Raw genomic sequence first — 144179 nt, forward strand, 5'->3', positions numbered from 1 at the left:
GGAAAATTAAAATTCATCATGTGTTATTCTTACTAATCTCTTTTAGTTATTGATTGTCAAATTATACAGGTATACAATTTTACCAGCCACATTTTATACATGCTAAGGGGCATTAATAAATTCCAGCTTAATAAATAACAAACGTTTAATTTCCTATGCACATATGTATAATACAGTTGTAATTTTGTTAATTCGTAATTCTTTTTGTGAAATAATATTCTATTTAATAATCATTCCATGTAAGCACTCAAATTGTTTTATATTTACTAATTTTTTTTTTTTTTTGACAGGCAGAGTGGATAGTGAGAGAGGACAGAGAGAAAGGTCTTCCTTTTTGCCGCTGGTTCACCCTCCAATGGCCGCTGCGGCTGGCACATTGTGCTGATGCAAAGCCAGGAGCCAGGTGCTTCTCCTGGTCTCCCATGCAGGTGCAGGGCCCAAGCACTTGGGCCATCCTCCACTGCCTTCCCGGGCCATAGCAGAGAGCTGGCCTGGAAGAGGGGCAACCGGGATAGAATCCACAGCCCCAAATGGGACTAGAACCCGGTGTGCCGGTGCCGCTAGGTGGAGGATTAGCTTGTTAAGCCATGGCGCTGGCCATATATTTACTAATTTTGTGTCTTTTCTTAAAATTTATTTTTAAGATTTGTTTTATTTATTTAAGAGGCAGAGTGACATAAAGAGAGGCAGAGACAGAGATCTTCCATCTACTGGTTCACTTCTCAAAAGGCCACAATGGTCTGTGCTGGGCCAAGTGAAACCAGGGCACCAGGAACTCCTTCTGTGTCTCCTGTGTGTGGTGGGGATACAACTAATTGGGTAATATTCTGTTTCCCTCCAATGGTCTCCAGGAGCCACGTGCTTCTCCTGGTCTCCCATGCGGGTGCAGGGCCCAAGGACTTGGGCCATCCTCCACTGCCTTCCCGGGCCATAGCAGAGAGCTGGCCTGGAAGAGGGGCAACCAGGATAGACATCAAATGTTGGCAAAGATATACAGCAATACAAAACCTCATTCATTGTTGGTGGGAAAACAAAATTTTACAGCTGGTGTGGAAGATAGTTTGCCCATTCTTTTTGGAAAACAAAAATATTTTTTCTACGTTATTCTGCATTCAAGCTCCTTGATATTAATTTATAGGAGTCAAAAAATTACCTCTACAAAAAAAAAATCGACATGTGAGTGTTTATAGCTGCTTTATTCATAATTACCCAGATCTGGAAAGCTCTGAGATGTACTATAGTGGGTGAATGGGTGAATAAACCAGAGTACATCCAGACAATGGGACAATATTAAGTGCTAAGAAAAAATTGATAGAATGGCATGGATGAACAATACATGCATATTAATGAGTAAAAGAAGCCCATCTGGAAATACCCAGTCCCATATGATTCCAAGTTAACTATTTTCTCAAAAAGACAAAACAACAAAGACAGCTAAAATCTTTGATTGCTAAGAGGTAGACTTGAGAAATGGCTGAAAAGAAGGAGCAAAGATGTATTTCAGTGCAATTAAAATACTCTATAAGATACTATAACGGTGAATAAAGGTCATTATACATTTGTCAAAAATCATAGAATCTACAATAACCAGAATGAGACCTATTGTAAATTATGTACTTTGCTTAATAATCATATTTTAGTAAAGGTCCATCAATTGTAAAAGATGTCATGTGGTCTGCTAGGGGGATGCGGAAAATGAGGAAGGCTACATGGGGTCAGGTAGCATGTAAGAAATCTGTGTGTAGCTGCTCAATTTTTCCGTGGATCAAAATGTGCTCTAATTTTTTAAAGTCACTATAAACAACATGTCTGTTTTGATGTACTGCATAGTGTACAGAAATCAATTCACAATGACTTAAGAAACTAAATACTAATAGAATCAATGAAAAAAATTAGTATCATATATCTCATAGCAACACTACATATCCCTGAATATTGTATTTAATAAGAAACTTTCAGATAAAGAAAACTAATTAATCCTTGATTTGTGGATATTATCATCAATGGTCTAGATGTAGCCATCTTTCATTTTATCATATATCTATATATGTATTTTTAAAAGATTTGTTTATTTATTTGAAAGAGTTACACAGAAACAGAAGAGGAGGCAGAGAGAGAGAGAAAGAGAGAGGTCTTCCATTTGCTCGTTCACTCCCCAGTTAGTGGCTGTAGCTGCGCTGATCAGAAGCCAGGAGCAAGGAGTTTCTTCTGGGTCTCCCATAAGGTTGCAGGGGCCCAAGGACTTGGGCATCTTCTACTGCTTTCCCAGGCCATAACAGAGAGCTGGATTGGAAGTGGAGCAGCTGGGATTCGAATGAGCACTCATATGGGATGGCAGCACTGCAGGTGGCAGCTTTACCCACTACACCACAACGTCAGCCCCATTTATATATTTTTAATTCATTCATGCATTCATTCATTTCTAGTAGCATAAAAAATACCTTTGCTTAAGATTTTTTTGGGGGGCCGGCACTATGTTGATAGCTCCTGATTTTGGATTGGTCCAGTTCTGGCCATTGTGGCAATTTGGGGAATTAACTACCAGATGGAAGATCATACCACCACACACATACCTGCCTCTATCTGTAACTCTGCCTTTCAAATAAATAAAGTAATCTTAAAAAAAAAAAAAAGAAAGAGAGAGAGAGAGAGAGAGAGACCCTTCATCAGTTGCTTCACTCCCCAAAAACTTTCAATGGCCAGGACTAGGCCAGGTCAAATTCAGGAGACTGGAAATCTACTTAGCTTCCCAAAATGGGTACAGAGGCCCAATAATTGGCCATCTTCTGCTTCTTTCAAAGGTGCATTACGAGAAAACTAAATAGGAATTGGAGCAGCAGAGATTCAAACCGGCACTCATGAGACAACGGTCTCAGATGGTGGCTTAATTGGCGATACCACAGCACTAGCCTATGAATACCTCTGAATTCAAACACATCCTACATTGCCAGAAGGTTATCTGTGTAAATCAATTCTTCCTGCCTACCTTCCACCTAACCAAAGGATTTAACTTTATTTGAATTTATTTCAACCGTATTTATGGTTTGAATTTAAGAATTTGTACAAATATATGTATGTGTACATATATGACAAAACCTTATAGTATTTATCCTTACTAACTATTGGACTTTATTCAAATAATTTTACATCATCTATAGTCTTTAGGATTTGCTTTTTTTTTTTTTAACTTTTATTTAATGAATATAAATTTCCAAAGTATAGCCCATGGGTTACAATGGCTTCCCCCCTCCCATAACTTCCCTCCTGCCCGCAATCCTCCCCCTTCCCGCTCCCTTTCCTCTTCCATTCATGTAAAGATTCATTTTCAATTCTCTTTGTATACAGAAGATCAGTTTAGTATATATTAGGTAAAGATTTCAACATTTTGCCCATATAGCAACACAAAGTGAAAAAACTACCATTGGATTACTAATTATAGCATTAAATAGCAATGTACAGCACATTAAAGACAGAGATCCTACATAATTTTTTTTTTCAAATTAATTAATTTTCTATGCCATTTCCATTTTAACACCAGGTTGTTTTTTTTTTTTCATTTCCAATTCTCTTTATATACAGAAGATCAATTCAGTATATAATTAGTAAAGACCTCATCAGTTTGTGCCCACACAGAAACGCAAAGTATAAAAATACTGTTTCAGTACTAGTTATAGCATCACTTCGCTTTAGACGACACATTAGGGACAGATCCCACATGGGGTGTAAGTACACAGTGACTCCTGTTGCTGATTTAACAATTTGACACTCCTGTTCATGGCGTCAGTAATCTCCCTAGGCTCTAGTCATGAGTTGCCAGGGCTATGGAAGCCTTTAGAGTTCGCTGACTTTGGTCTTATTCCGATAGGGTCATAGTCAAAGTGGAAGTTCTCTCCTCCCTTCGGAGAAGGGTACCTCCTTCTTTGAAAAGTATTACAATGTAATACTTTATCCTTTTTAGTATTTGTTGTTGTTGTTGTTGTTCTAGTACTATTGGTTGAACTCAGTAATTAACACACAATTATTCTTAGGTGTTTAAATTTTAACTGAAAAGTGATCCCTGTTAAATCTAAGAGTGGAAAAAGAGAGGGAGGAGATGAACAATTTGGAACATGCTCAATCGGACTGGCCGCAAATGGTGGAGTTAGAAATGTGCCAGGGGATTCCAACACAATCCCATCAAGATGGCATGTACCAATGCCATCGCACTAGTCCAAGTGATCAATTTCAGCTCACAATTGATAGTTCTGATAGGTCTAAGAGTCAAAGAGATCACACAAACAAGACAAGTATCTGCTAATACTAACTGATAGAATCAAAAAGGGAGAGAAAGATCCAACATGGGAAGTGGGATACACAGCAGACTCATAGGATGGCAGATGTCCTAAACAACACTCTGGCCTCAGAATCAGCCCTCAAGGCATTCAGATCTGGCTGAAGAGCCCATGAGAGTATAGCAGGCATGGAAAGCCAAGATATCATGGAAAAACAAAAAAAAAAGACCTAAATGAATGATCTCTGTGAGTGAGATCCCAGTGGAAAGAACGGGGCCATCAAAGGATTTGCTTTTTATACTCAATCTCATGCCAAAAAGTTTTGTTTATGTACTTTATATGTAGCTGCAGTTTTTACATTTTCTAGTTTTATATAGTTCATTGATTAACTATAATACTACACTTTTTGATTTTAAAGTAAATGATACTTTGATTTTGTTTTTTTTTTAATTTCAAATAGTGTTGTTAAAAGCATATTCATAAGTAAATTCCAATGTGTAATTATGTCTTGATATCTATGAATGGAAATTTGGAGTCAAACAGTATGAAATATTTCAGTGTTACAAAACAAATTTTCCCAAATAGTTATAAAAGTGATCTATCAATTAATATTCTTTCTAATGTTGAACATTTACAGATTACTTAATTACTAAAACTTAAGTGGATATAAAATAGCATATATTTGTAGACCTACTCAGTTTCTTCTTGATTATTGTTAATTAGAACACTTCAAATATAGAGTGCTTTTGTCTGTTTCCTCTTCTATGCAATATCAGTTCATATTTTTGCCAAGTGTTCCATTAGCAAACTGAATTCGAAGAGTCCTTTTAATATTCCTAATAGAATTCTGTGTCGGTTGTATGTGTGAAAAATGTAGGTGAATAAATTTTCACTTTGATGTGATATATTTAATAAATAAAACAGGCAAACTAAGATTGTGAAAATAAAAGGTTGATAAATTAATAAGAATTATGTTTATCAAAAGACACTTGGAGAAAATACAAATATAAAATACAAAATACAAGAGAATATTCTCTACACAATTAATTAGCAAAGAATTTATATCATTACTTTTAGAGCTCTTTACTGTCCAATTGGATATGGGAAAGTTTAATCTACATGCCTGGAAGAAGGAGGAACTGATATTACACACTGAAATTCTTTACCATAAGTTGAATCCATAATATATTCATGACATTAAATGCTCAAGATTAGTTCATTTCATATGGGAAGTAAAAAGAAAGAGTGAAGATCAATGCCTATAGATGGTATTCACACATAATGCCAACCAAAGGAAGTAAAAATAATTTTAGAGGTTAGATAATGAATTCAGTTCAGAGAGTGGTTTTCCTGTATCTTGTGAGATATCCATGAGAATATGATAGATCTCATTTGGATAAGGTGTAAGTCATTATTGACCTGTTGGCTTATGTGTAGATATAACTAAATCTGTGGGAGTTGACAAGCATGGCTAGGGTGACTATGGTGAATGTGAAGGGAAAGAAATGAGAAATAAACAGACACAGGAAAGAGCTGTGAGTAATGCAAATAGTCCTCAGGGAAGGCAATTTGGTAGAAGTCTTGAAAACATCTGGATGTAAAGCAAGATACAGTTGTAGAACATCCCTTTGGGAAAAACCCTGATAAAAATAATCTGTAGTCATGAGATTAAGGATGTGCTATGAGGTAAGCACAGAATAATCATTATATTACTATGTGTTTTTTACCAGGGGAACATCAAAAAATGGTTTCCTCTCCTTTTAACTGTTTTTGAATTAGTTTGATACAGGTTGTCAGTTTTGATTTTGTAAAGGTACCTTAAGACAGGTATGCATTATGACACTGATATAAAAAGCACATAACTTCATTTTAATAATATATCATATGTGTAAATAAATAATGCAGTGTAAATATCAGCAGAATCATTTTTTCTCAGCTTCCTGAGAACTCTTTATGCAGTTAGGCAGCAAACAGACAGAATAAACAATCTATTATTTAACAAATTGTAAAATCACACCATTATGGTATCCAATTTATATTCATAGTAGTACATAGCTATTTATAGTTCTGATGAGAGAAGTAGTAACTTCATAAGCTTAGGTGAATATTTGGATTTCTCTGCAACCTATATGGGAATGTGTATAAGATAATAATAATGGAATTTATTCAGTTAACAAATATTTTCTAAGTACCCACAAGTGTTTCAGGCATTATTCTGTATTCCAGGAAAAATATTATGAGCAACTGAAAGAAAACAATTCTGCAGGAATTTTATAGTGCAGCATCCATACTCACATATGCATATGCATGTGCATATACTAACATATATGTGTGGTGGGATACAAGTCATGAAAAAGTAAAAGAAGGTAAAGGGATAATGAATGACAGGAATTTTCCTTTGTAAAGACGTGGCAACTGAGTGGAAAATCAGTGGTCTGAATCTGGAAATACAGCGGAGAAAAGTGGTCCCAGTAATTTCAAAAGCCTCAAGTCTGGAACAAACATTGTTTGAGAACTATGAATCAGTGCGGTTAAAGAACATTGAGCAAAGGCAAGACGTAAGAGAAATGACATCATCGTGATACATAGAAAAGATAACAGATTTATAAGCTATGAAAAGTATTTACATTGTATCCTACATTAGCTGTTGAAATAATGGAGGATTTTAAGTGCAAATAGTTATGTTTTACTGTGTAATTTTGTATAATATTCCCCTTAAATATAAAATGTAATATATAATGCAATATGATTATAATATCCTACATATGCATTACACACACACACACACACAAAGGTGAAGATGATTATTGCTTAATTATGTGTGGCTTTAGCTGAGGTGCCAGTAATGTAAATTAATGGGATCAGGAAATAAGTAAGTTAGAGATAATAGGAACTACTGATAGACTATCTGTGGATGTAAAGAATCAATCTTATGATTTTGATCTATGCAACTGTGTACGGATGGGTGATATTTTATGAAGGATGTTAGCTATCTGTTTTTGACATGTTAATTTTTAGATATTAATTCATATCTATGCTAAATCATGAGATAGTGATTAATTTCCCTCCTAATCTTAATAACTTGTCACAAAATGGCAAATTTCTCTCAAGATTATCCAATCAATACAGGCTTTTGCTCCACAGGGGCCAGAGCAAATGCTACCTTCTAGCAGCCATATCCTCTTGATAATATCTTCTTCAAATGGGAGAAAGGAGTATGTAGAGCTTCATGCTCTTTGGAGTTTAGATGTGACTGTCACATTTCTTTTCGCAGACCCTTAGCTAGAAGTGCTCACCAGAACCTGCCCAAAGGCCCTTAGTGTGTGGAGTAGTCTATTGTGCTCAGGAGAATTTTAGAGATTCACAGTAGGAAGTTGCGCATACAAGTTTATAGCAGGAGAATGGTTAGGGCTGGAGATATAAAAGCGAGCTATCAATGTATAAATGATGTTTTAAAAAATTTATTTACTTCTTTGAGAGGCAAACAGAAAGACAGAAACAGAAACAGAAATAGAGATAAAGGCGAAGAAAGACAAAGAAAGAACTCCCACACACTAGTCACTTCCCAGATGCCTTGCCACAGCCAAGGAGCTGGGATCCCAATAAATAAGTAAATCTTTTAAAAAATGTTTTCCAAGGGATTTAAAATATGTAATGTAGTAATTCAATGCCAACAAAGAAAGTCCAATATGTGTCATACATATACATTTTCTCTATCAAGCAAGCACATACTGAAGTTAGGTTGGAGGTGACAGTTTTATGCTCTTCTTATATAATACAAGTCCCCACAAATATTCAAAATTGTCTATTAAGATGTCTTCATGGTTCAACATATTCCCTAAGGTAGAAGATATAGGCAAATGTCTTGAGTATAAAATACATATTATAACTGAATATGTTATAATGTAGCTTGAATCACATTTAAAAACATAATGCAGAACATCTTCCACAAATGCTAATAATAATGCTTATATGCTTTCTTCCCAGGGGCTCAGAAGATTTCTATCTTGTTTTAATAGGTATCCAGTTCTCTTCACTTCAATATCATATAAATTAGACTTTAATGAGTGTGGTGTATATTTTTCATTCATAGCATTTGAAACTTGCAGCAACTTTTTTGAATACACATGCTTTTAAAATACTATAGAAATAAAGACTAGATTTTAAAATATAAATATAAGATATTTTAATTGATCTAAATTATGACTATTTTTTAAAGATTTATTTATTTATTTATTTTACAGGTAGAGTTACAGGCAGTGAGAGGGAGAGACAGAGAGACAGGGGTTGGTTCACCCCCCAAATGGCTGCTATGGCCGGAGGATTAGCCAAGTGAGCCATGGCGCCGGCCCATGACTATTTTCTTATGCACACACCCATAACTGAATGATAATTTAAAATCTAGGAATGTGTCAGTACATAAAATGTTAACCAAAGGATTGAAGGCAATCAAGAATCTTAATTGTTACCTACTTAGAATTTATATTTATTCGGTAGACTTGGATGCAGCAATACAGGTTGATATAATGTTGAAGTATTGAAATAGATTAAAGAAATAGGCACTGACCAAGTCCTCTAAGGTCCACTCTCAAAGGTCTCCTAGTCACCCCAAGTCATTGAAAAGGATGCCCCAGAATTCATACAATCCTGCTCTGTGGGAATCATGCCATTCACATGCTCTCAGGTGACTGTGATTGATCAATGCTCATTAAATCCCTTGAATAACATCACTCACTATGCTCTAGATGAAGAAGAGAAAGATGGTTCTTCATTGGATCTGCTATCACCACTATTTTATTTCCTTCTTTTTTTTTTTTATTTTTTGAAAGGCAGAGTGGACAGTGAGAGAGAGACAGAGAGAAAGATCTTCCTTTTGCCATTGGTTCACCCTCCAATGGCCGCCACGGCCGGCGCGCTGCACCTGGCGCACCGCGTTAATCTGAAGGCAGGAGCCAGGTGCTTCTCCTGGTCTCCCATGGGGTGCAGGACCAAAGCACTTGGGCCATCCTCCACTGCACTCCCGGGCCATAGCAGAGAGCTGGCCTGGAAGAGGGGCAACCGGGATAGAATCTGGCACCCCGACCGGGACTAGAACCCGGTGCTGGCGCCGCTAGGCGGAGGATTAGCCTGTAGAGCCAAGGCGCCGGCTCTATCACTACTATTTTCACAGATATAGTAATATCACTAAACTTTGTGAGGTCCGGAACAGTCAGATCAATGATTTGATATTTGTGCTTTTTTTTTTTTTTTTTGCTTTGGAATGCATATAGTATTTCAAACTTCTTTCTAATGTTTACAAAATATTACATGATTGAGGATGTAAAAAGTAGTCAGAGAATTTGTTATTTAAGATAACAGAAAAGTAGACAGTCCTCTGCTCTTTTTCTTTTCAGAGTTCAGAAAGATAAGCTGCCAAGTGCAAGGAAGAACAAAAAGTAATATTAGGGCACTATCTAAGGAATAGACTGATGGTGCAGATATCTGACAAACTGAAGAGATCTAAAAGAACAAGGAAATCCTGGAACACTTGCTTGGAACAGCAGGTTCACAGTGCATTACCATGGGAACAAAAGCTTCCTGTAACCCCATTTTGCATTGCAATGCATGGACAGAGATAAGGCAAAAACATCCATTCAGGAATGCCATATTGCAGGCATCATGAACATTTCTCTATTTTATTAATTATTCATTATTAGTCAAAGGAATTCCACAGATGACACTACAGTTCATTGTGTTTTAGAACTAGAAAAGTTGATTTTCAACATTGTTAAGAAGTCAATCAAAAAATTCAAGAAAAGGCTAGAAATCATGGAAAAGGTAAGATAATTTGTGTTAAAAGTTATTTGCACTACCAGTGATTATGACAGATGTCTGTTACTTTGTGTACTAGGTTAAGTACCAAGTGCTTTTATAATTTTAGGAGTCAGTTCTTGATGATCAACTGTATGTTTGAAAAGAGGTTAAAATTTCTAAGGAAGCGAAAAGACAAACGAAGACGAACGCTGTAACCCTGAGTGGAGGTTAGGTCATTGTTTAACTTTTAAACTTTATTTATTTATTTATGAGAGAGAGAAAGTATGTCGGGGGGGGGGGGGAGGGAGAGGAAGGGAAAGAGAGAGAGAGAGAGAGAGAGAGAGAGAGAGATGTGAGAATGTAGAATGTCACCAACAAACAGGACTAGGAAGGCCAAAGCCAAGAGCCTGGAACTCAGCCTGGGTCTCTGACATGGATGGCAGATACCCAAGTACTACCTTCTCCCTTCCAGGGTGAGCCTTAATAGGAAGCTGAATAAAATGGGGAGTCTGAATTCCATTGATGTAGAATTCCATTATATCCATTCATCTCTTGGTGTGTACCTATGAAACTTTACTAGTTTAATTAAAAAAAAAAAAAGTTACTCATGATTAAATAAAAACTTTTTCAAATCCGTAGCATTTTTCCAAGAGTTTTCAACAATGGATACATTAACTTATATTTGCTTCAGCATTTTACAAAGTTTTCCAGTGTTTTGCAAGTAATGCCACATGTACTATTTTTAATTTCTAAAGTGGTGCCCATATCTTGGGTGTGAAATTTAATCTCTGTATTTTTAGTTTCTATTTTGCTGATGCAATATGATTCACTCCACATATTTATTTATTATTCAGGTTTCCTTTTCTGTACACAGCTTTGCAAAATCTTTTGTCTATTTTTCTATCACATTTTACCAATCAATTTGTAGTACATCTTTCTTTGTTGTTAAGTGCTTTTTTTGTAATCATTCTGCTTTGATATTTATTTGTATTTTTAATTATTATTTTATAATGACAATATATAACCAATAAAATTGATTTGTGTGTGTGATATAAAGTAAGAATATTCACAAAAATAACTAAACATTTCTAACTAATCTAATGATGACTGCTTAGCTATTATTTTGCAAAACCACTTCAGTTGTGTGTTAAGTCCCTACACAGGCAAGGTTTGTGGACTTTTGTATGTTGCAGATCCACTTGTTAATTCACATAACACCACCATATGCCCTTTCTCATGGTAGGTGAATCTTTCCCCTTTGGTTCAGCAAGTACTCTCCTTATTTGTTCATATTGATCTATCCTTGCCAGTTGCTACTACAAATAAATATATGTCAATTTCTCAAATGCTATATCAATGATTATTGTTGCTATGATTAGAATTGCCTGATTTTTGTAAATAATTCTATAATTTGGGTTGCATGTACATTGGTAAATATTGAGTTTAATCTCATATAAACATTACCATTGCTCTAAACTTGCATAGGCTTGTTTTAGTATCTTTCAATAAACATGCATAGCTTTATTCATTTAAATGAAGTGTCTCATTTGTCAGATTAAATATTTGGTATCCTGTGTCCAAGAAGGTCATGCAAACAGTATCCTTGGGGGTAAAATGTACGCTGTTGTGTTGGGGTAATAATTAAATCGACCTTTATACACTCATTTTTCTATAAACAGGGTTACTAAACCCTCATTTTAATTCTAACATCTTTTCTATTTTGAATATTCTTTCCAAATGAATTATTGTAATCTAGATATCTTCATTCCATTCTTTTCAATCCTTGACATTTTTATATGTTTTCCTATATAATGTTAAATGAGTTTGGTGATAGATCATGTGTTCTGGTTGCTTATGTTGAAGTAAATCCCAATAATATTTGAACATTAAGTATATCTTTTCCTATATATTTTTTGCAATATCTATTATCGAGTTAGAAAGTAGGATACTTGTTCTCATATACTAAGAGTTTTGCTTTTTATTTTACCTATACTACATCTTGAATATTATAAAAATATTTTCTGTGTATTTTGCTTGATTAATAGTATTACACGCACATGTACACACATACATGTGTGAGAGCACTTTTAAAATTTGTTGAAAAGAAGGCCGGCGCCGCGGCTCACTAGGCTAATCCTCCGCCTTGCGGCACCGGCACACCGGGTTCTAGTCCCGGTCGGGGCACCGATCCTGTCCCGGTTGCCCCTCTTCCAGGCCAGCTCTCTGCTGTGGCCAGGGAGTGCAGTGGAGGATGGCCCAAGTCCTTGGGCCCTGCACCCCATGGGAGACCAGGAGAAGCACCTGGCTCCTGCCATCGGATCAGCGCAGTGCGCCAGCCGCAGCGCGCTGGCCGCGGTGGCCATTGGAGGGTGAACCAACGGCAAAAGGAAGACCTTTCTCTCTGTCTCTCTCTCTCACTGTCCACTCTGCCTGTCAAAAAAAAAAAAATGTTGAAAAGAGAATTAAAAGATACTTTTCTTTTGGTGTAAAAATATAGAAATTCATACGTAGTTTTTATAATGTGCGTTTTTGAAGCATATATATATATATACACTTATATATTTATATGTATAAACATACATATGTTATATATTTGTATGTGTAAAACAAAGAGTGTTTGTCACATCTTTCTAGTGACAATCTAGTGACAATTCTAGTGAGAATCTTTCTGTAATACTTCTACCTGATTTTTCAAAACAAGATTTATTACCCTGATGAATATTACTGGGAAACCAAGTCTTTCTAGTCTTTCCTCTTGTTATATTGTATGCAATACTATATTTATTAGAATTATCTGTTCTATTAATACAAATTGTAAGTCGCATGTAAAACTCTCTAGATCTACATTTAAGGTAATTTTACAGCTAATACATCAAATACTATAATATTTAAAAGATTTCATATTTAAAAGTTTTCTTGAGTAAAATATATGCATATATTTGCACATAAATTAAACATATAACTTTTTTAAAAGTCTGCTTTTCATCTAAATCTACAGATTCCTTTGTAATTGATATTCTGCATGACATTTGCTATATTATCTGCAACTGTCTTTTAAGATTTATTTATTTGTTTTGAAAGGCAGAGTTGGAGGGGGAGCCAAAGTGGGAAGGATTTTCCTTCTGTTCTTTCACTTCCCAAATGTCCACAATAGCAAGGGCTGGACTAGAACAAAGCCAGGAGCATGGGAATCTCCCCTGTGGGTGGTAGGGACCCAAGCAGTTCGGTCATCTTCTGCTTATTTCCCAGGTACATTAGCAAGGAACTAGATTTAAGTACAGTACCTGGGACACAAGCCAACGGTGTTATAAGATGTCAGCATCACAGGCTGCAGCTTACCACTCTAAGTCAGAATGCTGGCATCATTGGTTATCTGTTTATATCATGCTAAGAGATTATAAGACATATAGTACTGACTTTGGAAAATCACTGAGTTAATTTAAGGCTCAGAACAAAGTTTTTATGTTTTCTCATGTAACAATGGGAAAAATGTTTACACAGGATCATACATGGGACTTTTAGAAAGAATTGGTTTGATTTTGTATTTTTCTAGTTCAAAGATTTTCCTCTATTTTCCTGCACTATGACAATTCTGACACTAATATGAGGATGGGATTTCCCATTTCTAATTTTGTAAAGTTCTTACAATTATATTACTACTAGCTTTATTTTATATTTTAAAACTGGAAATTCTAATAATCTAATGCCCTGGGTATTTGAATTCTGCTATGTAAATTTTGATATCATGTTTCTTTATGCATTCTGTGATATTGCATTTTAAGAGAGTATATGGCCAGTGGATAATGTTTTGTAGTCATGTTTAATGTCATTTTGCTTTTGCATGACATTCTGGGATGCAAAAATAACTAAATCTCTTTCCATACATTTTTGAATTTTTTCTGTTTTTTTGTTTGTTTGTTTGTTTTTTCTTTAAATAATAAGTATAAATTTCCAAAGTACAGCTTCTGGATTACAATGGCTTCCCCCCCCATAATTTCCCTCCCACCCATAACCCTTCCATTTCCCACTGCCTCTCCCATCCCATTCACATCAAGATTCATTTTCAATTATCTTTATATACAGAAGATCAGTTTAATATATATTAAGTAAAGATTTCAACAGTTTGCACACACACAGAAACACAAAGTGTAAAATATTTTTTGAGTACTAGTTATAGCATTAATTCACATTGTTCAACACACTAAGGACAGAGATCCTACATGGGGAGTAAGTGTACAGTGAATCCTGTTGTTCATTTAACAATTGACACTCTTGTTTATGGCATCAGTAATCACCCTAGGCTCTTCTCATGAGTTGCCAAGCCTATGAAAGCCTTTTGCATTTGCCAATTCCAATATTATTTGGACAAGGTCATAGTCAAAGTGGAAGTTCTCTACTCCCTTCAGAGAAAGATACCTCCTTCTTTGATGGCCCGTTCTTTCCACTGGAATCCCACTCACAGAGATCTCTCATTTAGGTGTGGTGTGTTTTGTTTTTTTTTTTTTTTTTTTTTTTTTTTTTTTTTTTTTGCCAGAGGGTCTTGGCTTTCCATGCCTAAAATACTCTCATGGTTTCTTCAGCCAGATGTGAATGCCTTAAGGGCTGATTTTGAAGCCAGAGCGCTATTTAGGACATTCTATGAGTCTGCTGTGTATCCCACTTCCCATGCTGGATGGTTCTCTCCCATTTTGATTCTATCAGTTAGTATTAGCAGACACTAGTCTTGTTTATGTGATCATTTTGACTCTTATTCCTATCATTATGATTAACTGTGAACTGAAGATGATCACTTGGACTAGTGAGATGGCATTGGTACATGCCACCTTGATGGGATTGAATTGGAATCCCTGGCACGTTTCTAACTCTACCGTTTGAGGCAAGTCTGATTGAGCATGTCCAAACTGTACATTTCTTCCCTCTCTTATTCCCACTCTTATATTTAACATAAATCACTTCTCAGATAATTTTAAAATTCTAAAAATAGTTGTGTGTTAATCAGAGAGTTCAACCAATGGTGTTAAGTAGAACAAAAATAAAATACTAAAAGGAATAAAATAGTAAGTTATTCATTGACAGTCATGACAAGGGCTGCTCAAGTCACTGTTTCTCAGTGTCCACTTCACTTCAACAGGTTTCCCTTTTGGTGCTCCGTTAGTTGTCACCAATCAGGGAAAACACATGATATTTGTCCCTTTGGGACTGGCTTATTTCACTCAGCATGATGTTTTCCAGATTCCTCCATTTTATGGTAAGTGACCAGATTTCATTTTTTTTACTGCTGTATAGTATTCTATAGAGTACATAACACAAAATTTCTTTATCCCGTCCACTGTTGATGGGCATTTAATTTGACTCCATGTCTTAGCTGAATTAGACTTCAATAAACGTTGAGGTGCAGACAGCTTTTTGTTTGCCAATTTAATTTCCTTTGGGTAATTTCCAAGAAGTGGGATGGCTGGGTTGTATGGTATGGTTATATTCTGGTTTCTGAAGAATCTCCAAACTGCCCTCCATGGTGGCTTTACCAGTTTGCATTCCCACTAACAGTGGGTTAGTGTCCCTTTTCCCTCACATCCTCACCAGCATCTGTTGTTGGTAGATTTCTGTATATGAGCCACTCTAACAGGGGTGAGATGAAACCTCATTGTGGTTTTTATTTGCATTTCCGTGATTGCTAGTGATCCTGAACACCCATATGTGATACTGGAGTTGCAGGTGGTAGCTTAACCTGCTGAACCACAACGCTAAAACTTGAACAGAAATTTGATGTCTTTAAATGTTATTCAGACTCTTGTAGAGATGTGTTCTTCCTGCTTTTTATTTGTTGAATATTATGGCTAATATTACATTAATTATGTGATTATAGAGGGGATTGAAATTACATATTTGTGCCAGCCCTCAGCCAAACAGAAAAACCAGACACTGGTGGGGAGAAATAACAGGAGGTTAAGACCTAGTGAATGTTCGGAGCTTATGAACTGGGACTGTGGAAAAAAAAAAAAAAACAGAAGGTGTGTGGGAGAACTCACGGAGTACCTCAAATGTACTCTTGGTGGGAGACTCCACAAACTCAGTAACCTTAGCAACCCGGTGGGAGACATTGCAGGGGTCTGAGCTTATACTGAGGACTGCACAGATTATTTGTAGGGTCCTTGGGACAGAGCAGATGAATATTATACCCACAGGAGCTAGCACTCAGGCACTGATTGCCTTCAAGGAGAATAGCTCAGCTCTGCGGAATTACTTCCCTTCTGAATATGAAGAGAGAGAGAGAGAGAGAGAGAGAGAGAAGATTTACCATGCCAAACCTGGATGTGTCACATTTGACACACCCTTAACCCTGAAGAACTGGACAGAGCTCTCTGGCACCACAAGCCTCTTGATTCACCAAAAGCAGACAGTCCACTTAATCTAGAGTCATAGTAAAAACAGAAAAGCTACCACAGCAAGGAAAAAAAAAAAAGAAGAAGAAGAAGAAATCAAAGAACATCTCCACAATGCCAAGCAACAAATGCAGAAACCAAAGAAACAAGAACAAGGAAGGCATTATGATGCCCCCAAATGAACAGGACACCCCAAGCCAAGATTATGAAGATGATGAGATAGAAGAAATGCAAGATACAGATTTCAAAAAATTTATGATTAGAAAATTTAGAAGTTCTCAGAAACAAATTCATGAACTACAGAAATCCTTACTGGACAGGATAGAAAATGTGAAAATGAAATCTTAAGGAAGAATCAAAATGAAACGCAGAAACTAGTAGAACAGGAAAGTGTGATAGTGAAGAGAAATCAAAATGAAATGAAGAAATCAATAGATCAAATGACAAATACACTAGAGAGCCTTAAAAACAGAATCAGTGCAATAGAAGAGAGAATATTGGTCTTAGAAGACAGAGCACAGGAAAGTATACAGTCAAACCAAAGAAAAGAAGAGGAAATCAGAAATCTAAAAAATATCGTTGGGAATCTACAGAATACTATCAAAAATCCCAACATTCGGATTCTAGGAGTTCCTGAAGGCATGGAGAGGGAGAAAGGATTAGAAAGCCTTTTTAGTGAGATACTTGCAGAAAACTTCCGGGTTTGTAGAAGGACAGAGACATCCTAGTACAAGAAGCTCATAGAAACCCCAATAGACATGACCAAAAGAGATCTTTACCACAGTGAATAACTAATAGAATATTGTAATCAAACTCACCACAGTGAAACATAAAGAAAAGATCCTAAAATGTGCAAAAGAGAAACGCCAGATTACTCTCAGAGGATCTCCAGTTAGACTCACAGCAGACTTCTCATCAGAAACCGTACAGGCTAGGAGGGAAAGGCAAGACATAGCCCAGGTACTAAGAGAGAAAAACTGCCAGCCCAGAATGTTATATCCTGAAAAGTTCTCATTTGTGAATGAAGGTGAAATAAAGACCTTTCATAGCAAACAGAAATTGAAAGAATTTGTCACCACTCGTCCAGCCCTGCAAAAGATGCTTAAAGATGTGTTACACACAGAAACACAGAAACATGGCCATCAATATGAAAGAAGGTAAAGGAAGAAAACCTCCCAGTAAAAGATCACAGGAAGTTCAAAGCATATATTAGAAATATCTTTGGGAAAATGGCAGGGCAAAGTTACTAGTTACCAATAGTCACATTTAATGTTAATGGCCTCAACTCTCCAGTTAGAAGACACAGACTGGCTGAATGGATTAAAAAACAAATCCCCTCTACCTGCTGCTTACAAGAAACACATATTTCCAACAAAGATGCATGCAGACTGAAAGTGAAAGGTTGGAAAAAGATATCCCATGCCAACAGAAATCAAAAAAAGACCTGGTGTAGCCATCTTGATATCAGACAAAATAAACTTTAACACAAAAACTGTTAAGAGAGACAAAGAGGGATACTATGTAATGATTAAGGGATCAATTCAACAGGAAGATGTAACCGTTATAAATGTATATGCACCTAATTACAAGGCACTGAGTTATTTAAAAAATATGTTAAGGGACTTAAAAGGAGACTTAGACTCCAGTACAATAGTATTGGGGGACTTCAATTCTCCACTTTCAGAAATAGGCAGATCAACCAGACAGATCAACAAGGAAACAGCAGATTTAATCAACACTATAGCCCAAATGGATCTAACAGATATCTACAGAACTTTCAATCCTACACTTAAAGAATTTACATTCTTCTCAGCAGTACATGAAACCTCTAGGATTGACCACATACTAGGCCATAAAGCAAGTCTCAGCAAATTCAAAAGAATTAGAATTGTGAGACCTGAGCCTGAATCAAGGTGTAACTATTTTAGTTAGGCCTCCATCTTGTAACTTGGGCCTGACCAGGCCCTGAACCATAAGCCAGAAATAAATAAATGAACTCACCTTGCAATAAACTCTCCTAGCAACAGCCAATTAACAGATAACAGAGAAATACCTAGAGTCCCTGGTGTCTTCTCAGGGCAGATAAAGTGATTGATAGCTACCCGAGACCCTGCAGTTTGGCACGTATACCCCAGCAGCTTGGACTCTATTCTTCGGCCAATCAATTCAAAAGGCATCAACCCCAAAGCCATCCAACCACCTTTATTAGGTCCATTCCCGCCACTGGATGCACTAATCAATTCTAGAAGATGTCCTTTGAATTTCCCTTGGGATGAGATGATTTGCTAAATGGTACCATGATGTATAGAATGTCTCTGAAAACTCTATAAAAACCCTGTTAACTGAAGGGTCGGGGCTCTCAATTCAGACCCGCTGGGTCGGTGTTGATTGAGAGACCAGGCCAGACCTGTAATAAAACTCTTGTGTGCTTTACAGCGGTATCGGCTCCTTGGTGGTCTTTGGGGACAACTGAACTGGGCATTACAGAATCATACCATGCAGCTTCTCAGACCACAGTGGAATGAAGGTGGAAATTAGCAACTCAGGAATCCCGAGAGCATATACAAACACATGGAGACTAAACAGCATGCTACTGAATGAATACTGGGTCACAGAAGAAATCAGAAAAGAAATCAGAAACTTTCTGGAAGCAAATGAGGATAACAACACAACATGTCAAAACTTATGGGAAACGGCAAAAGCAGTGTTGAGAGGAAAGTTTATAGCAATAGGTGCCTACATCAAGAAATTGGAAAAGCTCCAAATAAATGAGCTTTCAACACATCTCAAAGATCTAGAAAAACTGCAGCAAACCAGACCACAAACTAGTAGGAGAAGAGAAATAATTAAAATCAGAGAATAAATCCACAGAATTGAATCCAAAAAAACATTACAAAAGATTAGCCAAATAAAGAGCTGTTTTTTTTTTGAAAAAATAAACAAAATTGACACACCATTGGCCCAACTAAATTTTAAATTTTTGTATTATCTCCAATTAGTGCAATTCTCAACCATAAATCACTGAATATGATGACCAAACCCTGTGCTAACTCCTTAGTGGAGAAATTTCCGTCATAGAACCAATTTTGAAATTTACAATTGATTTTTTTCTTTAATCTACCATTGCTTGAGATCATTTCTTTTAAATATTCTGCCATAGGCAGGGAACTCAGATCTATTCCACCATCCATGCCTCAAGAGCTGACAGAAAGTCTCACATACTGCAACTACTATGAAATTTATGACTCTGGGTCTTGCTATCAGTTTTATCATCAGAACAGCTTCTGGCTCCATTTTTGCAGTATTGTGTATGTGTTTAAGTCTTCTTTTAAGGCCTTGTGAATTTTAGTTTTAAACATTCAACAGAAGTGATTTGTTACAGCCTATGTTACTATTTTGGGTCTTTTCTATTGGGAGATTTTGCTGAACCATCTAATTTTGACTATTCCCAAAAAAGCAAGAATATCATGTAATTCTAAAGATTCATAAGTTTAATTTTAAAAAATATCTTAAAATATTTCAAATAATACACTAAGAATAAATATTTTGTGTCTATTTCAGAAACTCCTACCATTCACCTGTTTTTGAGTCATATAACAATTTTAAAAAGTTGTATTTATAACATTATGACAACTTCAATGTCTTAATCAGTAAAAACAATCAACATCAAAACAAACAACCCACTTAAGAGATGGGCCAAGGACCTCAATAGACATTTTTCAAAAGAGGAAATCCAAATGGCCAACAGACACATGAAAAAATGTTCAAGATCACTAGTAATCAGAGAAATGCAAATCAAAAAACCACAATGAGGTTTCACCTCATCCCGATGAGAATGGCTCACATACAAAAATCTACCAACAATAGATGCTGGAGAGGATGGGGGGAAAAAGGGACACTAACCCACTGTTGGTGGAAATGAAAACTGGTTAAGCCATTATGGAAGTCAGTCTGGAGATTCCTCAGAAACCTGAATATAACCCTACCATACAACCCAGCCATCCCACTCCTTGGAATTTACCCAAAGGAAATTAAACTGGCAAACAAAAAAAGCTGTCTGCACATTTATAGCTAATTAATAGCTAAGACCTGGAACCAGCCCAAATGCTCAACAACAGTAGACTGGATAAAGAAATTATGGGACATGCACTCTATAGAGTATTATACAGCAGTCAGAAACAATGCAATCCAGCCATTTGCAACAAGATGGAGGAATCTGAAAAACATCATGCTGAGTGAATTAAGCCAGTCCCAAAGGGACAAATATCATTTGTTTTCCCTGATTGGCAACAACTAACTGAGCACCAAAGGGGAAACCTGTTGAACTGAATTGTACACTATCAGAAACAGTGACTTGATGAGCCCTTGTCCTGACTGTTGATGTACAATGTAATACTTTATCCTTTTTAGTATATTTTTTTTTGTTCTAATACTTTTGGTTGAACTCTGTAATTAACACACAATTATTTTTAGGTGTTTAAATTTTAACTGAAAAGCGATTCCTGTTAAATATAAGAGTGGGAAAAAGAGAGGGAGGAGATGTACAATTTGGGACATGGTCAATCGGACTTGCCCCAAATGGTGGAGTTTGAAACGTGCCAGGGTATTCCAACACAATCTCATCAAGTTTGCATGTACCAATGCCATCTCACTAGTCCAAGTGATTAATTTCAGTTCACAATTGATTACACTGATAGGTCTAAGAGTCAAAGGGATCACACAAACAAGACTAGTGTCTGCTAATACTAAGTGATAGAATCAAAAAAGGAGAGAACAATCCAGCATGGGAAGTGGGATACAAGCGGACTCATAGAATGGCAGATGTCCTAAACAGCACTCTGGCCTCAGAATCAGCTCTTACAGCATTCGGATCTGGCTCAAGAGCCCATGAGATTATTTTAGGCATGGAAAGACAAGTAACGCTGGGAAAGAAGAAGAAGAAGAAGAAGAAGAAGGAGAAGGAGAAGGAGAAGGAGAAGGAGAAGGAGAAGGAGAAGGAGAAGGAGAAGGAGAAGGAGAAGAAGAAGAACTAAATGAAAGATCTCAGCCTGTGAGATCTCAGTGGAGAGAATGGGGCCATCAAAGAAGGAGGTACCTTTCTCTGAAGGGAGGAGAGAACTTCCACTTTGACTATGACCCTGTCAGAATAAGATCAAAGTTGGCGAACTCCAAAGACTTCCAAAGCCTTGGCAACTCATGACTGGAGCCTAGGGAAATTACTGATGCCATAAACAAGAGTGTCAATTTGTTACGTCAACAACAGGAGTCACTCTGTACTTACTCCTCATGTGGGCTCTGTCCATAATGTGTTGTCCAATGTGAATTAATGCTATAACTAGTACTCAAACAATGCTTTACACTTTGTGTTTCTGTGTGGGTGCAAACTGTTGAAATCTTTACTTAATATATATTAAACTGATCTTCTGTATATAAAGAAAATTGAAAATGAACCTTGATGTGAATGGAATGGGAGAGGGAGCAGGAGATGTGAGGGATGGGAGTGGGAGGGAAATTATGGCGGGGGTGGGAAGCCATTGTAATCCATAAACTCTACTTTGGAAATTTATATTTACTAAATAAAAATTTTAAAAAAACTGTAGGATACTCAACTAAGAAAAAAATAATCTGTGTTTTGAGATTTTTTTTTAAGATTTATTTATTTGAAGGGCAGAGTTACAGAGAAGCGGACGAAAGGTCATCCATCTGTTGTTTCATTCCCAAAATGGCCCCAATAGCTGTAGGTGTGCTGATCCAAAGCCAGAAGCCATGAGCTTCTTCCAGGTCACCCACGTGGATACAGGGACCCAAGGACTTGGGACATCTTCCACTGCTTTCCCAGGCTATGTCACAAAGCTGGATTGGAAGTGGAGCAGCCAGGACTTGAATTGGCACCCATATGGGAGGCCAGCACTGCAGGTGGTGTCTTTACTCAGTATTCCACAGTGTCAGCCTCAGTTTTGAGACTTTTGAACTTTGTAAGAGAAAAGCTAAAAGAAATAAGGACAAATAAAGTTTAAATGAAACTTAATTACAACCACAGCTTCATTTTTTTAAAATTTTATTTAGTAAACATACTTTCCAAAGTACAGCTTATGGATTATAATGGCTTCCCACCCCGCCATAATTTCCCTCCCACCCGCACCCCTCCCATCTTCCGCTCCCTCTCACATTCTTTTCACATCAAGATTCATTTTCAACTATCTTTATATACAGAAGATCGATTCAGTATAGATTAAGTAAAGATTTCATCAGTTTGCACCAACACAGAACATAAAGTGTAAAATACTGTTTCAGTACTAGTTATAGCATTACTTGACATTGGACAACACATTAAGGACAGATCCCACATGAGGAGTAAGTACAGTGACTCCTGTTGTTGACTTATCAAATTGACACTCTTGTTTATGGCATCAGTAATTTCCCTAGGCTCTAGTCATGAGTTTTCAAGGCTATTGAAGCCTCCTGAGTTTGCTGACTTTGATCTTATTTAGACAAGGTCATAATCAAAGTGAAAGTTCTCTCCTCCCTTCAGAGAAAGGTACCTCCTTCTTTGATGGCCTGTTCTTTCTACTGTGATCTCACAGAGATCTTTCATTTAGGTTTTTTTTTTTTTTTTTTTTTTTTTTTTGCCAGAGTGTCTTGGCTCTCCATGCTTAAAATACTCTCATGAGCTCTTCAGCCAGATCTGAATGCCGTAAGGGCTGATTCTGAGGCCAGAGTGCTGTTTAGGACATCTGCCATTCTATGAGTCTGCTGTGTATCCCACTTCCCATGTTGGATCGTTCTCTCCCTTTTTTATACTATCAGTTTGTGTCAGCAGACACTAATACAACCACAGCTTTAAAAACGCATTACAGTCTATAATAGGGACCGTATTGTGGAGCAGCAGGTTAAGGCATCACCTGCAATGCCAACATCCTGTATGACCACTGGTTTGAGGCCAGGCTACTGTACTTTTGATCCAAAACAGACTAATGCACCTGGGAAAGCAATCAAAGATTTCCCTAATTGGGTTACTTCACCCATGTGGGAGACCCTGAAGAAGCTCTGGCTTCTGGCTAGAGCCTTGCCCTGCTCTGCCCAGCCCTGCCCTTTGTGGTCATTTGCAGAGTGAACCAGCTGATGAAAGTTCTCTCTGTCTCTCCCTTTTTCTCTAACTCTGCTTATCAAATAAATAAATAAATATTTTAAAATCTGTAAAATATATATAAAGAAAAACTTGAAAATATTACTAGACAAAGATGAAGAACTAACTTAACAGCAACAGCTAAGGTGGCCAATGCAGGGCAATGAGTTCAGCCTTTGCTTGGAATGCCCATATTCCATTTTGGAATGCCAGTTCTAGTGATTCCCAGCACCTCCGCCTCTGATCCAGCTTCCTCTTAATGTATACTAGAGTCAACGGATGAATTAATAAATAAATAAGTAAATCTTAAAAAAAATATTTGGTGTCATGTTAGTTGTAGGCTGTGGTCTTTTTGGTTGTTGTTTGTTTCTTTATCTTTAATCTATAGTAACATAGCCAACAATATGATCAGGAGAATTTTAAAAGCTGATGGATTTAAAAAACAGAATATGGGGATTGCATTGTCCTAAAACACTAAAACATGAAAATTTTATCACTATCTTCATCATCATCATTGTCACTCTCATCCTGTTACTACTCCCTGAGATCTGTATCTGATGGCTCTGTCAGCACTAGGTTTGGAAAAATGATTTGTTTTCATATGTGTAAATTAAAAGATATTCAAAAAGTGTATTTACCAATTCAGACACTGGAAGAATCCTGAGAAAAGGTTTTAGAAATTTTATGTTACAAAACATTTATTTATATAGGTGTTGATCATTTGTAAAACTACCCATAAGACTGAAAGAAAGAACTAGGCAACTACAATGATCTTATCTACTTTGCTTTATAAATTATTAAGTACTAGAGAAAGAGATCCAGTGTGCAAGATTAAATAATATAATTGATGATCATAAGCAATTTTATTATTGTTGCTTTGTTATTGTTGTTAAAATTAAGACATGGACTTTTAAAAACTACTTCCATGTTGATTATTACAATTATCCCTGATTAATTTCATAAAGTAATATTGTAATTATTTTATGACAGAAAGAAAACTAAGAATCATGGATATTATTTGAGTTATCCAGGATTATATAGTAAATTGATGGTAGAAATTCATCAGCAACATTCCTTTTATAATCTCACATAAACTTTGTGTTATTAAGTCACAAGTAAAAGCCATTTATGTAATGAGATTTGGTTTCTCTATAAAATTATATGAGTTTTTTGAATAAAATGTTTTAGGGGCTGGTGCTGTGGTGTAGCAGATAAAGGCACTGCCTGTGGCACTGGCATCCCATATTGGCACCAGTTGGAGTCCAGGTTACTCCACTTCTGATACTGCTCTCTGTTATGGCCTTAGAAAGCAGTAGAAGATGGCTGAAGTTCTTGGGCCCCTGCACCCACATGGGAGACCTAGGAAAAGCTCTTGATTCTTGGCTTTGGATCCGCGCAGCTCCACCGTTTGCAGCCATCTGGGTAGTGAACCATCAGATGGAAGTCCTTTCTCTCTCTGCCTCTGCCTCTCTGTAACTCTTCCTTTCAAATAAATAAATAAATCTTTAAAAACATGCTTTAACACAAGTTCTACCTTATCTTTTATCACTTTTACTTATACTGTATTTAAATAACAATATTTATCAAATTTGCTCAAATATCTCTAATACCTCAAATCATACCCAGAAGTAAACTTGAATATAAAGTTTCTAAAGCTGAATCACTGAAAACCTAGTGATGTAACTTTCCTGTAAAATTACTTTGAATCTAAAAAAAGAAAGTTTTGATTTCTTTCATCTTTTATAAAATTCATAAATCATCATGTACTAATAGAGAAAAAAATATTTGGTATTAAAAGTAATAGATGAGGGGGACGGCATTGTGGCATAATAAGCTAAGCCTCCATCTGTGGTACTGACATGGGATATGGGCCAGTTTATGCCCCTACTGCTCCTCTTCCAATCTGGCTCTCTGTATATCGCCTGGGAAGCGTTGGAAGTTGGCCCAGTGCTTGGACCCCTGCACCCACATGGGAGACGCAGAGGAATCTCCTGACTTTTGACTTAGGATCAGCCCAAGTCTGTTAGTTGTGGCCTTTTGAAGAATGAAGCAGTAGATGGAAGACCTTTATTTCTGTCTCTTCCTCCGTTGATAATGATCCATTTATTTCCTGCTAGTAAATATAATTAAAATGTCCAATTATACTGATAAGAAGAGATATTTATATTTTTGCCAATATATCGCTACTTGTATTTACATATTGAAAAATAGAAAACGGATCACTACATCTAAGAATTATTCATATTTTATGTGTATACGTCTACATATACACATACATATATATATATTTGCTTATACACATATATATATGTATAGTCTGTCCTTTTTTTTCTTTTTAAAGACTTCTTTATTTATTTGAAAGGTGAAATTGCAGAGAGGCAGAGAGAGAAGTCTTCCATCTGTTGGTTCACTCCCCAAATGGCTGCAAAGGTTGGAACTGAGCCAATCTGAAGCCAGGAGTCAGGAGCTTCTTCCTAGTCTGTCACTCAAGTGCTAGGACACAAGGACTTGAGCCATCTTCCATTTCTTTCCCAGGACATAGCAGAGGGCTGGATCAGAAGTGGAGCAGCCTGTATGTGACTGGGAGCTCAAATGGGATGCCAGAACTGCAGGCAAAGACTTCACATGCTAAGCCACAGCACCACCCCCTACTCTCTCCTTTCCATTTCCCCCATATATCAAGTATTTAGTTAGGGATAGATTTATGCTTTTGAAAATTATTAATAATTTAAATTCATATAATAACACTTTTCCCACTTCATATCCATTTCTTAGTATTTTAAATTCATTGTGATTATATTTATAAAACAATAACTCTGAAATAATAACAGATGAGCTAGTGTTTTAGAGGGCACAGAGGATTAATTTGGAACTTGCAATGCAAGCATCCAATATCAGAGCTTTGATTTGAGTCCTGGTTATACCACTTCCAATCTAGCTTCCTGCTAATATGCCTGGGAAGGCAATCAATGGTAATCTAAATACTGGGCACCCTGCCATCTGTATAGGAGATTCAGATGGAGTTTGTAGTTCCTAACTTTCACCCAGCCCAGACACAGCTATTGAAGCCATGGTATGAGTGAACCAGAATATTTAAGATCTCTTATTTTTCATCTACCCCTATATTTCTGTTAACACTGACTTTCAAATAAATTTCAAAAACACTAAAAATCTCATTGTTGTAACTTAAATATGATTTGTACTCATAGCTTCATGTGGTCCAAATATTAAAAATGAATAAAGAGAAAATTAAAAATATCAGAAGAAAAATAGAATATTAGTGATATTCTTTATGGGAATAGCATATACTCTGAAAAAATAAACTAGCATTTTTTGTGAGTTGTGATTAAAATATTGTTTAACTCTGTGAACTATGAAAATATGAAAATACTAAATGCATGGTGGCATTAAAGTATAGACAATTTTCTACTTTTAAGTGTTGTGCCTTTATTCAATAATGTATAATACATTATAAAGCTATATATTTGAGCCAAGATGGAATTTACCATAACTTTTCTCTATGAAAATTTTGTATTTGTAAAGCATAATTTAAATTGTACAAACTAAAGACCTTTTATAGCTTTGGATATCCTTTTTTTATTTGTAGCTGTAACTGTATCCCATCATACATACATTGAGATTATTTTGTCAATTGAAAGTAAAAATTGATTTGTGATACTGATGTCTCTTTTGGCTTTAAGACCATTCTAAAGTAATTTTCAATTTTCACATTTCCATCTGTCATCATTTTCTCTCTAATGTGAAATACAAATTAACTCTAACTTCATATCTCAATTTATATTTTTATAGGAAATGGGAAATACACAAACTGTGTTTGTGAAAAAATGCCTTGTAAAATTTTGATTAAAATCCCATATGAAATTTAAATTTATGGCAAAACTTCCCTTTAAATAAGAATAACATTTTTTAAAGATTTATTTATTTATTTGAAACTCAGTGAGAAAGATACACAGAGAGAAGAGAGGCAGATAGAGAGAGAGAGAGAGAGAGAGAGAGAGAGAGGTTTTCCATCTGCTGATTCATTCCTCAATTGGCTACAATGGCCAGAGCTGCACCATCCAAAGCCAGGAGCCCAAGCACCCAGGACCAAGAAGAGGCTCCTGGCTCCTGGCTTTGGATCAGCACAAAGCCGGTCGTGGCAGGCATTAGGGGAGTGAACCAAAGGAAAGGAAGACCTTTCTCTCTGTCTCTTCCTCTCACTGTCTGTAATTCTATCTCTCAACTAAATAAAGAAAATCTTATTTTTTTTTTCCTAAAGGAACCATCTGCCTCCAGCAAGGTCACAGGAGGTCCTTTTTTTTTTTTTTTTTTTTTTAATTTTAACAGGTAGAGTTATATATGGGTGCCATGGCCAGTGCTGTGCTGATCTGAAGCCAGGAGCCAGGTGCTTCTTCCCGGTCTCCGATGTGGGTGCAGGGACCCAAGCACTTGGGCCATCCTCCGCTGCCCTCCTGGGCCCCAGCAGAGAGCTGGATTGTAAGAGGAGCAACCAGGACTAGTACCCAATGCCCCAACTGGGACTAGAACCTGGGGTGCTGGCACTGCAGATGGAGGATTAGCCAAGTGAGCCACAGCACTGGCCAATAAATAAAATCTTTAAAAAAAGGGGGGGGGGGCAATCCAACATGGGAAGCAGGATACACAGCAGACTCATAGAATGTCTAAGGCCCTAAACAGCACTCTGGCCTCAGAATCAGCCCTTAAGGCATTTGGATCTGGATAAAAAGCCCATGAGAGTTTCTCAGACATAGAAAGCTAAGACACTGTGGCAAAAATATGACCTAATGAAAGATCTCTGTGAGTGAGATCCCAGTGTAAAGAACGTGCCATCAAAGGAGGTAACTTTCTCTAAAGGGGGAAGAGAACTTCCACTTTGACTATGGCCTTGTCTAAATAGGGTCTGAGTTTGTGAACTCAGGAGGCTTCCATAGCCTTGGCCACTCATGGCAAGAGCTTCAGGTGATTACTGGCATCGTAAATAAGAGTGTCAATTGTTAAATCAACAACAGGAGTTACTGTGCACTTACTCCCCATGTAGGATCTCTTCCTTAATGTGTTGTGCATGAGAATGAATGATAAAGCTAGTCTTCAAACAGTACTTTATATGTGTCTGTGGTGCAATCTGTTGAAATCTTTTTTTTTTTTAATCTTTACTTAGTATATACTAAGTTGATCTTCTGTATATAAAGATAATTAAAACTGAATATTGGCCGGCGCCGTGGCTTAACAGGCTAATCCTCCTGCGGCGCTGGCACACCGAGTTCTAGTTCCAGTTGGGGTGCCGGATTCTATCCCAGTTGCCCCTCTTCCAGGCCAGCTCTCTGCTATGGCCCGGGAGTGCAGTGGAGGATGGCCCAAGTGCTTGGGCCCTGCACCCGCATGGGAGACCAGGAGAAGCATCTGGCTCCTGGCTTCAGATCAGTGAGATGTGCCAGCTGCAGCGGCCATTGGAGGGTGAACCAATGGCAAAGAGGAAGACCTTTCTCTCTGTCTCTCTCTCTCTCACTATCCACTCTGCCTGTCAAAAACAAAACAAAACAAAACAAAACACTGAATCTTAATGAAGAATGGGATAGGAGGGGGGTGTAAGAGATGGGATGGTTTGTGGGTGGAAGGGTGGTTGTGGGGGGAAAAGCCACTATAATCCAAAAGTTGTAATTTCGAAATTTATATTTATTAAATAAAAATTTTCTAAAAAAATTAAGACACACACACAAAAAGAAAAGGATGGCCATTCACAATATAATTGCTCATTTTTGAAGATAAATTTTGCATCTCAGAGAAATAGGTAGGATTTAAGTTTTGGGATTCAAACATTGTTATGGTTTGAGTATCTGTAGCCCTCTAAAACTCAAGTGTTGAAACTTAATCTCTCACTTGATAATATTAAAAGGGGGAAACTTTGAGAAATGGTTAAGTGATGAGGGTTGGGCCGTCATGAATGAAATTAGATTCTTTTTAAAAGAGGCCCCAAGATGCTCCTTCATTCTCCATCATAGGAAGGGGCAGCTGGGAGGCTGTGATTCATAAAGCAGGACACAGACCTTCACAAGCGTTTGATTTTGAACTTTTGAGATCTCAATCTTTGAGAAATGAATGTTTCTTGCTTATAAACCATCCGTTTTAAGTGATGGTGTCCTGACAGCTTGAATAGACAAAGACAAATATTAAATAAACTTAAAATATTCAGACATCTGATCTACACATAGTATCTAAATGAAGGAGTTTGAGTTAGACTTGAATGAAATAAAAATATATCCTTACCTTTTTGATTATTATAATTTTATTTGTAATAGACCTTTCTCAATTAATAAAGATAGTGATTTATTCTTTTTTTTTTTTTTTTTTTTTTTTTTTTACGTTGGGTCGGCAGAGAGCGATTGAGAAGCACAGACTGAGACATAGATACCTCTCATAGTCTGGCTCATTTTCTAAATACCTACAACAGCTGGGCCAGTATAATCCAAAGCCAAGAACTCAATTTTGGTCTCCCATGGAGATGGCAGGGCTGCGAATACCTGATGATCACCTGTTGCCTCACAGTGTAAAGGCAGCTATGTAGATATTAGTCCATGTGTGTAAGAAGGGCCGAAAAACTAAAAAGGATAAAGTATTACATTGTACATCTAAAGTCAGGACAGGAGCTGATCAGTTCATTGTTGCTTATAGTGTCCATTTCACTTAACAGGTTTCCCCTTTGGCGCTCAGTTGTCACCGATCAGGGAAAACAAATGATATTTGTCTCTTTGGGACTGGCTTAATTCACTCAGCATGATGTTTTCTAGATTGCTCCATCTTGTTGCAAATGACTGGGTTTCGTTGTTTCTTACTGCTGTATAGTATTCTATGGAGTACATGTCCCATAATTTCTTTATCCAGTCTACTGTTGATGGACATTTAGGTTGATTCCAGGTCTTTGCTATTGTGAATTGAGCTGCAATAAACATTAATGTGCAGATGGCATTTTTATTTGCCAAATTAATTTCCTTTGGGTAAATTCCAAGGAGTGGGATGGCTGGGTTGTATGGTAGGGTTATGTTCAGGTTTCTGAGGAATCTCCAGACAGACTTCCATAGTGGCTTAACCAGTTTGCATTCCCACCAACAGTGGGTTAGTGTCCCTTTTCCCCACATCCTCTCCAGCATCTGTTGTTGGTAGATTTCTGGATGTGAGCCATTCTCACCGGGGTGAGATGGAACCTCATTGTGGTTTTGATTTGCATTTCTCTGATTGCTAGTGATCTTGAACATTTTTTCATGTGTCTGTTGGCCATTTGGATTTCCTCTTTCGAAAAATGTCTATTGAGGTCCTTGGCCCATCTCTTAAGTGGGTTGTTTGTTTTGTTGTTGTGGATTTTCTTGATTTCTTTGTAGATTCTGGTTATCAATCCTTTATCTGTAGTATAGTTTGCGAATATTTTTTCCCATTCTGTTGGTTGCCTCTTCACTTTCCTGACTGTTTCTTTTGAAGTACAGAAACTTCTCAATTTGATGCGATCCCAAATGTTAATTTTGGTTTTGACTGCCTGTGCTGTTGGAGTATTTTCCAGGAAGTCTTTGCCTGTGCCTATATCTTGCAGGGTTTCTCCAATGCTCTCTAATAATTTGATGGTTTCGGGTCATAGATTTAAGTCTTTAATCCACGTTGAGTGAATTTTTGTGTAAGGTGATAGGTATGGGTCTTGCTTCAAGCTTCTGCACGTGGAAATCCAATTTTCCCAGCACCATTTATTGAATAGACTGTCCTTATTCCAGGGATTAGATTTGGATCTTTGGTCAAATATAAGTTGGCTGTAGATGTTTTGATTGATTTCTGGTGTTTCTATTCTGTTCCATTGGTCTATCCATCTGTTTCTGTACCAGTACCATGCTGTTTTGATAACAACTGCCCTGTAGTATGTCCTGAAATCAGGTATTGTGATGCCTCCAGCTTTGTTTTTCTTGTACAGGATGGCTTTGGCTATTCGAGGTCTTCTGTGTCTCCATATGAATTTCAGTATCATGTTTTCCAGATCTGAGAAGAATGTCTTCGGGATCTTGATGGGTATTGCATTGAATGTATAAATTGCTTTTGGGAGAATAGACATTTTGATGATATTGATTCTTCCAATCCATGAGCATGGAAGATTTCTCCATTTTTTGGTATCCTCTTCTATTTCTTTCTGTAAGGTTTTGCAGTTTTCATCGTAGAGATCTTTAACGTCTTTGGTTAAGTTTATTCCAAGGTATTTGATTGTTTTTGTAGCTATTGTGAATGGGATTGATTTCAGAAGATCTTCTTCAGCTGTGGCATTGCCTGTGTATACAAAGGCTGTTGATTTTTGTGCATTGATTTTATATCCTGCTACTTTGCCAAACTCTTCGATGAGTTCCAGCAGTCTCTTAGTAGAGTTCTTTGGGTCCCCTAAATAAAGAATCATATCATCTGCAAAGAGGGATAGTTTGAGTTCGTCCTTCCCGATTTGTATCCCTTTAATTTCTTTTTCTTGCCTAATGGCTCTGGCCAAAACTTCCAGAACTATATTGAATAGCAGTGGTGAGAGAGGGCATCCCTGTCTGGTACCAGATTTCAGTGGAAATGTTGTTGTTGTTCTAGTACTATTGGTTGAACTCAGTAATTAACACACAATTATCCTTAGGTGTTTAAATTTTAACAGAAAAGTGATCCCTGTTAAATCTAAGAGTGGGAAAAGAGAGGGAGGAGATGAACAATTTGGAACGTGCTCAATCGGACTGGCCGCAAATGGTGTAGTCAGAAATGTGCCAGGGGATTCCAACACAATCCCACCCAGGTGGCATGTACCAATGCCATTGCACTAGTCCAAGTGATCAATATCAGCTCACAATTGATAGCTCTGATAGGTCTAAGAGTCAAAGAGATCACACAAACAAGACAAGTAACTGCTAATACTAACTGATAGAATCAAAAAGGGAGAGAAAGATCCAACATGGGAACCGGGATACACAGCAGACTCATAGAATGGCAGATGTCCTAAACAACACTCTGGCCTCAGAATCAGCCCTCAAGGCATTCGGATCTGGTGGAAGAGCCCATGAGAGTATAGCAGGCATGGAAAGCCAAGATATCATGGAAAAAAAAAAAAAAGACCTAAATGAAAGATCTCTGTGAGTGAGATCCCAGTGGAAAGAACGGGGCCATCAAAGAAGGAGGTACTTTTCTCTGAAGGGAGGAGAGAACCTCCACTTTGACTATGACCCTATCGGAATAAGATCAAAGTCAGCGAACCCTAAAGGCTTCCATAGCCCTGGCAACTCATGACTAGAGCCTAGGGAGATTACTGACGCCATGAACAGGAGTGTCAAATTGTTAAATCAGCAACAGGAGTCACTGTGTACTTACACCCCATGTGGGATCTGTCCCTAATGTGTCGTCTAAAGCGAAGTGATGCTATAACTAGTACTGAAACAGTATTTTTATACTATGTGTTTCTGTGTGGGCACAAACTGATGAGGTCTTTACTAATTATATACCGAATTGATCTTCTGTACATAAAGAGAATTGGAAATGAAAAAAAAAAAAAAAACAACCTGGTGTTAAAATGGAAATGACATAGAAAATTAATTAATTTGAAAAAAAAATTATGTAGGATCTCTGTCTTTAATGTGCTGTACAGTGCTATTTAATGCTATAATTAGTAATCCAATGGTAGTTTTTTCACTTTACGTTGCTATGTGGGCAAAATGTTGAAATCTTTACCTAATATATACTAAACTGATCTTCTGTATATAAAGAGAATTGAAAATGAATCTTTACATGAATGGAAGGGGAAAGGGAGCGGGAAAGGGGAGGGTTGCGGGCGGGAGGGAAGTTATGGGAGGGGGGAAGCCATCGTAACCCATAAGCTATACTTTGGAAATTTATATTCATTAAATAAAAGTTTAATATATAAAAAAAAGAAGGTCCGAAAAAATGAGAGTCTTAAAGAAAATAATTTATATACAATGGAACAAGATACAAGTCCTGAAAGCAGAACCTAGACTCTTCTCTTTCTCCCTTAGCCCAGTATGTCCTTGCCTGCCCTTTATCAAAAGGAACTTGTGGCTTGTTCTGATCACTGGACAGAAATCATTTGCTTCTCCGGTAGATAAGAACATCACACTCAGTATTGTCTGGAGGGGGTTGTTCAGGGTAATTCTAGGTTTAAAGTCATTTTTCTTGTTTTATAACCCTGTTAGGTGGGTTTCAGCCCTCGCTCTGGGGGCAGCTCAGGCGAATCTCCTCTGTCGTTTACCAAGGTAACTGACCATGGAGAACATCTAGGAGGAATTCTGCTCTCATGATTATGTTAGCTATGAATATAGTAACTGAATCTTCATTTTATGTAAATATTGAGTTAAAGCCTCTACATAGTAAACTTCTTAGTTTCTTTAGAACTTCACTATTCACCCATTAATTTACACATGTATGTTTCTCTTCTAGTCAGAAATATAAATTAAATCTCAGTCACTTTTTTTGAGGAGGGCTACTTTGCCAACTGAATTAACAATGACATTATATATACATTATAAATATAAATTTAAATCGTACTGAAAAGTATGTAAACTCTAAAATCAATCATGTGATCATAATAAAAAACAGTGACTTTCAGAGCTTCTAAAAGAATCATTAAAATGAGTCAGATGTATTACAAAGTAGACTTTCAAAATAATTTCTACATTACTCCCAGTAGTATTGAATACCATAATGAATCTAAGTATCAATGTTTCCATAACTGAGAAAAATAATGTGAAGCTTGATAGAACTTGATATTTTGACTATTTTATTACACAAATGCTATATATACAAGAAACAGGTTTAAAATATGTAAGCATCTGTTCTAGTCATAATGCTTATTTTATTTATTTTTACTTTATAGAACTATATGTGCCAATAAAACCATTGTTGGAGTCCTAATTATAAAAAAGGTGCAGGGAGAAGTTGCCTCTGTGATATAATTGGGAGAGGGCTAGATGGGGGCAGGTGCTGTGATGCAGTGACTAAGACTATGTTTGGAACTCCGACATCCCATATTGGAGCACCTGTTTGAATATAAGCTGTTCTAGTTCCAATACAGCTTCCTGCTAATACGCATGGGAAAGCAGCAGGTGATGATCCATGTACTTGGGTGGTTCTGGCCATTTTGAGAGTGAGCCATCTTATGGAAAATGTGTCTTTCTTTCCCTCCCTCTCTGTCAATCTCTCTCTCAAATAAATCAATAAATCTTTAAAAGTCCAATAACAGAGGCCTGGATGGTTCTGCCAAACCGAAATATCAGCCAATCTCCAAACTTCTGAGATTGTTTTTAACTTAAAAAAGATATATATTACTTTGATTACTGTTAATGAATTTTTTGAGTTTCTTATATATTCTGAATAACAATTTTTTTCTTAAATGAATAATTTGCAAATATTTCCATATTCACTTAGTTGTCTCTTCACTCTGTTAGCTGTTTCTTTTGCTGTTTAGAAGTTCTCAAATTCGTACAATCTCCTTTTCTTTTTTTTTTTTTTCCTTTTGGTTGATTGTGCTTTTGAGGTCCTACCAAAGCTCATTGCTTATGCCAATGTCTTAACATGTTTCCAAGATGTTTTTTCCAATAGTTCATACTCTGAAATCTTACACTTAAGTCTTTGATCCATTTTGAGTTGATTTTTGTATAAGATAAAGAATAGAGACAATTTTCCCAGCAACATTTGTTGAATAGACTGTCCTTGCTCCAGGAATTGGTTTTAGATCCTTGATCAAATATAAGTTGGATGTAGATGTTTGGATTTATTTCTGGTGTTTCTGTTCTGATCCGTTGGTCTATTCATCCGTTTCTGTACCAGTACCACGCTGTTTTGATTATAACTGCCCTGTAGTATGTCCTAAAATCTGGTATTGTGATGCCTCTGGCTTTGTTTTTGTAGTACAAAACTGCTTTAGCTATTCCAGGTCTCCTGTGCCTCCATATGAATTTTGGCATCATTTTTTTCCAGATTTCAGAAGACTGTCTTTGGTATTTTGATTCGTATTACATTGAATCTATAAATTGCTTTTGGGAGAATGGACATTTTGATGATATTGATTTTTCCAATCCATGAGCATGGAAGATTTTTCCACTTTTTGGTATCCTCTTCTATTTATTTCTTTCTTTAAGATTTTGTAATTGTCATCATAGAGATCTTTAACGTGCAGAAGCATGAAACAAGACCCCTACCTAACACCTTACACAAAAATCCACTCAACATGGATTAAAGATCTCAATCTATGGCCCAACACCATCAAATTATTGGAGAACATTGGAGAGACCCTGCAAGATATATGCATAGGTAAAGACTTCTTGGAAAAGACCAAAAAGACACAGGCAGTCAAAGCCAAAATTAACAATTGGGATTACATCAGATTGAGAAGTTTCTGTACTGCAAAAGAAATAGTCAGGAAACTGAAGAGGCAACCTACAGAATGGGAAAAAAACTTTTGCAAACTATGTATCCGATAAAGGATTAATAACTAGAATCTACAAAGAGATCAAGAAACTCCACAACAACAAAACAAACAACCCACTTGATAAATGGGCCAAAAGACATTTTTCAAAAGAGGAAATCCAAATGGCCAACAGACACTTGAAAAAAATGTTCAGATTTATTAGCAGTTGAAGAAATGCAAATTAAAACCACAATGAAGTTTTAACTCACCCAGGTTAGAATGGCTCAAATACAAAAATCTACCAACAACAGATGCTTAGAGGATGTGGGAAAAAAGGAACACTAACCCACTGTTAGTGGGAATGAAAACTGGTAAAGCTACTATGGAAGTCAGTTTGGAGATTCCTCAGAAACCTGAATATAACCCTACCATACAACCCAGCCATCCCACTCCTTGGAATTTACCCAAAGGAAATTAAATTGGGAAACAAAAAAGCTGTCTGCACATTGATGTTTATTGCAGCTCAATTCACAATAGCTAAGACCTGGAACCAACCCAAATGCCCATCAACAGTAGACTGGATAAAGAAATTATGGGACATGTACTCTATAGAATACTATAGAGCAGTCGCCGGTGCCGTGGCTTAACAGGCTAATCCTCCACCTTGTGGCGCCGGCACACCAGGTTCTAGTCCCGGTTGGGGCGCCGGATTCTATCCCGGTTGCCTCTCTTCCAGGTCAGCTCTCTGCTATGGCCCGGGAAGGCAGTGGAGGATGGCCCAAGTCCTTGGGCCCTGCACCCGCATGGGAGACCAGGAGAAGTGCCTGGCTCCTGGCTTTGGATCAGCACGATGCGCCGGCCACAGCGGCCATTGGAGGCTGAACCAATGGCAAAGGAAGACCTTTCTCTCTGTCTGTCTCTCTCACTATCCACTCTGCCTGTCAAAAAATTAAAAAAAAAAAAAATACTATCGAGCAGTCAAAAACAATGAAATCCAGTCATTTGCAACAAGATGGAGTAATCTGGAAAACATCATGCTGAGTGAAATAAGCCAGTCCCAAATGGACAAATATCACATGTTCTCCCTGATTGGTGACAACTAACCGAGCACCTAAAAGGAAACCTGTAGAAGTGAAGTGGACACCATGAGAAACGATGACTTGATCAGCCCTTGTCCTGACTGTTGAGGAACATCTTACTACTTTATTCCTTTTAGTATTTTTTTGTTCTACCTAATACCATTGGTTGAACTCTTTAATTAACACACAATTATTCTTAGGTGTTTAAATTTAACCGAAAAGTGATCCCTGTTAAATATAAGACTGAGAATAAGAGAGGGAGGAGATGTACAGTTTGTCCCATGCTAATGGTAGAGTTAGAAATGTTCCTGGGGATTCCAATTCATTCCCATCACGGTGGCATGTTCAATGACATCTCACTAGTCAACGTGATCAGTTTCAGTTCACAATTAATCATAATGATAGGATTAAGAGTCAGAGGGATCACATAACCAAGATTAGTGTCTGCTAATACTGATAGAATTAAAAAGAAGAGAATAATCCAATATGGGATCGGGATACACAACAGACTCATAGAATGTCAAAGGCCCTAAACAGCACTCTGCCCTCAAAATCAGCCCTTAAGGCATTCAGATCTGGCTAAAAAGCCCATAAGAGTATTTCAGGCATGGAAAGATAAGACACACTGGGGAAAAAAAAAAAAAGACCTAAATGAAAGATCACTGTGAGTGAGATCCCAGGGGAAAGAACAGGCCATCAAAGAAGGAGGTACTTTTCTCTGAAGGGAGGAGAGAACTTCCACTTTGACTATGACCTTGTCTAAATAAGAACGGAGTTGGAGAACTCAAAAGGCTTCCATAACCTTGGCAGCTCATGACAGGAGCCCCGCGTGTCAATTGTTAAATCAACAACAGGAGTCACTGTGCACTTCGCCCAATGTAGGATCTCTGTCCTTAATGTGTTGTACTATGTGAATTAACAGTATAACTAGTACTCAAACAGTACTTTATACTTTGTGTTTCTGTGTGGGTGCAAACTGTTGAATTCTTTACTTATTATATACTAAATTGATCTGTATATAAAGAGAAGTGAAAATGAATCTTGATGTGAATGGGATGGGAGAGGGAGCAGGAGATGGGATGTTTGCAGGTGGGAGGGAGGTTATGGGGGGGATAAAGCCGCTATAATACAAAAGTTTTACTTGGGTAATTTATATTTATTAAATAAAAGTTAAAAAAAAGAATAGAGACAAAATTTCAGTCTTCTGTTTTGGATATGCAGTTTCTTTCCTCCCTTCATTCTTTCGTTCCTTCGTTCCTTCCTTCCTTCCTCCCATAGGCACATGAAAAACTGCTCGGGATCACCAGACATCAGGGTAATGCAAATCAAGCCCACAATGAGGTTTCACATCACCCCAGTTAGAATGGATCTCATATAAATATCAAGAAACAATGAATGGTGGCAAGGATATGAGGAAAAAAGTACCCTAATCCACTGCTGTTGGGATTGTAAACTAGAATAGCCATTTTGAAAGTCAATATGGAGATAACATAGAAAGCTGAAAATAGATATACCATAACACCTAGCAATCCCATTCCTGGGAATCTACCCAAAAGAAATGAAAACATACAAAAAAGTTATTTGTCATGTTTATTGCAGCTCAATTCACAAAAGCTAAGATAAAGATATAGAATATAGATATAGAATCAACTCAGATGTCCATCAACTGATGACTAGATGAAGAAATTGTGAGATTTCTGAGTTAATATTAACCCTGTATTAATGGTAAGATTGGGACATTAGGAGCCAAGGTCAGGAATTTTAAAATAATTGCAAGAATAAATGAGGAATTCAAAGCAGGCATGTTGTTAATGGAGATAGATAGATGATATAGATGACATGATAGAGATAGAGATAGAGATAGATATAGATAAAGATAGATTATAGATTTAGATATAGTATGGAATGCTACTCAGATGTAATAAAAGAATGAAATTTTGTTTTTTGCATCAAAATGGTGCAACTGAAAACCACTATACTTAGAGAAATAAACCAGTTCCAAATGAAAAAATATCACATGTTTTCCCTGAGATGTAATAACTATTACAGTACCAAAAATGTAATGTATAGGAGTAAAGTTGATACTTTGAGATTTGATTATTACAGCTCTTGTCTCTACTGTTGAAGATCAATTTTTTTTTCTTTTTACTATTTGTTGAACTCTTTTACTTAGTGTAGGGTTAATCTTATGACCATTAAATAAGCTGAAAGTAGATCTCTGTAAAAATTAAGAGAGGGGATAATAGAAGAAGATAGAGGGAGTATCAGAGCATGGGCAGGAGGAAGGTAAGGTGGGGAAATATAATTATGTTTCTAAAGCTGTATATATGAATTACATGAAATTTGTTTACCTTAGCTAAAAATTAAAAATAAAAATTATAAGACAGAGATGATATTTAAAATCATATATGTTAATTGGGAAAAGAGGAAAAATAATGAACTAATGTTCTTCCATTTAGTTTGGATCATGATATTGGTTTATTCATTTAGGAAGTTACTAGTTTTGAAAGACATCACAGAGAGTTATGGTTAATGTTTAAGGAAGATGAAAAATCAGAGTTAGATCAAAAGGAAGAATAAGTTTCAAATCATTACATTATTTGAAATATACATATAGGAAAATGAAAGCTAACTGAATATGAAAGACAGTATATTTTATTTATTTCACCAGTATATTAATGCTCAAACTTTACTCTGACATATATCGTTGGATAGCAAATGTCAGCAGGAAGGGAAGAGTGAATTTTTCATGCATATTATGAGAATTCAACTGCCAAATAATTTCTCAAATATAATAGATAAATGATAAGTGTTTAATTTTCTATATTATTTTTAAATACTAATCTTCTGGAAGAAATATTAATTCAATTTATGAAAAATATTTTTCTAAAACCATCTACTTCTGGTAAAGGTTAAACAGTTTCATGTCAAATAAAAGCATGCTATTTCTTAAATAAAAGGGCAGGTATGTTAATATAACTTGGATTTTCTTGCATATATGTCTTAAATCTTACTGGATGATTAGATTAGATGACCTTTATGTCCATCAAACCCTGGGATTTTGTGATTATATGATTAAATATATTTTATTTATTTTTATCATATACAATAAGAATGTGATGTATCACCAGCAATTCTAATTAAGTAGTACTTTTTGCACCAGAAGAATTTCTATGCCAAGGATGCAGTGGTAAGAATAACTAACTCTTAGTGAATTCTAATCCTGTATGAATGGTGTGATTAGGACCTTGGGTATCAGGGTCAGTAATTTCAAAATAATTGCAAGAATAAATGAAGAATTCAAAGCAAACATGATGTTAATGGATCAAGACTTCATCACTATATCGTATGAAGCTCTATAGCCTAGATTACAGTACAAACTCCCTCTTCTCCAATTTTATAGTGCAGTAACAGTTTTAATAATTTTATTCTTAAAATACTGTCCAAGGCCGGCACTGTGGCTTAACAGGCTAATCCTCTGCCTTGTGGCGCCGGCTCACCGGGTTCTAGTCCTGGCTGGGGCGCCGGATTCTGTCCCGGTTGCTCCTCTTCCAGGCCAGCTCTCTGCTATGGCCCGGGAAGGCAGTGGAGGATGGCCCAAGTGCTTGGGCCCTGCACCCGCATGGGAGACCAGGAGAAGCACCTGGCTCCTGGCTTCGGATCAGTGAGATGCGCCGGCTGCAGCGGCCATTGGAGGTTGAACCAACGGCAAAAAGGAAGACCTTTCTCTCTGTCTCCCTCTCTCTCTATCCACTCTGCCTCTCAAAAAAAAAAAAAAAAAAAAAAAAAAAGAAAGAAAAAAATACTGTCCAAATTATATTTTATGTTAATATTCTCTGAATGAATACATGCATGGGTAAATGATAGAAGGATGAGAGATAAATAGATTTTCTATACAATCTTCTGAGCTTTGTAATCTTTATCCTTACAATGCTGCAAGAAAAAAAAAATGTGTCTTTTCTAAAAAAAAGAATAGTGTTTTGGAGGACATGAGAAAAACCAGTCCTGATTCTCTACGCCTTGTTTGATAATTTATAAATTTGTAATTAAAAATAATTATAAATCTGGGTAAATGTGCTTCAATATAAGAAACGCTAAAGAATGCAAATATATGTTTATTGATTTGTTGATAGCAGTTTATAAAAATGGAGCCAATGGTCTTTTGAATCACAGTAATTAAAGCCTTTTTGATTTTACCTACTCTTTACGTCTTCAGGTTTAATCCTTTTGCCATTCCAATGGCCCATTCATCTCTGTTAGATTTTCTTGATCGACAATATAAAACCGTGCAAGATTATTTCTTTTGAAAAAGGACTATTTAGCTCAATTCAAGTTTTACACTTCATATTTAGCAGATTTTCTCTTTTTTTAAAATATTTATTTTATTTATTTGAAAGTCAGAGTTTCAAAGTGTGGTAGAGACAGAAAGAGAGGTCTTCTACCTGCTGGTTCGCTCCCCAGATGACTGCAACAGCTGGAGCTGTGCCAATCCACAGCCAGGAGCCAGGAGCTTCTTCCAGGTCCTCCACAAGGGTACAAGGGCCCCAGGACTTGGGCCATCTTCTACTGCTTTCCCAGCCCATAGCAGAGAGCTGGATCAGAAGGGGAGCAGCCAGAACTACAACCGGCACCCACATGGGATGCTGGAGCTTCAGGCCAGGGCTTTAACCAGCTGTGTCACAGCATTGGCCCCAGATTTTCTTTTTTTTAAATGATTTATTTGCTTATTTGAAAGGCAAAGTTACAAAGAGAAAGGGAGAGAGAGGGGAAGAGAAGGAACTTCCATGTGCTTGGTCACTCACCAAATGGCTATTGTAATAGCTAGGGCTGGGCCACGCCAAAGCCAAGTGCCTGGAAATCCATACAGGTCTCCAACATGGATTGACAGGGGCAACAGCACCTGGGCCATCCTCAGTTCTTTTCCCAAATGCAGTAGCAGGGAACTGGATTAGAAGTCCAGCTGCCTGGACTACAAGCAGCCCCCAAGTGGGATGCCAGCTTTGCAGGCTGCAGCATAACTCACTGCACTACAATGCTTTCTGCCAGTTAATTTGCTATTAAACTCCATTATGTTATGAAATATCCTCCCTTTCAATTTACAATACATTAACAGACTTTTCAAGGTGAACAGGAATAGATGCTAAAAGCTGACATTAAAAAAAAGATTTTATATTTACAATTTGTTCAAAAATTATCAAAATCCAAATTATGTGGCAACGTGTTGTTTAACATACAGCATAGACTGAAAAATATTAAAATAGTATACCTATTGTTTAGATGATGCCTATAAAATTTGTTTTATTTTATTTATTTTTATTTTCCAATAAGGAATTTATTAGTATATTTGATTCTAAGGGTTACAGGAAAGATTTGATAATTACTATAACACAATTCTCATGTTAATCTGAGGTTAAAACAAAGAGGACAGGTTTAATGTAGTTTATAGATACAATTCTAAAAATATAATAACACTTTCCTTCCTCCTTTTCTCCCTTTCCCTTTCCTTCTTTCTCTTTCTTCCTTTCTTCCCTCCCTCCCTCCTTCCTTCTTGCTTTTCTTTCTTAAATTTTTGAGATAGCATATTTTTAAATTATATTATAAGCAAAGGCTAAATGCCTTGCTAAATAAAATGTACAAAGAGTAAAAAGTTAAAAGGCCTTAGTTCAGTGGGAATATAGACAAAGACTATACATAATAAGTAAATGAAAAGTTGACAATTCTAGTCATATACAGTAAAATTTAAAACAATCACAGATCATTAAAATTATAGTAGTATATCATTCTTTTTTTTGAAAAAATTAATGTATTTATTTTGAAGGCCAAAGTTGGGGGGGGGTGGCTAGGCTTAGCCAAAGCCAGGAGCCAAGGGCAATTGTTTTACATTTAATAGCAGTGAGGCATAACACTCATTGCTATCTAGTCACATGATCTGAGAGATATTCAAGTTTGTCAATGTCTTAGAAATTTCAATTGCAATCACAATGAGTATAATCTGAAAGGTTGATAATTCCATGTATTCTAAATCTTCCTAATTTTCCTGGCTACAATTTCTAACTCTTATCAAGTCATCTCTTTATTGCTTTATAATCTCTTTTAGCATTTATTGCTATCTAATATCACATATTTTTTTTGAAATTCCCTCTAAATTATGAGCTTCATGAGATATTTTTGTCTACTGTGTTCATTTCAGTGTCACAGGCCTTAGAAGTGTGTCAGATGATTAACAGTGTCCCGTGAAGACCACTTGAATAAATGAAAAGGATACAAGTTTCCAGGAAATCCTTCAGCTGCACTTGTAAATGCAAAGATGTGATTACTCATTCCTACAGATCAGTCATGGACAAGCACTTCTTCTGAGACATGGCACAAATTAATGAAAGCCAAGTAAATTCCATTCTTGTATACACCAATGAACATTATACAGAATTGGAGGAAAAAGTTAAAAGAAATTTTACTTGTATTCCTCATAAAGTTAGATGCATTCAATATTTCTTCATACATAATAAGTTGTTCAAGTAAAATTCATTAAATCTAGCTATTTTTCTAAGTAGTAGCATGAAATGTTTAAAGCTAGAGTTGGCTTGATTTCAACAAATTAGTTTTACTTTAGTAACCCAGAAAATTAAGCAAACTTACTTCTCTCAAGATTCAATGTCAGAACTGAGTTTGTGTTTGCAGAATTATTAGTTTTAATTAATAGCAATGGTTTAGATATTTTAGAAGATAAAGATTTGTATTTTCACAAGTATCTCATTTCCAAAATATTACAAAATACTGGGATTTTGACAATTAATTTTAATTAACAATAAATAGGATCATGGATTATAACTTTTTTCAATAATTGGCATAGTGAAAATTTAGATCCTTATTTAAATTTTTATTAAAAATGCATGAATTATATTTCTTCTATTTTGTTTCTTTAAGCAAGCTAATCTATTCAAATTTAATCATTTTGGGCCTGCTTATACTTACATATAAAGCAAAACGATAACTATGAATAATTTTAGTAAACAAACATGGTCAACACAACAAATAATTCTAACAAGATTTTTGCCTTAAATTTCCTTCATTGTAGTTTACTCCATCAACTATTGATTAAACTCTACTATGAGTCAAACACTATGCACTAAGGATTTATCATGTAGAATTTATAAGTTCATGAGAAAAGAGTTACAATAAACAAATGAACATATGAATACTTTGATTACTATAAATGCTGAGAAATAAAGTGTTAGGTTATAAGCATTGTTAAAGGGTGATATTTAAGCAAATATTTAATAAACAAGGAAAAAGTCATTCAAAAGTTACATAAACATCTTTGAAGAAAGTTACAGGGAGAAGAAACAGTAAATCGAAAATCATGTATAAGGGGTAATTGATGGAGTAGAAGTAATCCTGCTCTTTCCAAGGACAAAAAGAACAGTGTGGTGAGAGAATTCTATCCAAGAAAGAGCACAGAACAAGACACAGATAGGAGAGAGGGGCAGAGGCAGGTATAGTGTATATTATGATGGATGCAATCTTTAAAAGATATTCAAATACATAAATTAACCTATTATTCCTGATTTCGGTCTGAGCACTCCCATAATCAGTGAATTAAGACTAATTTTTTTTTGTCTTTTGCAAATATAATGACTTTCAATTGTTCCTGCTAAGTACATATATTTATAACAAATATAATCCATAAACAATATAAAATATGTAAATAATGTAATTTGTAAAGTAGTTCCCTTTTTATTAGAATAATATAAAGTCATTTCTTTCTGCACAGTAGAGATTTTGAGCAGTCATATAAGTAATAGTTTTCAAGCAAACTCACATTGTGGTTTTGTATTTTCAATAATTGCATCTCACCCACACCCCTCCCACATTGTGGTTTTGGAATTGGCTTTAAAAATTGAAAGTTTGCAAGTATCTTTTGCAGTTTTGAGTTTTTCTTGGAAATGTCCAAAGATGAAAGACTTCCTGGAACATCCTGTACATGGAAACTGTAAGGCACCCGGAGTGTGGAAAAGAGGCAACCACTATTCCCTGGAAGTCTAAGATGGATGGAAATGACAGCAGGACAGGAGACAGGAAGGGTCATAGGCCAGTAGGATGCAGGTGAGAGACAAAGAGAGAGGCAGCAGCCATCTGGAGTCTTCACCAATAAAGAAGCAGTGGCATCAGGGTACCGTTGAAGAGCCAAAAGTGTCAAACACATCCTGTGCTGAGACCACTAGACTGGCCGTAAGCCAGGCTGAAACAGCAGACGAGGTAGTGTCTTTCTGAGCCTGAAATCATGTATTCAGTCTCCTGTTTCTAATGCTGTGACCTGGCCACGTCAATCCCTTTGAAAGGAAGGAGGAGAGGTGACAGGTTTGAGAAATAAGTTAAGCTTCAATGGCAACCTTGATATTAAAATCAATGGGCACTTGGAACACTTCACAGGAACTAGAATTTTAATTCCTGGTTGGGCTTTGCAGTTACTGGTCTGGCCTGAGGAAAAGGTATTCTCCAGTAGCAGATCCTGATAAAAATTAGCGCTACAAAGAAGAGCGCCAGGCTCAACTCTTCAACCAGTATATGCAGAGAATGGCAGGTGCAGGAGCTGAGCCCAACCCAGTGATCAACGCTTACCTGCCAGCCCCTCCTTCAGGTGACTTCATGACAGCAACCCAGAGACTCAGAAACATGTGGCATACTATCCTCCTAGCCAAACAGCTCAGCTAAGACCGCTCACCCATTCCAAAATATGCCCAGTGCTATCTGCCCAGCCGCTCCTAGACCACCATGTAATACTGTGAGACCAACTTCTTCACAGGTTCCACGAATCTCATCCGCACAGCGTGTTGCTAATACATCAACACCGACAATGGGTCCACATCCTGAAGCTGCTGCTGCGGCCACTGCTGCTGCCCACATCATTCCACAGTACCACAAACATGCTGCCTGAGTTCACAATCCTTGATCTTCATGCACAGCCACCAGTTTCCAGGCAACAGCAGCAGATCACTTATGAGGTCCCATGTTGTCATTGGCACCCCCAACCCACCCCCCTCCATCCCCAGCTCGAGAGCAAAAACAAATCTGTGAAGGTTGTTTCCTCTTACTCAAGCACGCACCCGACTATTGTTGGTTAATTCATTGGTTCGTTGTTCGTGATAGGTAATTCAGAACTTTATATGCTCGAGTCTCCAGTCTCTCCGTTCTAAAGATGATGAAGCTGTAGCTGTACTACAAGCCCACCAAGACAAAAAGGCCGCCCAGAAAGCAGTGAACAGTGCCATTGGTGTTCCAAATGCTTAGAACTGATCAGGGATCACGGAGAGAAAGAAAAATATCTAAACACTGAAAAACTTAAAATATTATGGAAAAATGAAAAATATAGAATAAAAACTGAACATTTTAAAATAAAAAAAAAAGGTCCAAAGGAAAGTTTGAACCTTACGTACTGAGCAGATGCCAGGCCTAGCAGGCATAATACTAGTTCTAGATTAGTTATTGATCTAAAACCAACAAAAATCCACAAAAATAGTAAAATATAAAAACAAATTAATGCTTTATAGACCCTGGAAAAAGAATTGTCAGCAAAATACAAATATTTAAAGCATTCATTTAATGTCAGCTCTGTTTTAAGGAACAGAATTGATAACTGAGCAAGAAAACATAATTTGGATTATAAAATTCTGGCTTTAATAAAAATTCCTTAAACAGTCAAAAAATTCAGCACATGTAGTTTTATTTGTGAATTTAGAAGAGAGGAAAAACAAAGCAAGAAGGATACATTATCAAGTCAGTTGCCACTATGGACTTCTCATTTGGGGGATGCTTGTTTTGTTTTATTTTAAAATCTTAGTACATAACTGATAGAATTAAAAAGGAGAGAACAATCTAACATGGGAAGTGGGATACACAGCAGACTCATAGAATGGCAGATGTCCTAAACAGCACTCTGGCCTCAGAATCAGCTCTTAAGGCATTCAGATCTGGCTCAGGAGCCCATGAGAGTATTTTAGGCATGGAAAGCCAAGACACTCTGGCAAAAAAAAACAAAAACAAAAACAAAAACAAAAACAAAAAACAAAAAACACAAAACAAAAACCTAAATGAAAGATCTCAGCAAGTGAGATCCCAGTAGAAAGAACAGGGCCATCAAAGAAGGAGGTACCTTTCTCTGAAGGGAGGAGGGAACTTCCACTTTGACTATGACCTTGTCTAAATAAGGTTGGAGTTGGCAAACTCAAAAGGCTTCCATAGCCTTGGCAACTCATGACAAGAGCCTTGGGTGATTACTGACGCCATTAATAAGAGTGTCAATTGTTAAGTCAACAACAGGAGTCACTGTGCACTTACCCCCCATGTAGGATCTCTGACCTTAATGTGTTGTACAATGTGAATTAATGCCATAACTAGTACTGAAACAATACTTTATACTTTGTGTTTCCGTGTGGGTGCAAACTGTTGAAATCTTTACTTAATATATACTAAATTGATCTTCTGTATATAAAGATAGTTGAAAATGAATCTTAATGTGAGTGGAATGGGAGAGGGAGCAGGAGATGGGAGGGTTGCAGGTGGGAGGAAAGTTATGGAGGAGAAAAAGCTGCTATAATCCAAAAGCTGTACTTTGGAAATTTATATTTATTAAATAAAAGTTTTAAAAAAAGCTTAGTACATTACTTAGTGGGATATCTCTTTCTGATACCAAGATATTGATGAGTGTCTCTGAAAACCTGCCTAAAGTGTACCTTTCACTTCCAGCTTAAGGGAGCAGCAAAATTCCTTACCCCAGGGTGTCACTTTGTGTGCGCCAAACTTGAAAACGGGATAAAGCAAAGCTAGTTCTCTGAATATAACAAGTAGACCTGCTATTTCCATTTCAGGCCCCTCCTTACTTGGAGGTCTCGTTTCTGAACCCATTTATGTGATCTTTCCTTTATTATTTAGGAGAAACATCTGCCTCTTAAATATTGTATGTGACTCATGCTGTGAGGTTTTCTTATAAGTTTACCATAAACATGCTTCATAGTGTGAAAACATTAAATAGCAAGTATTCTACTGTATTTTGTAATGTGTACAATTCAGAAACTTTACCAAAGCAGGGGTTAAAACAAAACTTCAGATAAAATGATAACTAAAAATATTTGTACATTTTATATTTTTCAAAGATATAATGTGTGGAAAAATACTACATGAAGTTCTTATATGTTAATTAGTTGATATAATCTTTCTCTCACACTTCATAATTTTTATTATTATTCTTATGACACATTTGTGGATTATCAAAATATTACAACTTTTTCATGAATTTACTATTCTGAAGCGTAGGGAAAGATAATTGAACCAATTGATTTTGAAATACGTAGTTTAGCTTAAAATACAAAATAATAATCATATACCCTATTGGAAAAACGATGAAACCAAAATATCTATAATGATAAAATTGAAAAAAAAATCGATTTGAGAAAGTAGGAATTAACGTTTGTTCTATCAGTTAAGAAGCCTCCATCCCATAAGAGAGTACTGGCTTGAGTCCTGGCTTCACTCCTGATTTCAACTTCCTGCTAACGCAGTGCCTCAGAGAAAGCAGTAATGAACCGAGTAGTTGAGGCCCTTTCACCTGCATGAGAGACCCAGATGGAGTTCCCAGCTCCAGGTTTCAGCCGGGCCCAGACCTGGACACCGCAGGCCATCTGCATAGTGAACCAACAAATTGAAGCTCTCTTTGTCTGTTTGCCCCCTCTGTATATCTCTCTTTGTGCCTCTATGACTCTGAAATAAGTAAATAAATGAATGAATAAATAATTTAAAAAGTGTGGGAAAATAAATGCCATTTGGCAACTGTGTACTACTTTTCAAGTGATGAATATAATCACAACCGTTATTTCAATTAGCACAAAAAGCCAACAGTGTAGTTATATAAAGAATTTATACTTCTGAAATGTTAAATTAAAAAGTAAGAATTACATGAAATATTGGAATGGCCATTTGACCTTGAAATTAAGATGCCTGCAACCCATATCAAGCACCTGCATTTGATTTCCAAAAACGGTTCCTGACCCCAGATTTCTGTTACAGTAGACCTTGAGAGGCAGTGGCATGGCTCAACCTGCACATCACCCTCAAAAGACACCTAAATTGAATCTTCAGCTTCTAATTTCAGTTCCAGTCCAGTCCTGGCCAGTGTGTGCATTTTGAGGGGTGAACCAGCATATAAGATCTCCCTCTCTCTCTCTCTCTCTCTCTCTCACGCACTCACTCTCTCTCTCTCTCTCTGCTCTTTTCCCACTCTCACCTCTTGGTCTGTCTTCTTTCTACCTCACAAATATATAAATAAAAATTAAAAAACAAAATGTACGTTGAATTATAAGGTAAGCCAGTATTCCCTTTCTTTAAAAGATTTATTTGTCTCAAAGGCAAAGCTAGAGAGAGAGAGAGAGAGAGAGAGAGAGAGAGAGAGAGAGAGAGAGAGAGAGAGGAATCCTCTATCTGATGGTTCACTTCCCAAATGGCTGCAATGGCTGGAGCTGGGCCAGTCCAAAGCCAGGAGCCAGGAGCATCTTCTGTGTCTCCCACATGGGTGCAGGGGCCCAAGCATATAAACCATCTTGTGCTGCTTTCCCAGTTGATTAACAGGGAGCTAGATTGGAAGAGGAGCAGGCAAAGACTTTACCAGCTATGCTACAATGCTGGCCACAAGCCAATATTCTTAAGGGTTACATTTTAATAAAACAAAATCAGTTTATAACTGTGGAATCTCAGACACAGTGATAAATTTTTGAAAAATCTTATTTAATACTCATGATAGTTATTATAACTATATGCCAATGTATTTTTCCCAAAAATGAATAATAATACTCAAGAATGATAATTAGATCATAAGTGAGACATGAAACCTAGAATAAAGATGGAAAGAAAAAAAAATAAAAAGGAAATGTATTCTAAAGTAAATATGGTGGGAAGAAAAAATAAAAAATAAGGGAAAAGAAAAGTTTTGTCAAATAGAAAACAAAAAATAAGATAACAAAAACACAAAAATGTCTTAACTAGACTTCAAAATGTTTATTGTTAAAACAACAAATCAAACCAAAGCACATGCTGTTTAAAAATATGACATCTAAAATTAAAGCATGATAAAATAGCAAATGACAAACTATTTATAAAATAAATGCCATTCAGAATGTAAAGAAAGTGAGGCCCACATTGTGGTGCAGAAGGTAAAGCATCTTTTGCAACTCTGGCATCCCACATGGGTGCCGGGTTCCAGTCCCAGCTGCGCCACTTACATCCCAACTCCTTGTTAATGACCTTGGAAAAGTCGTAGATGATGGCTCAGTACTTTGGCCCCTGCCACCCATGTGGGAGACCTGAATGAAACTCCTGGCTCGTGGCTTTGGCCTGGCCCAGGCCTGGTCATTGCAACCACCTAGAAGATGAACCATCTGGGGAAGAACTAGCGCTCTCTGTTTCCTCTTTCTGTAGCTTTGATATTCAAATAAATAAATAATTTTTTAAAAAATAAAGAAATTATTACAGTGATCTGCCCTCAAGGAGACCCAACAGGCCAGTCCACTGCAGTGGCTTTCAATGTGGTAAGCCTGGGCTTCAGCAGAAGTCAGCTTGTGAAGAGCCCTGGCAGCTCTGCCAAGAGGTGAATCACTGGAAATGGACCTGCCCTGGAGTCAAAGGATGCCCAGGTCAGAGCCACAGATCTTATTGGCTCTAAGCAGAAAAGCCCTTCACTCAGCCCAGCTTCCAAAGTGACCACTGCAGCTGAGGGGACAGCCAAGTAGGGTCAGCAACATTGCAGGCAGAACTGTAAGTTTCTTGTTAGAGATGCCCCCTGCCTTTACCTGGCCAGCTCTCCTCCCAGGCCAGCCAAGTAATGAAAGTCAACAGAGTGCCTTCCCCTAGGAGGTTCACACCTCCCTTAGGATATACCCCGTGTGAAGAGATAGATAGGTCTGGGCCTCTGAACTTACAAGGCCTAAAGCCCAACAGATTAGTATCAAGCCCCTTCTGTCAGGTTCTATTTGCCTCTCAATCAGAAAACTTAATAGTAGCTTAGACAGCACCTTTCTTAGATTCTCTAATAATGACTCTGTCCTTTGTTCTAGGCCCTGTCTAGCGCACTTGGGCCTCATTCCTTTATAATCATAACCTCTACTCTACCACCAATGGCTCTACTCCCAACCTGTGTGTACTGATGGTTCTCTTTCCCACTTAATGCTGTATAATTGTTCAAACCTGGTTAATGCCACTCTTAGGATCATTGGTTACTATCCTCACTCTGTCTTTTATGACCTTGTCTAAATATGAGCAGAGTTGGCAAACTTGGAAGGCTTCCATAGCCTTGGCAACTCATGACGACAGCCGAGGGTGGTTACTGGCACCATAAACTAGAGTGTCAATTTGATGGGTCAACAACAGGGGTCACTGTGCACTTGCTCCTCATGTGCGATCTCTGTCCTTCATGTGCTGTACATTTTGATTTAATGCTATAACTAGTACTCAAACAGTATGTTTCACTTTGTGTTTCTATGTGGGTGCAAACTGTTGAAATCTTGATACTAAATTGATCTTCTGTATATAAAGAGAATTGAAAATGAATCTTGATGTGAATGGAAGGGGAGAGGGAGCGGGAGAGGGGAGGGTTGCTGGTGGGAGGGAAGTTATGGGAGGGGGAAGCCATTGTAATCCATAAGCTATACATTGGAAATTTATATTCATTAAATAAAAGTTTTAAAAAAATAAAGAAATTAATGAAAACATCATAGTGTGTTTTAAGATTTTTTAAAATTAATATATTACATAGAAATAAATAAGAATGTAAATATATGAATGATTTTAAATTTGTGTACTGTGTTCATATTTAACAAGACTGACTATATGTATTACATAGTACTTGACAAGAAGAAAACACATGTTTCTCAAGTATTTTAAAAATTGGATAATTTTAATCCATGCCATAAATTTATAATATTTATATCTGAAGTATGTTCTAATACTATAAATTGAATATTGCAAAATATTTAGGTAATGTTTAGCAACTGAAACTATAAATATTTAACAATATTTCATGAAAATTATTGTCTTTTTGGTCCCAAACTAGGAACTCAAATACTTACTATATTGAATAGAATGAATAAGTTATATTACATCTTAGGTATAGATATAAAATTCAATGTGTAGGAAGCTAGTTTATGTTTAAAAACAATTGTCATTGCATAAATGAATCTAGAAAGATCTTTGGAGCTAGTACTTTAAAATATAATAAAATATTGAGTGCAGCACCATTTATGTCAGGCATTTATACATGGACATCTGTGTATTTGGTTTTTAGTAAATACTATAATCCTGGTTTGGAAGTATGCACAGCTACAAGCTTGCAGAAGAGAAGCCACTTTCAGATATACTTTGATATATTTTGACAATGTTTAAATACCTTACAACAAAACTTATTTATGCTGGGGCCGGTGCTGGGGCATAGCAGGTAAAGCTGCTGCCTGCAGTGCAGGAATCCCATGTGGGCACTGGATTAATCCCAGCTGCTCTATTTCCCCTTCAGCTCTTTGTGATGGCCTGGAAAAGCAGTAGAAGATGGCCCAAGTCCTTGGGCCCCTGCATCAGAAGAAGCCCCTGACTCCTGGCTTAGGATCAACCTCGCTCTGGCTATTGTGGCTAATTGTGGGGGTGAGCTAGTGGATGGAAGTCCTCTCTCTCTCTCTCTCTCTCTCTCTCTCTCTGCCTCTCTCTCTCTGTGTAACTCTGACTTTCAAATAAATAAATAAATCTTTTTAAAAAACTGTGTTATGGCAATCATGACTAGAGCCTAGGGAGATTACTGACGCCATGAACAGGAGTGTCAAATTGTTAAGTCAGCAACAGGAGTCACTGTGTACTTACACCCCATGTGGGATCTGTCCTTAATGTGTTGTCTAATGTGAAGTGATGCTATAACTAGTACTGAAACAGTATTTTTATACTCTGTGTTTCTGTGTGGGTACAAACTTATGAGGTCTTTACTAATTATATACTGAATTGATCTTCTGTATATAAAGGTAATTGGAAATGAAAAAAAACAACCTGGTGTTAAATTGGAAATGGCATAGAAAATTAATTAATTTAAAAAATATTATGTAGGATCTCTGTCTTTAATGTGCTGTACACTGTTATTTAATGCCTTAAGGAATACTCCAACGGTAGTTTTTTCACTTTGTGTTGCTATATGGGGGCAAACTGTTGAAATCTTTACCTAATTATACTAAACTGATCTTCTGTATATAAAGAGAATTGAAAATGAATCTTGATGTGAATGAAAGGGGAGAGGGAGCAGGAAAGGGGAGGGTTGCGGGCGGGAGAGAAGTTATGGGAGGGGGGAAGCCATTGTAACCCATAAGTTGTACTTTGGAAATTTATATTCATTAAATAAAAGTTTAATACATGAAAAAAAAATGTGTTATGTTCAATGATTTAAAGTGTAAAACATGGACCTACCTATAAATTTAATAGACACCATCAATGCTAGATGCAGTAAATGTTAGTCATGAAGTCTCATTTGGGTACCATAATTTTTGTGACAAAAATATGATCCCTGGAGAAAGCACATTTATTTTTTCTGCTTTATTACTTTTATATTCCTTTCTCTGTTCTTATTAAATCTTCAAAAGAAAAGCCGATATGGATATGTCAATCATTGCTGTCAGGTAGGGTTAGCAAAATTGAATTGGAGTCATCAAGATTTGAATGCAAAAGTTGCCTGAGCAGTGAACAGGACTGGAAAGAAACATGGTTTCTTGTTTTGGGCAAAAAAGGGGGGAAATTGACAGGGATACTGAATTGGTGCAAAACATAAACTACTGTTCTGTCCACTAAAAGCTGATGGGTGTAGCAGCACTGGTACTCCTACATCACTATGGGATTCTAGACCATAGCTAACTTTTGAGTATGTATCCCTGTGAATTGCAGAACACTCTGAAACATATTCATTTCCCAAAAGACATAATGGGGTAAGACTTATGACACTGGCTAGATGAATGGCTAGAATTCCCATCACCCAGGGAATTACTTGTGCAACAATTCACAGCCCAATTCTGCTTTATGAATCATTTCATATATAATATAGTATGTCATTTTAACTACCTCTACAACCTTTATTGGTGTTCTTATACCACAGAGACACCTGTATTAACTATAATCTTACAGGAGAAATGTATTTTTCCCTTTAACTGACCCTTAGTTTTCAATGCCAGACCAAGAAGTTCTTATTAAGGTAAACTTCAGGAATTCATCTAAACTCATGATTAACAGTCAGCAAAATATTTTGCATGAACTCCTGAACAATTCACTGATTTAAAAAATAGAGAATGCATAGTTTTTCTATGTTTAATTTTTAGTAAGTGATCTTTTAAAATTTCTCCACTTTTAAAAATTTAGTTCATTTTTATTGGTATACCTGAATGCTTGTAAAGATATATATGTATATGTATGTGTGTATATATATATATATATATATCACCAGCTTGAATTTTTAAACTTTATGTATATATATATATATATATATGTGTATATATATATATATATACACATATATATATATCCCTCTTCAATCAAATACTCTTAACCTAATTTCATGGCAGATATCAATCTAAAATACAACATAGTAGATTACTAGAAATAGTCAATGTTTAGAATATGGTAACAAATATTGAATTTTAAAGCTTGAAGAGTTTTCTGCCTTGCTGAGAACAATCTTCTTATTGAGGACAGTCATAAATACATTAAAATATTCCAATGTGATAAGAAGGAGCCGCAGATTAGGTCATTGTGGAATTATAGTTCCCTTGCTTAATGATTGTAGAAAATTGCCTGGCAATCGAACAAAGAGAAAGAGGGCGATGTGGTGAATGCGGGCTAATTAAACCAATAATTGCTTCTTGTTGTGTACCCAGATAATGTGCCCCTGATAATTTCAAATGAAGTCTTGAAGCACTCTTCTTGAATGAAATGCTGTGCTAGTTAAAGCTCTGTGCAATTCTCCTTGTGCATAGAAGGTGGCCTACTTCTCACAGTCCCTTGCATTGCTTGATTAAAAAGAAATAATCAGTGGCATGGAAGACTTCTCATATTAGAGATGCATCTGTCAAATGATATTTTTGTATTGATGTTTCTATTCCTCATAACATTTTCATGTCACTAAATATGTATAAATTGGGTGATTAATCACTCTAACAGTAGTAATGCCATACCCACATAATTTGGGGAAGAATTTTGAATATTAAAATGTGTTGATCCATTATACTAAGCACTATATATATATACATATATATATATATATTCTATATTATGTTATTTACAATTAAGAGAAAGTTATTCTTGTGATAAAAATTTCTTGAAAGGTATACCCTGCAAAAAAGAATCATTTATACTGTTTTTGAACCTGTATCAGTCAACAATTCTGTTTATGAATAGTACTCTATTGACCTCAAGAAAATGAATTCAAATTTGTATAAATTTTATCATCTAGTGTCTATACTATATGTTAGATATTCCAGGAGTTTCAGTGCTCTACAATAACTTCCTACAACATGCAAATTTTTCCCATTTATAATATAAACATTAATAATATCAATATTAGCCCTGCACCCCATGGGAGACCAGGAGAAGCACCTGGCTCCTGCCATCGGAACAGCGCGGTGCGCCGGCCGCAGCGCGCTACCGCGGCGGCCATTGGAGGGTGAACCAACGGCAAAAGGAAGACCTTTCTCTCTGTCTCTCTCTCACTGTCCACTCTGCCTGTCAAAAATAAAAAAAAAAAAAAAAAAAAAAAAAAAAATAAAAAAAAAAAAAAAAAAAAAAATAATATCAATATTATTCTTATTTCTTCACTTATATTGTGACAGACACAGAAATGACGGTCTTTCATGATTTATTGCACACAATGCACTGCAATGCTCAGGCTTTCCAGATTTTATTGTTAATCATAAGCCTTTAATATTATCTGCATGGTTACCAATTTATGGCTTTAAAAACATGATGATTGTTAATGCCCATATTGAGATTAAAAATGCTGCTTTGGGCACAAATACAACAACTTGATCATATTTATTTATAATATTGTAAACATAGTTATGACACAAGATATGATGAGATGCTGTAAGAGTGAAACTATTTGCATGTATTATTCCATTAACCAAATATTTAATCCAAGTCTGGAATTTCCCCAAGTGTCAGTGACTTCTCAAACTGAAAAAATGTTCCATATTCAGGAATGCAATTTTCGTAACAAGTCATATGTAGTTACTAACAAAAAAAAAATCACAAATGCAGATAATGAACTTAAAATTCAAATGTTTCAGCATCCCTAAATATATACTCAGAGGAAGAATCAAATTGTTAATGTTTCAAAACTATCCATATTTTTATCTTTGTTTTCTAAATAAATGATTTTGAAAATCTATACACATAGTGTTGACCTGTAATTCAATTATACAATACATGTTTTCTAAGAAATATATGTGGAAAGCAGGATTCCCTTTTCTTTGTAACTTACACATCTTTTTTATACAACTGCACAATGCCTGAAAGAGCTTCATGAATGCAAATGCTTAACAAATAGCTTGGAGTCACACCACTTAGGTTAATCTATAAGTTTATATTATTGCATTTTTTACCTTGAAATACAAAAATTATGTAAAAATTGTAATTGTTTTAAAAAGGAACTGTTCTTTACATATTTGATTGAAATACATGTTTAATATAAAATAAAATTTATATAAATTTAAATTAAATGAATACTATATATACATATTTAATCTAAATGAAGTTAATTCATATATTTAAGCGAAATTTAAAATTCTTTAGTGATTAGAAACATCCGGAAATATATTTTCTAGAATATAGTTAATATTTGAAGTATAAGGGATATTAGCTATAAAATTGCAATCACAAATAGACAGAGCTTGTCCCATTTTAAAATTGTAGTTTTAATTTTAATGCCATCTTTATCTTTTCATACACACATTCAGGCATCTCCTGATATCTTACTGTAAATATTACATGGTTGTCAACACACAAAACAACTTTTTCTGTCACAATAACTAAACCAATGTCCCCCAATATCATTCTCCATGAGTGTATTCTGCCGCAATGCTAGGATCGTCAAAATAAACTTTCTTTCTATCCACCACTTGTTTTTGGTGGATTTTTGAATTTATGGAACTATCTATTATGATTCAAAAGATCCTGAACAGGTTGAAGTGAAACACAAACACACAAAGATATTTTCTTCTGGTTGCATATAAACGGAGATCAATGTTACACACAAATCCTGTATAGATGCTTTCTTTCATGTTTGTGTGTGTGAGTCTATAATTTCCTTATGAGATTAATATACTAATTTTATAATACAGAACAGATGATAGAAGTTTAAAACATTTTATAAAATGTTTTTATGTTTGTTTTATGCGGACATTGCATAAAAGCTTTAGAGTTTTTATTTTACAATAACGGACATTGCATAAAAGCTTTAGAGTTTTCATTTTATAATAACTGTCTTTATGAAAGAAAATCTTTATTGTTACATTTCAACTATTTTATATAAACATCAGTATTTCTTATCAAGGTTTTTAAAAATGTCCATAAATGCTTAAAAATGTTTTGATGTATCATTTAATAAAGCAGAATGTCTCCTAACATGTAAATCATAACTATTCTGTATATTTATTAATCATTTGAGTCATAAGATTTAAAAATAATAATTATATGGAAAAGCTGTGATATATTTAATGTCATATGTGAGGGCTACAAAAAGTTAATGAAAAATACAATTAAAATATAATCTGTATTTTCCATGAACTTTTTGAAGGGCTCTCATATTTTAGAGATGAAGATTATAATTTTGCAAAGCTATTTGTGTAATTACAACACCAACATGACCTTCATTATCCTGGTGAAATTCCACACTGTGTCATGATTGTATATTCCTCTGTAGATAGATAAATCTTCCCACTTCTTGCTAGCATTTCACTGGTGTAATTGTCTGCAGTTTGTATCTAGAGGACATATACTTTGCAGAACTAAAGATACAGAGTTCAGAATAATCCATTTTCCTAGCCGCATGTACAATTCAGTCATTGAAAAGTAAGCCTCTTGCGGTGATTCCCTCCAAAACAAATGCTGGCAACCTATTTCCGATATAGTAATTATGCTGAAAATTCATGCAAAAATATGTTAACAAATGGATTATCATAAAAGTCAACTTTTTAAAATGTTCAAAGCAATTCCAGTCTTTGAAACTGTCATCTATACATTTATAAGTTGTGAAATAGGATTTCAGAGAGGAATACACTCAATATTGCTTTAGTTGGCAGAAATTCAAACAATGAAAGATATTTTGGCCATGAAGAAATTATATCTATTTGTTCTCTGTCTTTATAAAAATTTCTGATATAAAACCATCTGTTTAAAACTTGTTAAAAGTCTGCCAATGCATATAATTCTATGCATTGTAAATTATTTGAGTATTGAACATCTGAAGTGTTGTGCTGAGAAAGATGATTTGTAATGATGAATGAATATACAGAAAGAAAAAAGTGTGCCTGTTCTGAGTGAATAATTGTATACCATTATTGTTTTATTGACAAATCAGCCTACCCCAGCATTTCAATTCTAATTTATATAATAATCATTTGGCCTTATATCAGAGTATGTAACACTACTCAATCCACAATATGTGTCACTTGCTCCATTTTTTAAGCGAGAACTCAATACAATGAAATATTTAGTTATTGTTAGTTGAGATAAGTAGAACACCATATGTGAGAAAATAAATGCTACCTAATCATTATTTGTTTAAATGTTTTCACATCACATTGTAATACAAAGTAGATTAATGGTAAAATTACAACAAAAGACTCAAGGAATACAACATTATTTAAAAAAGGAAAATTTCCATATTATATGAAAGAACGGGCAAATTGTTTGAAATATGATGTAAAAGTCAAAGTGAGTAGTGAAACTCTTGTGACAGATAAAAAGAATATTTATTTGATAAATCACTTATGTAGATCACAGTTTTTTTGACAACCTTAACTATAAAACATGGCAGGAACACAAATATTAGTAGTTAGGACTCTGAGAAGATCAAAATCAGTCATAGCGTTCATGTTAGAACGTCATTCATACTTATTTACTTCAGAGAGAAAAGACCATTTGCTGAATCACACACAGTCAGTCATTACTTACAGAAGAGCACACTAGCGTAGTGCTGCCCTACCTGGGCTCTGGGTTGAATTCTGACATTTCCATCATATAATTGTGTGCCCTTGGCTAGTTACCCAGCCTTCCTATCTTCATTGGTAAAATTGAGATTAAATACTAGCATCTTGATATGGCTATTGGGTTAAACAAGTCAGTATAAAAATGATCAATAAACTTAGTATTTCTGCCAAAATATATAAATATAGAGGGATTGGCATGGTAGTATAGCAGGTAAAGCTGTCGTCTGAGATGTCAGTATCCCATTTCGTTTCCAATTTGTGCCCCAGCTGCTCCATTTCCCATCCAGCTCCCTGTTAAAGGCCTGGAAAATACAGTGGAAGATGGCTCCAGGTTTGGACGCCTGTCATCCACGTGGTAGACCTGGACAAAGCTCCTTGTTTTGGTCTGGGCCAGTGCTCTTCCCCATTCTTTCTCTGTCTCTCTTTCTGTTTCTCTCCCTCTTTCTCTACAACTCTTTCAAGTAAATAAATGAAATCTTTTTTTTTTGGAAAAAATATATATTAGTTTGTTTCTAGTGGTATACCATTGGACATAACATCTTGTCTTCATTTTTTGAATGAGTCTCTTTCCTACATTCCACTGTTATATACTACAGTATTAAATATTTTTACAGGGAAAATTTCTCAAACATGGTAGAACTGAAACATGACAGTACATGTGATCTCATTTCTAAGATGTGAAATATCTGTCTCCCCCTTTCTTAAACAAATAAATAAAAATTTAAAGACTTTTGTTACAGCAATTAAAATATAGTGCTACAAACATGGAATCATCTAAATATATTCTATAATTAAGAAATATACCTAATGCTATAAACTACAATGATGGAATGTTGTGTCCCAAGCAAAATAGTGGAAGTCATATAACAAAAGCAGTAATTTGGCTTAACGTAATAGATTAAATGACTCTAATTCTCTGTCCAATAAAATTCTCACTGAAGTAGCAGAAAGCATACAAAAGGGAACAAAAATTAGACTAGTAAAAATATAGATTTACTATATGAATAAGTCAGAAGGTATTGGAATTTCCTGTAGTATCAAAACCAATAAAGGGCAAGATTGTATTGGATAAACAAAAGAGAATATCATGAATGAAGCCATTGCAGATATTTAGAACAAATAATTATTTCCCAATACAGTGTGATACAAATCCATATTCAGTCAAAATAAATGTAAGCATAATGAGAAGTTTTTCATTCAGTAATTCTACATAATATGTGGTTAAGATCTGAAGCCCCTGGAGTGATTTACCATGTGTGTTTTACTCTTTAGCCCTGCAATTTTCACAATATTGTCAACAGCAAATTAGATGTAGTAAAACGTGTATGTGCATATGTTGTTGGTGTAAATCATTATAGACTTTACGGAAGTTATTTTCCATACATTTTACAATATAAGGTAGACAATATATAAATAAAGCAATGTAAATAATATAATAATATAATCCCATGCAAATATATGAAGGATCATGTAAATAACATGTAAACATTGAAATTATATTGTAAATGATATATCTAAATAACATTGCAATTTAATATAATGTAAATAATATAATGCCTATATTCTAGCATAACATTTCTGCTATAGGAAATATTTTTTTTAATTTTTATTTATTTGACAGGTAGTGTTATAGAGAGTGAGAGAGAGAGACAGAGAGAAAGGTCTTCCTTCTGCTGGTTCACCCCCCAAATGGCCACAACAGCTGGAGTTACGCCGATCTGAAGCCAGGAGCCTGGTGCCTCCTCCTGGTCTCCCATGTGGGTGCAGGGCCCAAGCACTTGGGCCATCCTCCACTGCCCTCCTGGGCCACAGCAGAGAGCTGGACTGGAAGCGGAGCAACCGGGACTAGAATCCAGTGCCCATATGGGATGCTAGCACCGCAGGCAGAGGATTAACTAAGTGAGCCACGGTGCAGGCCCGAGGAAATATTTTCTAAAAACATATTTACACACCAATATATACCTCCAATTAAGTGTATTATGTTTTTAATGTTTTCTGACTTATTAAGCAGTTTATAAAAATATATTAAGAATATATTTTGATACAGAGGTGGAAAGTTGCCCAAGAAATATATTTTGATCAACTTCAAACACAGAAAAATAAGTTTAGTGATATGAGTATAATGTAATAATAATTATCTTAGTGAATTTAGCATGGACAAATAAATTTGCCAGTCTATAAGCTGATACCCAAGTTTAAGCTCACTTGTCCATTCTTAATCTTTAGAAGTAAGCATTCATATGTTATCTGTATTGTTTGCGATGTATATGATAGGGGCTTTGGAAGCCCTGCTAATGGATAGAGGAACAGATTGGATATCAGCAAGCAACATACTGCCTCTGCTTAAACCTGAGAGCCCTTGGCATCTTGGGAACTCACCCGCTCAGAAGTTGATACACACAGATCTGCCTTGGCTATGTAATGATAAGGATTAGTCAGACTCTGGTTGGACAACTCTCTTCAGATTTATGTCTTAAACATAAGTTACTGTGGAGTTGGAAAAAAATGATCCTTATTTTTCCAATTTCTGTTTAGCAAGTGATTCTTCAAAATTGTTGGGATAAAATTAAGTGAGCCATGGGGCTGGTGCTGTGGGTAAAGCCAACATCTGCAGTGCCAGCATCCTGTATCGTGCTGGATGAAGTCCCACCTGCTCCACTTCTGATCCAGCTCTCTGCTGTGGAAAAGCAGTGGAAGGTGGCCCAAGTCTTTGGGCCCCTTCACTCACGTGGGAGACCTCAAAGCAGCTCCTGGCTCCTGGCTTCGGATTGGCATAGCTCTGGCCATTACGATCATCTGGGGAGTGAATCAGCAGAGGGAAAAACTTTCTCTCTGCCTCTGCCTCTCTGTAACACTGCCCTTCAACTAAATAAATAAATCTTTAAAAAAATTAAATGAGCCATAACACAGAATCTACTACAAAAAAATGTTTAAGCACCATTTGATTTTGACTCTTGGATTTTTCCATATTATTTGCAATTTAATTTTATCCTGCTGAATATTAATACCGATACATAATCACTACTGGAGATTAAATTATTTTCAATTATACTTTGTTCAAGAGAGGAGAATTTGGTTGTGTTTTAGTTCCTTGCCTGAAATTTCCCTGCCTCCTTTCAAGAGACCAGCTCTTCCCCATGCCAGTGTTGTTCCCCACTCCACCTCTTGCATTCTTTTCCAAGTTTGAAAGCCCACCAAAAACCTGAAAAACCTGTGTGGATAAACTTGCCTCTGACTACTACCCCCATCTTCCATCCTGACCCTTAGCCCTTCCTAAGATACATAAGGCCGAGTCCACTGGAGGATTGTGTTATGCTGGCAATTGGCCACATCTGCAAATCTATTTTTCCTCTTGAATAAATTTGTTTTGGGTGTGAGTTGGTATCCTCTCTCCTCTCTGTTCTGGTCCCCCTTTCCTTACAAATACATTCTAGTGTTGATAAAACTAAATATACAACATTCATAATTTTTGTCCCTTTAGAATTTTTATTTATTTATTTCCAATTCATTTGAAAGGCAGAAAGAAAGGCATAGCTAGGTAGATGATATAGCTAGCTAGCTAGTTTGATGGATCTTCCATTCACTGGTTCATACAACAGATGTCTACAGCTGTCAGGGTTGGGTCAGTCCGAAACCAGGATGGAAGATTTCACTCCAGGTTTCTTGTGTGACTGGCAAGTAACCAACTACTTGAGTCATTTCCTGCTTCTCTTAATATATCAGAAGTAAGGAAGCTGGGATGATAAGAGCAGACAGGACTCAAACACAGACACTCCAATGTGGAAGGTGGGCATTTCAAGCAGTAACTTAACTGCTGCACCAAATACCCGTGATCATAATTTTTGTTGAAAATTTTCTATTTTATCTCATACCATCACTTGTAATTCTTGTGTCTAACTTCATACAGCATACCCTGTTTCAGTCATTGCATCAAATCACTTTTCATTAGTAGATTTAGATATGGCAATATGTGGTCTTCAATACATAGTAATCCAAATATAATATCTTCATCATCACCAAGCTATTTAACCCAATAAAAACAAATAGTTTGATGTTCCCTCTAGGAATTATTCCAAGAGATCCTGGTCCTCTGGTCACTCAGAGTCTTAATCTTCTATGTTACTTTATACTATTAATGAGCACTGAAACTGAAGGACGGTAGATTCCTCAGTTGCTTCCTTTTATGATTACTTTATATTTATTATTTAAATCATTTAAATTCATTAAGAATAAAATAAAATAATCAGGATTGTTGAATATGAGGAGTATGTGGCAGCTACATAACCTAATCTCACACCATGATCCATGCAAATTTAAGGATCTACTCTAAATATTTCTCGTGCTATTTTATTTATTTTATTTATTTGAAGGGCAGAGTTATAGGGAGAAAGAGAATTGGAGTTAGAGAAAGTGAGATCTTCCATTTCCTGGTTCACTACCTAAATGGCTGCAATGGCTGGGGTTGGACCAGAACAAAGCTGAAAGTTAGTAGGCACACCCAGGTCTCCCACATACATGCAGGTCCAAGAACTTGGACCATCTTCTACTGCTTTCCTGTGTGCATCAGCAAGGAGCTGGATTGAAAGTGAAACACCTGTCACTTGAACCAGCACCCATTAGGCCACAATGCTCACTTCTCATGCTATTTTTAACTATTTCAATACTTCTATCATTTTACTTGTCCTGAATTCTTAAATTTTATTTTAAAATACTTTTATCCTTATTGCTTGTTTGTATCTTAAGAATTCTTTTTTTTTTTTTTTTTTTTTTTTTGACAGGCCAAGTGGACAGTGAGAGAGAGTGAGACAGAGAGAAAGGTCTTCCTTTACCCTTGGTTCACCTTCCAATGGCTGCTGCTGCTGGCGCGCTGCAGCCAGCACACCGCACCGATCCGAAGCCAGGAGCCAGGTGCTTCTCCTGGTCTCCCATGCGGGTGCAGGGCCCAAGGACTTGGGCCATACTCCACAGCACTCCCGGGCCACAGCAGAGAGCTGGACTGGAAGAGGGGCAACCGGGACAGAATCTGGTGCCCCAACCGGGACTAGAACCTGGGGTGCTGGCGCCACAGGCAGAGGATTAGCCTATTGAGCCGTGGCACTGGCCATTGTATCTTAATAATTCTAATACTTTTCCAATCATACACATTCCATGATGATTCCTTGGGGAAGATATTCAAGACAACTTTGCTCATGTTATTTTACCTCCCTTCAAAAATAAAGTCATGGGGTCAATATTGCAGTGCATCAGATTAAGCCACTGTGTGCAGTGCTGGGATCCCATTTGGGCACTGAGTCCAGTCCTAGCTGCTCCATTTCCAATAATGTTAATGAGACTGGGAATTCAGTGGGAAATAGTTCAAGTGGTTGTGACCCTGCTACCTCTGTGGGTGATCTGGGTGAAGCTCCTTGTTCTTGAATTTGTCCTGGCTTAGCCCCAGCTGTTGTAACCATTTGGGGAGTGTAGCAGTGAATTGAAGATTCTCTTTCTCTCTCTCTCTCTCTCTCTCTCTCTCTCTCTCTTTCTCTCCCTCTCTCTCTCCCCCACTATCACTCTCTTTCTCTGTCTCCCTATTTCTGGAACTTTGCCTTTCAAATAAATAAATAAATCTTAAAAAGAAAAATAAAGCCACAAATTGAGCCCCAAATGAACACAGCATCAACCATCATTAGGGTCAAAGACAGAGTTTTTAGGACCTGAAATATCATTACATATCTAAACCACAGTTGCTAGCATTCTGAACAATTTAAATATTCCATTTGATAGCCAAGAGTACAGCTTGAGATATGCTCCATCTGCTTACTATCTGAAAGTCTCAAGTAAGGTCAAGGTTGACCTCCCATTTGGCAGTAGCTACTGTAGCAATGTAAATACATATATATAGTAAATTTCCACTATGGCTGGGCATACTATTTACATAGCCCATAAATGAACTTGTCTCTTAAATACCTGTGATTTCTGTATAGGTGGGTTCTTGATTGCTTGCTTGGCTCACTTGCCTTTGTTTTTAATTTATTCTATAATGCAAAAGCAATTTCCTGTCTCCCTGCATCTATCAACCTTGGGTCTTTTTCTTGAACTTCTTCCAGCATTGGTCAAAGCACTTGAAGAACCTCACGCCAGAGGACACAAGAAAGCCAAGCTGCCAACTGTGGTTACATTCTAATTCCTCATTCTCCAAAACAAAGGCTAAATCATAATTTAGATGACAAGCTTCTTTTAATTACTCTGTTCACAATGCCAGTGACATCACTTAAGCCATTAAAAAATAGCAAGTATTTGTAAGACACACAGGTTACACTTGCATGACATTCTTTTTTTTTTTTTTTTTTTTTTTTTTTTGACAGGCAGAGTGGACAGTGAGAGAGAGAGACAGAGAGAAAGGTCTTCCTTTTGCCGTTGGTTCACCCTCCAATGGCCGCCGCGGTAGCGCGCTGCGGCCGGCGCACCGCGCTGTTCCGATGGCAGGAGCCAGGTGCTTCTCCTGGTCTCCCATGGGGTGCAGGACCCAAACACTTGGGCCATCCTCCACTGCACTCCCTAGCCACAGCAGAGAGCTGGCCTGGAAGAGGGGCAACCGGGACAGGATCGGTGCCCCGACCGGGACTAGAACCCGGTGTGCCGGCGCCGCAAGGCGGAGGATTAGCCTAGTGAGCCGCGGCGCCGGCCTTGCATGACATTCTAATGCAAGTGAAAGAAAACAATATAGAAAACTCTGAAAAGTTCCAAATGCAGTCCTCACTTTTGCCCTTTCCCCCTCATTCCCAAAATCGCCAGATTCCATAAAACACCCTTTATCTTTCACTATTGAATCACTCTGATACATGAGGAGTGTCCTTATTTCATTGAAGTCTGGGCAAAAGTTTGCACTTGTGCTATACCTCACTAACTATATAACTGTTTAAATTTGATATAAATCATCAATCTATACACAGCCTTAAACAATGTAGAAAAACTTGCCCCAGGAGACATTCAGTGAATTTCAAGCTTTAAAGACCACATTGGAAATCCAAAATCAGCATTTCCCACTCTCACCTTTTTTTAAGATTCATTTAATTGCTTGAAATGCAGAGTTAGGAGGGTATCTTCCATCTACTAGTTACTCCCCAGATAGCTGCAATGGTCCAGGATAAGCCAGTTCAAAGTCACAAGCCAGAAGAGTCTTCCAGGTCTCCCACATAAGCAGCAGGGGCCCAAGGACTTGAGTCATCATTTGCTGTTTTCCTAGATGTATTAGCAGAGAGTTGGATCAGAAGTGGAACAGCCGGGACTTGAACCAGGGCCCATATTGGATGATGTTGTTGCAGAAAGAAGCTTAACCTGCTGTGTCACACAGTGCCAGGCCCTACCATTTGCATCTTGACACAGGGTACTAGACTTTCTGGTGTATTTGCACATAAACACAGACCTGTTAACTGTCTCTAATTCAAAAGACAAGGGATTTCTTGCAACTTATATCATCCTGTTCCTTCAATTTTCATTTTCTTGAAATGATACAATTTTTTTTCTAATTGAACATATATGTAGATATCTAAATCCTTTAGTGGTTAATATACCTGATTACCTTTCTTACTTTTAGTTCAGGTATGTATTATTTTCCCTTCATATTTAAAAGTATGATCCCATTACATTTCAGAATGCAGTGCTGTAGACATGAAGACTAAAATTAATCTCATTTTTTTCTGTGTAAGTATGTTGGATTTTTTGATGCTTTTAATTTTATTTTTATCTTCCCTCTGCAGACTCTCAGAATGTTTGGAACTGTCACATGGATTGGAAATCATGTGGGTCCATTTCTAATCACAGTTCTTGGATCCCAAATGGGATTCAACTCTCTCAGACAGAGTTCTGTAATAAACGATCATTGCCATAATGTCTCTTAGACTTTCCCTCTCTTCATACTTAAAAATTTATTTATTTCTTTATTTGAGAGATGGAGCTACATAGAAAGAGGGAGGGAAGAGAGGGGAGAGAAAGAGAGAGAGAGAGGAAGAGAGAGAAACTGCTTCTGCTGTTTCACTCCCTAAGTGATCACCATTTCAGGGGCTTTGCCAGGCCAAAGCCAGGAACCTGGAACTACATTCTTGTCTCTCCCCTGGGTGGGTGCTCCTGTGGGATACTGCGTCACAGGCAGTTTCTTAATCGCCGAGCCACAGTGCAAGCTCCCTTCCTCTTTACACGCATCCTTTGACTGCAGGCTTGCAGTTTCCTAACTATTCTTCCTATTTCAGTGGAATAAAACATTCTTTAAAATGAGAAATAATAAGACTAGATTCACAGAAATTGTTATATTTAATATTACAGTATTATTGATTACAAACATAGGGATTCAAGTTGTTCTGGAAGTTTTCTCAGTAAATTTAGTTAAATTTCGCACTATGAAACAGCATTATTCATAGCATAATCTGTAGTATATTAATACACTTAGCTTATCCCTAAATTTGTATTTATATATCCTGAAAAAAGGTAGTAAATTATATCTAATACTCTATGACAGGAAATAAAACAGAAAAGATAATCAGAAAATGGACACTAGTATAGGGGTGGTTTTCTAAGTGGAGTAAAATTTCCTGAGGAAAAAATAAGAATGAACATTATATCCATTAAAATGTGATCAATAATTTGTTTTCAGTGATGTGTTGCTAAAATTTATTTCCCCTGACCACTTATTCATGGGTATTTTCCCCCACAATAAAGCCATAAGAGTTGAGAAGTATACACTGTCTATAAGTCTTATATTATTGCCATTTTGTTTCTCCTATAACCACTTTGCAATTTAGTAAAATAGATTGTACTTTGGATTTACCAAGGTCAGATAGTTTTAGGTTTGACTCTCAGCTCTTCTACTTAAAGCTTAACACCTTGATCTATTTAATCTTAGTAAAACTCAGGTTTTGACATGTTTAAAATGGGGAAAATAATACCCTTAGTGTTCCACTGTGATGATAAAATTAAATGCTTTCTATAAAATTCTTGGCATCCAGTGGTTGCCCACACATGCCAATTTTTCAATCCTTTTTTTTTCCTACTTCCTCTCTATATCTGCTAGACCAATCAAAATGAAAATTGCATGATGTTTCCTGTAACAAAATTATTTTTTTCTTTTCTAATTTATTAGTTTTCTTATGTTTTCCCCCATTTTTTCTTTAACAGACTTTTTTTCCTCTCAGAGAGGTATATGCATTCTGCTAGATTATTAAATAAAGCTTCAGATTTATGTGTCTGGTGGCTGAGGTTGTGGGTGAGCATAATTGCAGAAAGCTTCCTGAGGATGGTGAGCACTGAGATGTGGTAGATACTTAAAGATGCTGTTTGGCAATTACAATCCAGAGATGCTATTAGTACGTGTATTAAAAAATTTTTGCATATCCTCAATATCTCACTCTTTAATTATTCAAAGAAGTCATAAAATAGAAATGCTAAATTGACAAACCACCACATTAGTGATATAATACAGAACAGCAGGCTAAGAATTTAAATTACAAAATTTTTCTATGTCTCCATAAAAAAAAAACTATTAAACAGAAAAAAATAAGTGTAGTTTCTGCTAGGTAAAGCTTTTTCATCTTACAGCGATTTCTGACTCTTCCTCACCTTCCTTGATAAGTTATTTTCATAATTTTTTAGAGTGGAAATGTTCTTTAATTTTAGTTATCTTAAAAGAATAATATGTATGGAAATTGTGAAGTTATAAACAGATGGTGGAAGATCTGATAAAATAGCCTTCATAAATGCCTACTGTGTGTTGATGTTCTTAAAGGAATACACTGCTTTGCTAGGAATAAGAAGTTATAAGTATTGTCATTTTAATCTAAAGAAAGGATGTACCACAGAGTTGAGGTGATTTCCTCTAAGACTCACAGGTGATAAGTGGTGTGAGCACAGAGCAGACTAAATGATTACCTTATTTTGATTATTTCTAGCTCAATTGTTGGTTGATATTAAGTTGCTTAATAGTCAGCTCTAGATTATTTGTGCCTTGCTTGGCCTTGAACTGTATTAGGAAGGAAAACATGATAAATGGTAATGAAAATGAGTATACTATTATGCTCTGAATGACACAAAGTATATAAAAAGTAAAAACAATCGCCTTAGATATGGCTCTAGGTATGAAAGTTACATACTGGCCAAGTTTTAACTTCCAACATTTTTTTCTAATACTAGTATGTCAGTAGTCTTTCTAATATTCAGCTCCTAATTAATATTTCAACTTGATTTTCTAATATACTTAAACTTATGAATCCAAAGAATAAATGTTAATTCATTTTTCTAAAAACACTTATTTCTCTCTTAGCTTCCCCCATCTTAGTAAATTTTTTCGGTTTATTTAGTAGATTGGATGCAAAGGGAATATACTCTTGACTTTCTCCATTACCTCAGCAAGATCTATTGGCTCTAAATACCCTAAAAGCACAACCAAGCCCCACTAGTCTCAGACACCAATGTAATTCTTTTTTAAAAAAATTATGTAAGGAATACAAATTTCATATTTACAGATTCAGAATATAGTTACACTTTCTACCCTACCCTTCCTCCCACACATGTTCCCACCCTTCTTCCTCTTCCCTTACCTATTCCCATTCTTATTCTTTACAAAGATCTATTTTCAGTTAACTTTATACTCATAAGATTAGCCCTACACTAAGTAAAGAATTAAAAAAAATAGTATAAGTAAAAAAAGAAAAAAAAAAAGCCACAGATCCTCAACAGTAGAGACAAGAGCTATAAAAAAACCCACATCTCAAAGTGTTAATGAAGTTGTTTACATTACCTCCTTTTTTTTTTTTTTTTTTTTTTTGTGACAGGCAGAGTGGACAGTGAGAGAGAGAGAGACACAGAGCGAAAGGTCTTCCTTTGCTGTTGGTTCACCCCCCCAATGGCCGCCGCGGCTGGCACACTGCAGCCAGCACACTGCACTGATCCGAAGCCAGGAGCCAGGTGCTTGTCCTGGTCTCCCATACGGGTGCAGGGCCCAAGCACTTGGGCCATCCTCCACTGCACTCCCGGGCCACAGCAGAGAGCTGGACTGGAAGAGGGGCAACCAGGACAGAATCCGGCGCCCCGACCGGGACTAGAACCCAGTGTGCTGGTGCCGCAAGGCGGAGGATTAGCCTATTGAGCCACGGCGCCAGCCTATGTTACCTCCTATCTGGTCTTTTCTCACTGCCTATAATATACTGAATAGTGTTCTCCCAAAATGCAAGTCCTCTTAGGAGCTCAGAAGGTATTCTTACTTCTTACTTGCATTAGAGTTTTCAATATGTAATTAGTTAAGGATCTCAAGATTAAATTTCCCATGATGTAAAGGAAGCCTTAATTCAGGGATTGAGGTCCTTATAGACAGAGGGGAGGACACAACGAAAAACAAAGATCACACAGCAATATGAAGATAGAGGATTAGACAATGATGGGAAGGTTACAAGTCAAACAACACCAAGCACTTTGGAGAAACCCTAGATCCTGGAAAAGAAGCCTAGAACAGTTGCTCTCTCAGAGTTTCCAGAAGGAACCAACCTGCTGATACCTTGAATCTGCACTTCTAGTCTCCTGAATTGGGAAGAATTATTTTCTATTGTGTTAAGGCACCTAGTCTGTGGTAACTGGTTATTTCAACTCTACAAACTAATATATCATCATACTCTTCTGCATTTTAATTTTATAAAGCACCCAAAGTGCTTAAAAAAATAAACCAGACCAAATCACATCCCTCCTAAAAGCCCTTCAAGGACTATCATACTTAGAGCACATGTCCTGCAAGATCCTCCAGGACTTGATCCCTAGTTTCTTTTTCATTGCTGTTTTGGTTTATTATTTGAAACACATAATGACACAGAGAGAGGGGAAGAAGAGAGAGAGAGATAAAAAGAGAAAGAGAGAAACATCTTCTATCTAGTGGTTCATCTCCAAATTGCTGCAAAAGTCAGATCTGGGACAGTCTGAAGCCAGGACTTCAGAAACTCCATCCTGTTCTCTCATGAGGGTGGCAGGGGCCCAAACACGTGAGCCATCTTCCACTGCCTTCCCAGATGTAATAGAAAGGAATTGGACTGGAAGCACAGCCTCCAGGATTGGAACCAACACTTTCATCTGGGAAGCCGTTCTTCCAGACAACAGCTTAACCTGCCGCACCACAACCCATGGCACTGATCCCTTGCTTTCTTTCTCACATTATTATTGCTTCTTGTCTCCTTTCACTCTCTGTAAGCATCTTTCTTCTTTGAATGAGACACATTTGTCTTTGGCACACAAACTTTAAACTTGTTTTCTTTTTCAGAAATATTCTTTCTTCAGTTTCTTCTGGTTGTTAGCAGACAGAAGTGGTTTGTTTTCTTGGGGTGTTGCTGAAAAATCAGTCTCAAGATGCAGCTTCTCATAGGAAAGCATTATTTACTTATAATAAGTGAAGGAGACAGTGGGAACAGGTAGTTTCACAAAGCAACCCTCTCCTTTAGCAATTTGCCAAGGCTTTTATAGCAAAGGTTAGTGAAGAACCTAGGATGTAGAAAACAGTGAGTGGCAGGGCCATCCCTGCTTGCAATATACAACTTTATGTACTGTGTGTCCAAAACTCTAAGTAACATGGGTTTCCTGCAGCTTTCCTTGTCTGTGGTGGTCTGATCCCCTGCTAGTACAATATTGCAAGATAAGCTTTCCTGGAACATCCTCTGAAACACAAGCTCAGGCCAACAAACTGCTTCAGAATCTCTGCCCCTTTTGTTTAGCTAAATCTTGCACTCTAGGTTTCCATGACTCTAGGTGTTTCATTTCATTCATTCATTGCTCAATTATCACTGATTTCCTACATTCTATAAGATTGTCTCTAATTGCACAATATGTTCTTTTTTTATAGTTTCATAAACACTTTATTATTTTTCTTTTTTCATTGACTTAAGTTTTTTTATTTCAAAGTAATTTGTGCTTGATTATGAAGGACATTCATTTTTCATCACATTACATATTTATATTTAAACTGATTGCTGGCCCATTAAAAAGTCAAGGTGTCAGACAGAGAGTGAGAAACAGAAAAGGAGAGAGATCTTCCATCCACTGGTTTACTCTCTGAATAGCCACAATAGCCATGTTTGGACCAGTCTGAAGCCAGGAACCAGGAACTCCATCCTGGTCTCCCCCATGGTAAACAGGTCCCCATGCACTTGGGTTATCTACTCTCTTCTCAGAGACATTAGTAGGAAGTTAGATCAGAAGTTGAGCAGCCAGGACTCAAACTGGTGCTTGGATATGCAATGCCAGTGTTGCAACCAGTGGCTTAACCCACTGTGACACAATGCCATCTGCGAGAAGGAAATTTTGAGATTAGTGTTTGCCTTAAAATTAACAATATCAGTTAGGATGCCTGCATCCCGCATCAAGTGCTGGGGATTGACTCCTGCTTCCAGCTTTTGAATGAAGATTCCTGGTGAAGCAGACCCTGAGAGGGTGATGACTCAAGGGGTTGGCCTCCTACCACCTGCAAAGTGAGAGACCTGATCTAAGTTCCTGGTTCTTAGCTTTGGCCTCCCAGCTGTTGTGTTCATTTGGAGAGTGAACCAGGGAATGGTAGCTCTGTCTACCTAAACGTCTCTATCTAAAATATAAATACACACACACATATATAAATCAAGGCACTTTCCCATTTTCTCTGCCGTTGTATGCACAATGATGACAAGAATGAAATACAGTAGATATTCAGTAAAATGAATGGATTACTGCATAACGACTTTAGCCAAAATCAATAATGGAAAAATATGCAGTACTGATAAATTGGATGAGGGTATGTAGGAACTCTAGAAATTAATCACCATTGATGCAAACTTACATTTAAAATAAGATAAGGGGCCTGCATTGCAGTGTGGCAGGTAAAGCTATGTCCTGTGATGCTGGCATCCCATATTGGTGCCTGTTTGTGTGCCGACTGCTCTACTTCTGATCCAGCTCTCTACTAATGACTTGAAAAAGCAGTGGAAGATGATCCAAGTGCTTGGGCCCTTGTCACTCATGTAGAAGACCTGGGTAAAGCTGCCTCCTGGCTTCACCATGGGTCAGCCCTGGCCACTGCAGCCACTTGAGGATTGAAACACTGTTTGTCCCTCTCTCTCTCTGATTTTCACTTTAATAAATAAATCTATTAAAAAAAAACAAAAAAGTAAGTCCCTGTAATTCTTGTTTACTCCTAACATATCTCAGATATTACTTTCAGAAACTATTGAGATGATTGCTTTGTCTTTGTTGGATTTTAGCTAAGTAATTTAATACTATATAAAGCATGATATAGATATCTACAACAAAAGTACACATATAACAGTCAAAACAGCTTAGTTTACCATAAGTTTTGATAAGACCCTTCATTTTATATTATATATATTAAAATACTCAAATATTACCTAAATTGCTTTCTCTCTGTTGATTTTAATTTCCGACCCTGAGTGATGGAAAATTTCATCCAACATCTAGGAGTGAGGTAGGAGGCACAAGTTTATTTTGCTTATGGCCAAGCTTCATGAGTTTAATCTAAAAATCATAGTGAGGAAATACTCTGATACCTTCCTTTATAACTGACATGATTGAAAGTTATGATATTTGACCGAATTTTTTCTCCTTTAGGGCAAAAATTGTCAACTTTGTCTTTCCTCAACCGAATCATTATGAATAACACAAGTATTTGTATTCCCCCTTTCCCAGAGAACAAAGCATAACATTATTGAATTGTATTGTATATTTCCACTGTGTTCCTTTGTAGTGATTTATATAAATCACTTCTGTTAGTTTGGTAAGAATTTTGTGGCAGCAAGATCTAGTAGTACTGTGACAGGTTTATCCATCACGTGTCATCCCAAGAGAAGGAATTATAACAATGACAATAAGGAAAAGCCTTGGATTCAGGGAGGATTGTCCATGGATAAGCAAATACTTGTTGTTTAGTAGCACATTCCCTAGCAACACCAAATAACTGAGACCATCATGTGGGTTCCAGGGAATTAAGCAAAGTAAAACTCATGAACATTTTAATTTTTTGCTCTTCATTGAATCTCCTAATGAGTGATATTGAACCAATATCCTTCCATCAACCATAAAATATATTTCATTTTACCCCATAAGTATGATTTTCATCCTCAAAATGGTTAAATTTCTCAAAAATATGCTACACTTGCAATTATTATGTTTTTTCATTATTCTTGTTAATCGATATATTTCAAATTATAGCATTTTTCAGAAAACCCTCTGGCTGTCAATGATCTCTTTTGTGAAATTAAACTTTATAAGATGTCATCCTTTTTCTGCTTATTTGTGATATTTTATTTTAGTGGATATTCTCTCTCCTAACACAGTTATCTGTTTAGTTTACTTTTTTATTAATTGCTAATTATTTTCCTGTTATTTCTCTGATAAAGTTTTTTAGCCTACTAAAACTGTTCCTTCTCTTTGGCTTGTTTCTTAAACATTGGTGATATTGGGTATATATAATGTTTTACTCTCATGATCAGTTTTCTGAAAATTCTTTTGGAACAAATAGTCTTAAATTAGGCAAGTGAATAAATAAGCATTTTCTGAATGTTGAAATTCCTCCCTGCTTTCATTTTATTTTCTGTTTCCTAGACTTTCACTGTATGAAGGACTAGTAGAGGAGGGACTAGGGACTGTTTTGAGGGACTCTTTGAAATTGCCCAGGCAGTCTTGACTGTAAGAAAACAATGTAAGTTGGCCAATATTGTGTAAACATGATGGAAAACTGTGGAGCAGATATACCTGAGCATTGAGAACATTACTACTCAAAAAAGCTTATATTAAACTGGAGCTGCATAGTACACAGAACTTTGTAAAATGATTTGCCTCTCCTGCTTTAAGAAATACCGACAAGGTAAAATATTATTCTAAGTGCCTATAGTTTAATTGAGTTCAATTTTCAAAAATAAAAAGGGTATAAATCTTTAATTCTCTGGTTCATGGGCATGCTTTCCATTTGCATTCACTGCATTGACTTGGAAATTTTATGAAATTCCATGTATTGTGTTGAATTAACACTAATTCAGTTCTTCAAAAATATAAATTTACCAAAAAGGAAAACTGACTACCTCAAGTGGGGAATGAAAATAATGGGTAGCTTACTAATAACATTTTTTGTACTAATGCACTGACCTGAATTTATATATTTTATCTAGCAGCTAAAATTTCCTCTGCCTTTAGGAACAGCTATTATGTACCTTAGCAATGCTATTCACCCATGTAGAATTGTAGAGACCTTGAATCAGCCTGCTTGCTCCACAGTAGCTATATTTAACTAGATTCTCGAGAACCAGCTATATAGTTTCTTAAAGGAGCACCTGATTTCTATCCAGACTAGGAAGCAGTAGTTTTAATCACACAATTACAACACTTCTGAAATACAAGAAAGAATTAGGGAGAAAAAAATATACTTTTAATTTAGCCATCTAGACTCCCATATTAAGTATCTCAGTTACAGTCAATGATTCAATTTTGTGTTATGTAGATTTATAGCATATAAAAATTGGTGATTTAAGCTATAAAATGAATAATCTTGTGTACAGAATAAAAGTTTGTGAAATATTTTGAAATAAGAAAATGTACTTTTTCCTTCCAAATCTGTCGAATATGAAAAAATTGGCCATTTTAAGTCTCTTATAAATGTTAATATGAATTTATTAAAATAAATCCTAAGGGTTGATGCTCATTTACATTTAGATTCTACATATTAGTGTCATTTTCTTCCTCTATATGCATGCAACAGGTTTCCTACTGAATAAAAACCAAATCCCCAAGGAAATTTCTCTTAACACAATTTAGTCATCCATCCATGACAAGTCTTTCTCTTCACAACTGGTTTCAGTGGATATTTGCAGTTTTTTTGAACTGTAAACTGTGGGGTTCCCATACCCTAAGCTTCTGAGATATTTGTTAAAAGTGTCACTTCACACATTCTAAGATAGAAATCATGGAGAAGTAAGCAATCCCAAACTTAAACCAAAACTCCTGGTGAATTTGTTTACCCAAGATAGGTTGAGATTCAGTAGTATAAGGCATGAATACAATGATTAACCAACTGAACTGATATCTCGATTAAATAGAGTATTCAAAATATTTGTTTACTTCATTAGTTGTTGACATGGAACCATTGATGCTCAGTAAACATTCTATAGAATCAAAATATGAGCCATTTGATTTATTTTATGCCCACAAATAAACAAATCTAAACTTTCAAAATTGTAAATTCATGTGTCTAACAGTAAATCTTGTTGCTTTAACTCAAATTATGAGTGATGATGATACCAGTCATATAAAACACGGCCAAGTTTCCAAATTATTCTGATTCATTACACTGCTTTGAGCAGACTTTATCTAACATATAAACATATCAACACAGTTTTAATAAAGCTAGAGTAAATATTATGCATCTTCAAAGGCATGTAAAATCATCTAATATTGATCACTTAGATTAAGTTGCTTTGTGTCTAGTATTCTGCCTTATGAATCCAGAAAAGTAAGTCAGACTTAACATCAGTAGAATGACAAGCCTACAGCACTTTCTACTCCAATGGTAAATGTGAATAGCCTATTGGGAGCATAGAGGAGAGAGAACACTTGACTTGTATGTTCTGCCAATTGCCAATCTCTAGGGTATAAGTACTCCCCAAATGACTGACTTCAAGTTAACAATAGATAAAACTTGAAATGACTTCAAAAAATTTCAGGAAACATACTAAGTGATCATAGAGAATTAGGATAAAACATCTCCAGATGGCCATTGCACTATTCTATTTTACTTTTCATTAAAACTCTATCACCTTACAGATTGTATATTCCCTTATTTTTTATTTTTAATCTCCATACTTGTCAGTAACTCAAATACATGTACCAGAAAATTATGAGAAGAGAGACTTGACATATTTTGTTGAATGTTTTGTCCTTAATACATAGTAAAGAACATGACATGTGCTAGGCAATCAATAAATATTTCTTGAAAAAGTGAAGGAAGGTAGGACTGGTAAGTAAATACAAAATTGTGTTACATGAAAGTCATTGTTTATGCTAATGTTCCTGCCCAAGGATCCACCTGCATTTAACTTGGCACATTAGCAGGGAGATGGATCAGAAGTGGAGTGGCCAGGACTCAAACCTGTAACCATTTGGGATGCTGGTGTTGTAGGTGATAGCTTTACCCGTTACACCACAATGCCGTCTCTGGATATTTCTTAATGTCTTTTTAACATCACAATAATTTTGTAGAAATTAAATTATTATTATATATTCTCATTAGTCTTTTTTGCTTGTAGAAAATAATTTATTTGTATATTCAAATTTTATTTTAATTTAATGTCTTTTAATTGTTATTTATTTGAAAGGCAAAGAGATAGAGACAGGTAAGAAAAGATTCTTTGCCCACTGCTTCACTTCTCAAATTCCCACATATGTTGAAGCAAGTTTTCCTATAATTTTCCTCATTTTATTTCTTCTTTCACTTTATCTCTAAGCTTTTGTTTACCTGGATTGATATAACTTACTGTGAAAGTTAACTAAAAATTCAGCAACATTAGGTAGTGATATATGTTTCCACAATAATTAATAAATGTCAAATATTATCAGCTACTGATTTGATTATTATTCTAATATTATTTCTATTATATTTCATAACAGGGAAACAAATTCTCCAATGTAGATTTACTTTTTCATCTTTGCCAACAGCCAAACTTAAAAAATTTCATAAAAGTAACAATGAATATCAACTTGGTAATTAGTTGGTGATAGTATGCAAAGTGATTTACACACACTGCTTCATACAGTCCTCAGAATACTACATCATATTAATTTTAATGTTGCCACAATTTCACAGATGAGGAAACTAAGGTCAAGAATGTTCTCAGCCTGTAATGCAAGAATCTCAATGTAGTTCTGAGGAATTAAAAAAATCCTGTACTCATAGTCTGTATCGAAAATTAGTTGCAACAGTACTTTGCAATATTTCCTTTACATGTGAATATTTCCTATTGGTGCTTACTAGACAGATTGAAAAATAAATTGAAGTTAAGAATATGTTTCTAAATTTGTTGTGTGAACTATTTAGTATATTTAATTAGAATTTTAGACACTATAGGCCTAAGTTTGCCAAAGAAAAGGAATTCATTACATCATCAAGCTGTTTTAAATGTATTCCAAATATGACCTAAATTTCAAGTCAAAGCAAATTTAAGGGCAATACTAGATTGACTGGACTAAATCCCAAAGCTTTGTTTCCCTAATATTTTTGTTTTCAGAACTGGCAACATTGTGAATTAATTCCTCAAAGAATGCAGACTTATCTTAGACAAAGACATTATTTTAAGGGTTCTGTTTCAACTTCCTGAATTGTAAAATATTTGTGAAAAGAAACATACCATATGCATCATTACTTAAATATCTTCAAATTAAAAAATTTATCTCATAAATCATCCTATTCTATGGATTTTATTAAAAGACTACAATGTATATTTAGATGTTTACCATTTTAAGAAATATTCAAAATTTCAGGAAATATTAAAGACTCCTTAATTGTATACATGTTCTTATATACACATAGGCAAACTTGCATAAAGTCACACACAACTTTCTTATTTACCATAGCTTTGAAATATGATATTTTTCATATTGAATTATTCATAAAATCCTAAGGCTAATTTATACATGAAAGAAAAGAAAAATGTAGCTCTTGCTCATAAATCCTTATTTATGAACAGAAATCTAAAAGATTTATAATCACTACTTTATGGCAAGTTTCTATCACATGATACATTAACTTGAAAACTTCTCTTAAGTAGAGAAATCCTGTTTTAAGTATATAATTCAAAGTATATTCGCTTTAGAAAAAAAACCTTTTGGAGTGATCACATTCCCAACATAGGATAGATGATCTCAATGACTCCTTAGAGTTCCCAAATAAACTGATTTTTTTGAACAATATGCTATCGTTCACTGTCATTGAATAGATAGTCATTTTAAACAACTTGCAGATACAAATTTAACATTTAAATTTGTTAACATTTAACATTGTTCATGTCGCCCACATGCATGACTGTTCTATGATAGCTTATATTTCTAAATAAAGTTGAGTTTTCCTGGTCTACATCAAATGAATTATTGGAAGGTATACCCATGCTTTCATGGGGTTGCTTCTCCTTTTTGTTCTAATTATTCCAGAATGACAGTCCTTTAACATTTGTGAAAAAATTGTATTATGTAAGGACTACACAAGAATTTCAATTTTATTGCACCAAAAGAAGCATTTATTAAAGTGCTATAACTTGGCTAAGCAAAATCTACTTTAAAGTACTAAGGATAAGATATTTATTTGAAAACAGTTTTTATCAGAACAACATGCATTCTGCTAAAATTAATATAGGAAGACACATCAAATTCATAAAAAGTAGGGATGGAAGATTGGTTAAACTATTGATTCTTTACAAAAAGCCTATGAGGACAATGTCCCAAATACCGGCTGTTTATAAATTGGACGACTCTTTTTAAGAAGAGACAAGATGGATTAAAGATGAAGCCCACAACCACAGACCACTCAGATCTCTTTACAAAAGAAACAGGGATCTTATTCATTCCCTTACTAAAAAGGATTTAAAAGCAGAAACTACAGACAGGACACTGACTCAGCTTACACAATTCTGTCTGAAAAAAAGAAATGAAAGTGGTGTAAACTCTCCACTCCAAAAACATTGGTGCCCAGATCAGCTGCAAACAAGAGCACAACTTTTTACGAAAATTTCAAATAAATAGTATTAAGAACTGAAACATGTTTTTGAAGAACTGTAGCAGAAGATGACACACGGCTCTCCCTCTATGCTCCTGAAGACAAACTACAATCAAAGCAATGCCTACTAAAAGAGTGGAAGTCATCTAGTAAAACAAAAAGCAGGTCAATTAAAAGCAAAGGTGGTGGCACCAGGTTTTGTCTGCGGTGGGCAGAATTGTTAATAATATTCTGCTTGTTGAATTTCTGTGGAGGTAAAGAATGGTAGAATCCATTTAATGTGAGAGTGTTTTCAAAGTTAGCCAAGTTTTAGCAGAATGTTCCTGGGAAATCTATCTCAGAGAGTCTTTTGTCATCACAATAATGTTCTTACTCATTTCTCACACTGAACAAAGGTAATTTTGCAAGAGTGTCTATGAGAATCATTAGGGATCGACTGTCTAGTCCTGATCTGGCTCTTTCTGACTTCTTGTGTCGGACTGTAAAAAATTTTAAATTGGAAGAAGTGTAGATTTGGAAGTATCATTATGCTCTTAAAATTGTATACATGAAATACATGAAATTTCTTCCTTTTAAATATTTTTTTCATTTTTTTTAACTTTTATTTAGTAAATATAAATTTCCAAAGTACAGTTTGTGGATTACAATGGCTTTTTCCCCCCATGACTTCCCTCCCACTCGCACCCCTCCCATCTCCCGCTCCCTCTCTCATTCCGTTCACATCAAGATTCATTTTCAATTATCTTTATATACAGAAGACCGATTCAGTATAGATTAAGTAAAGATTTCATCAGTTTGCACCCACACAGAAACACAAAGTGTAAAATACTGTTTCCGTACTAGTTATAGATTTCTTCACATTGGACAACACATTAAGGACAGATCCCACATGAGGAGTAAGTACACAGTGACTCCTGTTGTTGACTTAACAATTTGACACTCTTTTTTGTGGCGTCAGAAATCTCCCTAGGCTCTAGTCATGAGATGCCAAGGCTATGGAAGCCTTTTGAGTTTGCAGACTTCGATCTTATTCCAACAGGGTCATAGCCAAAGTGGAAGTTCTCTCCTCCCTTCAGAGAAAGGTACCTCCTTCTTTGATGGCCCTGTTCTTTCCACTGGGATCTCACTCGCTTAAGAGATGAGACCACTTAAGAGATGGACTGGGATCTCACTCGCTTAAGAGATGGGCCAAGGACCTCAATAGACATTTTTCAAAAGAGGAAATCCAAATGGCCAACAGACACATGAAAAAATGTTCAAGATCACTAGCAATCAGGGAAATGCAAATCACAACCACAATGGCTCACATTCAGAAATCTACCAACAACAGATGCTGGAGAGGATGTGGGGAAAAAGGAACACTAACCCACTGTTGATGGGAATGCAAACTGGTTAACCCACTATGGATGTCAGTCTGGAGATTCCTCAGAAATCTGAATATAACACTACCATACAACCCAGCCATCCCACTCCTTGGAATTTACCCAAAGGAAATTAAATTGGCAAACAAAAAAGCTGTCTGCACATTAATGTTTATTGTAGCTCAATTACAATAGCTAAGACCTGGAACCAGCCCAAATGCCCATCAACAGTAGACTGGATAAAGAAATGATGGGACATGTACTCTATAGAATACTATACAACAGTCAAAAACAATGAAATCTGGTCATTTGCAACAAAATGGAGGAATCTGGAAAACATCATGCTGAGTGAATTAAGCCAATCCCAGAGGGACAAATATCATATGTTCTCCCTGATCAACTAACTGAGCACCAAAGCGGAAACCTGTTGAAGTGAAGTGGACACTATGAGAAACAGTGACTTTATCAGCCCTTGTCCTAACTGTTGATGTACAATGTAATACTTTATCCCTTTTAGTATTTTTGTGTGTGTGTGTGTGTGTTCTAGTACTATTGGTTGAACTCTGTAATTAACACAAAATTATTTTTAGGTGTTTAAATTTTAACTGAAAAGTGATCCCTGTGAAATATAAGAGTGGAAATAAGAGAGGGAGGAGATGTATAATTTGGGACATGTTCAATCGGACTTGCCCCAAATGGTAGAGTTAGAAACGTGCCAGGGGATTCCAATAAAATCCCATCAAGGTTGATTGTACCAATGCCATCTCACTAGTCCAAGTGATCAATTTCAGTTCACAATTGATCACACTGGTAGGTCTAAGAGTCAAAGGGATCACACAAACAAAACTAGTGCCTAGTGCCTGCTAATACTAACTGATAGAATCAAAAAGGGAGAGAGCGATCCAAAATCGGAAGTGGGATACACAGCAGACTCATAGAATGGCAGATGTCCTAAATAGCACTCTGGCCTCAGACTCAGCCCTGAAGGCATTTGGATCTGGCTGAGGAGCCCATGAGATTATTTTAGGCATGGAAAGCCAAGACACTGTGGCAAAAAAAAAAAAATAAATAAAATAAAATAAAAAATAAAAAAAAAACCTTTACATAATTTTTTTAAAAATAAAAAAAATTTATAAAGAAAATGAAACAAATAATATAAAAAAAAAGAAACCACAGTGACATAACTATTTTTCTGAATCCTCAGTCCTTTATAAATGGGCTGGTAACTTATGGAACTTATGCTGAAATATAAAGTTTATTATTTTTTATTTTTAGATTTAATTACTTTTTTACACAAATGTTTTATTATCTCCTCATACTGTATGATATACAATGAAGGTGAATTGGAAGAGTGATTCATTTTTAATTGAGATGTTTTATTTTTTAAATTATTTTAATTAACTTTAATATATTTAGTTGTGTCATTTACTTGCTGTGTGATCTTAGGCAAGTTATTTTCCCCTTTGTGCCTAAGTTCCATATATTTAATAATGAAATTAATAGTAGATATTACTTTAGAAGTATATTGTCAAAATTGATAATTTAATACTTGCGAGTATTTAGACAACTTCTCACATAAAATATGCAATGAAGGAAATTGAACTATTACTTTTTTTAAAAATTTATTTGACAGGTAGAGTTACAGACAGTGAGAGAGAGAGACAGAGAGAAAGGTCTTCCTTCCGTTGGTTCACTCCCCAAATGGCCACTACAGCTGGAGCTGTGCCGATCTGAATCCAGGAGCCAGGTGCTTCTTCCTGGTCTCCCACACAATTGCAGTGCCCCAAGCACCTTGGCCTCAGCAGAGAGCTGGACTTGAAGAGAAACAACTGGGACTAGTCTGGTGCCCATATAGGATGCTGGTGCTGCAGGTAGAGGATTAACCAAGTGAGCCATGGCACCGGCACCTGAACTATTACTTATGAAAGCTACATAACCTGTTGTGAGTATCCATTCTCCCCCATGCCCTTGCCCCTGCCAGCTGGTACACAAACTGACATATTAGTATTTCTTAGAAGTCTATTGTCAATCTTCCACAGAGGTTTCCATGAAGATTACTTCCAAAAATTAGGTGGAGAATATTAATGGATCATATTTCCTGCTTCTCAGAAATTGAGTGAGTACTTGGTACAGCAGATAAGGTTTGTGTTGTGATGTCTGAATCCCACATCCACTTGCTGGGTTCTAGTTCTGGCTCTGCTCTTCATTCAAACTTCCTGCTAAGGTGTGTCCAAGGGGCAGCAGGTGATGGCTTAAGTATATAGGTCCCTGTCACCCATGTAGATGACCTGGATTGAATTCTTATCTCCTGGATTCACCTGGCCTAATCTTAGTCACTATAGGCATTTGAGGAGTGAACCAGCAGTTAAGTGCTCTCTCTCTCTTCCTCCCTTCCTCCCTTCCTCCCTTTCTGCCTATCTACATTTCAAAATAAAAGAGCAAATTAGAATGTTAAAACAAATGTCTCTTGGTACACTCAAGTTTTTGTATTTGTCTACTTTTTAAATAGTTTCTTAATTGTTTCCTCTGTTGTATAATGTTCTCAATATTGTTTGTTAAGAGCTTGAAGTGAATCACAAAAGTTCTTTTAACTCTCTAGGAGAAGGTAATGTATAATTGAATTTCAAAAATATAACACAGTTGAATCTTCTAAAAAGATAGAAATTTATATTCATTAAATAAAAGTTTAATAAAAAAAAAGAAAGCAAAAAAAAAAGATAGCTTATAGCTACAAAAAAAGCACAAAAAAAGGATGATGGACAATACTTTATATATTGACTACATATATTAAAATAGTAGCTTATATTAAGTTCATATTAAATATAGTTTGTAGGTATTTTCATAAATATAATTGGTTCCCTACAAAATTTAAGTATAATTGTATAAATATATTCTTTTCTCATTTACTTAGTCTTTTAGAAAAATCCTTTTGTATACATTTTTAAAAATGCATAACTGAATGTTTTATTATGGTTAAAGAGTTACATTTTCATGAAAGATGAAACTACTAATCCATAAAGAGTGATCAGACATTTCTTCTTTCCAATATTCCTGTTTGGAGTTCATTCAGCCATGGCCCTCTGCTTCTTAGAAACCTTTGTATCTTGCCCTGTAACCTCAGAGTGTTTATGCATATGAATTGGGGATGATTTTAAATTCTTTATTGAAAGGATAGGACAATTTGCGCAAAGCTTCAGTGTTACTGAATAGCAGACATTGGAATAGTATCACAAAAGTGTAATCATTTCCACTATTGAATGTTCCTTCCATATTTATTTGTGTCTCCACCATTCCTCCTCTAAGTTCCTTTCCCTTAAGGACAGTCTGTCTCTTAAAACTTTCTGTCTTGTCACTAAGCATGTTCAGTATTGGTCAGATGGTGCAGGAGGCCTTCTTGTGATCATTGGCTCTGCCACTCTGACATCACAGACAGTAATTGTGGTCTCTTTGTCAAAGGATAGGTAGGTGCTCAAAGGTGACTTGTCTCCCGACTTCTGTAAATTTTGTTAGTAGTTTCATTAGGAGGCAATGTAGTTCTCTCTAAAAATTAACTGTCCTGGGGAAAAAACAACTAACAAAAAAACCAAACCAAAAAACAAAAACAAAACAAAAAACATGGCCAGCACACACGCACACACATAAACAAATGCTATAGGCAAATTAAATGAAAGAAATCAATGGCTATTCCTCCCTTCACTTTGGCTTTGACATTGCCATTACTGAAACAATCATCACCATAATCATGAGGATGAACATTTATATGAGGTTCTATTCCTAAATTCAGTTCCATTTTGAAAACTTCCATTAGCTGGAAATAGTTTTCTGCTTTTCCCTGGTACTGTAGTCTGAATCTTAATCAACCTTTACCCTTATTGATAAGGAAAATAGAAAAAGTAAGGAACCAATTATAAACTGTAAAATCAAAACCATGATCATGAGCTCAAAAATTTTCCTGCTTAAATGAGGGGCCCAAAGAAAGTTAATGGAACATTTGTATCATAAAGAGCTGTACTAACCACACCTGAACTTTCTGAATATCCATTAATTGTATGGATTTCAAATTTTTTACACAAGATAGACTTTTTAAATTCTGTTTTCCACAAACCTTTTAAAATTCCCTTTTATCCGTTAAGTGAATTCGTTATTAATTGTTATTATTGTGATATAAGTAAAAGGATCTGAGATATGACACAATTGAAGAGTTCTTGAAAAAATATACTTTTTGTAGAATTCACCATATAGAACCCAGTGTGAATTAATATGAGATAAAGCACATAAATATCTGATGACTGGGTTTCTTCAATGGTAAAGTGAATTAAAATGGAATGGAACAGTATTTTTTTTTAGGAGGAATAGAGTATATAATTCAGGTTTATAGATAACAATTAAGGCTAAACAGACCATGAACTGAACCTGGCAATAAAATGCCTCACTCACATGTTTTTCTAGGTAACACACACACACTCCAAATGGGGACTGCTTTCATTTGGTTGAGTATAAGGTAGTTAACTTAAAGAGAACATAAATCAATGTACTGATAATTTAATCTTATATTTGAAAAATCTATGCCTACTTTCTCTCACCCAAAAATTCAAGAGCATAAGCTGTTTTCTGCTTATTTTCTAACCTTCCAGTATGTTCCTTCCTGCTTCTTCCTTCCTTGTTATTTTTTTAAAATGCAATTATATAATATTGGTTCAATTTGATTGCTTGTAAATTATCTTTGATGAAGATTTACTATTTCTGTCATTGTGGCATAGATTTTTCTTTTTTGGAGTTGAAGATTTGCTATTGATCTTGATCAACAATTTCAATATTTCTAAAATATGTTAATGTAACACATTAAAAGAAAAGTTTTGTTGTCTCTCCTTTTGCAAAAACTCACATGTACATATTCAAGTATGTGAATGAATAAATATGCCCATTTATATGACACATGTTTATTATCTCAAATTAAAAGTTATGAACTCGCATCCATAAACAAACTGAAGGCACACTTTTTGTTTTTCAAACTATTTTTTAGTTGAAAAGATATTTTTATCTTAAAATATTCTTTCATATTCCATGGTGCATTTATTAAATACTTGCTGAAATCCAATATGTAGATTCCATGACCCTCTATTTGTTTTAACCTATTGTGAAAACAATATTCCTAGTCAAATATATTAGGAAGAAAAAAGTTTCATTTTTATTTAATATGAAGTAGTCAACAAAAAAATGGAATCAGTAACTGCAATTCTTTTAGGAGGATAGTGTATAATGGCGTGAATATTATAAATCAGTAAATAGCATGTGGAGTGAATGTCCAAATTGTATTAGTTTCTATCACATCATTTTAGTGATATGGTGAAAGTAAAAATATGCACTATTCTCTCCTCTCAAGACAACAACTATATGAGTAATCCATTTTATCAAAATTTCTTCATGAGAATGATCTCTATATACTAAGAAAAAACTACATTTTTAAATAACTTATCTGTCTTACTTAAAAAGGTCCATGAGTAGCTGCATTCATTTTCAGATTAGAGTTAATAAAAAAAGAGTCCTATTTCATGGCAAGACCTATGATTCTTTTTCTGCTACTCAAAATCCACACCAGGCACACATCCATGCCTCTCTTATATGCAATGCTATGATGATACGCTATCAGGGAAGTCATTTTGAAATCACTTTTGTCAAGATCACTAAGAAATGGAGCATTATTCTTAAAAGCATTTGGAAAACAAATTAAGATACTGACCTGCAAAAGAGTTGTAAAGAATCTAAACTTCAAAAATAATAATATATCCTGTTGAGATGTATGATATTAAAGAATAAATGAGGGGGTGGCGCTGTGGCGCAGTATGTTAATCCTGCATCTGCAGCGCCAGCATCTCATATGGGCTCCCATTCTTGTCCCGGCTGCTCCTCCTCCAATCTAGCTCTCTGCTGTGGCCTGGGAAAGCAGTAGAAGATGGCCCAAGTGCTTGGGCCCCTGCACGCACTTGGAGATCCAGAAGAAGAAGCTCCTGGCTCCTGGCTTTGGATCAGCGCAGCTCCGGCTGTTGTGGCCATTTAGAGAATGAACCGTCGGATGGAAGACCTTTCTCTCTCTCTCTCTCTCCCTCTCACTGTCTATAACTCTAACTCTCAAATAAATAAGTAAAATCTTAAAAAAAAAAAGAATAAATCATTGACTAATAAAAAACCTGTGTGTATGAACAAAAACATCTTTAGGTTATTGTTTACCTCTGGAGAGTGAAGAAAGAAAAAGTTATGGGAATGGTGTTTCTATTTACTCATTAAGTTCTAATTCAATTGCTTATTTATTTTTAGAATACTTTTTTACCAAGTGGAAAGAAAGCCTTACTTTATATTAAAGCTGAGCGTTGATTGAAATGCAACTTATATTGTTTTAGTTCATTTGATATCAAAATTTTAAAATATTTTTAAAAAAATTTTTAAGCATTTAATGATTAAAAGTGCATGGCTTACTCCAATCAATTTAAAAATGTCTAAATATAAATTCACATTCATTTTATGATAGGAAAAGAAAAATAGTATGGACTTTTTTGTTGTATAAATTGAAGCAATTTTTGGATCGGTGCAGTGCCAGCTGTGGTGGCCATTTGGGGAGTGAACCAAAGGAAGAAAGACCTTTCTCTCTGTCTCTCTCTCTCACTGTCTGCAACTCTACCTGGCAAATAAAAATAAATAAATAAATAAATAAATAAATAAACAAATAAATTGAAGCAATTTAGCATTGATAATGGGTTTTCTGGGCCAGCCACTATGGCACAGTGAGTTAAGCTGCTTCTTGGAACACCGGCATCCCATACTCAAGTGTGGGTTTGAGTCCCAGTACCTCTGCTTTCAATCCACTTTCATATTACGCATCCTGGGAGGGAGCAGAAGATGACTCAAGTGCATGGGTTCCTGCCACCCATGTGGGAGTCCCTGATGGAGATCCTGGCCGTGACTGGACCCAGCACTGGCTGTGATAAGCATTTGTAGAGTGACCAGCAAATGGAAGTCCTCTCTCTCTCTCTCTCTCTCTCTCCCTCTCCCTCTGCCTTTCAAAGTATATGAAAATAAGTAACTATACATTGAATTATAAATTTTCTGATGATGACTATTTTTCCATGCTCAAAATACACAGTTTCAATGTCTACAGTTAAATACTTCAAGGGTGAAAGCCATAGAGATCACTCTTAGCTCAGATTTTATTTTTTCCAGATTTATTTTATTTGTTTGAAATGCAGAGTGACAGAAGCGGAGAGAAGTGAGAAAGAGAGAGAGAGAGAGAGAGAGACAGACAGACAGACAGACAGATCTTGCATTCACTGGCTCACTCCCAGAATGACTGCAATGTCCAGAGCTAGGAAGCGGGGTGTCTGAGACTCCATATAGGACTCCCACGTGGGTGGGAGGGCCCTAAGAACTTGGGCTACCTTCCGATGCTTTCCCAGGTGTATTTGCACAGAACTGAATTAAAGTGTAGTGTCTGGGATGGGAACCAGTGTTCTGTTATAGAATGCTGACTTCGCAGGTGGCAGCTTAACTCACCACACTATAGCTTGGACCCTTAACAAAGAATGTTAATAACAGAATTATGGAGAGTGACTTATATCACAAGAATAAAATAGATTTAAAAAAAAATCTTTGAGGTGTTTAAGAGTTGGGGAATCACATTATCTATGATAATTCCAAATGTTCCTGCTGACATACAGTAGACACTCAATTTTATCTTGTTGCTGTTGTTGCTAAACAAGACCTGAAAATATTATCATGTTTAACATGCAAATGGCTATGTAAAATGAAGTACAAATGACAGAAGAGTTACTATAGTGGTAAATATTTTTCATAGCTAATTGATTACAGTTTTTGGGCTGGCATGGCTGAATATTTCTCTTCTAATATAGTGAAGATTATTTTCTTGTGATAATCAATTTGCTGATTCTCATCTAAATCTTGCATATTTATTGTCTCACATTAAATCCTTTAGGCCCACCAGGTTATTATCCTAGAACACTTGTAACAGCTACTGGTGAACACATATGTATCTTCACTTGTAGATTCTCAAAAAAACATTTTAAATGGGACATCTTCATCAATACTATTTTTGAACTGATTTTAATTTTCCTATAATGTGTTCTACAAAGTACCCTTCCTCTTCCTTACACTGATACAGAAAAGTTATTTCTTTTTCTTTCTTGCTACTCTCAAAGCAATACATGGCCATGACTCTAACCTTTTCATTCTCTTAAATGCTGGATTAACTTTATTCTTCCTTTGAGACATGAAGTATAATTTCCAAAACAGAGATACCAGTTAAAGTCATTTCCTCATCCCCTATTCTTACTCAAAAACATACAGAAACTCAGCCACTCTAGTATTTTCGGAGTACTCTCTTCTCATATTCTTTTTTTTTTTTTTTTGTCTTTCTTTACTACAAGGCCATACAACACATATTGTTTGTATCGTAATTTTTAAAATTGTGTTTATTTAGTTTGAAATGCACAATAATAGAGAAATAGAAAGTGATCCTCCATTTGCCTGTTCACTCAATAAATGTCCACAACAGCCAGAACTGGGGCACACCTGAGCCAGGTGCCAGAACTCAAACACATGAGTGTCAAGGACCTGAGCACTGGAGTTATCACCTGCTGTCTCCCAGTGTGTGCAGCAATGGGAATCTGGAATTGGGACTAGAGCGGGGAGTGAACCCAGCAACTCTGTGTGGGATGTAAGTGTCGGAAGCAGCATCTTAATGCTGCCTGAAACGCTCACCCCTGCATTTTACTTTAAAATCAACTTGTTTGTTTTATGTAAACATGTGAAGAGCCTTCACAAAGTTAACAGAAAGGATGAATTATGAAAAAAATCATGCAATATAAATTTGCCTTTTAATTTCAGTTTCCACAGAATCTCTTAGCACTTTCACATAGTGTTCCTCAGCCATCCACAATTGTTCTATCAATAGAACAATACAAATGATATCTATCTTAACCTTCATATCTACCCATATAAATACTATAAAAGAGTGTCTTGAAAAGTCTATCTAAAGCAATATATTTCACTACAAGAACTTCTCAAATGAATAAAATAAAATTTATATCAATATTTATGTGAATCAAGTACTTCATAAAATTTAATAAAGGTTATGACAAAAATAACTGCCATAAAGGAAGGTACTTTAACACCTCTACAGATTTTTTATGTACAGGTTTATACAGCAGTGAAATCAGATGGGCACATAGTCAATATAAGCATCTTTATTAGATTGTCTGTTTTCACTAGATTTGTTACTAGACAGTATTGGTATTTACTGATAGTACTAAAATTGAAATGAATAAATAGAATGTTATGTTATTTTTAACAAGTCTTAATGGCTTGCATAACATTTGGATTTTTGAAATCTCTTTGTTTTATGGGTTTAGAGCGCAAACTTTCCCAACACCACCACAAATACAAACAAAAAAATAATAATATCAAGTACACAGAAATGGTTAAATGATTATTTCTTACTAAAATTAAGTATTTTAATATAATAACTCAACAGAATACTGTAAGATAAGTTTTATCATTTGAATGAACTGTGGTTTTGAGCCTAGCCTTGCAATAGATTGCTTGCTATTATTTTTAAAACTTAAACAATTCAAATTTTCTAAGCAGTTTACAATAACATTTTGAAGACTTCGCTTATATCATGTCTCTTTTTTAGGCCACATTTTATCAGATAATTTATACAAATAACCACCTAATCCATCAATCTACTCTCTAAAACAGGTAGCATTTTAATTTTGTACTAGTAATATGTGATATTTAGAACAGTTTAACTCGATCATGATCATATTGTTAGTAAGTTGCCAATGCCAGAGTTAGTAGTTAGCTCTATTTGTCACTATAATCTTGAGCTGCTTCCTACTCCAAATTGCTGGTGATCAAAATGTTACCTCTTAAATGTTTCTTAAAGACTTTACTTGAAGCAAGAAGTCATTATATTGTTAAATAATAATCACAGATAGAATACTTTTTAGGTATTTCAGGAAATAATTTCCAAATATTTTTAATTACGACCACCCACATTCCATGGAATGGAATAACTTCTTGGTTTTGAAAAAAACTTATTTTTATAATACCCCTCTGAGTAAGACTCTCCAACTCTCCCTCTGGTAAGGTAAAGGATTTTAGTCATTTTTTAGGCAAAGAAAACTTGTTAAGTCATCTGTCACTTTGCAGTTGAAATGTAGCTGACATGTGACTGTTTATGCAAGTTTTTTGCCTTTTCTTTCACCCTTTCTGTCTCTGACCAGTGAATGTAGGTGGAGGAAGTTATCTCCAGGCAATGTTCTATTCCACCCCAACTAAACAGGAGAAAAAAGGAAGGATTTACTAAATAAATTTCCTTAAGATCAATATAAAATTAAAGAAGTATACAGTAGACAGCTAACTTGGAAATGATAAAATGGTTGTAAAATAATTGAAATGGTCCATGTGATATATTTATTAAGTACCACACAAATATTTGAATTCCAGTTTTAGATGGTAGCAAATATAATGAAATACAACAATTAGATGGCTATGAAAATATGGTGTTAATATGACTAGTGCCCACAGGTTATTATATCAATTATAATTTTACACATAAAAATGTATCGGCGGACTGGCTGGCTCTGTGGTGTGGGAGTTTTAGCCTCCACCTGCAGTGTCAGCATCCCATATGGTTACTGGTTCAAATCCTGGCTGCTCCACTTTGAATCCAACTCCCTGCTAACATGACTGTGAAAGAAGCAGATGGTCCAAGGACTTGGGTCCCTGCACCCATGTGGGAAACCCAGAAGAAGCTCCTGGCTCCTAGCTTCTGCCTGGCCCAGCACCAGCCATTGTGGCCATTTGGGAATGAATCAATGGATAGTATGTGAAAGTCTCTCTCTCTTTCTCTCTCTCTCTCTCTCTCTCCCTATCTCTATCTCTATCTCCCTCTCTCCCTTTCTTTCTCTATATATCTGCCTCTCAAATAAATAAATCTTTTACAATAATTTGTCATGGGAAATTTTTAAGCAAACTCCTCAAATGGAACATGAGTCCTCCAAAGGAATTGTGAGACTTTAGACTGTCTCTGCTCCTGATCCATATGACCACCTGCCTGGGCACCAGCCCTGTCATCATCATGTGTCGGAACTAATCCAGTGCAGCAAGTTTACCTTGGAAGCTTCAAAACTGGAAAAGCTAAATAAACCTCTTTTGTCATCAGGAGTAGCCCATGTTAGGATTTTACTTATTGAAAAGATTTATTTACTTATTTGAAAGGCAGAGTGACAGAGACAGAGAGACAGAGATGGCTTCCATCCACTGGTTCACTTTCCAAATGACCAAAACAATCCCTGGTTGGAATATCCTGAAGCCAGGAGACAGGAACTTCATTTCGATCTCCCCCATGGGTAACATGGATTCAAGTACTTGAGCCATCATCTGCTGCTTCCTTGTCACATCACCAGGAAATTGGATCCGAAGCGGAGAAGCCCACACCTGAACTGTGATTCAGATATGGGATGTGTCTTATGCTGCAGTTTAACTCATTGAGCCACAACACCCTTCCCTGTGTCAAATATTTTGCTATAATGATGCAAAGCTGAATACTGCAGATATTAATTGAGGATTTTAGGTTTACTAAATTTTTTAACTGATCAGAAACTTCATAGCAACTTTAGGAATAAAATTATATTAGAAGAGTATGGTGGGTTTTAAAGAAAGCAGAAGAAATGAATACAGACTTTATTTTTTGTTGCAACTCCAATACAGAAAATATAGTAATATGTTTTTGTATGAGGGAAAGCTAGCAAGTTTTATGAAATAGCCTTGGAATTTCAGCTATGATCCAAGTCAGAAGAGGAAGGAATTTATTATTCATATCTTAAATGCCAAGAATCTTCCAAAGAGAGTGGGCGTTGTGATGCAGCCAGTTAAACTGCTGCATGGGACATACATCACATACCAGGAGTGCCAGTTTGAGTCTCACCTATTCCATTTCTAATCCAACTCTCTGCTATTGCACCTGAGAAGACCAGAATGGAGAGACTGACTGAGCTCTAGTACTTATTGATATTTTGGGAATGAACCAGCAGATGGAAGATCTCTGTCACTCTGTCTTTCAAATAAATTAATTAAAACAAGAAACTACTGCAAAGAACTCTCAAAAATTAAGATCAAAATACATTCTCTGCTACTGCTCTACCCAAGGTTTAAAATATTTATTTATTTATTTATTTATTTAAAAGTTGGAGAGAGAGAGAGAGAGTCTTCCACCTGGTGGTTCACTACCCAGATGCCCACAAGGACCAAGAGCCAGGGGCTTCATGCAGGTATGCCATGTGAGTGGCAGGGGTCCAAACACTTGGACCATCTTCTGTTGCTTTTCTCAGGTGTATTAGCAGGGAGCTGGATCTGAAGTGGAGCTGCAGGGGCATGAACTGGCACCAACATGGGATGCTAGAGTTGCAGGTGGTGGCTTTTCCTGCTATGGCACAATACAGGCCCTACTATTCATGCTTTTGAGAAACAGAACAGTGCTTATGATTCGCTCAACCTAATCCCTTCCTGTAACCTCTCCCTTCCATCAAAAACAAAAACTTCAAAGATTTATGCATCGTGACTTGAATAAAGTATAGAGTATTCATCTACATGCAGGAACAGTTCAAAAAAATGATAGTCATGAAATTGCCCAGTTTATGGAGAAGCAGAAGAGGAAATTTCTCTATAAAAGCATTTCTAGAGGAGTGAGTTCAGGATTGCATCTCACAGTTAATTGTATTTATACCTTAGTCACAAGTGCTATCCTACAGGGAATCCACATCACCCATGAGGCAACCAACATTCAAGAAGGAGAGTAATGACTGGATTTGGAATACAGACCCCTCCCTTCTGCAGGTCGGACTGGTTATGTATTAAGAGGACCTTTGCATTTCCTTAGGTTCCTTTCTCTTGTACACCAGGGGATCTGGATATAGCTCCAGCCTCCCTTCAAGGAACTGCTGTGCTTTGAAAATAAGAATTAATAACTCTGGATTGAATATGAAGTTAGAGTTTTAAATAGCACTGCATAAAATTTTAGTAAACAATATAAAGGCAGAACAATGGAATTTAAATACTGAGGACATTGGACAATGTCTTACTGAAAATAAGGCCTCATAATAGCGCTAGGAAAGGATGGTGTTTGGAAAAAGGTATTTTCCTGGGTTCGTCGCTGTGGTGTAGCAGATCAAGCCAGAGCCAGCAGTTGCCTGCATCCTATATGGGCACCTATTTAACTCCTGGCTGCTCCACTTCTGATCCAGCTCTCTGCTATGGCCTGGGAAAGCAGTGGAAGATGGTACAAGTCCTTGTGCCCTGTACCCACATGGTAGACCAAAAAGAAGCTCCTGGCTCCTGGCTTCAGATTGACAGAGCTCCAGCCATTGAGGCCATCTGGGGAGTTAACCAGCAGATGGAAGACGTCTCTCTCTCTCTCTCTCTCTCTCTCTCTCTCTCTGCCTCTGCCTCTCTGTAACTGTCTTTCAAATAAATAAATAAATAACTCTTTTTTTATTAAAAAAAAAGGGCATTTTCCTGATATCCTCATCAAGTTGAAACAATCTGATCCATTGCCAATAAATTGATTACATATATTTTGCTGCTTTAGAATTTTTGAATAGGTGTTTCTATTGAGGAGATATGGTCTAAAATTTTCTATCATACAAGTCTATGCTCAAAGCAAAAAAGAATACTAAGAGTGAGTTTTTTGTATCTGGAGGTGGCATTCTGATATTTTGCAATAGTACATTTCTTTCAGTTGAAATGATGATACTAGTGTTAGCTATTTGTATACAATGTTACATTGCTGTAAATGGATACAATTATGGAAGATTTATGATACTTCACATGTCAAAAGATAGCTTACTTCGATCTGGATTGTGATATTTGTATAGTTAAAATTTTAAGTGGATGTTTTATTGTACTTCGCAAATTTATGTTTGAAGCAGTATTTTGTGAAAATTATTTCTAGTTGTGCATTATTCTATCTGATACAACTCACTTCAAATTATTTGCAATCAATTATATTGAATTACTAAACCATCAAGATATGCTTTGTTTGTAGCTAGATATTGTCTTTGTTGAAAAATATTTTGTAAGTATTACTTACTGTTTTTCCAAGAACAGGCAGTGCCATTTATATGATATATATGAAATAATATAAGCCAAAGTTTCAAGCCTTAAGTTATCTTAGACATTTTACTACCCTCAAGACATTTTATTTTTGATTCACTGTTTTCATTAAGTTCTCTTTCCAACAATAGTGTTTAACTTTAATGCCGTTTATTCTTTAGTTGTATCTGCTCTGAAGGGATTCATTTCCACTTGGTACCTGCCTTATAGTCATCTGACAGTTTTGTTTTGTTTTAACTTCACAGAAGTTGACTTTTAATTTTTTTCTTCAGTTCTATACAGACAATACATTTCCATAAATTTAACAGAAAATTTTACAAAAAATACATTGAAAACAACCTGTGTGGCACACAGAAATGTCAATGTAACTCTTTTATTCTACATGAATTTATTAAAATAAACCTCAATATAAAAATCAAATGTTCTATTTATTTGTAAGCAAGAGTAGTGAACAAGACCAATAGAAAGTTTTAAGATCTCTACTAAGAAGAGCACAATGTGGCACATTGGGATAAGAGCCCCTGCTGGAGATGCTGGTATTACATATCAGAATGCCCCCTGGAGTCCTGCTACTCTGATTCCCATCCATCTTCCTGCTAATGCACGGTGGGAAGCAGCTGATAATGAATCAAGTTTTTAGGTTCCTGCCACCAAAAGGAAGACCCAAATGAAATTCTTAGCACCAATCCTTAGCCTAGCCCAGACCTTTCTTTTGCGCCTTTTGGGGTGTGAACCAGTGGATGGAAGATTTCTGTCTCTCCCACTCTTTCTCTCTCTCTTTTTCCCTGTCTCTCTTTCTCTCCCTTTCCCATTCTCTGTAATTTTGCTTTTCAAATAAAATACATAAGTTTTGAAAAGAAACCTATTAAATCATAAATTGAATTATTTTTGTTGAGGATATTTTGATTCTGCATGTAATACGTAAAGAATGTAAAGAAGTATATTTCCTGTCTATTAGAAGAAATGCATCATGTTGAAATGAATCATTAGGAGAAATAAATTTCAGTTTATACTTAGGAAAAAGTAGGCTGTTTTTGTAACTAACAGCACTCTCACTTCCATGCATACTAATATTATGTAAAGCTCAATATAGTTTATCCTATCTGATATTAATTTGTAGATATAGAAAACAAAAGAAAGGGTTATCAATTTTGCCAGACTCCATCACATTTTCATTTTTACAATTTCACAGTTGGATGGATAAATGCTGGGAGTTGCTGACCCAATGAGATACACTGCATTATTTCTTGCTAGGAGCAACTAAATTCTTTTTCCAAGGGGTCAATGTGCTCACTTTGAATTATTCACAGACCCTTGCTAGATGCTGGCCAATGGACTTAACAGGAATCATGTTGTAGAGAACTAGAGAGACTTTTGCTTTTATGATAAAGAAAATTTGAAGCTCTCTCTACTGTTTTCCTTTCTTAAAGCAGACATTTACTATAGTTATAGAGGTCAAAGAATGGCAAAAAGAACATGAAAAGCAAAAGTCTGCATATTATGGGTACCAGAACATTGAGAGAGAATGCACTAGTACTTTTTGTTACTTCATTAAAATTTCAATTAAAATATACTACATTCTTAGTCATGATTGCCACGAACTTAGGATAAATTATAAATTGGATTAAGTAGAAGGAAAAAGTAAGACTTGTTAGAATCAAATTGCATCTTCCCGAAAGACTTATGTCCTAACTCCCAGCACTTCAGATTGTGACTTTATTTGGAGATAGGCTCTTTACAGAGGTAATCAAATTAATGTGAGTTCAACAGAGTGGACTGTAATACAATAAAACTGGTGACATTTTTAAAGGTGGAAAAATCTGAGCCCAGAGTCAAGTTAGCACACAAAGAAGGGCATGTGGAGATTGGGGGTATGGTACCAGATGCCAAGGAAGTGCTGGAGTCCAAGGAAGAGCCTGCAATAGCTCTTTCCCCAGCATTTTCAGAGGCCACCATGCCTTCATTTCACATTCTTGGCTTTCAGAACTGTTAGACAATAAATGTCTTTTATTCTAAGCCATCCAGTTTGAATTACTTGGATTCACCAGCAAAGTAATATAATACTTATGTATTAAAAGTGGAATACATTTTATTTAATCTCTAAATGGGAATGGTGAGTTTTTAAGACAAATCTTACTAGTAAAAATCATTTAGCTGGTAACATTATCCATATACAATAAAGGTAATAAAGATAAGTCTTTCTAAAATAAGTCCCATGTTAAATCTCAGATTTCAAGAAAGTCTGTAATAGGAAATCAGCATTTGTTCATTAGTTTCCCATGGTCTTTGATAGCAATGAAATATCTTAAAATTTCAGTCCTTTCACAGTACAATCATCAGATCAGTTTACTTTGATGTCTTTATAATGCATTCATCTAATCTATTCTCAATCCATGCTTTTGATTCATTCAGCATAACAATATCACATGATTTATCTTTTGAAATAAGGTGATGCTTTTCTCAAACTGGGTATGATTCACAAATTGCTTTCTTCAGCAGAGGGAAAAGTGAGCTCATTTCCTGCCAAACAAAGTAACTGCATCAAAAGAGAAGAGACATATTAAGATGGTGCAAGTTTTACCTTTTTACAGAAAAGAATATGGCATTACAGTCTCTTTTGTTATGAAGGTTGAAAAGGCAGAGGTCTAATGTTCATCTATTCCAGGATGACAGGATAACAGTTAAACATTTAAATAATGGAGACATTCTACTTAGTACAACCTTGGCTAGAATAAATTCTAGGAGAATCTAAGAGCAAATCATATTGTTCTACATAAATCAAAATTCTGGGGACACATTATTTCATTAAGTGAGTTTTCTTGACAGTGAAAAATTCTATTACATCATATTAATACATGAGGCATATTAAACTTTAAGACATGCTTTGCAAATGCATTATTAAGTGACAACAAAGGAAAGGTAGACAATCATATATTTTCCCAAATTGAGACATCTAAGTTTATAGTTATATTCAAAAACTATTGGCTATATACTATTTCTGTTTGGAAGAAAAATGAAAAGGATGTGTCTTTAAACAGGTTTCCACTTCTCTTTTAACTTTGTTGGGTCTTGTATAGTTGCTTATCAGGATGATTCCACAGAGTAAAGCATAGATAGTGCTACAACATGTTCTAGTCATGGAATAAGTAATCTTTTTTTTTTTTCCTGCTAAGGGCCAGATAGTAACCATTTAAGACAGCACAGATACAAGAACTCAATCTGACTTAATCAATATATAAATGAATGAGTGTGACTCTGTTCCACTAAAACTTAATTTATGCACAGGGAAATTGGAATGCCATATAATTTTCATGTCACTAAATATTACTTCTCTAATTTAAACCATTAAAATATTTTAGAGGGACTATTTAGAGGTTCTATTTGCCTGTCAATCAGAAAACTTAATTGTAGCTTAGACAGCACCTTTCTTAGCTCCTCTAATAATGACTCTGTCCTTTGTTCTAGGCCCTGTCTAGTGCACTTGGGCCTCATTCCTTTGTAATCATAACCTCTACTCTACCACCAATGGCTCTATTCCCAACCTGTGTGTACTGATGGTCCTCTTCCCCACTTAATGCTGTATAATTGTTCAAACCTGGTAAATGCCACTCTTAGGATCATTGGTTACTATCCTCACTCTGTCTTTTATGACCTTGTCTAAATATGATCAGAGTCGGCAAACTTGGAAAGCTTCCATAGCCTTGGCAACTCATGACGACAGCCTAGGATGGTTACTGGCGCCATAAACTAGAGTGTCAATTTGTTGGGTCAACAACAGGAGCCACTGTGCACTTGCTCCTCATGTGGGATCTCTGTCCTTAATGTGCTGTACATTGTGATTTAATGCTATAACTAGTACTCAAACAGTATGTTTCACTTTGTGTTTCTATGTGGGTGCAAACTGTTGAAATCTTTATACTAAATTGATCTTCTGTATATAAAGAGAATTGAAAATTAAAAAAAAATATTTTAGAGGGACTAGCATTATGGCATAGCAGAAAAAAACACTGCCTGCAACGTTGACATCCCATGCAGTCATTGGTGTGTGTCCCAGCTGCTCCACTTCTGATCCAGCTCCCTGCTAATGTCCTGGGAAAAGCAGCAGAAGCTGGCCCAAGCGTTTGTGCCCTTGCTACCCATGCTGGAGACCTGGATGGAGATCCTGTCTCCTGGCTCCAGATTTCCCCAGTGCCAGCAGCTGCAGTCATGTTGGGAGTGAACGAGTCAGTGGATGGAGGATCTCACTCTCTATCTCTCTATCATGGTAATTCTTTCTAAGTAAATAAATAAATCTTTGAAAAAGTATATTTTTAGAAAACCAGTCTTAGCTCATAAGCCCCTCATGAGAGACAGCAGACCAGATTTAGCCTGTGGGCTGAGTTTGCTGACAACTGTTGTAGAATATTGCATTCCAGGGACTCACGCAGCTCATTTCTTTGTGTCTTCTTCAAAGCACTAGAACATTTTTTCATTCAAGCTTATGTTATCTGGGCCAAAATTCACGTATTTTTAGGAAGGATAAAGAAGAAAGTAGGAAATATTGCATGAAGTATAAATTTATATTGAAATCTATTTTACAATGTCATGATATTAAAATTATACAGTATACTCTAATGAATTTTATTTTTCACTACCCTATTTTTGCTTTGTAGATGCTTGAATGAAATCTGTTTTATCTTCTTGATATACATGCATTCTTGAAATTTTGTTAAAATTGAAATAATTCATTCTATCATGGAAAACAAAAAGAGGAAAAGCTAATTTATCCATTTAATCATATTTAAAAGTGTGTCAAAGTGGTATTATATGTAAGAAAATTAGTGGAAATAAAATGATGAACTAGGAGTCCTATTTATTGTTCTGAGCAACTTGAAACTTTAGCTTGACTTTATGCTTTTGTAATAATCCACATTGAAGACCTGTATGTGTGTTATCATTTGTTGGTAGCGTTCTAGTTTTCTATTTTTTTTTTTGACAGGTAGAGTTTTAGACAGTGAGAAAGAGATAGAGAGGAAGGTCTTCCTTCCTTTGGTTCACCCCCAAAATGGCTGCTATGGCCGGTGCTACACCTATCCAAAGCCAGGAGCCAGGTGCTTCCTCCTAGTCTCCCATGCAGGTGCAGGGCCCAAGCACTTGGGCCATCTTCCACTGCCTTCTCAGGCCACAGCAGAGAGCTGGACTGGAAGAGGGGCAACCGGGACAGTATCCAGCGCCCCAACCGGGACTAAAACCTGGTGTGCCGGCGCCATAGGCGGAGGATTAGCCTAGTGAGCTGTGGCACCGGCCTTCTATTTGTTTTTATTATTCCTGTTGATAGACACCTGGGTTGTTCCCATTTGAGGTTATTATATATAATCTTTCTCTGAGTATTTTATACATAAATCCTCATACAGCTGTGCAAACATTCCTGAAAGATGTATACCTAATAATAAATCTGCAGTATATGTATACACATCCTTGACTCTATTGAAAATCATTTTAAAGTGCCCCATAGTTGTATGCAATCATGCTCTCGACATCTGAATGCATCATGAATCTTCCTATTTACTTCAAAAAACAATGGGCATTTTAGAATTCATGATATAAACAATCATGTTCTCTCTCTGTCTTAAGCTCTACATATATATGCTATAAGCTTACTCTACCTCAACAATAGTACAATAAGATACAGTGTTAATAGCCATATAATAGCAGTAACAGAAGATTAAATTTTAATTAGGAGGATGTGCTCAGCAATATCAGCCACTGACTCTGGACCATGTAAGATGGGATTTGAAAGGTATCCCTCAGCATCAGCTGAGGTAGTGTTTGCTGGGGTTTGTTTCTAGCTTCTTAAAAACATTATTACACTTCCTTTGCAAAGTGGAAAGAGATCTCCTGTTCACTGGCATACTCCAAGTAGCTACAGTAGCTAGGACTGGGCAAGAATGAAACCAGAAGCCTGAAACTCAGTTCAGGTCTCACTGATGGGTATCAGGAACTCAACTGCTTGATCCATCACCACTGCTTCTCAGAGAGCACATTAGCAAGAAGATGAAATCCAAAGCACAGATAAGATCAAACCAAGGCATTCAAATATGGAATGCAGATGTTCCAAGTAGTATCTCAACTACTGTGAAAAATGTCAGCCTCTGTATATCATTTTGTTAAGAGCTGAAGTCAGATTGTAGCAGAATGAACAGAGAACAGAGCAGGAGGAAGTATGCTACGTAGGTGATACTCTGAAGGGGTTTGAATATGGAAGGAGAAAGAGTGTATAAAGATGGACTTGGATAAACAGGGTGGATGTCTTTATTTTCTCTCTCAGTCTATGCACAATTTTGCACATATTTGATGTTAAATAAAAATATGACATTATAGCACATTTATTTTTATTGTGAATGATAGTCTATTGTATGTTCATTTATTAACCTGGAACTCAACAGTATGGACCATTCATGAAAAAAAAAATATTCCTGTAAAGTTTGTGTGGGTGTGTGTGTACTAAATTTTCAAACTAATTGGATAAATATGCAGAAATATGATAGTTAGGTTGTATGGTCATACTCTGATTTGCTTTGTAAAAAACTGCCTCACCCATTCTTCTCAAATGCCCCACACCTTTTCTGTCCCAATCCCACCCCTCTCCTATGCATTGCCGAAACTACCCCCAGTTTGATGCAAGAGAAACTGCAACTGCAACATAGAGCCAGCACCAGCTGGAAAACATTCAATATGGCTGCAGCTATGTCCTTATTATGACTCTTAGGTCATTATAATATCATTACAATAAAATTACCACAACCAACACAGCCACTTACATTATGCAAATGATGCCAAGAAATTTCCTAGATTTCAAAAAACGGGCATATCAATAGGTGGTACTCAAGCCTCACTCTGAAACACAACCTACTTTGAATACTCATTTAAGCCACACCGCAGACACCACTCTGCATCCAGATAGGAGTGATGGCACCAAATCTTGACTGCAGCTTATTCTCTCTGGAGTTTGCCCATATTGTTACTTCAACGTGTAGCTTTGCTTCAAATGAATTTTGTTTCTCTGCATTTATTATGTCTCTTATTCTTTTTAATTTTTATTCTTTCTCACATGGAGACAAGATCCTGGACCAAACCAACTAGTGTCCACTTCATAAAATACCAGTAATAACTGCAATTTCTCATTTTTATGCATTTTCACTTAGCATTTTGTTTGTCAGGTTTTTGTTTGTTTGTTTGCTCATTTGTTTAGACATTTTAATAGATACATAGTGGAATCTTGCCTAGTTATTTATTTAAAATTCAGAGAGAAAGAGAGATTACGGGGATGATGGAATAGAGTGAGAGAGAGAGAGAGAGAGAGAGAGAGAATGAGAGTTCTTCCAACTGCTGGTTCACTCCCCAAAGAGCTCTGACAGCCCAGGCTGGGTCAGGCTAAGGCCAATAGTCTGAAATTTCACCCATATCTTCCATGTGGGTAGCAGGAGCCTAAATACTTGGGCCATCCTCTGCTGATTTCCCAAGCACATTAGCAGGGAGCTAGATAAGAAATGGAGCATCCAGAACTTGAACCAGCCCTCACTTGGGATGTTGGCCTTGAAGGGAATGGCTTCGCTGGCTGTGCTGGCCCCTTTTTGTTTTAATTTACATAGTAACAAAAAATGAAAATATGTTTACATTATGTAGCACAAGTACATGCTCTGTTGAGAAGTACTTGTTCAAATCTTTTGCTTATTTAAATGGGGTATGCGTTTTCAGAACGCTGATGATAGTTTTTTTTTTTCATGCTATTTGTTGAACTCGTTGCTTAGTATAGAGTTAATCTTATGTGTATAAAGTTAACTGAAAATAGATTTTAGTAAAAAATAAATGGGAATAGGAGAGGGAGGAAGAAGGGCGGGAGTATGGGTAGGGTAGGAAGAATCATTATGTTCCTAAAGTTGTATTTATTAAGTGCCTGAAGTTTGTCATACCTTAAATAAAAGGTTTCTGGGTAAAAAAAAAATTTTGAATGTTACATATTCTTTGAATATTTATCATATAAATATCTTGCAAATATTTCATCCTAATCTGTGGCTCTTTTCTTATAAACAATAAATGTAGCATCATCAAAATTTTCAATTTTAGGGTGGCAAGATGGGAGAACAGGAAGGGAGCATACTGATAGTCCGGGAAGAGACAGTTTAATAAAAGTGGAGATACTGCAGGTTCAAGGAAGAGTAGGGTAAGAAACAGCAGAGGAAACTCTTCCGGAACTAGTGATTCACGGTGGACCTGTGTGGAGGGCGTGATAGACGACAGCTTGAGGCACCAGCGGCAGAATCAACACACTAATGCTGGAACATGAGGTGAGCTGAACCTCAATAGCCTGAGACACTGGCAAGAAAGTGGAAAGAGGAGACTAGAGGGAACGAGGCTTGAAACCCTGTGGGGAAAAATTCACCAGGCTAACTAGAAGAGAGAGGAAAAAAAAAAAAAGTGACCGGTATGGACACGAGTTTCTCTCTCTCTGATCACCTCTCAAAGGCAAGCAAGACAAAGAGTGGGCGCCATTTTGGACATACCGCTTAAGCGGTGTGACCTCAGGTCTGCACCCGCCCTCAGCCAAGTAGAAAAACCTGACTCTGAGGGTGTGTGTGAAATAACAGTAGATTAGGACTTAGTGAATGTGTGGTGCTAATGAACTGAGACTGTGAAAAAAGAGACACGGAATTCACATGAGTACTCTCCAGAGATGCTACAATTCCGTAACCTTGGGAACCCAGTGGGAGACTGCAGGAGAATTTGAGCCCACACTGAGGGCAGCACAGATTCCCTTTGTGGTCCTTGGGAAAGAGCTTCTGATCTCTGGCTCCTGTGGGTATATCATTCACCTGCTAACTAACTTCAATTCTGCTCAGCTATGCAGAATTACTTCCCTTCTGAATAAAAAAAAAACAAAAAAAAGAAAGAAAGAAAGAAGGAAAGAGAGAGAGATTTACCATGCCTGACCTGGGAGTGTCACATTTGGCACACCCTTAACCCTGAGGAACCAAACAGAGCTCTCAGGCCACACCCATATCAGGCCTCTAAGGCTCCATCAAAAGCAGACAGTCCATTTAATACAGTCATAATAGCACAGCAACAGCAAGGGAAGAAGAATCCAAAGAATATCTTCACAATGCCAAGCAACAAATGCAGAAACCGAAAACAAGAACAAGGAAGACATTATGATGCCCCCAAATGAACAAGACACCCCAAGCCAAGATTATAAAGATGATGAGATGGAAGAAATGCGAGATACTGATTTCAAAAAAATTATGATAAGAACAATTAGAAGTTTTCAAAAACAAATGCTTGAGCTACAGAAATCCTTACTGGACAGGATAGTAAATCTACTTCAAGAAAATGAAATCTTAAGGAGGAATCAAAATGAAATGCAGAAACTAGTAGAACAGGAAAGTGTGATAGTGTAGAGGAATCAAAATGAAATGAAGAACTCAATAGATCAAATGAGAAACACATTAGAGAGCCTTAAAAACAGAGTCAGTGAAACAGAAGAGAGAATATCAGACTTAGAAGACAGAGCACAGGAAAGTTTACAGTCAAATCAAAGAAAAGAAGAGGAAATTAGAAATCTAAAAAAATATTGTCGGGAACCTATAGGATACTATTAAAAAAAACCAATATTCGGGTTCTAGGAGTTCCTGAAGGCATGGAGAGGGAGAAAGGATTATAAGGCCTTTTTAGTGAGATTCTTGTAGAGAACTTCCTGGGTTTGGAGAAGGACAGAGACATCCTAGTACAGGAAGCTCATAGAACCCCTAGTAAACATGACCAAAAGAGATCCTCACCATGACACGTTATAATCAAACTCACCACAGTGAAACATAAAGAAAAGATTCTAAAATGTGCAAGAGAGAAACGTCAGATTACTCTCAGAGGATCTCCAATTAGACTCACAGCTGACTTCTCATCAGAAACCCTACAGGCTAGGAGGGAATGGCGAGACATAGCTCAGGTAGTAAGAGAGAAATACTGCCAGCCCAGATTATTATATCATGCAAAGCTCTCATTTGTGAATGAAGGTGAAATAAAGACCTTTCATAGCAAACAAAAACTGAAAGAATTTGTCGCCACTCGTCCAGCCCTGCAAAAAATGCTTAAAGATGTGTTACACACAGAAACACAGAAACATGGTCACCAATATGAAAGAAGGTAAAGGAAGGAAACCTCACAGCAAAAGATCACAGGAAGTTCAAAGCATATATTAGAAAATATCTTTGGGAAATGGCAGGGCAAAGTTACTATTTATCAATAGTCATATTTGAACGTTAATGGCTTGAACTGTCCAGTAAAAAGACACAGATTGGCTGATTGGGTTAAGGACCAAAAACCATCTATTTGCTGCTTACAAGAAACACATCTTTCCAACAAAGAAGCATACAGACTGAAAGTGAAAGGCTGGAAAAAGATATACCATGACAACAGAAATGAAAAAAAGAGCAGGCTTACCCATCTTAATATCAGAAAAAATAAACTTTACCAGAAAAACTGTTAACAGAGACAAAGAGGGGCACTATATAATGATTATGGGATCAATTCAACAGGAAGATATAATGATTATCAATGTATATGCACATAATCACAGGACACCAGTTTATTTAAAAGATATGTTAAGGGACTTAAATGGAGACTTAGACTCCAATACAATAGTACCAGGGGACTTCAATAATCCACTCTCAGAAATAGGCAGATCAACTGGACAGAAGATCCACAAGGATACAGTAGATTTCAACAACACTATAGCCCAAATGGATCTAACAGATATCCAAAGAACTTTTGATCCTACACATAAAGAATTTACATTCTTCTCAGCAGTACATGGAACCTTCTCTAGGATTGACCACATACTAGGTCGTAAAGCAAGTCTCAGCAAATTCAAAAGAATTAGAATCATACCATGCAGCTTCTCAGACCAAAGATGAATGAAGTTGGAAATTAGCAACTCAGGAATACCTAGAGCATGTGCAAACACATGGAGACTGAACAACATGCTCCTGAATGAACAATGGGTTATAGAAGAAATCAAAAGAGAAATCAAACATTTTTGAAGTAAATGAGGATAACAGCACAACATACCAAAACCTATGGGATTCAGCAAAAGAAGTGTTAAGAGGAAAGTTTATATCAATAGGTGCCTACATCAAGAAATTGGAAAGGCACCAAAAAAGGAACTATCAATTCATCTCAAGGATCTAGAAAATCTCCAGACAACCTGACTCAAATCTAGTAGGAGAAGAGAAAAAATTAAAATCAGAGAAGAAATCAACAGGATTGAATCCAAACAAACATTACAAAAAATTAGCCCAATAAGGAGCTGGTTTTTTGAAAAAATAAACAAAATTGACACCCCATTGGCCCAACTAACTAAAAAAAGAAAAGAATCAAATCAATAAAATCAGAGTTGAAAAACGAAATGTAACAACAGACACCTCATAAATAAAAAGAATCATCAGAAATTACTACAAGGACTTGTATGCCAGCAAACAGGGAAATCTATCAGAAATGGATAGATTCCTGGACACAAGCAACCTACCTAAATTGAACTATAAAGACATAGAAAACCTAAACAGACCCATAACTGACACAGAAATTGAAACAGTAATAAAGGCCCTCCCAACAAAGAAAAGCCCAGGGCCAGATGGATTCACTGCTGAGTTCTACCAGACATTTAGAGAAGAACTAACTCCAATTCTTCTCAAACTATTCAGAGCAATCGAAAAAGAGGGAATCCTCCCAAATTCTTTCTATGAAGCCACCATCACCTTAATTCCTAAGCCAGAAAAAAGATGCAACATTGAAAGAGAATTACAGACCAATATCCCTGATGAACATAGATGCAAAAATACTCAATAAAATTCTGGCCAATAGAATGCAACAACACATCAGAAAGATCATCCACCCAGACCAAGTGGGATTTATCCTTGGTATGCAGGGATGGTTCAACATTCGCAAAACAATCAACGTAATACACTACATTAACAGACTGCAGAAGAAAAACCATATGATTCTCTCAATAGATGCAGAGAAAGCATTTGATAAAATACAACACCCTTTCATGATGAAAACTCTAAGCAAACTGCGTGTGGAAGGAACATTCCTCAATACAATCAAAGCAATTTATGAAAAACCCACGGCCAACATCCTATTGAATGGGGAAAAGTTGGAAGCATTTCCGCTGAGATCTGGTACCAGACAGGGATGACCATTCTCACCACTGCTATTCAATATAGTTCTGGAAGTTTTAGCCAGAGCTATTAGGCAAGAAAAAGAAATTAAAGGGATACAAATTGGGAAGGAAGAACTCAAACTATCCCTGTTTGCAGATGATATGATTCTTTATTTAGGGGAACCAAAGAACTCTACGAAGAGACTACTGGAACTCATCGAAGAGTTTGGCAAAGTAGCAGGATATAAAATCAATGCACAAAAATCAACAGCCTTTATGTACACAGGCAATGCCATGGCTGAGGAAGAACTTCTAAAATCAATCCCATTCACAACAGCTACAAAAAAAAAAAATCAAATGACTTGGAATAAACTTAACCAAGGACGTTAAAGATCTCTACGATGAAAACTACAAAACCTTAAAGAAAGAAATAGAAGAGGATACCAAAAAATGGAAAAATCTTCCATGCTCATCGGTTGGAAGAATCAATATCATCAAAATGTCTATTCTCCCAAAAACAATTTATAGATTCAATAAGATAGCAATCAAAATACCAAAGAAATTCTTCTCAGATCTGGAAAAAAAAAGGATGCTGAAATTCATATGGAGAAACAGGAGACCTCAAATAGCTAAAGCAATCTTGTACAACAAAAACAAAACCGGAGGCATTGCAATACCAGATTTCAGGAATACTACAGGGCAGTTGTAATCAAAACAGCATGGTACTGGTACAGAAACAGATGGATAGACAAATGGAACATAATAGAAACATCAGAAATCAATGCAAACATCTACAGCCAAGGATCCAAAACCAATCCCTGGAGTTAGGACAGTCTATTAAATAAATGGTGCTGGGAAAATTGGATTTCCATGTGCAGAAGCGTGAAGCAAGACCCCTACCTTTCACCTTACACAAAAATCCAATCAACATGGATTAAAGATCTAAATCTATGACACGATACCATCAAATTATTAGAGAATATTGGAGAAACCCTGCAAGATATAGGTACTGGCAAAGACTTCATTGAAAAGACCCCGGAAGCACAGGTAGTCAAAACCAAGATTAACATCTGAGATTGCATCAAATTGAGAAGTTTCTGTACTGCAAAACAAACAGTCAGGAAACTAAAGTGGCAACCGATAGAATGGGAAAAATATTTGCAAACTATTCAACAGATAAAGGGTTGATAACCAGAATCTACAAAGAGATCAAGAAACTCCACAACATCAAAACAAACAGCCCACTTAAGAGATGGGCCAAGGACCTCAATAGACATTTTTCAAAAGAGGAAAACCAAATGGCCAACAAACACATGAAAAAAATGTTCAAGATCACTAACAGTCAGGGAAATGCAAATCAAAACCACAATGAGGTTTCACCTCACCCTGGTTAGAATGGCTCACATACAGAAATCTACCAACAGTAGATGCTGGCGAGGATGTGGGGGAAAAGGGACACTAACCCACTATTGGTGGGAATGCAAACTGGTTAAGCCACTCTGGATGTCAGTCTGGAGATTCCTCAGAAACCTGAATATAACCCTACCATACAACCCAGCCATCCCACTCCTTGGAATTTACCCAAAGGAAATTAAATTGGCAAATAATAGAAGTCTGTACCTTAATGTTTATTGCAGCTCAATTCACAATAGCTAAGACCTGGAACCAACCCAAATGCCCATCAACAGTAGACTGGATAAAGAAATTATGGGACATGTACTCCATAGAATACTATACAGCAGTAAGAAACAACGAAACCCAGTCATTTGCAACAAGATGGAGGAATCTAGAAAACATCATGCTGAGTGAATTAAGCCAGTCCCAAAGAGACAAATATCATTTGTTTTCCCTGATCGGCGACAACTGAGCATCAAAGGGAAAACCTGTTGAAGTGAAATGGACACTATAAGAAACAATGAACTGATCAGGTGTTTAAATTTTAACTGAAAAGTGATCCCTGTGAAATATAAGAGTGGGAATAAGAAAGGGAGGAGATGTACAATTTGGGACATGATCAATCGGACTTGCCCCAAATCGTGGAGTTAGAAACGTGCCAGGGGATTCCAATACAATTCCATCAAGGTGGCATGTACCAATGCCATCTCACTAGTCCAAGTGATCAATTTCAGCTCACAATTGATGGCTCTGATAGGTCTAAGAGTCAAAGGGATCACACAAACAAGACTAGTGTCTGCTAATACTAACTGATAGAATAAAAAAGGGAGAGAACGATCCAACATGGGAAGCGGGATAAACAGTAGACTCAAAGAATGGAAGATGTCCTAAATAGCACTCTGGCCTCAGAATCATCCCTTAAGGCATTCGGAGCTAGCTGAAGAGCCCATGAGATTATTTCAGGCATGGAAAGCCAAGTCACTCTGGGGAAAAAAAAAGAAAAAGAAAAAACTAAATGAAAGATCTCTGGGAGTGAGATCCCAGTGGAAAGAATTGGGCCTTCAAAGAATCAAAGAAGGAGGTACCTTTCTCTAAAGGAAGCAGAGAATTTCCACTTTGACTATGACCCTGTCAGAATAAGATTGAAGTCAGTAAACCCCAAAGGCTTCCATAGCCTTGGCAACTCATGACTAGAGCCTAGGGAGATTTCTGACGCCATAAACAAGAGTGTCAAATTGTTAAGTCAACAACAGGAGTCACTGTGTACTTACTCCTCATGTGGGATCTGTCCTTAATGTGTTGTCCAATGTGAAGTAATGCTATAACTAGTACTGAAACAGTATTTTACATTTTATGTTTCTGTGTGGTTCAAACTGATGAAATCTTTACTTAATCTATACTGAATCAATCTTCTGTATGTAAAGATAATTGAAAATGAATCTTGATGTGAATGGAATGTGAGAGGGAGCGGGAGATGGGAGGGGTGCGAGTGGGAGGGAAGTTATGGGGGGTGGTAAGCCATTGTAATCCATAAACTGTACTTTGGAAATTTATATTTACTAAATGAAAGTTAAAAACAAATTTTCAATTTTAATCAATAATAGCTTATAAATATTTTTCTTTCATGGACTGCCCTTTGGATATTATGTCTAATATATCAACACCAAACCCAGACTCTTCAAGTTGTTCCCTGTGTTTTCTTTGAAAAGTACTATAGTTTTGTATTTTCCTGAAAATATTTGACACCCACACATAGTTTTTTTTTTCATAATAAAGATTTCCATGAACTTTTTAAATAGTTCTTGCACCTATGATTTCACGTTTTTGCAAGCAAATATGTTAATTTTAAATTATATTTTCAACAAACTATTTGCAGTACCTTTATATATATCACCATTTATATGTAGTTCATTCTACTAAATATTTTGCCAAAAATATAAGTGAGTTCTAGCTGCTGCACTTTCCGCTCAACGTTTTATGTCTATCAGCTTACTCTGAAGCTATTCTGAACATCTTTTAATATTTTGTTGTGGTTATTTTGCATTTTGTTATTGAAAATGAAATCATCATCAATATTTATTGGGTTGTCCTTGTGATTTTTCTTGTTGATTTTCAAGAGCTCATTTTGTTTTCTGGATGTAATTACTTTGTCACATGTATGCAATGAAAATAGCTTTTTCAAGATGTAATCTTAATGATGTCTAATTTCTCTTTTTCCTTTTATTGTTAGGTTTTTTTTTGTTTGTTTTAAGATCATAAAAATACTACATGGTTTCTAGAAATCTGATTGGTTGACCTTCTATTTATAAGACTATAATATCTTGAATCAGTTTGATATAAGACAAGGTCAAATTTTTAATTTTGATTGTGATTATGGCTAGATAACTCACCAATCATAATATATTGAAAGTACTATTTTATTGAAGTGGGTCTTTGTTCCAAATGAGATGAATGTATATGTCCAAATCTTTCTCTGGACTTTATTCCATTCTACTCGTCTATTTGTTTTTCTGCAAAACACGGAAGCTTTATAATGAAGTCTGATATAGAGTGGCAGAGATCTTTGGCTTAGCTTGGGTTCGCTTTTCTTCTGTAATATTGCCTGTATGAATTTAGTATTCATGTTCTGAGTCTTCTGTTGCACAGGGTTAAGCTGCTTCTTGCAATCCCCACATCTCATAACCGAGTGCCTGAGACTGAATCCCAATTTCACTTCAGATTCAGCTTCCTACTAATGTATACCAAAGGAGGCACCAGATGATGCTTCAAGTACATGGGTACTTGCTTCTAACATGGGAGACCTGATGGAGTTCTTTGTCCCTGGCTTTGGCCTTTCCCACTCTTGGCTTTTTCAGACATTTGGGGAACGAACCAGAAGATGGAAGATTTTCTCTCTCTCTCACTCTCGCTCTAGCTCTCTCTCATTGCTAGCTTTCAAATAAATAAAATATATATTTAGATCTTAGAACAGAATAATTTAATTTTCAGTTTGCATAAACATATATACACTTTCTGAATACTGTTGCTTTTACATGATTTTTTTTTTTTTTTGACAGGCAGAGTGGACAGTGAGAGAGAGACAGAGAGAAAGGTCTTCCTTTTTGCCATTGGTTCACCCTCCAATGGCCGCCACGGCTGGTGCGCTGCTGCCAGCGCACCGCGCTGATCCGATGGCAGGAGCCAGGTGCTTCTCCTGGTCTCCCATGGGGTGCAGGGCCCAAGCACTTGGACCATCCTCCACTGCACTCCCTGGCCACAGCAGAGAGCTGGCCTGGAAGAGGGGCAACCGGGACAGAATCGGTGCCCCGACCGTGACTAGAACCCAGTGTGCCGGTGCCGCAAGGTGGAGGATTAACCTGTTGAGCCGCAGCGCCGGCCGCTTTTACATGATTTCAATGAGAAACATCAGGGAAAATGTAAACTGCAGGGTGGCACCGTTAGTGTGTGAAGCCGCTGCTTGTGACACAGTCATCACATATCTGAATGTCAGTTCAGGTCCCAGATTCTCCACTTCTCAGGCAGCTTCCTGTTAATTTATATGGAAAGGCAGCAAATGATGGCCCAAGGATTTGTCCTGTCATAATTGCAGAAGACTCAAATTGATTTGGTTGACTATTGGCTTCTATCTGGCCCTGACTTGGCTGCTTTGGCCATTTGGGAACAAACCAGAAGGTGGAAGATGTTGGTCTGTTTGTTTCTCCATCTTTCTGTAACTTTTGCCTTTCTTTTAAAAAAGAAAGAAAAATGCAAATGGATTTTTCATAAAATATCATAAAACACTCACAACTTCTGATACCACATTATTTCAATTTGTTAGTTAGCTGGCTCCTTTCAGGCTTTTAGACATTTGTATGCCCATTTGTATACATTTAAAAATTGAATCTGAGGCAAAGGTCTTTCATTCCCTCATTTTCCTTAAGTGTAGAATTTTGTTCACATGCTAATATTGAAGGATTTGCATATCTCTTCATATTAAATATTAGAATGGCAACCATATTCCTGATAAGGAATTTTACAGCATCTTGCAGAATCCTGGAGAGAGAGATCTCATCAGTCTATTTGCGTTTCTAAAATCTGTTGGAAATTTTGTATGTTCCTGTAACAATTTATCCAAAAGCAAATCCCACTTCTGTGATTTCAGAATGCTTCAGCACTGCTTGGAATTAGACAATAAGGACTTGCAAATGCCCGAAATAAAGACACTAAAATTAACTGTTTCACAATCTTAGCACAAAAATATTATCATATAGATTTGTTTTCCAGATGATAGCTTAAATTCAGAATAGAAACTCTGTTTTTGTTTGTTTGTTTGTTTGTTTGTTTCTGCTTTGATTCCATGACAAAGGCTGCTTATTCATTCTAAATTTACTTATGGAAAAGCACTCAAGATACTATTCCCTCCACAAGATAATTCATTAAAGATTACCATAATCTCCACCAAAAATAAGGAGCACTTCTTAATGTATAAGTACTAATAATAGTAGAAATTTAAAATAAGCAAGGACACAAATCCTTAACTTGAATACATCTCTTTTGTTAAGTGTGATAAAAGGACAATAGACACAGTTCTGTTTGGGGAAATAGCACAGGATTAGTTTAAAGAGGATGGTAACAGGTCCATGAGAACATATTCAAGAGGTATCTAAATAGTAAAATGAAGTTTTGAATGTGATGAAATGAAAATGTACATTAGGTAATCATCCTTTAAAAATGTAATTTTTAACCTCCTTCTAACTTTTTAAAAATCTTAATCTATTTCCTTTCTTAAAATTCCTAATTGTGAGCTACTTGACTAAAATAAAAAGAAATTCTTCTAAGACACTTCTGTGCACTTTTATCTTAAAATCAATTTAACATAGACTAAACATTAACACCACAAAATGAGTTATTTTTTTCAAAATTATTTGGATAATTTTCTTGTTATGAATCCTAATAACATTCTATTTTTATAAATTTCTTTTTCATAAAGCAATGTTCTCTTTAAAAAGGCTTATATGGGTACTGGCATGTTAATTTAAGCCAAAAGGGAATTTAATCAATTTGTGCTTAGCTTAGCTTAGGTAATTATTTCATTTACTTTATAATTATTATTTCTGAATATAGAATATTCATCATCCAAGAAAAAGTTAAAGCCCATGAAATTTAATTATCATTGAGCTTCAGACATGATGCAGCTAGAGGATTGAAGGTGTTTTTTTATTGGATATGTGTGCCTATTTAACTTTGAATTTCATAGCAAATATTATCTTAGTGCACATGGTTAATTCTCTTTGTCTTATTTTCCTAATGATAGCAAATTACTTTTCTCAAAGAGAGCTTCTAGAAAATGCCAACATTTCAAAATATTAATAATTAACAAAATCATATGGAACACATAAAATATATTATAGCAATGGCTATGAAAACTCTTATTCAAATGTGTTGTACTCAATTATGTACCAACAATTTGTCTCTGATTTTACAGAAAGAATTGTAAAGCAAGAAACTCAGAAGCAATACCAAACCATCTGATCCCTCGTCTATTACGTATGAAGGTTCTCAAATGTATATCATCTTCCAGGACAGTGCTGATTTGATTCTTCTTATCAGAATACACTGTATTTAGTTGTGATTGTACTCTCCAAGATCCCTAATGGCTTGAGCATTCTTCTTTTCTCTGTCTTGCTACCTCAGACAAATGTGTGTTACCTTTCTGACTTTTAGAAGCAATCAAAGACAAATGTCCCACAGTCCTACATGGGAAATTTTCTCTTTTCCTTTAACAGGAAAAAAAAGGCTTTAACTTTATTTAAGAGTTCACTTTTAAGAGAGATTATATCAGACACAATACACTGCACTTGGCAGGAAACTCATTAATTTCTGTTCAGTCGATCGTCATTGTTGAGTCTGTACTTGTAACTTACCTATTGAGTCTCTGTGATCACTTCCTTTGATGAATCAAAATGAATCTACAAAATGCAGTTTTGTTCTGTAAAGCATACTGAGACACATTTGTTTTACATATTCTTTTAAAAATGAATTCACAAAAGAGGAAAAAAAAGAAAAATGAATTCACTTTACAAATTGTACCATATTCCCTTTGACTTTCTGTACTTTTTTTCTCATCAATTCCAATGTTAATGTGAAACTAATACAGAGAACAGATTCAATGTAGTTGTCAGATATAAATCTAAGAATATAATATTTCCTCCCTTCTGCCCTCCTTCTTACCTTCAACATTTCCTTCTATCTTTCTCTTTTTCTTTCTTTACTTCTTTAGCTTTCTTTCTTTCTTTCTTTCTTTCTTTCTTTCTTTCTTTCTTTCTTTCTTTCATCGTTTGAGATAGTATTTTTAATTTACATTATTGTCAAAGGCTTAATGCTCCACTAAATAAAGAATTAGACAAGTGCAAAATAAATAGACATTAGTATATGGGAAATTTTTATCTTCCATTATTTCATTAATTATATATAGCTTCTTTACATTGAATCATATAATTTTTTTAAAAGAAGCACTAGAAAGAAAAAAGGAAAAATAAAATAGTTGCCAGTTTTAAAATTAAACGTTTGGTGATGTTCTTTAAAATTCTAACTAAAAAGCAGTTTTCTTATTATCTATTACTTTTACATCCTTTCTTTCCTCTTAAATTTTTATATTGAATTGAAGCTACATGAATATTTGCTCACTTTCTACCTATCTCTCATCTTTTCTTATCCATTTTTACTTCCTCTAATGAAATTGCCTTGTCTTTGAATAAGTTAAAAATGTTTTCACCGCTGAGGACACCCACCTCCCATACTGGAGTCTCTGAGCTTGAGTCCAGGCTACACTCCTCATTTCAGCTTCCCACTAGTGCACATCCTTGCAGGTAGCAGATGATAGCTCAGTAGTTGGAACCCTGCCATCCACATTGGAGAATTGTATTGAGTTCTGGGCTTCAAGCTTTGGCCTGGCACTTGTGGGCATTTGGGGAGTGAACCAAGAGGAGGAAGATTTTTTCTTTCTCTTTCTCTGTCTCCCTCTACTTTGCAATTTGTCTTTTAAGTTTTCCCTCATCTTTTTCTCCTCCTGGATTTTAATGGTCCATTGAAGATAATACCAGCATAGCATATTGATAGGTAAAATTATTAGCAAGCTTTGCTTTCCATATAATGTGAATTATAATGAAAAAATTGCTTAAAATCAACAAAAGAATAAAAGTAACAGGCAACATTGTATAATTTATGATATGAGCATATTTACTAGTGTGGTGGGTATAACATAGGGTAAAGATACACCTCCTTATCTTGCCTGCTGCTTAATAATGTCTGAAGATCCAGGAAACATTATACACACACTGAATAGAATGTAGCTCTTTCCAGTTCACTTTCATTAGTAACATCATTAACTATTAAATGAATGGCCCCTATAATGCAATCATTTCAAACCTGCATATCCATACTATTCCAATCTTTGTTTGGCAGACAGGAGAAATAAGATTACATCCATGACTGTTACTCTCTCAATCACAGATGTTCAAGGGATAGATGCACATCTGATTCAATCTGGGAAATTAATTCTCACAAGGAATGTAAAACTGATGAATAAAGAAAATATATTTGAATGCTGTAGGTTTTATACTGAAAAAATCCTGTAGGGTAAGGTTCTTAGCCTAATACTTTGGGACCTACAAAGGAAGTTATCCATAGTCAGATAAGTTAAAAGATATGCAGAGAGAAATAAAGTAAACAAATGTGCAGGAAAAAGAACGGTGACAGAAAACAAATTTGCTTGCCACTTGTTCTTGTTTCTTACTCCAAAGCTTTTATGAGATCTGGTTATATTTCTTCCATTTATGTGATAAGGACCTATCCTAATTACTCTAAATTCTTTCAGGAAGAGAGATGTCTTGTAAATCATTGCTGACCTGTACAATCACAATGCTTAATTAGTTTAAGATTGAAAATGATAGGTAAGTATTGGATAATAACATTTGGAAGAAAATATTTAGTGTGAATGATGCTTCTTAAAGTTTGTTGCTCTTAATTAGTACTGAAAGATTCATGTTCCTGAAAAAAAACGTGCATTGGTTAAATCAGTTATGAGATATCTCACCTGTAAGTCACTACTTGAGACAGTCAAATGTTTCAACATGAAACAGGGTCATCACTTGGGAATATACCCTCTGCCTTCAGTGGTCTTTTCTTTCAATTTCTTCTTTTCATTTTTGTTGTGTATCCCTAATGCTCACTGGATTTTGACAATATGATAAAGACAAATGACAGAAAAAGGGAGAAGGAATGAGGGTGACAGGGAGAGAGGGTGAGAGAGAAGAGAGGAAGGAAATATCATTATATTTCATTATATTCTCAGAATTATATCCACAAATCATATTGAATCTGTTGAAAACTAATTAAAAATTAAAATAAAAAAGTTTTTTTTTATCTTTTTTAACAGTATGCTAAATAGTTCTCAAGAAAAGTGTGTTCTGATTCTTATTGAGACTTTAAGCAACTGGAATGGAAAGAAATAATGCCAAACCATGAACTGTGTTTAAATTAAAAAAAAGTCCATACGTTAAAACCGTTAACATTTATTCTACATTTTCTTATCCCTTAAGCACAGACTGTTTTCAGTCATTTTCATGATCTTATTTTGTATATATACTATGATTTTCTGGATGATAGACCTGTCATTGAAAAAAACATAAGGACTTTACTTTTTTTTCCAGTCTTTGCTTCTTCCCTACCATGCTGCTCAGCATATTGTTAGCCTGGAGAAAAGATCAAAATTCAAAACTTATAATACAGTTTCTACTGAATTCATATGGTTTTTGTACTATCAAGAAGCTCAGAAATCTTAAGTGGAGCCACCCTAAGTTGGGGAGTATGTGCAATTAGTTTTATCTTTGTAAAGACTGATTAACAATACACTTCTGTTTCCTTTCAGGAACTCTGCAGGGAAACCCCATGGAAAAAGTTTCTTTACTCCTGTTAGGAGACGCTAAAGATAAAGGAAATGACCTTCTTCCTTCTGACATTCTTGATATAATTCTTGGAGTTCATGGTAAAGAAGGAGGAAGGCACCCAGAGAAAACCAGAACCGTAGCCCTCATTTGCTAGACTTGAGGTCTGTCTTATTTCTAAACATTTTTAAAGTGAAGTATCAAATACCTTATTTTTAAAGCCAATTTAATTGAAGTTTGACATTTCTTTGTTTAGATTAGAATGCAATATGAAGAATATAACTATTCTAATTATAGAAGTAGATTTTTTATATACACGTGCATTAGAATACGTCTTTAAAATGTTACCTTTAGGTCTATTATTATAGGTAATTTAAAAATAACACAAAAACATTTTTCACAAGCACCACTTTACCTCAGTTCCTATGCTTGATAGTCTCTTGTTTTCAATGTGGTTGGGTGCGTAAAGTCTAATAGCGAGGAGAAAGCAGCTTTCAGAGAAGATTAGCAACATTGCCAAATAATTTATTTCCGAAAATAGTGCACAAAGTCACTACTTCTTTCTTCTTTCTTTTAGCCCTTTTTTGAGGTAAACACTTTAAAGGCGTTCCTATTTCATAATCATAGCGTTATGGATTTCGTTTGTGGAGCTTTTTGTGAAGATTTTCAATTTTACAGTGGCTTTTAAGTGATTGGCAATGAGTCGTGGAGAGCGCTACAACTCTGAGAACACACAGCACTGCACTTGGCAGAGAGAGATGCTATACTTCAAAAAAGTTTTCCTGTATTAAAATGCAAATTAACATATTTTCCTGACTTCAAATTAATTTAGCAAGTTATTGAATATTCAAAGAATAGATGCAAAGTAGAACATAGTTTGCTTTATAAAAAGAATGAGCTTACATTATGACTTTCTATATGCCACCTAATTTGTTTTATATTTGTTGAACACAGTTGTTGATAGTTTGTATTACTGTTTTATGTACACACTCACACACATTCCCTGCAGAATAGTGAAGCATGAATAATGTAGTTATCCTTGATGTTCCTGGTTCACCACTCAGGGGCTTGTGTTTTCCTTATGAAAGACATTTTCCTGCTTATTTGGAATGGGCCGCAAGGACAATAATGCTGGATATAGACAACTTCAAGGTAATTAGCACCAGTCATCAGCAGGCTAGGAAGTTGCCAAAAGAAAGGGTTGTGCCATTCACTGAGAAAATCCACAGATGATATCTGTTGGCAGATTGCCCATAATCATGAAATTTCCAAGTCAAGTTAAGGGTATAGGAGCTATAATGTTACACGGAGTCCCTCAATCAGAAGGGCTTGTGTTGGGTTTATTCATCTTTTGTTGTCATCTTGAATTTTGTTTTGTACTGAGCCCCAAATTTTTGTAGCTAGTCCTGCCTGGTTTTGCTATGCTTAAGTCTTAAAGTGTAAATAATTAGACAATGAAATCAAAGGTTGAGGTGAGACTGAAGGGGATCATTAGACATTGGCCATTAAATAAGATGGGAATGAAGTCATGTTTGTATTACAATCAATAATATAAATTTTCAAGATACCATATATCCTAGGTACTTGGATATTATTCTGATAAGGAGGAGTGACATGATAATGAAAGGTTTCTTTTTATCCTGTTACATATATTTAAAGTGATAAGCTTATTTAAAATTTTAATACAGATACTTTTTTGTGTGAAATAAGGATTTTTGCAATAAAAAACAAAACAGAAGCAAACAAACAGCAAAAAAAATTTGAAAAGATAGATAGCGTAAGAAAGTCTCTTTCTGTCCCACTGTTCTGCCTTTCGAATTTATATATTTTCAAAATACTGTTATATTTGTTTCCTGGAGCTCCTATGACAAAATCCCATATACTGGGTGGCTTCTCACAGTTTTGTAGGCTGGGAGTTTTGGATCAAGGTGTCAGCCAGCTTTTGCTGAGGCCTCTCTCCTTGGCTTAAAGCTGTTCACCTTCAGAGTGCATCCTCAAAAACCCTTTCCACTCTACTTTAGGAGGCCTGGTGTTTTGTTCTCTGGGTCTAAGTTTCCACTTATTATATTAACAGTCAGATCGGATTACAGTCCACCATAATGGCTTTGAAATTATAACTTGATCACATGTTTCCTCTTATTATATTAACAGTCAGATTGGATTATAATCCACAATAATGGCCTTGTAATTGTAACTTGATCACATCTTTAAAAGCCCCATCTCCAAAGTGGGATACACAGCAGACCTATAGAATGGCAGATGTCCTAAGTAGCACTCTGTCCTGAGAATCAGCCCTTAAGACATTCGGATCCTGCTAAAAACATCCATGAGAGTATTTCAGGCATGGAAAGCCAAGGCACTCTGGCAAAAAAAAAATGACCTAAATGAAAGATCTCTGCAAGTGAGATCCCAGCAGAATGGGCCATCAAAGAAGGAGATAGCTTTCTCTGAAGGGAGGAGAGAACTTCCAATTTGACTATGACCTTGTCTAAATAAGATCAGAGTTGGCGAACTCAAAAGGCTTCCATAGCCTTGGCAACTCATGACAAGAGCCTCACGTGATTACTGACGCCATAAATTAGAATGTCAACAACTGGAGTCACTGTGCACTTACTCCCCATGTAGGATCTTTGTCCTTAATGTGTTGTACTATGTGAGTTAACGGTATAAATAGTACTCAAACAGTACTTTATACTTTGTGTTTCTGTGTGGGTGCAAACTGTTGAAACCTTTACTAAGTATATACTAAATTGATCTTCTGTATAGAAAGATAATTGAAAATGAATCTTGACAAAGAATGGGATGGAAGAGGGAGTGGTAGATGGGATGGTTGTGGGTGGGAGGGATGTTATGGGGGGAAAAGCTGCTATAATCCAAAAGTTGTACTTTGGAATTTTATATTTATTAAATAAAAGTTTAAAAAAAAAGCTCCATCTCCAAACACAATCAACTTTCTGAAGTTCTGGAGATTAGAACTTTCCTCCATGAATATTGGAGGAACACAATTCAACCTGCAAGGACTTCTATGTGGCAAATATTTTTCAATGTGCTAAAATTGGAAATAGAAGATTAGTAAAAGTACATCTATGAAATATTAATGAACTACCAAGTTATATATGCTCTGTATGGCAGGGGCATACAATGGAGGACCTATTTATTTTCCAGAGAATCTAAACAATCCAGATGTTGAAGTTAGAAAAATATGAATTGAATTTGAAAAGCTGATATCAGAAAAAAGAATAAATCTATGATGTCAATTAACCATCAATTCAAAATGAAGAAGTGATGCTCAGCCTTGTAAAATGGACACACACTGTTTAACATCTATGAGCCTTGTATTCCTTTCCTGCATTAAGCAATATAGAAGAACTGTGGCAGAGGCCCCACTCCTTTCAAATGTCCATCTCCTATCTTTCTTAAGTAATAAGAATTTCAATTTTCAAGTAGAAAAATTTCTGCTCAATTGCCAAACTATTTTCTCTAGGTTCTCCTGCAGCCTGTGTTCCATCCATGCTTAAGATTAGGTTCTCCTAAGCAAATAAAGCTGCTGGATTCATGCAGTCTCCTGGAAAACTCCTCCAAGGGGGGACTACGCTTGTCACCTCTGCTTTCCCCCCAAACTGTAAGGTAGATATGATGCTTGAACTCCAGCACTCATCTTGTATTGTGGAATAAAGCTACATCTTAAGGACATACATTATGGAATGCTACTCAGCCATAAAAAAGAACTTAATCCTGTCTCTTGCAACAAAATGGATGCAACTGGAAACCATTATACTTGGTGAAATAAGCCAGTCACAAAAAGACAAATATCATGTTTTCCCTTGTCTGTGGTAACAATTAGAGTACCTAAAATGTAATGCATATGAGCAAAATTGACATTTTGAAATTTGATTATTTATAGCCCTTATCTCTACTGTAGATAATTGTTTGCTATTTGTTTAATTCTTTACTTAGAAAGGGTTAAGCTTATGATCAGAAAATAAACTGAAAGTATGCCATTGTAAAAAATTTTAAAAATAGGAAAGGAAGGAGGAGGAAGGGTGGGAGGGCAGGTGGGAGAGACGTTAGAGTGGGAAGTATCACTGTGCTCCTAAATCTGTGTGAATGAAGCACACACAATTTTTTCACAGTATATAAACAAAACGACTGAAGAATAAAGAAAGTAGCTTGAATCCCACAGAATTTGTGAAATCAAACTAGAATTCTATAATACACCAGATTTGCTTTGTCTGCTGTGCACTTCTTCTGTGGAAGAAGATATATAAGCTTTTATCTGTATTAAAATGATGCTATTTTGCATATTATGACACCTCAAGAGTATTGAAACCATCTTTGCATTTATAGTATTGTTATAGAGGTGCAATTTTTTTTTTAAATGCCTGCTACCCCTTGAAATTTTTGTTTAGTTTCCTTATAAGCTAGGAAGGACATCAAATATTAGATTATTTTAAAGTGGAATACCACTATAGTAATAAAGAAAGAAAGATAGCTTTTTTATAAGTACCAAAAATACATCCAAGAATCGAAAATAGGAAGGAAGCAAAGAGATCTACAGACCACCTCAAAGTTTCAGACAGAGAGATTTATGAGAATACAGAATAACATGATTGCAAACATATCTTTCAGAGAATGTGATATTAAGATCAGAAAATTAAGTAGAATAAAATAGGGGAATAATGAGTTAAGCAACTAACAATTAAATGCAAAGAGTACATGGACAAAGGAAGGAACAGTTTCAGATGGCACCAATAAGCACTTCAATTCCTCAAACAACAAGGATGAGAATAGAGGCACAGAGAGAGGGCCAGTTCTGTGCAGTGTTGTGACACGTGGTTAAGCCACTGCCTGCAACACGAGCATGCTATGTGGGTACTCCTTTGAGTCCAGGCTGCTCTGCTTCTCATCCAGCTCCCTGTTAATAAGCCTGGGATAGCAGTGGAAGATGGGAAGATGGCCCACATGCTAGGGTCCCTACCACCCACTTGGGAGATTTGAATGAGTTCCTATCTCCTGGCTTTGGCCTGGCCCAGTTCTGGCCATTGGGACCATTTGGGGAGTGAGCACATGGAAGATTCTCTCTCTCTCTCGCTCTCTCTCGCTCTCTCTCGCTCTCGCTCTTGCTCTTGCTCTCACTCTCTGTAAACATGCCTTTCAAATAAATAAATACTTTTTAAAAAGAGTGGGAACATCTATTTGAAATTCAAATTTGAGAGTATTTTAGGCTTGGAAAGCCAAGAAACTCCTGCAAAAAAACAAAAAACTTAAATGAAAGATCTCTGCAAGTGAGATCCCAGTGAAAAGAACAGGGCCATCAAAGAAGGAGGTACCTTTCTCTGAAGGGAGGAGTGAACTTCCACTTTGACTATGACCTAGTCTAAATAAGATGGAAGTCGATGAACTCAAAAGGCTTCCATAGCCTTGGCAATTCATGACAAGAGCCTAGGGAGATTACTGACGCCATAAACAAGAGTGTCAATTTGTTAAGTCAACAACAGGAGTCACTGTGCACTTACTCCTCATGTAGGATCTCTGTCCTTAATGTGTTGTTCAATGTGAATTAATGCTATAACTAGTACTCAAACAGTATTTTACACTTTATGTTCTGTGTGGGTGCAAACTGTTGAAATCTTTACTTAATATATACTAAACTGATTTTCTGTATATAAAGAGAATTGAAAATGAATCTTGATGTGAATGGAAGGGGAGAGGGAGTGGGAGTTGGGAGGGTTGCAGGCGAGAGGGAAGTTATGGTGGGGAAAAAGCCATTGTAATCCATAAGCTGTACTCTGTAAATTTATATTTGCTAAATAAAAGTTAAAAAAATAAAAAAATTAAAAAAAAATTAAAAAAAATTCAATGTAAGTTTAAATAAGCTGGGAGAATTTTTATATTTAATTAATGGAAGTATTTCTTAAAACTCAAGTAAATGGGCATTTGAAATGTTAGTAGGATTTATTGACATGGTTTGCTATCAGAACAAAGGTTTGTTTTCAGTGATTTGATATTCTGGGCTGCCTAGTATTTCTTTCTTACTCCATAGCTTATTTAACATATGGCAAAAATAAATTTTATATTTGATTAGAAAATGAAGGTGAAATTTTATTTTGCATAAATATATTGAGATGCTTGTGCAATTTATTGCTAATATACAACCTTTAGATTACCTTTGAGAATAAAGAGAATAAAGCATTCCAAAATGACCTCTCAAAATCAATGTCAATTAGTGAAATTACTTTGTAAACTGTAAAGCTTTAAAGCAACTTAAAATGTCTCTGTAACTGTCTCTCAAAAATACAGCTTCCTTCTTGTAATCATTTTAGTAGTTCAGTTAGTCTGATGTTTGTGATTGTCAAATGGTTACATGCGTATTACAGTGGCATAGGGTATTATGAGATGTTATGCAAATGTTACCAGTACATTGAGGTACCTGCTAGGATTATTCTTTAATACTTAATATCTATGAATTACTCTATATTTTATATATTCTTATTTATTTTCCTTTTATGTATCATATTCACCAAGGCTAAAAAGACATATCTATTAATAATTCAATGGTGATGATTTGAAGTTTTTTAGTAAAATATAAATACTATTACAATGATACCACATGCCTTTGTTAAAAGGGAAGTTTTTATCAATCAAGGGTAGTAAAACAGCTTTCACATTAGTCCTAAAGGGCATCCACTGACTAATTCTGTGTGTGTGGTTATGGTAAGCAGAGTGACTCTTCAAGGAATTATCTACAAAGCAAGTAGGAAATTTGCTTTGTGTCTGTTCATCATAGGAAAAGCAGACATTCCACCAAGAGAGTTCTGCTATGAAGAACCATACAGTATAATGAAAAGGGAAAAATAAAGAAATAAATAGTAGCAATAGTAAACATCTTTAAAATAAGTTCCCAGATTATTGAGTGACACACACACAAAAAAAGATGAATTGCATTTCAACAAAAATTAAGAAGTAGTAGATCTACAAACACAAACACATGCTCACATACACACATACAAAAATAAAAGTACAACTTTCAGATCTGGAAAAAAAAAACTATTTGAAAATTGTATATCAGACAAAGGATCTGTAAAGAGAACATGCAAAAGAAAAACTCTTTCAACTCAACAATTAAACTTGTGATGCAGTGTGTTGAGCTGGCGTTCCGTAGCGTAGTGCTGATCTTAATCCTGCTATGCCACTTCTGATCCAGCTCCCTGTTAACTGTACTTGGAAATGCAGTGGAAGATATCCCAAGTACATGGGTCCCTTCCACTCAAATGGGGGGGGGGGAGGGCAAGATGGAGTTCTGGCTCCTAGTTTCAGCCTGGCCAGTGTACGCCCAGGGCTTAGGTCTTAAGACAAGCAGATCCAGATCCCAACCAGTCAGAGAAAAACAGAGCCATTTATGGTTTTTTGTCTGCATTACTCACGGTGACACTGAGAAGTGCGCGAGGAACAGCTACTTGCCCGCAGTGACAGTGAGGCCACAGTAGATATCCACCCTTGTGTCATGGCAGCAGTCTGACATGCAAACAGACATCTACACACAGGCAACTGTTTATGTGTCCACATCCTCCTACCAGCAGCTGCGCCTAGTCATGCCCCCTAGTTTCTTATATGTGTTTACGGACATACGTGGTCCTGAGCCAAACCCTTAAGTAACACTGTGAACACCTAGTCAAGCAGGTGGACCTGTCAGTTACCTTGACACTGGCTATCCTGGAGGAACAGATAAGGGCATGGGTAAAAGGCGTGGGAACTTGATAAATATCATATTCTGAACTTCATTTCCTTGACAACGAGTCTTGGCTGTTGCAATCATTTTGTAAGTGAACAAGCAATCTGTCTCTTTCTACCTTCTGGTTCCCTCTCCTCCTTCCTCTCCCCTCCCCTCCCCTTTGCTCCTCTTATCTCCCCTCTCCCTCATCCCTATCTCTTTGTCTCTCTGAGTAAATCTTTTTAAAAATGTGCAAAGTATCAGAATAAATATTAATCAGAAGAAGAAGCACAAATGACCAACACAGAAATGAAAGGATGCTTCCCATCAGTTGTTTCAGGGAAATGCAAGTTAAAATCAAATGAGAATTTCCTATCTGGCGGCCTGACATCACAGGGGCAAATAATGTTATGAGTTACAGAGCCAATGAGAAATTGGAATTCACAAACTATTCTGACAGATTAAAAAGTGGATAGGGCCAGCGCCGTGGCTCAACAGGCTAATCCTCCGCCTAGCAGCGCCGGCACACCGGTTTCTAGTCCCGGTCGGGGTGCCGGATTCTGTCCCGGTTGCTCCTCTTCCAGGCCAGCTCTCTGCTGTGGCCCGGGAGTGCAGTGGAGGATGGCCCAAGTGCTTGGGTCCTGCACCCCATGGGATACCAGGAGAAGCACCTGGCTCCTGCCTTCGGATCAGCGAGGTGTGCCAGCCACAGCACGCTGGCCGCGGTGGCCATTGGAGGGTGAACCAACAGCAAAGGAAGACCTTTCTCTCTGTCTCTCTCTCTCTCTCACTGTCCACTCTGCCTATCAAAAAAAAAAAAAAAAGTGGATAGGTATGAGTAAAAATAAAAACAAAAGGATAATCTATTGCAGTTAAAGTCTAAAAGGAATGTTGTATTAAATGGTTCTTAATGAGAATAAACAGCAGTTAGTTTGAAATGCAGAAAAAATAATATCTTGAGTAAATCATTATACATATCTTTGCTAGGTCACATCATATCCATATGATATATTTGTCAAATATGTTATGTGTTATATAATCAATGATATGACAAAAGTTTCCTATGAGCATAACCATGCCTCTTCTAATGGAGTAGAGATCAAGAAGGCAGAGCCAGCACAAATTAATCTTCCTTTTACATGAGTAAATGAAAGGAATTAGGGCAATTGGTAATAAATGGAACAAACTGGGGCCAGCCTTGTTGCATAATGGATAAAAACCACTGTCTGCAATACCAGTATCCCATATGGGTGCATGTTCGAGTCCCAACTGCTCCACTTCTGATTCAAGTCCCTGTTAATGCACCTGGAAATCAGCAAAAGGTAACCAAAGTGTTTAAGCCCCTAAACTCACATGGGAAAACCAGAAGAAGCTCCTGGATCCTGGTTTCTTCATGGCCCAGTATCAGCCATTGCAGCCATTTGTGGAGTGAACCAGAAAATGGAAGATCTCTCTCCCTGTCTGTCTGTCTGTCTGTCTCTGTCTCTCTCTTTCTATAACTATGTTTTTCACATAAACAAAATAAATATATTTTTAAAAAGGGCAGAACAAGCACAAATTAGTACTTCTTTTACAAGAATTATATGAAAGAAGTTAGGGCTGTTGGTAATAAATGGAACAAACCAGGACCAGTCTTATGGGATAGCGAATAAAACCACTGCCTACAATAAGAGCGTCATATATGGGTTCTTGTCCCAGCTACTCCACTTCCAATCCAGGTCCTTGATAATGTCCTTGGGAAAAGCAGTGAAAGATGGCCCAAGTATTTGGGCCCCAGCAACCAAGTTGGAGACCCTTATGAAGCTCTTGGCTCCTGCTTCATCCTAGCTCAGTCCTGGCCATTGTGGCCATCTGCAGAGTGAACCAGTGGATGGAAGATCCCTTTTTCTGTCTGTCTATCCCTATTTCTCTGTAACTCTGACTTTCAAAATAAACAAATAATTTTAAAAAATTGTACTGTTCATGACAGAGGTTTGCTTGTTTGATGAGTTTCCATAAAGCAGTGTAGGTAAACTTAAGCAATTGGCAGCAAAGAAAATAGAAGTTCTGTGTTTAGTAAACAAATTTTTAAGAACTGAAGCTGCCAGTAGTCAGTTTTGAACAAAAAGTAATTTGTAAGAAAGGGTTCTCTGCCTAAAACTGTCCCTTTCATGGTCAGACTGTAATTTTAGTAGATTCTGTTTTAAAAACCATTCAGTCTACCTAATTTTTGATAATATGTCAATTGCTCAGAGCACAGCTGAAAATGGAATAATAACTAATGATTCATCTTGACAGATAGAAATGCTAAACAATAATTTACAATGGCACTTGTTTATGACAAATTCTTTCCAGAATTATTGTTTCCTCAGTTGCTTTGATTGAGTGCCATGTTTTGTGAAAAAAGTGATATTGCTTAGAAACATTGTATATCTTTGTTCTGAATCTTGATGTTATCGAGTAATTCTCCACAAGACTTAAAGTAACCAGAATTTGCAGTACTTATATTGCTGGCTTATCTAACACATTCAAAAACTGTCCTTAAAGAAATGCCAAAAAATTATTCTAGGTTTCTTAAAAAATCAGAGTAACTAAGAAAAATGAAGCATTTTATAGTGAAATAACTATTGCATCACAATTAAATTGAGGAACTTTCTACATCAGTGTTACATAGTATTAAAAAGTCTCTCTCCCATTTTATTTGTAATTCTTTCAAATCAATAAATAAATCTTTAAAAAAAAAGAGATTTTATTTCTTCATGCATCCCAGTTGTCAAAGGAAATAAACAGTAGGATACACACATAGGGTTAATCGTATAATATTTTGTATTAATTAGATACTTTCATTTTAATTGACTGAACAATTTCTTGAACAAAGCAACATAAAAGAAGAACTGAATAGCTCAACAAAACTCAACCATAAAGAGGCAGAAATATATGTGGAGTCAGTTTCAATCAGTTGGGACATTTGAAAAGTTGCCAACTTTCTCTTTCTTTTTTTATCTATGATACTCTGTGTATCTTTTCACTTGTATATCTTAGTAAAGATAGCCCAGTCTGATTGTGTGTTTGTCTCTGGTAGTTAGTAGCCCTGGATTGTAATCAAGTGAACTCAATGACCCAAAGGAAACAAGACTTTTAAAACTTTGAATGTGAAAAAAATGAATTTCGTCACTTACCACAAAACCATGGTAATGAATAGAATGTGGTAGCAGCAGAAGGTCAGGCATACAGATATGAATCAGTGTTTAGAACGGATAGCCAAAAATAAGCACTTGTATTTATAGTTACCTATACTTCAACACAGAAATTCAATGGGAATTGTACAAATTATGTTGAAACACCTTGTTATCCACGTGCAAAATAACTAAATAAAGTTGGAGCTGCAACTCATACCATTAAGAAACAAACAAAACAAATAATGAATAACAGATCCAAATGTAAATACTGAAACTGTAAAAGTCTTAGAGGAAAACATAAAAGTCAGTTTTTGTGGTCTTTGGTTAGGCAATGATTTCTTAGCTAAGACACCAACAGAAGAATTGATAATAGAAAGTATTAAAAGGTAGACTACATCAAAGTGAAATACAATTGGTCTTAAAGAAGACACATCCTGGAAAGTGAAAGGTTGATACACTGAGAAAGCATTTGCAAAATATAGATAAAAACAGATGTATATGCAAAATTATCTCTTAGGAATGCAATTATAAAATGGCATTTTATTGAAAGTAGACAAAAAGATCTGAGGATTTTTTTTAAAAATTATACACATCGAAAATAATACATGAAAAAGATGCTCAATATTATTAGTCATTAAGGAAATACAAACACAATAGGATGTGACTTCACACCAACTATGACTGTTACAATGAAAAAGACAAATAATGACAAGTGTTAGCAAGGGCGTGGAGCAATTTTCACTTTCATGCATTTTTGGGGATGATATAAAATGATACAGCCACTTTGAAAAATAGTTTTTCAATTTCCAAATTGTTAAATGCTTACTTATCACAGATCCTGCAATCTCATCTCTACTTATATGTGTAAGTGCAAGAGAAAGAAAAAACATTTTTTCCACACCAACATTTAATATGAATGTTCATAGCCACATCATTCTCATACTATTGTTGGGTGGCTGTGTCCATGTCTTTGTCTTTGCTGCAAGAAGGAATTCAAGGATAAGACTTGGGTAAATGTTCGCAGAGAAGCAAGATTTATTTCCTTACAAAGCAGAAGTACATACCCAGGAAGGAGTGTGGGTAACCTCGAGAGACAACTGAACTCACAAGTTTGGGGTCATCCCCATTATATGATCTGAAGGCATAGAGGGTGGTGTCTTGGGAGGGTCTTAAGTGAATATTCAAAATGCTGCCCATTTCCTTGAACATTTTTGGAAATTTCAGAAGTGTCATGACATCAGGTGCATGACGGGAGTGGTAATGTCAATCATGATAGTCATATTAAAATAACGTTTCATAAGCTAAAGGACATTGAAGGGATAGAACTGGCAGCCCTGTTGGACATGTTTAACCAGTGCCAGTTCTAAGCAGAGAAATCATAGTAGGTGCAGTCGTGCTACTGCATGGAAAGGGGAAATGGTGCACAGAACCTGAATGGGAACAGGCTTAAGTAGTACAGGCAAGTGTACAGTGTAGGAGAGGTTACAAGGAGGGGCTAGCAAACTCTACCTTTCCAGCTACTTTCCTGAATACATCAGTACAATGATATATAGCAACAAAAAGGAATGAACTATTGATCTGTATTAAAACATAGTTAAATCTTAAAAATGGCAAATGAGACACAGAAAAATACATAACATATTAACTCATTTTTAAAAAATGCAAAAATTGGCAAGTACATAGAAAACAGATCAGTGATTGCTTAAAGCTATGCACACTTTTTAGGGTGCTGGGAATGTTATAAATTTACATTATGGTAATGACTGTAAATTTTATGAATATAAAAAGGCAGTAGGAATTGGTCAACAAAATGAAATATATTTTATATATATTATCCCTTTTACTATGTTATAATGTAGTTGAAGACAAAACATATTTTATCTTAATTACATATAGTTTATGTATATATATATATATATATACATATTACTTATTTTTTCTGAGTACACTTAAAATACTTGATGTCCGTCACATCATGTTTCTACATTTCCCATCTAGATTGAATAAGAAATGTAATTGATATTGAGTATAATCCTCCATTTAAAATAGATTGAGCACTAGGCCACAAAAGCATTGATAAAATATAAAAATGGCTGAAGTTGGTGACTATATACTACATGATAAAAATGGTTATATAAATACAAATGTTCTTATGCATTTTAGGAACTATCATAAAATTATCAACTGGTCAAAATTGTTCAACTCCAATACCTCAATCATAGTATTTTCTTTCTATAGCTTGCATATGTTACATGGCACTTATAAGTTTTTATTCAGAACTATAATAATACCTTGGTCATGTGATTATCCATTTTTTCCACAAGTATTTTTGAAATAGCTACTGTGTTCCTGACACCATGCCAGGAATTGGATCATGAACAAAATGCACATAGTCTCTATGCCTTGATGCTTATTACTATCACTCAAGGACAGCATGAAAAGAAATATTTCTTTAACCAAAAAGGTTTTACTTTTAGGGATTAATTAGATTATATTCCAAGTATTCTGACAATAATGGCAAATAGATGGTAGATAGAGTGATATAAGATAGATTAGATGAATAATATTAGTTACATAAAATATATAATATATCTTGCATAAATGCACCCCGATATTAAACCATTATTAATGAACCTTCAGGGGGCCAACATTGTGGCATAGTGGGTAAGGCTGCCATATACAGTGCTGCCATCCCATGTGGGCACAAGTTTGAGTCCCAGCTGCTCCACTTCCGATCCGGCTCTCTGCTATGGCCTGGGAAAGCAGTGGAAAATGGACCATGTCCTTGGGCCCCTGCCCCCGTGTGGGAAACCCAGAAGAAGCACCTGGCTTCAGATGGGCGCAGCTCCAGCCCTTGCGGCTAATTGGGGAGTGAACCAACAGATGGAAGACCTCTCTCTTTCTCTCTGCTTCTCCTCTCTCTGTGTAACTCTGATTTTCAAATAAATAAATAGATAAATCTTTAAAAAATGGACCTTCAATCAAAATAAAACTGACCATTCTTAATTTCGTAAGTATCCAATGATCAATGTCTTGTTTAGTTGGGGATTTGAATCTGTGGTTTGGAACTACTATTCAATATATATATATATATATATATATATATATATATATATATATATTTGGGGCAGGCATTGTGGTACAGTGTGTTAAACTACTGCTGGCAACACTGGAAACTCTATACATACTGGTTAAAGTTCCCACTGCTCCACTTCCAGTCTACCACCCTGCTATTGGCCATGGTAAGCAGCAGAAGATGACACAAGTGTTTGGGATCCCGGCTGCATGTGGGAGACCTGGAAGAAACTCCTGGCTTTAAACCAGCTCAACTTTGGTCTTTGTAGCCATCTTGGGAGTGAATCAGAGTATGGAAGATCTCTCTTTCTGTCTCCCTCTCTATAACTGTCTTTCAAATAAATAAATAAATAAATCTTAAAACAAAAAGAAAATATTGTTTTTGTGATACTTATATTCTTTAAAAAGTAATCTTGTAAAATGTATAATTTACAGTTCTTTGTAGAGTAATCTATTTAGTATAAATGAAAATTTCAACTCCATCATCCTAGCATCAAGGACAGTATTACAGCTTCAGCATATTTTTCTCCATTTTGTAGTCGAAGGAATAAATGGCTTGTATTCTACCCTTAAGTTTGACCTCTAACACTGATGAAAAGTTATTCTTAAAGCGGTGAATTAATTTACTTTAAAATCTTCCTTCCCAGCTATAAATCCAAGAAAAAAAAGTTGAAACTAATCAAGCAAGTTAGGTTTCCGAAGGTTCCAAGTGAAAGTAGCTTTGTTCTTTCATTTCACAGTCCTATCTGTTTTATTCTCAGATGACACAACAGGAGGTCCCATTATATAGACTTACTCCCTTTTGAGTTATGCCCTTGGCATTGGATAATTGCTCATAAGATAAAGATATATGTTATGAATACTCATAAATCTCTTTGTGCAATATTTTACAAATTATATTTTGAATTTTATTATCTTTAAGCACCCTACAGATGTTTTTAAAAACATTTACTCCCCTTATATTTTCAGGGATCTAAAGTGTATAAAGGCTTCTCTGCTGGATGTCCACTGTACAATTCTCATTTAAAAATATTTTTCCATCGCTTGTTTTGATTTATTTCAAGTCATCTATATATCAAATGACAAACCAGTTGGTTGCTGACCTTTAAAAAATCCCAGAGCTTTAAGGGAAAACTGTGGGGAACCTGTTCAAAATGCTGCTCATTTTATAATAAGACTGCAGCTGTTTTCTTTGGAAACAATTTATAATACTGTAGGCATTTTCAATCAAATTATATAACTGTAATACATATTATTTTTCTAAAATGCACTCTATGATGCATACTTCTATCTTTTCTTTTTTGACTAATTTATTATTTATCTATTTTATTTTTATGCAATTGAGAATAAAAGATAAATGAATGTCTCATATTGATAAACTCTATTAACAGAACTATAAAATAATTGCTGATATCTTCAAATTTTCATAATATTTTGATTATAAAACAAAATAACACCCAGAATGTTGAAGTGAGGACTTGATGGTCTAGTCACAAAAATAATTAAAATACTGACCAAAAAAAAACAAAAACAAAAACTAAAAGTAATCATAAAACACAGAGTAAGTTTCATGAGATTATTTGATTACATTAGAAACATCAATAAGTCGTTAGAGGCAATGATGATTGAATTTGCAAAGAATTGTATCCTCTGTTCTTGTCCATCCCAGTGGTTTGGGAGCTGTGAAAGTCAGCAGTCTTAACACAGAGAGAAATTACTTCCCTTAGGATTTCACTAAAGGGATCTTACATGATTACTGTTTAATGCAAACTTCCAGCTTTATTGGAGTTTCAGCTAACTAGTTTGACACTGAGCTCAGCTCAGAGGCCAGTGGGAAAAGTGAACCCTACATGCAGTAGATTAATGAAGCAATAGTAATCTACTGTTAAGTATGGAGCTGCCTAAGGGAAGAACCTTATTTTAGCTGGAACAAACAACACTCCAGTCAAAACTTTAAAGAAAATCCTAACCATGGAGAATCTTCCAAGGTTCTCACATTTTTCTGTGGAGTATACAGACATGAGTATCGCAAATTTCTCAAGAAAGAGCTGGCAAAAAGAAAAGAAAGAAAAGGAAGGGAGGGGGGAAGGGAGGAAGGGAGAAAGAAAGAAAGAGAGTGAGAGAGGGAGGAAGGAAAGGGAGGGAGGAGGGAGGGAGGGAGGAGGGAGGGAGGGAGGAAGGAAGGAAGGAAGGAAGGAAGGAAGGAAGGAAGGAAGGAAGGAAGGAAGGAAGAAAAAAAGATTCTATTAATCTATGCCATCCCTTGGGTCTCTGGGTACGACCAAGCCTGCCATTACAAATTGTCTGGACTTCGAAGGCTTCCTTTCTCACAAATATACCACTGGAAAAAATGCAAGACACAGGAAGGCACTTTAAAAAAGTCTTCTGACCAGTAATTGGTGATCACTGAAATATACTGATGAAGACATAATTCCGAAAAACAAAACTTAAAATTAAATATCAGAACTTAAAAAAATAAAATAAAGAAACTACCAGGAAACCAACTAACCATGTGCACACGTTTTTTTTTTTTAATTTTTTTAAATTTTTGACAGGCAGAGTGGACAGTGAGAGAGAGACAGAGAGAAAGGTCTTCCTTTTTGCCATTGGTTCACCCTCCAATGGCCGCCGCGGTTGGCGCGCTGCTGCCAGCGCACTGCGCTGATCCGATGGCAGGAGCCAGGTGCTTCTCCTGGTCTCCCATGGGGTGCAGGGCCCAAGCACTTGGGCCATCCTCCACTGCACTCCCTAGCCACAGCAGAGAGCTGGCCTGGAAGAAGGGCAACCGGGACAGGATCGGTGCCCCGACCGGGACTAGAACCCGGTGTGCCGGTGCCGCAAGGCGGAGGATTAGCCTAGTGAGCCACGGCGCCGGCCCCATGTGCACAACTTTAAGAAACAGAATCTACAGAATAAATCCAAGAAGTTGACTAAACATATAAACAACAACAAAGAACAATAGAATCACAACACAAAAACAAAAGCCTGACAATCACAAGAAACCATGGAGAATGCCACATCTGATATAACAACTTTTTCAATATACTCACATAACAGGCAGCAGAGAATATATACATATATATATATTCAGCTCTTTAATAACAGTAGTAGTAGTATCCAACAGTAATTACTTGCAGAAGACAGCAAAGATAATACAAAAACTCAATTTAAAATAAAGGGCAGTACTACAGTACAATGATATAACCCGGCATATTGGAGTCCCTGGAGATAAAGTACTGACTTTACTTCTGACCCAGTTTCTTGATAATGCATACTCAGGGAGGCAGCACATTATGGTTCAAGTGCTTGGGTCCCTGCCACGCACCTGGGAGACTTGGATGGAGTTTCTTGACTCTGGCTTTTGTGTGGTACAGTTCCAATTTTTGAACACATTTGGGGAGTTAACCAGCAGATAAATGATCTCTCTCTCTCTCTCACCCTCCATCTCTCCCCCCCTCTTCTGTGTGTCTGTGTGTGTGTATGTGGCTTTGTTGCTTTGCCTTTCAAATAAATAAATCTTCAAAAAAGAAGTAGAAGGGAATACATTTTATCTGATAAACAACATGTATTATAAAAATACAGTTAGGTGCAGGTGCTGTGGTGAAGCAGGATAAGCCACCATCTGCAGTGCCAGCATCCCATACGGGTGCTGATTGGAATTCAGGCTACTCCACTTCCAATCCAGTTCCTTTCTAATGTGCCTGAGAAAGCAGCAAAAAAAAATGTGTCTACATGAGAAACCCAGATGAAGTTCCTGGCTCCTGCCTCTGTCCTGATCCAGCTCTGGTAGTTGTGGCCATTTGGAGAATGAACCAGTAGATGGAAGACCTCTCTCTGCCTCTGCCTCTCTCTCTCTCTGTAACACTACCTTTCAAATAAATAAGTAAATCTTAAAAAAAAGACTAAGATTACACTTAATGAAAGAGTGAATGCTTCTCTTCTTATACATAATATAACACAAGGATGTATCTTCTCTCATTTCTACTCCATATTCTATTGGAGGTTCTAGTTCAGCCAATTAGGAAGAAAAAGAAATGTAAAGGTATCAGGTATGAAAATCAAAAAGTAGAACTTCAAAAATATTTGCAGGACTCAGCATTGTAGCACAGCCTGTTAAGCCATCACATCAGTATACTGGTTCAATTTCTGGTTGCTCTGCTTCTAGTCCAAATGCCTGCTAACACACTTGGTAAGGCAAAAGATAATGGTCCAAGTGCTTGGGACACTGTCACCCATGTGGCAGACAAAGATGAAATTCCTGTCTGCTGGCTCTTGTGGCCATTTGGAGAGTGAATCAGTGAATCAGCAGATGGAGAATTCTCTCTCCCCCTCTCTATCTACCTCTGTCTGTGTTTCTCCACCTTTCAAATAAATGAATACATATATACATACTTTCAAAATTATTTGCATATTAAAATATGCTATGTAATGCAAAGCCACTAAAACTCTATTATTGTAGCCAAATGGCTTCAGCAGTGTGACAGGATAGATCAATAAGCAAAAAATGAATTGCACTTTAATAGACAAGAAATGGAAAAATTGAAAATGAAAGAAAACAATTTGATTTGTAATAGCCTCAAACATAAAAGGAGTATGTTCAACAAAATAAATGCAAAACTTATATACTGAAAAGTGAAAATAATCATTGAAAGAAATTGCAGACATTCATGTTTATGAATCAAAAAACTTAATATTGTTGCAGTCGCAATACTTTCCACACTGATCTCAGCTTCCAGAGATTTTTGTGGATATTGCCACGTTTATTCCAAAACTCATATGGAAAAGTAAAGAAATGCAAACATAGGCAAAAATTTTTTTAAAAGTTGAAAAATGTTGGAGACATCCTATTGTCCAAATTCAAAATTTACCAGAAAGTTATAGTAATTAAGAAAGTGTAGTACAGGCAAAAAGACAAATGTAGGCAGACCAGTTGACTAGAGTGGAATTTCCAAAATAAACACCTGCCTTACAGTTAATGGTAGTTAGGTAATTAAACAGGGAAATGCTCTTTTCACCAAATTATGTCAGAATAACTGGGTAATCACATATTAAAGAACTATTTTGAAACCTGACCTTGTGACAATTCAACTCAAATTGGATCATGCTTAATGTAGTAAGCTAAAGCTACAAAGCCTAGAAGAAAACGGGAATTAATCTTTATTATCTGTGGTAGGTGATAATTTCTTTGGCTATGACCTCAAAAAGCACAGAGAAAACATTAAACAATGCCAGGCATGTCATAAAAAATCAAAACTTGTGGTGCATATGACACTATCAAGAAATAGGGAGAAAAAAACAAAGAGTGGGAGAACTGTTAACAAATAATCTCTGTAACAAAGGACTTGAAACTACCATCTGTGTATCTACCTCTTACAACGGAGTAGTAGAAAGCAAAGAATGCAATTTTTAAAATTGGCAAAGACTTTGTATTAATCTGCTTTTATTACATTAACTAAAATACCTGAAAGAAGCTTTTGTGGAAAGAAAAGGTTTATTTCAACTCACAGTTTGAATTTGCAGGATCTGGCAGCCCATAATCTCACACCTGGTGGCCGGTGGCTAATTGTGGGAATGGATGTTAATATCATATCATGAGGCAGGAAGCAGAAAGAAACTCTAGGCTACCCTCAAACTCAAATAATCAAAACCACTTACAAGGAGCACACTCTGCAGGGCCCCAAAGACCATGGCCCAACCTCTGCAACACCACCATTCAATCAAGACTCCATCCTGAATCAGCCAAAGAGGTTGAGAAACAGAGTTTAAACAGTTCCATGAATTTTGAGGAGACAAATCCTACTGAACATATAACAGGCTTTAAATAATATTTCTCCAAATAAGATACACAAATGGCAAATAAGCACTTGAAAAGTTCAAAACCGTTAATCACTAGAGAAATAAAATTTAAAATTTCAATGAGATACAATTTTTATCTATTAGAATAGCTACAACATAGACAACCCTCCTACACACGTTGAAAGAAAACATTTGTATACTGTATAAACCAGAAAATATGTCTATGCAGAATATATAAAGAACATTTTCAGATTAATAATGACAAAAATAACCCAACTTTTAAAATTAGGAAAACTGTCACTATACATTTCTCCAAAGAAAATGACACATTCACAATGTGACACAAACAAAACCACACCAAGAGACACATTAGGATGCTTATTACTAAAAAAAAAAAAAAAAAAAAAAAAACAATAACACGTTTTGGTTAATAAAATGTAGATATCAGACCCCTCATAAGTTGCAATAAACCTGGTGCAATGAAGTTCGGAAAATAATTTGGCAATTCCTTAAAATCTTAAGCATTGAGCTATAATATGATCCCACAATTTTACTCCTAGCTATATACTAGAGGTAAATAAAAACATATTATTTTCATGCTAAAAACTTATATGTGAGTTTCATAGCAACATTTTCAAAGCAACTCAAACAGTGGAAACAAAGCATATATTCATAGTCACAAATGAATTAGCAAAATGCTATATGTGCATAAAATGGAAATTTTTTGGAAATAGAAAAACATAAAGAAATCATTTTCTATAGCACAGATCAATCTGGAAACTATGTTAAGTGAAAAAGTTCCTTAAAAGCTTTATATGCTTGGGCAGGTTTTTGGCATAGCAGTTAAAATTCATTTTGGGGACACCTATCCCTTGGTTGAAGTTGGCTCCACTTCTGATTCAGCTTCCTGCTTTAATATATCCAGGAAGGCAGCAGATGGAGACCCAGATGGACTACCAAGCTCCAGGCTTCTGGCTTTAGTCAGATCCAGTCCCAGGTATTGTGGGTTTGGGGACTAAAACAGTGTATAAATGATCTTGTTCTCTTTCCAATAAATAAATTGATTAAATGAATAGACAATTTAAAAACTATATGTTTTTATTCTATTTATACATGACTGTGATGTTTGGAATGGACAGCTATGTTGAGATAAAAAATAGATTATAGATGGCCTTGGGCTGGAGTTGGAAGCTCTTCGAAAATGTCGAGTATTTACTAATGGGTATTGGGTTTCCTTTTAAATGAGGAAAGTGTTACATAATTAGATGTCAGCTGTGCTTTTGCTTCTCTGACAATGCAATTTTCCCAGTTGCACAATACCTTAAAATACATGGACTGTGTGGGATACAAATTATATTCCACTACAACTGTTAAAGACAAAGACCAAATAGTAACATTCCAATATGAGCAGGATTTTTAATTTATCACATATTGTCAGAAAATGGAGCAAATGACAGGTTCTGGCTCTCAAATGTATAGTATCTACAAGGATGCAGCTCTCATTTCCAAAATAACTATTTACAGTAGTTATCATTTATTCCTAGTTTCACTTTTGAAGGTTTCAGTTACCCATGGTGAATTCTGGTACAAAAGTATTAACTAGAAAATTATTTCAGTAAAGAATTTATGGTATTAAATTGTATGGTGTTTTGGGTAGTGTGATGGATTTCATGCCATCTTGCTCCATCTTACCTAACATTTAAATCACCTTTTGTCCAGCATACCCACACTGAACCTACCTCCCAGTTAGTCACTTAGTAGTCATCTAGGTAACCAGATAGACTGTTAATGACACTACTTGTGTTCAAGAAACCCTCATTATAATGTATAAAGTCCTCAAAGTTCAAGAGTAATGATGGTGGCAATGCAGGCATGTCAAAGAGAAGCCATAAATTCTTTTTTTAAGTGAAAAAGTGGACGTTCTTGATTTGTGGGAGCAGGAGATATGTGCTGAGATTATGAAGATCTACAGTGAAATCACAAGCATCCACAGAATCATGTAGAAGGAAAAAGAAATTCATGTTAGTTTGACTGTCAGACCTAAAATTGCAAAGGTTATAGTCACAGCAGTGCTTAGCTGAGATGGAAAAGCATTAAATGTGTATATGTACACACAGGGAAAGAAAGCATAATATATGCATGGTTTATACCATTCATAATTTCTTTTTTTTTAAAGATTTATTTTATTCTATTTGAAAGAGTTACAGAGAGAGGTAGAGACAGAGAGAGATCTTCCATCCGCTGGCTCATTCCCCAGATGGCCACAATGGCAGGAGACGCGCCGATCCGAAGCCAGGAGCCAGGAGCTTCCTCTGGGTCTCCCACGCGGATGCAGGGGCCCAAGGACCTGGGCCATCCTCTACTGATTTCCCAGGCCATAGCAGGGAGCTGGATGAGAAGAGGGGCAGCCAGGACTGGAACTGGTGCCTATATGGGATGCCGGTGCTTCAGGCCAGGGCGTTAACCATCTGAGCCACAGCGCCAGCCCCACCATCCATAATTTCTGACATCCACTGAGGATCTTCTGTATATTTATTTGATAATAATCACTTAAAAGCTGAAAATTATGCCACTCTTTTCTTCTCTGAGAAGCTCTGATACAACATAGCATAGATTTATTTTAAAACATCTGGATCTGAACCTTCCAATCCTTATGCACTACATGCTACTTTGCTCTTCCTGTGTGTTAGCCCCTGAGAATCTGTTATTCATTACCTGTGAGTTAACATTGTATTGATATAATCCTAAGAAAAGCAGAATTTTCATAAACCATATATACGAATACTATTTTATCTCTAGGTACTATAAGGAATAAACTTAAATTACAGACATTGAGAATCTGAGAACAGGTCTTTTATATTTAAGCCTCAGATCACTTTATATAGTATTTTTGGTAAAGTCATTTGATATACTATACAACAGGTATAACATAAAAAGTGGTTTCAGATACAATGTCATATATACCAGTGTTCGACAAGATAATTTTTAAACTAAAGAAAAAGTTTATTCTAGACATAAATGTTATTCAGGACATACATGCCATTCTAGACATGAATGTGCAGGTGAAACAAATGGATCAAATCAAATTGAAATCCGTTTTCCCTCCTCCCAGACTTCTCAAGCCATCTACATTTATTAAAGTGAGCTGTAATTCTCAAGAAGGGAAATATAATAATTTTCTCACATGCTGAGTATAGAATCTGTCCCATCACTATCCCTATGTGCTGTGAAACACTTTGATAAACTATAAAATACATTTTGTTTCACTAAACCAATTCAGGAGGTCTAAATATCTTAAAATCATAGAAGCAGTCTATATGGTCATCAGTTTGATTTAATAAACATACTAACTTGGATTGTTTAATGGTATTTGTATGAAAATAATCCACATACATAATTTTATTAGAAACATTCAAATCCTGAAATAAGACATTTCAAAAATTCTCCTTCCGGTTACCTTCTGCATGCACATTCGAACTAATTGATAACAATCACTGTATCTTTTTAGTACAGTTTCGCTGTCATGTTTCTAAAATGATTATTGTATACTAAATTGAATCCTTTTCCCCAAAATTTGGTCATTTATGTTGACCTCTCTGTTGCTGCTGTATTTTTTACTGTCAAAGACATAGTTCTTTCTCATGTTCTTTGATTATGGTTGCTTCTCAGTGTATTGTCAAATAGAGTATAATGGCTGTGCAAATTCTTTTTGTAGCTGAGCCACATAGTAAAATAAATTGGCATTTTTCTTTCTTTTTTTTTTTTTGCTTACACTGCATTTAATGATTATGCATGTGTTTTCCTTAGCTTTCTACATATTCTCCACCTATTTATTCAAAATATTCAACCTGAGCTGAAAAAATTCTTATAATGTATTCAAATTCCATAGTCTATATATCCTTCCTATCTCTATCAGTCCTCATCACTTTTCCTTGAGCTGTCAGCTTAGCAGGGATTAGTCTGTCTTGCAAACTACTGCAGGTAATACTTTACTAAATATTTCCCCCCACATGTGTGTAGAGGCAAAAGCACTGTTTCCTTCTGTACTTCTAAATTTGGGGGCTGAGACTCCTAGAGCAAGAGAGATGCTAGCAAAAGAAGAGCATGCACATTTTAAGAATGCAAGAGTTAATGTGAATAAGAGCCTTCTTAAGGAATTGAGGTCCTGAAGAAACAATTCTGCTAAGCCTATTGATACTAGGTTTTATAAAGAGTGGGAAATCATGGGAAAAATCTGATAGGACACAAGTATGAGCTTATGAGCTTAGAGTAGCAAACTATGGAAATCTTCACCAGGTCTCTGTCCAGTTTCCTCTCTTGGATCCTCAATCTTTGAAGATAAGACTGTTCCTTTTCACCATGTACTGGGAGAGTACCTTTTACATGGCAGTCTTAAGACCTGTCTTGACAAAAGATCTGAGAACTCCTTTTGCATTTGAATCTCTCCAATCTTCAGCTTACAAAATTCAATGTTCTAAGGTGATATATTTGGGAAAGAATATTCTGAATCCTGCCATTCTCCTATCTAATATTTCAGCAAGAGGATTCACAGTGCAGAGACTGAGTTGACAGATTTTCTCACTCCTGAATTAATCAGTTACTCAGTCCAGAGAATAATTCAAGTGCAGCAGTAGAAGGTCACCGAAGTTAAGTTTTGATATGGCATAAGGAATCTGACATCTCATGAGGGACATTTCAATGGAAACGAAATAAAAATAAAAGTTAATTGTTTGGATACCCCAAACTCAGTATCTCGGTCCATTCTTAAAGTTTTAATGAACTGCTATTATTTTTAAATTTACTGGATATGAAAGAAACTGACATGTTTTCATTTGATTAATGTTTATAACCCTTGCTTGTATTCCTGCTAAACTATGGTCTTATTATTATTTTTTTTTGAAAAGTTTCAATCCAGAGGGTGGTCAGGAGATTTCAGGGATGTTGTATACCAAGCGTCTTTAACCGGTGAAGAGAACGGGAGTGGCAATCTGAGCAATTTTCATACAATGGCATCAGATGTTCTGGAGAACTTTTCTAATGTTCTACATATCAACAAGCATGAAGACTAAGTATGATTTGTTGGGGCCAGCACTGTGGTGCAGCAGGTAAAAGCCTCCACCTGCAGTGCTGGCATCCCTTATGGTCACTGCTTCTAGTCCTGGAAAGCAGCAGAAGATGGCCTAAGTGCTTGGGTCCCTGCCACCCAAGTGGGTGGCCCAGAAGGAGCTCCTATTTCCTGGCTTCAGCCTGGCCCAGCCCTGGTCTTTGTGGCCATCTGAGGAGTGAACCAATGGATAGAAGATTTCTCTGTGTGTGTGTTCCTCCCTCTCTGTTTGTAACATTGACTTTCAAAGTGTGGTTTTTGAAGTTTATACCCAGTAGTGCAACTGTATCTTTTGTTGTTCTTAGATACTGCCCATAAGGCTCTGAACAACCAGGTTTTAACTCTCAGTGGTGTAGAAGGTGTTCAGAAGGAAAACTGGATACATCAATTTGGAAACTGCAGTCAGATACTGGAAAAAGCTAGAATAATTGAACACAACACAGTTCAGTTTACCAGTAGGTAAGAAAACCTCAAAGACATGAATTAGGAATAGAATCAAATAATCCATAATGTTCACTGTGGTTTTTCACTGAAATGGTTTCTCTCTAGTCACCCTTGTGTCTATCAAAGATAATCAAGTAAAACTAATTCATTTGCAAAAGAATAGTTAATTGTCATATTAAACTTGTCTAGATCATTTCTATGGGTTTGATAAGAATAGTGATTAAATACTAAGATCCCTGTTAAATTCACATTGTTGAAATTTTAAATCAGCACTCTCAGATAAGAATTATAAACTGTCTTGAGGGCAAGAGACCCATCCAGGAACTCACTACTAGATTTTGCTTTCAGGGTCAATACATTTGTGTGAATTGCTCCCTTCTACAAGTCCCCAAGATACCCTAAAATGCATTTCAAAAAGTCATTATTGAGCTGTAATGCTGGGGAATGCTGTAATCCAGGTACTAAACTGAGGTTTTTCCAAGAATTTTCTGTTTGTATTCTCTCCAAAAAGTCTCCTTGAATATCTTAAATATGTTTATATCTGGTTTTGTGCATCATTTTGAGAATGATGCCTAGTCAAAGTATTGGGAATAAAACCAATGTTTCTAATTGTGACATTTTACAAGCATAGGTTCTTCTGAAACTTAATGAAATAATGAGATTTCCATGACAACAGGAATAATCAATATGGGTTACAAATTTTGGAAGGATGAGATAGGGAGGAAAAATAAATGCCATAGAAAGGAGGAG

General features: G+C 36.1%; 1 pseudogene; it reads left to right on the top strand.

The window, feature by feature from the left end:
- The first annotated feature begins 6652 nt into the window (after positions 1–6652).
- LOC133765255 (polyadenylate-binding protein 1-like) lies at positions 6653–46370 on the top strand (annotated as a pseudogene).
- The last annotated feature ends 97809 nt before the right edge of the window (positions 46371–144179 follow it).

The sequence above is a fragment of the Lepus europaeus genome, chromosome 8, assembly GCF_033115175.1.
Source record: "Lepus europaeus isolate LE1 chromosome 8, mLepTim1.pri, whole genome shotgun sequence".
In the NCBI taxonomy this organism is placed as follows: Eukaryota; Metazoa; Chordata; class Mammalia; order Lagomorpha; family Leporidae; genus Lepus; species Lepus europaeus.